Raw genomic sequence first — 144,179 nt, 5'->3', positions numbered from 1 at the left:
AAGTCAGCACAAAGACAACAGGAGCACTGCTTCCGCTATTCCAGCACCATTTAAATTTAAACTTAAAAATATAAACATGTTGACTCATCCTATTTGTGGACTAGTTGAGTGCCAATGCCATCCTCCTCTCTTTCCTGTTGGCAAAACGGTGCCAATGCCATCCTCCTCTCTTTCCTGTTGGCAAAACGGTGCCAATGCCATCCTCCTCTCTTTCATGTTGGCAAAACGGTCTATGGCTCTGTCATACAGTAGACTTTTAGTTTTTGTTGTCATAGGCTACCTAGCTAAAATGCTTGCTACTAGCCTAAGTTCCTCGCATGGGCAACAATGAACCAGCTAAGTTAGCTAGCTAGCTAGCTAGCTTGTTAACATGAGCCTACTAGGCTACATCTAGTCTACATATTGAACTTCAATTGTCTCAGGCCAGTGGCCAACATATTAATATATGGTTAGATATCACGTATACTACCCCTCTGGCCTCTAGGTCACCAGGCTGCTCTTTATTACGCACACCTGTGACCATCGCTACGCGCACCAGCGCCTCATCAGACTCACCTGGACTCCATCACCTTCCTGATTACCTCCCCTATATATGTCACTCCCTTTGGTTCCTTCCCTAGGCGTTATTGATTCTGTTACTCTGTTCCTGTCTGTACGCTACTCTTGTTTTGTTCCATGTTTTATTTATCATTAAATGCACTCCCTGCACTTGCTTCCCGACTCCCAACGTACATTGTTACAGAATAACGCCTCACCAAAGGGAAGCATCAGGGAGTGTTTTTCGTTTTTTTGTTGGTGTAGGTGACGTCGGGTCTGGGTGCCGCTACCGGGGATGCCTCAGCTGGCTCATCAGGCTTCCATGCCTCAGCCAGCTCGTCAGGTTTACAAGACCCGGTTGGCCCGTCAAGCGTCCATTGCCGAGTCTACAGAGGATGCCGCAGCCAGCGCCAGGCTTTCATGCTCAGCCGTAGGCTCATCTCAGCCGGTCGGCCCATGCTGAGCTCGGTTCCCATGCCTCAGCCGGTCTGCCGGGCTCCCATGCCTCAGCCGGCTCGTCGGGCTCCCATGCCTTAGCCGGCACGACAGGCTCCCGCGCCTCAGCTGGCTCAACAGGTTCCCCCGCCTCAGCAGAGGTGACCGGTCTGCTCCTGATCCCCGGGATCGTCCCTTTGGTCGGCGTCCTGAGGCTGGAGCCGTGCGTCAGGGAGGGGGTACTGTCACGTATACTCCCCCTCTGGCCTCTAGGTCACCAGGCTGCTCTTTATTACGCACACCTGTCACCATCGTTACGCGCACCAGCGCCTCATCAGACTCACCTGGACTTCATCACCTTCCTGATTACCTCCCCTATATATGTCACTCCCTTTGGTTCCTTCCCTAGGAGTTATTGATTATGTTACTCTGTTCCTGTCTGTATGCTACTCTTGTTTTGTTCCATGCATTCCCTGTACTTGCTTCGCGACTCCCAGCATACATTGTTACATTAGATCAGAATTGCCGGCAAAATCATTGGCCTGTACAGAGAATTAAGTCAAAACCCCAAGTCCAAATCCTCATCTCCATCTACAGTTGAAGTCGGAAGTTTACATACACTTAGGTTGGAGTCATTAAAACTTGTTTTTCAACTACTCCACAAATTTCTTGTTAACAAACTATAGTTTTGGCATGACACAAGTAATTTTTCCAACAATTGTTTACAGACAGATTATTTCACTTATAATTCACCGTATCACAATTCCAGTGGGTCAGAAGTTTACATACATTAAGTTGACTGTGCCTTTAAACAGCTTAAATGTTGTCATGCCTTTAGAAGCTTCTGATAGGCTAATTTACATAATTTGAGTCAATTGGAGGTGTACCTGTGGATGTATTTCAAGGCCTACCTTCAAACTCAGTGCCTCTTTGCTTGACATCATGCCGAGTGGCGCAGTGGTCTAAGGCACTGCATCGCAGTGCTAGCTGTGCCACTAGAGATCCTGGTTCGAATCCAGGCTCTGTTGTAGCCGGCCGCGACCGGGAGACCCATGGGGCGGCGCACAATTGGCCCAGGGTAGGGGAGGGAATGGCCGGCTGGGATGTAGCTCAGTTGGTAGAGCATGGCGTTTGCAACGCCAGGGTTGTGGGTTTGATTCCCAAGGGGGGGCCAGTATGAAAAATTGAAAAATGATGTATACACTCGCTAACTGTAAGTCGCTCTGGATAAGAGTGTCTACTAAATGACTAAAATGTAAAATCAAAAGAAATCAGCCAAGACCTCAGAAAAAAAATGGTAGACCTCCAAAAGTCTGGTTCATCCTTGGGAGCAATTTCCAAATGCCTGAAGGTACCACGTTCATCTGTACAAACAATAGTACGCAAGTATAAACATCCTGGGACCACGCAGCCGTCATATCGCTCAGGAAGGAGACGCGTTCTGTCTCCTAGAGATGAACGTACTTTGGTGTGCAAATCAATTCCAGAACAACAGCAAAGGACCTTGTGAAGATAATGGAGGAAACAGGCACAAAAGTATATATATCCACAGTAAAATGAGTCCTATATCGACATAACCTGAAAGGCCGCTCAGCAAGGAAGAAGCCACTGCTCCAAAACCGCCATAAAAAAGCCAGACTACGGTTTGCAACTGCACATGGGGACAAAGATCGTACTTTTTGGAGAAATGTGCTCTGGTCTGATGAAACAAAAATAGAACTGTTTGGCCATAATTACCATCGTTATGTTTAGAGGAAAAAGGGGGTAGCTTGCAAGCCGAAGAACACCATCCCAACCGTGAAGCACGGGGGTGGCAGCATCATGCTGTGGGGGTGCTTTGCTGCAGGAGGGACTGGTGCTCTTCACAAAATAGATGGCATCATGAGGAAGGAAAATTATGTGGAAATATTGAAGCAACATCTCAAGACATCAGTCAGGAAGTTAAAGCTTGGTCGCAAATGGCTCTTCCAAATGGACAATGACCCAAAGCATACTTCCAAAGTTGTTGCAAAATGGCTTAAGGACAACAAAGTCAAGGTATTGGAGTGGCCATCACAAAGCCCTGACCTCAATCCTATAGAAAATGTGTGGGCAGAACTGAAAAAGCGTGTGCCACAAGGAGGCCTACAAACCTGACTCAATTACACCAGCTCTGTCAGGAGGAATGGGCCAAAATTCACCCAACTTATTGTGGGAAGCTTGTGGAATGCTACCCGAAATGTTTGACCCAAGTTAAACAATTTAAAGGCAATGCTACCAAATACTAATTGAGTGTATGTACACTTCTGACCCACTGGGAATGTGACGAAAGAAATAAAAGCTGAAATTAATCATTCTCTCTACTGTTATTCTGACATTTCACATTCTTAAAATAAAGTGGTGATCCTTCCTGATCTAAGACAGGGAATTTTTACAAGGATTAAATGTCAGGAATTGTGAAAAACTGAGTTTAAATGCATTTGGCTAAGGTGTATGTAAACTTCCGACTTCAACTGTATGGCTTAGGAAAGGGCCGATTTAGCAAGCTAGCTACTGCAGGACATCAACATAAGCTGACCAAAAACAGATACATTTTTCTGAAAATGACATTTTGCTTAAGAAATGATTTGATTGGTCTGAAGCCAAATCCAAACTGCCCTCCCTTGGTTTTGCTGCACCAGGACAACCAACAGTTGAGCTCTGCTCAACGCTGATTGGCTAATTCTTTTATTTAAAATAATTATCAAGGGAGGCCAGATTCCTGCTGGCGTCAATCAATCAAATGCTACGGCAACAACATGTTATACTCTTTTGGTTTTAACAACATCAGATACATGAGCTACACATACTGAGACAGAGGGGCGCTGTTTCCCTCGCTCTGATGATTTCTCAGGTGAGATTCAGCCACTTGCGAATAGACGGCTTCCCTTGGCATCTATGAATACACACCACTGCATGCTGCTCTGTTCTGGACCAACTGCAATTCTCCTAGGTCCTTCTTTGCCGCACATTCTTTCTGACAGAGCTGGTGTACCTGAGTCAGGTTTGTAGGCCTCCTTGCTTGCACATGCTTTTTCAATTCTGCCCACAAATGTTCTATACGATTGAGGTCAGGGCTTTGTGATGGCCACTCCAATACCTTGACTTTGTTGTCCTTAAGCCATTTTGCCACAACTTTGGAAGTATGCTTTGGGTCATTGTCCATTTGGAAGACCAATTTGCGACCAAGCTTTAACTTGCGACCAAGCTTTAATGGCGGTTTTGGAGCAGTGGCTTCTTCCTTGCTGAGCGGCCTTTCAGGTTATGTCGATATAGGACTCGTTTTACTGTGGATATAGATACGTTTGTACCTGTTTCCTCCAGCATCTTCACAAGGTCCTTTGCTGTTGTTCTGGGATTGATTTGCACTTTTCATACCAAAGTACGTTCTCTAGGAGATAGAACGCGTCTCCTTCCTGAGCGATATGACGGCTGCGTGGTCCCATGGTGTTTATACTTGCGTACTATTGTTTGTACAGATGAACGTGGTACCTTCAGGCATTTGGAAATTGCTCCCAAGGATGAACCATACTTTTTGGAGGTCTACCATTTTTTTCTGAGGTCTTGGCTGATTTCTTTTGATTTTCCCATGATGTCAAGCAAAGAGGCACTGAGTTTGAAGGTAGGCCTTGAAATACATCCACAGGTACACCTCCAATTGATTCAAAGTATGTCAATTCGCCTATCAGAAGCTTCTAAAGCCATGACAACATTTTCTGGAATTTTCCAAGCTGTTTAAAGGCACAGTTAACTTATTGTATGTAAACTTCTGACCCACTGGAATTGTGATACGGTGAATTATAAGTGAAATAATCTGTCTGTAAACAATTGTTGGAAAAATTACTTGTGTCATGCACAAAGTAGATGTCCTAACAGACTTGCCAAAACTATAGTTTGTTAACAAGAAATGTGTGGAGTGTTTGAAAAACTAGTTTTAATGACTCCAACCTAAGTGTATGTAAACTTTTGACTTCAACTGTACATATATGGGTAATGCAAGATATGTAAACATTATTAAGATAGTATATAATACAGTATATACATATGAGATGGGTAATGCAAGATACAGTGCCTTGCAAAAGTATTCATCCCCCTTGGCGTTTTTCCTATTTTGTTGCATTACAACCTGCAATTTAAATTGATTTTTATTTGGATTTCATGTAATGGACATACACAAAATAGTCCAAATTGGTGAAGTGAAATGAAAAAAATTCAAAAAAATTCTGAAAAGTGGTGCGTGCATATGTATTCACCCCCTTTGCTATGAAGCCCCTAAATAAGATCTGGTGCAACCAATTACCTTCAGAAGTCACATAATTAGTTAAATAAAGTCCACCTGTGTGCAATCTAAGTGTCACATGACCTGTAACATGATCTCAGTATATATAAACATGTTCTGAAAGGCCCCAGAGTCTGCAACACCACTAAGCAAGGGGCACCACCAAGCAAGCTGCACCATGAAGACCATGGAGCTCTCCAAACAGGTCAGGGACAAAGTTGTGGAGAAGTACAGATCAGGGTTGGGTTATAAAAAAATATCCGAAACTTTGAACATCCCACGGAGCACAATTAAATCCATTATTAAAAAATTGAAAGAATATGGCACCACAACAAATCTGCAAGAGAGTGCCGCCCACTAAAACTCATGGACCAGGCAAGGAGGGCATTGATCAGAGAGGCAACAAAGAGACCAAAGATAGCCCTGAAGGAGCTGCAAAGCTCCACAGCGGAGATTGGAGTATCTGTCCATAGGACCACTTTAAGCCGTACACTCCACAGAGCTGGGCTTTACGGAAGAGTGGCCAGAAAAAGCCATTGCTTAAAGAAAAAAATAAGCAAACACGTTTGGTGTTTGCCAAAAGGAATGTGCCAGACTCCCCAAACATATGGAAGAAGGTACTCTGGTCAGAAGAGACAAAAATTGAGCTTTTTGGCCATCAAAGAAAACGCTATGTCTGGTGCAAACCCAACACCTCTCATCACCCCAAGAACACCATCCAGCATGGTGGTAGCAGCATTATGCTCTGGGGATGTTTTTCATCGGCAGGGACTTGGAAACTGGTCAGAATTGAAGGAATGATGGATGGTGCTAAATACAGGGATATTCTTGAGGGAAACCTGTTTCAGTCTTCCAAAGATTTGAGACTGGGACGGAGGTTCACCTTCCAGCAGGACAATGACCCTAAGCATACTGCTAAAGCAACACTCAAGTCGCTTAAGGGGAAACATTTAAATGTCTTGGAATGGCCTAGTCAAAGCCCAGACCTCAATCCAATTGAGAATCTGTGGTATGACTTAAAGATTGCTGTACACCAGTGGAACCCATCCAACTTGAAGGAGCTGGAGCAGTTTTGCCTTGAAGAATCGGCAAACATCCCAGTGGCTATAGAAGCTGATAGAGACATACCCCAAGAGACTTGCAGCTGTAATTGCTGCAAAAGTTGGCTCTACAAAGTATTGACTTTGGGGGGGTGAATAGTTATGCGCGCTCAAGTTTTCTGTTTTTTTGTCTTATTTCTTGTTTGTTTCACAATAAAAAATATTTTGCATCTTCAAAGTGGTAGGCAAGCCACTGTATGTAAACATTATTAAAGTGGCATTAATAAAGTGACTAGTGTTCCATTTATTAAAGTGGCCAGTGATTTTCAAGCCTGTATGTAGGCAGCATCCTCTCTGTGCTAGTGATGGCTGTTTAACAGCCTGATGGCCTTGAGATTTACATTTAAGTCATTTAGCAGACGCTCTTATCCAGAGCGACTTACAGTTAGCATACATTATTTTTTAAATTTTTCTCACTGGCCCCCCGTGGGAATCAAACCCACAACCCTGGCGTTGCAAACACCATGTTATACCAACTGAGCTACATCCCTGCCGGCCATTCCCTCCCCTACCAATTGTGCGCCGCCCCATGGGTCTCCCGGTCGCAGCCGGCTACGACAGAGCCTGGATTCAAACCAGGATCTCTAGTGGCGCAGCTAGCACTGCGATGCAGTGCCTTAGACCACTGCGCCACTCAGGAGACCTAAGATAGAGGCTGTTTTTCAGTCTCTCGGTCCCAGCTTTGATGCACCTGTACCTCGCCTTCTGGATGATAACTGGGTGAACAGGCAGTGGCTCGGGTGGTAGTTGTATTTGATGATCTTTTGGCCTTTCTGTGACATCGGGTGATGTAGGTGTCCTGGAGGGCAGGTAATTTGCCCCCGGTGATGCATTATGCAGATCGCACCACCCTCAGGAGAGCCCTGCGGTTGTGGGCGGTGCAGTTGCCATACCAGGCGGTGAAACAGCCCGACAGGATGCTCTCAATTGTGCATCTGTAAAAGTTTGTGAGGGTTTTAGGTGAGAGGCCAAATTTCTTCAGCCTCTTGAGGTTGAAGAGATGCTGTTGCGCCTTTTTCACCACACTGTCTGTGTGGGTGGACCATTTCAGTTTGTCAGTGATATGTACGCCGAGGAACTTAAAACTTTCCACATTCTCCACTGCTGTCCCGTCGATGTGGATAGGGGGGTACTCCCTCTGCTGTTTCCTGAAGTCCACAATCATCTCCTTTGTTTTGTTGACGTTGAGTAAGAGGTTATTTTCCTGACAGCGCTCACCTCCTCCCTGTAGGCTGTCTCATCGTTCTTGGTAATCAAGCCTACTACTGTTGTGTCGTCTACAAATGTGATGATTGAGTTGGAGGCGTGCATGGCTACGCAGTCATGGGTGAACAGGGAGTACAGGAGGGGGCGGAGCACACACCCTTGTGGGGCCCCAGTGTTGAGGATCAGCAAAGTGGAGATGTTGTTTCCTACCTTCACCACCTGGGGGCGGCCCGTCAGGAAGTCCAGGACCCAATTGCACAGGGCGGGGTTGAGACCCAGGGCCTCAAGCTTAATGATGAGCTTTGAGGGTACTATGGTGTTGAATGCTGAACTATAGTCAATGAACAGCATTATGTAGGTATTCCTCTTGTCCAGATGGGATAGGGCAGTGTGCAGTGTGATGGCGATTGCATCGTCTGTGGACCTATTGGGCCGGTAAGCAAATTTAAGTGGGTCTAGGGTGACAGGTAAGGTGGAGGTGATATGATCCTTGACTAGTCTCTCAAAGCACTTCATGATGACAGAAGTGAGTGCTACGGGGCGATAGTCATTTAGTTCAGTTACCTTTGCTTTCTTGGGTACAGGATCAATGGTGGCCATCTTGAAGCATGTGGGGACAGCAGACTGGGATAGGGAGAGATTTAATATGCCCGTAAATACACCAGCCAGCTGGTCTGCGCATGCTCTGTGGACGCGGCTAGGAATGCCGTCTGGGCCGGCAGCCTTGCGAGGGTTAACACGTTTTAAGATCATGTCGGCCACGGAGAAGGAGAGTCCACAGTCCTTGGTAGCTGGCCTCGTCGGTGGCACTGTGTTATCCTCAAAGCGGGCAAAGGACTTGTTTAGCTTGTCTGGCAGCAAGACGTCGGTGTCCGCAACGTGGCTGGTTTTCCAATTGTAGTCCATGATTGTCTGTAAACCCTGCCACATATGTCTCGTGTCTGAGCCGTTGAGTTGCGACTCCACTTTGCCATGGTTAAATGCGGTGGTTCGTGCTTTCAATTTTTCGCGAATGCTGCCAACTATCCACGGTTTCTGGTTAGGGTAGGTTTTAATAGTCACAGTGGGTACAACATCTCCTATACACTTCCTTATAAACCCACTCACTGAATCAGTGTATACGTCTATATTATTCTCAGAGGCTACCCGGAACATCACTCAAGTACAAGGGAGGAGTGAAAACCCGCAGACACTCTGCCCTCCTTGGAATGTGTTTGACACCTTTGTCCTATGGGGACAGCCAAATAACCTTTTTGGAACCCTTTTTTCTAAGAGTGTAGTGTTATTGTGTTTGTATCAGGAGTGTGACGTTTAAGACTTAAGACGGGCAGAATCAACAACCTCTGCATCATTCAATACTTGCTTTGTGAGAAGGTGTCCACAGTCAGCCGTTGTTATGTAAATGCAAGCTGAAAAGTCAGAGCAGGTCAACTAGAGCCATGCCCCAGTGAGACTTTGGTGCCGGCCCACGTAGATAGAAACAGAAAAGTCTGAGACTTTTGAGTAAAACAGTGGGGTAAATCTTCAGTGGAAATGTGGCAAAAGTACCATTCAGGGGAGATAAGAGCATTAGAAAAGACTGGAAGAACCCCCCCCAAAAAAAATAAAAAATAAAATAAAAAAAATGACTTATCAGCACTTTAGACCCTTATCTTCTTGGGTTCATTTGCTTAAAAAAACTTAACTTTATAACAGTACTAGAGCCTAGGGGTCGGTCGCAGGTGGGCTGGGGGGTAGAGGAGGGAGGAGAGGAAGAAGGAACAATCACTGTGTTTGCTCTGTAACCGATGCACCATTCTGTGTGTGATTATAGAGGTCAGCATCACTGGCAGTGATGTAGCAATAAGGGGCTGAGCATTGGGTTACAACAACAAAAAACTTATTGGTGTTGATTATTGATACAGTGGAAGCAAAATTGGAAATGCCATCAATTGATATCATCCTCACTACAATATTCTTTAGTCATGTCCACAAAACCATCTTTAACCCTGATAAGGGTTCATTCTAGGATATACTGAACATTGTGAAAAACGGCCAGAATCCATTGTTGAATGAGGTTATGAGTGTGGACAGGGGTTCTTCTGGTCTTATTATAGACAACTTTTCAGAATTATATTTTTGGTAATTTATCTTTCCCAAAGAAAATTAGTCAAAATATGTTTAGAATATTTGAAATTGTTTCTTTAATAATTGTTGTTGTTTTTTTACATCACATTGCGACTGTAAAAGTACTGGCATGATTTCAACATTTCAATGAGATTGAACATAATCTAATCATCTGATAGTCCGATATGAATCATTTGATCACCCGATGTGGAACAGTGGTGCTTTATTGAGGGAAAATGTAATTACTATGACTGTGATATGTGGTTGTCTCAACTAGCTACCTTAAGATGAATGCACTGACTGTAAGTCGCTCTGGATAAGAGCTTCTGCTAAATGACTAAAATGTACATGTTATAATGGTAGACCAGGCCCCAGGTTTAATTTGGTTTGTTTGTAGGAAAAACAAAGCTATTCAAATAAAGGTAAAAAAACAAAATGTCACAGCTCAAAACAATACTGAAGCAACAAGATGGTCTTAAGGTTTTCCCTGTGTTTTCCTCTGCGTACACAACAGCCGACTCAGGGAACTTTGGATTTGCATGGATTTACACATTTCCAAGATGTCAGACTCCAAGATTTGCAAAGATCTCCAAGGAGCTTTATAGTTTTTCAAACTTTCCATTGTGAGGATTACCTTTTTGTGCCTTCCTTGAACGTTGGTGGAACATTGAGCGAACGTTGAGGGAACGACTGACGCTAAGCGTGGCGTAAATCTTTCAGTGATAAGGTCCAGAATGCATTGCTGAGCAAGGATTAAGTCAGTGTTTTTGTAAGAGTGGTGGTGTGTGTTTGTGTATCATCAACCCCATGCGATTGTGGGTCGGGTTGAGGAAAAGGAAGTGACCCTCTTACCCTACATCAGTCTGCTCTAGGCATTGGTAAAGCAAATGAATATTAAAATACTGATCAGATAAGGCAAACTCCCATTCCACAAACAAGAGCCTACTACTCTGTCAGAAATGCCCCAGTTGCATCAGCAATGCTGTCCATCGCCATAACGTCGTCAAAACAACATTTGTCCTTAGTTACAGTTCTCAGAATAAAAGGTATTTTGGGGATGTGAAAAAGCTTGTAGAATCGGAATGAGTCATAAAATGAGCCTCTTCATATCATTTCTTTTTCTGATCTCCTGTCCTCTTCCTGTCTCTGCTCTCATTTCAGACGTCCATGACACAGGATGTTGTGCATCATTGGCTGGTCCATGTGACATTCTGCAGGGTCCTGTGGCTAGAGGAGACACTATCTCTTCTCCAACGTAGAACCACACCTCACTCCTCATACACATGAAACTCCCCAAGCAAGCATATTAGTACAAATGTATTTTTCCTGATGTAATTATTGGATACCAAAGCAGAGGAGGCTTTGCAAACAATGAAACACTAAAATATCAAAATGTCGTCCATGTAATTAAAACGATGCATCTGTTACACCATTGACGACAACGTTTTCTCTCTCCAAAAATGATGATGTTTTAAGTCACCAGCTGCCGCTGTACCAAAAACGAATTCAAGTATTCACCGTAAACACTTCTTTACAGTAGCTGCCATGACGACAGTCTAAGAAACCATTGAGATACTGGTTTCTTCCTTCAGGGATAAAGATATCTCACTCAACACTAACAGACCCTCCAACACCTGACTGGTATAGCACCTGGCATAGCACCTGGCATAGCACATGGCATAGCACCTGGCATAGCACATGGCATAGCACCTGGCATAGCACCTGGCATAGCACCTGGCATAGCACCTGGCATAGCATTGTGCTCTTATTGTGTCATGGCATACAGTAGGGCTAATGTTTGCCCAAGTCACATACCCAGGAGGCATTGGTTTCAGACACACATTGGGTGCGTTTGAGTGGTAAGCCGAAAGTGGCTGACTGTAGACGGAAGTCGACAAGTAATGTCGGGGGAGGTACATTAGGCCAACTACAAGAAACGTCTGACCTCTGTGATTGCCAACAAGGGTTTTGCCACCAAGTACTAAGTCATGTTTTGCAGAGGGGTCAAATACTTATTTCCCGCATTAAAATGCAAATCAATTTATAACATTTTTGACATGCGTTTTTCTGGATTTTTTGTTTGTTATTCTGTCTCTCACTGTTCAAATAAACCTACCATTAAAATTATAGACTGATCATTTCTTTGTCAGTGGGCAAACGTACAAAATCAGCAGGGGATCAAATACTTTTTTTCCCTCACTGTAAGACATATTTCATGCCCTTGTACCTTCCTCATTAGTATGTGTGATAGTGCAACATGGAACTGTGTTCTTATAGGACAAGTTCAGGTAGTATCGCTCCGTTTCACTTCCCTGTTTTCTCCTGACTGTCTGCAACCCCACTGTCTACATGTGATGGTGGCTACAGTGGGGAAAAAAAGTATTTAGTCAGCCACCAATTGTGCAAGTTCTCCCACTTAAAAAGATGAGAGAGGCCTGTAATTTTCATCATAGGTACACGTCAACTATGACAGACAAATTGAGGAAAAAATCCAGAAAATCCCATTGTAGGATTTTAATGAATTTATTTGCAAATTATGGTGGAAAATAAGTATTTGGTCACCTACAAACAAGCAAGATTTCTGGCTCTCACAGACCTGTAACTTCTTCTTTCAGAGGCTCCTCTGTCCTCCACTCGTTACCTGTATTAATGGAACCTGTTTGAACTTGTTATCAGTATAAAATACACCTGTCCACAACCTCAAACAGTCACACTCCAAACTTCATAATGGCCAAGACCAAAGAGCTGTCAAAGGACACCAAAAACAAAATTGTAGACCTGCACCAGGCTGGGAAGACTGAATCTGCAATAGGTAAGCAGCTTGGTTTGAAGAAATCAACTGTGGGAGCAATTATTAGGAAATGGAAGACATACAAGACCACTGATAATCTCCCTCGATCTGGGGCTCCACGCAAGATCTCACCCCGTGGGGTCAAAATGATCACAAGAACGGTGAGCAAAAAATCCCAGAACCACACGGGGGACCTAGTGAATGACCTGCAGAGAGCTGGGACCAAAGTAACAAAGCCAACCATCAGTAACACACTACGCCGCCAGGGACTCAAATCCTGCAGTGCGAGACGTGTCCCCCTGCTTAAGCCAGTACATGTCCAGGCCCGTCTGAAGTGCATTTGGATGATCCAGAAGAGGATTGGGAGAATGTCATATGGTCAGATGAAACCAAAATAGAACTTTTTGGTAAAAACTCAACTCGTCATGTTTGGAGGACAAAGAATGCTGAGTTGCATCCAAAGAACACCATACCTACTGTGAAGCATGGGGTTGGAAACATCATGCTTTGGGGCTGTTTTTTCTGCAAAGGGACCAGGACGACTGATCCGTGTAAAGGAAAGAATGAATGGGGCCATGTATCGTGAGATTTTGAGTGAAACCCTCCTTCCATCAGCAAGGGCATTGAAGATGAAACGTGGCTGGGTCTTTCAGCATGACAATGATCCCAAACACACCGCCCGGGCAACGAAGGAGTGGCTTCGTAAGAAGCATTTCAAGGTCCTGGAGTGGCCTAGCCAGTCTCCAGATCTCAACCCCATAGAAAATCTTTGGAGGGAGTTGAAAGTCTGTGTTGCCCAGCGACAGCCCCAAAACATCACTGCTCTAGAGGAGATCTGCATGGAGGAATGGGCCAAAATTCCAGCAACAGTGTGTGAAAACCTTGTGAAGACTTACAGAAAACGTTTGACCTGTGTCATTGCCAACAAAGGGTATATAACAAAGTATTGAGAAACTTTTGTTATTGATCAAATACTTATTTTCCACCATCATATGCCAATAAATTCATAAAAAATCCTACAATGTGATTTTCTGGAATTTGTTTCCTCATTTTGTCTGTCATAGTTGACGTGTACCTATGATGAAAATTACAGGCCTCTCTCATCTTTTTAAGTGGGAGAACTTGCACAATTGGTGGCTGACTAAATACTTTTTTCCCCACTGTATGTCCATTACTCATAAATTAGATATATGCAACTGGTGGTTTAGGTGAGGTGAGTGAGTGAGTGGGTTCTCTCCAGGCAGCTAGAATTATACACACACACACACACACACACACACACACACACACACACACTGGATGTGAGGTCTGACTGAGAAGCCTTTCGGCTGGATAAAATCTCATTAGCAGTCCAGCAGCTCCACTCTCCCACTCCTCCATTAGCATTCCAGCAGCTCCACTCTCCCACTCCTCCATTAGCATTCCAGCAGCTCCACTCTCCCACTCCTCCATTAGCATTCCAGCAGCTCCACTCTCCCACTCCTCCATTAGCATTCCAGCAGCTCCACTCTCCCACTCCTCCATTAGCATTCCAGCAGCTCCACTCTCCCACTCCTCCATTAGCATTCCAGCAGCTCCACTCTCCCAATCCTCCATTCCACCCTCCCTCCATGCCCTGGCAGCACGGCACTGACATTTGTATAATGAACTTGGTGCATTTTCGAATGTGTGCCCAATTAAGTGGCAGATGCCATTGCCGGTGGCAGATGTTATGATGTGTGTTGGACTTGAATATAAAAGTCAATTGCCTCTGGAGAGTGTGTGTGTGTGTGTGTGTGTGTGTGTGTGTGTGTGTGTGTGTGTGTGTGTGTGTGTGTGTGTGTGTGTGTGTGTGTGTGTGTGTGTGTGTGTGTGCGTGCGTGCGTGCGTGTGTAGAAGCAGAAACATCAAACTTTTTGTGAGTTAGTATTTGTGTGAACAGTCGACTCATCTTTGACTTTTTTCCCTATCTAGAAAGTTTGCGTTTTCCTCTTGCTAGCATTACTCCATTGTGAATGTGGAGTGAGTAAGATGTGATGTGGGTCCAGGGGCCTCACTCAGGTGACGTAGTCTGGACTAGACAGTGATTCAGATCTCACACTCTGTCCAACGTGCTGAGCTACTGCCACAAACACTTCCCTCCTCCATTCCTCATACCCTGATGAACTGGCAGACAGATATATTGTAGCTAGCAGGGCAGACAGACATACTGTAGCTAGCAGGACAGACAGACATACTGTAGCTAGTAGGACAGACATACATACTGTAGCTAGCAGGGCAGTCAGACATACTGTAGCTAGCAGGGCAGACATACATACTGTAGCTAGTAGGACAGACAGACATACTGTAGCTAGCAGGGCAGTCAGACATACTGTAGCTAGCAGGGCAGACATACATAATGTAGCTAGCAGGACAGACAGACATAATGTAGCTAGCAGGACAGACAGACATACTGTAGCTAGCAGGACAGACAGACATACTGTAGCTAGCAGGACAGACAGACATACTGTAGCTAGCAGGGCAGACAGACATACTGTAGCTAGCAGGGCAGACAGACATACTGTAGCTAGCAGGACAGACAGACATACTGTAGCTAGCAGGGCAGTCAGACATACTGTAGCTAGCAGGGCAGACATACATAATGTAGCTAGCAGGGCAGACAGACATATAATGTAGCTAGCAGGACAGACAGACATAATGTAGCTAGCAGGGCAGACAGACATACTGTAGCTAGCAGGGCAGTCAGACATACTGTAGCTAGCAGGGCAGTCAGACATACTGTAGCTAGCAGGACAGACAGACATACTGTAGCTAGCAGGGCAGTCAGACATACTGTAGCTAGCAGGGCAGTCAGACATACTGTAGCTAGCAGGGCAGTCAGACATACTGTAGCTAGCAGGACAGACAGACATACTGTAGCTAGCAGGGCAGTCAGACATACTGTAGCTAGCAGGGCAGTCAGACATACTGTAGCTAGCAGGGCAGTCAGACATACTGTAGCTAGCAGGGCAGTCAGACATACTGTAGCTAGCAGGACAGACAGACATACTGTAGCTAGCAGGGCAGTCAGACATAATGTAGCTAGCAGGGCAGACATACATAATGTAGCTAGCAGGACAGAGCTTGCCTGGCTACCCAAACTCCTTACTCAGGCCAAACGCTACGCCACGCCCATGGACATTCGTTTCTTATCCTCAATGTGTCTGGATCTGAGGACCTACCCAACGATTTCTAAAATGCAAACACATTAAAACCGTTCTGATTGGTCTAAGAAACGGAAGGGTTGGGCCAGAGCCAGGACACACGTGGGTAAAAAATTTGTCATTGGCTTTGATACTCTGATTGGTTAGAGATGATCCTGTCGCTTATGACTTTGTTTTGTACAACACCACTCATTTTGACATCACCACAAACGACTTCAATGATGTCAGTCTCAGACGGAAGTATGTTGCGAACATAGAGCAGGGGAAGAATTCAGTTTGAGTCGTCAGCTAAGGACAGAGCAGGAACGAGCACTGAGCTCCACCACCAAAACACAACCAAAACACAACCAAAACACAACCTCCAACTCTCATAGAACCTCAAACTCAGGGTGATGTAAGTGTACCAGACCTGGGTTCAAGTATTATTTGTTGTCTTTCAAATACTTTGAGTGTTTAATCAAATCTGTCTGTAGTGGGGCTTGCCACTTTGGGTACTACTCTATTGGTTCCATTTAGCCGATTTGAACTTTTGGAACTGCTCGATTGGTTCCATTGCACGGCCAGCCAGGCAAGCTTAATCGAAGCAGCTAAAGTATTTGATCGACAACGAACACTACTTAAACCCAGGTTTGGTGGTGTGTGTCGGCTAGTACTGTCTGTTCTGAAATCAATGTGCCGACCCAAGGGCTTTTCTTCTGTAGGCTACTTTTTTAACACAGAGGGCAATAACTCCCCCGCCAGCATAAAAAGCCAGCTAATCCGCAAGATAAACAGAGGCCGGAGCGTGTATTATATTTCTGACGCTGTCCTTGCACTGTGGAGGAAGCCTGCAGATAAGATGCTATCTGTCCTCTGATGAATGATGGACTGCATTGTGTTTCCTATATGCTAGAGCCTCCTTTCTGAGGCACAGTGACCAATGATGCGAAAGGGCTGATGTTTTGTGTGTGTTTGGGAGTGGGATGGTGGTATCAGGGGAATGTAGTGACACATTTTAACACATTTTTATTAGAGAGGGACACCCATGTTGATTCACCTATTTCTCTCTCACTCTGTCTGTCTGTCTGTCTGTCTGTCTGTCTGTCTGTCTGTCTGTGTTTGTTCTGTCTGTCTGCTCTCCTTCTCTCTCTGTCTGTCTGTCTGTCTGTCTGTCTGTCTGTCTGTCTGTCTGTCTGTCTGTCTGTCTGTCTGTCTGTCTGTCTGTCTGTCTCTCGCTCTCTCTCTCTCTGTCTGTCTGTCTGTCTCTCTCTCTCTCTCTCTCTCTCACTCTCTCTCTCTCGTCTGTCTGTCTGTCTGTCTGTCTGTCTGTCTGTCTGTCTGTCTCTCTCCTCTCATCTGTCGGCTGTCTGTCTGTCTGTCTCTCGCTCTCTCTCTCTCTCTCTGTCTGGTCTCTCTCTCTCTCTCTCTCTCTCTCTCTCTCTCTCTCTCTGTCTGTCTGTCTGTCTGTCTGTCTGTCTCTCGCTCTCTCTCGCTCTCTCTGTCTGTCTGTCTCTCTCTCTCTCTCTCTCTCTCTCTCTCTCTCGCTCTCTTTCCTCGGGCAAAGTGAATTTTACCTTGGGTCTGTCTGATATTAAATGTCATATAGCTTACTCTACATTTATTTGATTTATTCAACTGAGACTGCAGCAAGTGAGATCTCAAATCAATTTACGAGTAACCTTGTTGAAATGTAAGTTCTCATACAGATGTGTAATTGGTGTGGTTTTATATTCTCTGTGAGAGCCAAGAGCATCTAAATAATAAACTGTACTGAATATGGTCTGTCAACTGCTGAGCTTGAGGCAGAGGGGTAGAGGAAGCGATGGTTGCATCCCAATATCCTCTCCATTCTCCCAAAGTATGCACTTGTTCACTTGACTGGTATATGAAAACGCTATCTTTCTAGCCTGTGCCTACACCGATCCAATGCTTTTAACCTTGTGGGGAGTACTGAACGAGTACACACTTCAGGAGGAAGAAGAGATTATTGGGATGCAACCAAAGTGTTTTCCAACTGACCAACCAGACATGAGAAAAAAACAAGTCTCATAAGAGTGAATCATCCCAACACACTAGAATAATGCTGAGTTGATCGTGCTGTGATGAACAATATCATCCTGGGTTGTGTTCATTGCGGCGTCCCCAAAAAAGAAGAAAACAAGCATTTCTCATTGGACAAGCCTAGCTAGCACCTCCGTGTTTCAGTCCGTTTTCTTCCGTTTGGTGTCTGATGAACACTACCCAGGTTACTCTGAAACAGAGGGGGCATTTACAACATACAACATCTCTGCCTGGAAAAAAACCTTTGGACTCCAGCCCATCCATAGTGATAAGCCTTCCAGGAGTTAGTTAGTTAGGTGTCTGTGCCTTGCTCCACGGCTTGGCTTGGCTGACGTCAAGTACCCAATCACTGAAGCAGCAGCAGGCTGGTTTCCAGGGAGAACAAACCACTCGACCGCTCTAAAAATATCCTCCTCCAGCCCAGCCCCATTCATATGGGTTGTCGTGGAACCTGTGTACCTCTCAGTCTTTATTAGCGCATCCACAGCAGGGCATCCATTCAATATCAAATCAAATCAAACCAAATGTTATTTGTCACATGCGCCGAATACAACTGGTCTAGACTTTACTGTGAAATGCTTGCTTACGAGTCCTTCCCTACAATGCAGAGTTTAAAAATAATAATAAAAATGAAATAGTAACACAAGGAATAAAATAAAATACACAAGAATGGAGCGTTATACAAGGGGTACCAGTACCAGATGAATGTGCAGAGGTACGAGGTATTTGAGGTAGATATGTACATAAAGGCAGGGTAAAGTCACTAGGTATCTGGATAGATAATGATAAGAGTAAAATAAAGAACAGAGTAGCAGCAAAAAATGTGGCAGTCTCAATGTAGTGTGAGTGAGTGAGTGTGTATTTGGTGTGTATATAGTCTAGTGAGTGTGCGTAGGGTCAGTGCAATATAGTTTGGGTACCATTAATTGACTATTTAGCAGTCTGGCTATTAAGCAGTCTGGCTATTAAGCAGTCTCGTGGCTTGGGGGTAGAAGCTGTCTTGGAGCCTGTTGGTCCGAGAGCCGATGCTCCGGTACCGTTTGCCAGACGGTAGAAGAGTGAACAGTCTATGGCTTGGGTGGCTGGATTCTTTGTCAATTGTTCCAACCCTTCCTCTCACACCGCCTGATATAGAGGTCCTGGATGGCACGGAGCTCGGTCCCAGTGATGTACTGGGCTGTCCACACCACCCTCTGTAGCGCTTTGCGGTCAAGGGTTGTGCATTTGCCCTACCAAGCAGTGATGCAGCCAGTCCAGATGCTCTCGATGGTGCAGCTGGATAACTTTTTGAGGATCCGGTAGCACATGCCAAATCTTTTTACCCTCCTGAGGGAGAAGAGGTGCTGCCGTGTCCTCTTCATGACTGAGGCGGTGTGTTTGGACCATGTTAAGTCCTTAGTGATGTGGAAGCCAAGGAACTTAAAGCTCTCGACCTGCTCCACAACAGCCCTGTCGATGTAAACAGGGGTGCTAGTCACTGTATCTATCAATGTCCATACTCACCACACATTCAATATATCTGTGGTCTATTAGAAGTAGGATCATCTGTTTAGTCATTGGTTTGAATTCTGAGAGGGACGCGACGGTAAGGCGGGAGGAGAGCAAAAGGCAGGGAGAAAAGGAACAAGAGAGAAGGAAGATGATAGATGGGGAGAGAGAGAATGAGAGCGAGAGGAAGAGAGAGAGAGAGAGGGGGGGGAGAGGAAGAGAGACAGACAGACAGATAGATAGATAGATAGATAGATAGATAGATAGATAGATAGATAGATAGATAGATAGATAGATAGATAGATAGATAGATAGATAGATAGATAGATAGATAGATAGATAGATAGATAGATAGATAGATAGATAGATAGATAGATAGATAGATAGATAGATAGATAGATAGATAGATAGATGTATAGCGAGCCGGAGAGAGGTAGGCTACCCTTGAGGAGGGATTATAAATCAATCCGCGGCCGGCCGGTCAGAAATCAAACTGGATGGTCTTCAGAAATAGATGGGAAGGGTTGAGGGTTGCTGAAGGATGGGACTAAAAACAAACAAAAGATAACTATTGTAAAATATGTGTCTTTAAAATGTGTATAGTATGTATAAGCTGGAAGTAGAAGCCTAAGTGTTGTTGTCCATTAGTTTTCTCCAATTAGGGGATGGATGGTAGGGTTAGAGGAAAATAATAAAGGAAAATATATTGTGATGTCACGAGAGGCTGTGTCCTGGAGGGACGTTACATCCCCCTGAGGTGGCTGCAAACCCAGACAGCTATGGCTCCATCTGCTGGTATGGTCGGGAACTCCACCCCTCTATGGCCAATCTTCCCACGCAGCTGAAACAAATGAGGAGCTGATGAGCTGAAGGTTTGGGAAGGGAAGAGACACACTGAGGGGAGTGGGTGGGGGGTGAAGAGACACAGTCTCCAACCTGGGCTCTCTGGAGGACAAGAGTGCTGCACGTCCACTTCCATGAGGAATATAAGGATTTGGAGATACTTACCTTTGGGAAATACTCACCTTTGGATATATGCACCTGTGGAAATACGTGAGAGACATTTGGAAGGACTTTTTGCTGGGTTGGCCACTAGCTGCAACGTGGACTACAGTAAGGCTGGGGAAAAGTTATCTGAGCGAGTGAGAATTATGATTTTGGATGTGGAAGAGACATCCCTGAACTGTTAACCCTTAAAGAGCCACAAGAGAACAGAATTTTGTTATATTTTCGTTAATTTCCCAAGACCTATAATAAAATCCTTGTTTTGTTTGAACCTTGTCTCCTTGCACTACTTGAGCAATCCCGCTGAAAGCTGTGTAGCCTCTCGTGACGTCACAGATGGTGGAGAATACGGGCACGCCAAGCGTTAATAGTGCATGTCAGAGGAGGATACCGAAGGTTTGATCACCCAGTTTTCCAAGTTGGCCGTAGGCTCCCGCCGACTGAAATGGAGGACATATTGAAAGCCCTTGTTGCTGGCCAGCACGCCCAGATGCAAGCAAACGTGGCTCTCTTGGAGGAGCAAAAGAAAGCCAACCTTCTGAAGGCAGAGGAATTGCAGTTGCAGAGACAGAGGGTTGTCCAAAATACCCGCCCAATAAAGGCAAGTGACTTTATATCTAAGATGGGAGCTACCGATGACATTGAGGCATACCTGCATGCATTTGAGGCCACGGCCACTAGGGAAGCCTGGCCCAAGCAACAGTGGGTTGGTCTGTTAGCCCCCTTTCTAACCGGGAATCGCTGAATGCTGTCCAGGACCTGGGCCCTGACCAGGTTACTGACTATGATGCCCTGAAGTCTGAGATCCTCAGCAGATATGGACTCACAAAGTTTGGTATGGCCCAGCGCTTTCACAGCTGGACCTTCCAACCAGACCAACCTCCTCGGGCGCAGATGCATGAACTTGTCCGAATCGCAAGGAAATGGCTGGATCCGCAGAGGAATACAGCAGCGGCGGTGGTGGAGGCCGTTGTGGTGGATCGTTACCTACGCGCCCTGCCTTATGAGGCAAAACGGGTCATCAGTCAACAGGCCTTGACCACGCCTGATCTGACCGTGGAAGCTGTGGAAAAGTACCAGGCCACAGCGGAGATGCTGAATGCTTCCCGAAAAAGACCCCAGGAGTGCGGCCCCACCACAAATGGGAAGAACCCGTCCAAAGGACCCCAAGGTCTCGAACCCAGCCACGTCAGGACTTATCCCGGCTCCAGGGGGAGCCAGAAACCAGGCGGGTCCAAGAAGAGTACACCAGGAGGGGGGAAACTCGACAGTGTTACCGGTGTGGGGAGATGGGACATATCTCCTGGCAGTGTGGGAAACCAGCCGATGAACCTATGCCCACTGCGGAGTCCTCCAGCTCAGCACCCACACACCGTTTTGCCTCGCTCTTGGGAGTCGTAGATGGCGGCCCAGATCGACCCCCACCTGCCCGGTAACTGTGAATCACCATGATGTGGAGGCCTTACTGGATTCTGGTAGCCGGGCCACCCTGGTGCGTAAGGATTTGGTGGGCCCAACGTGTCTGACCCCGGGGAAAGTCCTCCCAGTTTCCTGTGTCCATGGGGACACCAGAGAATACCCCATTACTGAACTTACAATGACCAGCACACGGGGAACCATACACACGACGGCGGGGGGTGGTTGATTCCCTCCCCGTCCCTGTCCTAATTGGACGAGACTGCCCAGCCTTTTACCCACTCTGGAGAGAGTCTCAGGAGAGGATAACCCGAGTACCTCGGAAACGGAGAGGCAAGACTCATCCTGGGAAGGCTCCGGTGCAATCCTCCGAATTACTCACTCCAGCCCGGGCTCTGATAGGGATGGCAGGTGCCCAGACCGACACAGAGACGGAGCTACAGAATCTGGACAAAGAACTGTCTGGTCTGAAGGGGACCGCTGAGAGGTATCGTTTGTTAAAGCAACAGTTAGACATGAAGACAGAAGAGTTAGATATCCTCCAGGCTAAACTCCAACAGAGCTCCTTCCATAAGCAACAGGAGGAGCTGGAGAGGCTGCGCAGGACCATCGAGGAGTGTGAGGAGACCCTGCGCAGTAGTAAGGAGGTCCAGAAGAAGGCAGAGGAGAAGTACAAGGTGTTGGAGAACAAGATGAAGAATGCGGGGGCTATGAGGGAGAGAATGAAGGCCATCTATCCCATGATGCGGGAACACCTGGAGGCCAGTCAGCGGCAACAGCAAGCCTCCTACAACAGATCTGCTCAACCCAGGGAGTTTAAGCCGGGGGACAGAGTGCTGGTCCTGGTGCCAACCGTTGAGTGTAAATTCCTGGCAACCTGGCAAGGACCATATGAGGTCATTGAACGCATGGGAGAAGTAAACTACAAGGTGAGGCAACCAGATAAAAGGAAAACTGAGCAGATTTATCATGTTAACCTTTTAAAGAAGTGGCACGCCAGAGAGGCGCTGTTCAGCTGTCTACCCCCCACAGAGACCAAGGAACCGGGCGCGAGAAGAGGTTCAGCTGGGTCCAAATCTGTCCCCACATCAACGACAGATGGCCCTGGAACTCGTGGAGCAGAACCAGGATGTCTTCTCCTCCCTTCCCGGTCACACAGAGGTGGTCCAACATGAGATCCGCACCATGCCTGGCCGAACGGTAAACCAGCGCCCGTACCGCGTGCCAGAGGCTCGTAAAGTGGTTATACAGAAGGAGGTAAGGAAGATGCGGGAGTTGGGAGTAATCGAAGAGTCCCACAGTGCCTGGGCAAGTCCCATCGTACTAGTTCCCAAGCCAGACGGTTCAGTACGATTTTGTAATGACTATCGAAAGTTGAATGAAGTGTCTGAATTTGATGCATACCCAATGCCTCGTGTCGATGATTTAATAGACTCCTTGGGGCATGCTCGTTTCCTAACCACTCTTGATCTCACAAAGGCTACTGGCAGGTGCCCCTGACCCCGGCGTCTAAGGAGAAGACAGCCTTTGCCACCCCGGAGGGGCTCTACCAGTATACCCGACTTCCGTTTGGTCTCCACGGGGCACCTGCCACGTTCCAACGCCTGATGGATCGAGTCCTTGCGCCCCACAAGAGGTACGCAGCGGCTTATTTGGATGATGTTGTTATACAAAGTCCGGATTGGGCCAGCCACATACCCCCGGGTACAAGCGGTGCTGGATTCGCTCAGGGAAGCAGGGCTCACGGCAAACCCGAAGAAGTGCAAGCTGGCCTTCAGTGAGACAAACTACCTGGGGTACACCATTGGGCGGGGGTTGGTCAAACCACAGGAAGCCAAACTGCGGGCCATACAGGACTGGCCGCAGCCCATCACCAAGAAGCAAGTAAGGTCATTTTTGGGCCTCGCTGGCTACTATAGACGCTTTATTGCAGATTTTGCTACCATAGCTGCACCGTTGACGGAGCTGACGACCAAACGCCACTCACGAATGGTGAAGTGGAACCCTGCGGCGGAGGCGGCTTTCCTCAACCTGAAGCGAGCACTCTGCTCCAGTCCGATCCTGGTAGCACCAGACTTCAAGAAGGAATTCATTGTCCAAGCGGATGCTTCGGAGGTGGGTCTGGGTGCTGTCCTCACCCAGGCACATGACGGTGAAGAACATCCCATTCTCTACCTAAGCAGAAAGTTACTTCCAAGAGAGAAGAACTATTCAACGGTGGAGAAAGAATGTCTGGCTGTAGTCTGGGCCCTGGAGTCCCTACGGTTCTATCTCCTGGGCCGACGTTTCATGGTGGTATCTGATCACGCCCCTCTGCAGTGGATGGCCAAGAACAAGGAATCAAACAGTAGAGTAACCAGATGGTTTTTTAGCTTGCAACCGTTTAACTTTTCTGTTGTCCACAGGGCTGGCAAGCACCACGGCAATGCGGACGCCCTCTCCCAGCGTGATGCCTTCTTCGCTGCCTTTACCCCGACGAGGACGTCGGTCCCGAGGAGGGGGATGTGTGATGTCACGAGAGGCTGTGTCCTGGAGGGACGTTACATCCCCTGAGGTGGCTGCAAACCCAGACAGCTATGGCTCCATCTGCTGGTATGGTCGGGAACTCCACCCCTCTATGGCCAATCTTCCCACGCAGCTGAAACAAATGAGGAGCTGATGAGCTGAAGGTTTGGGAAGGGAAGAGACACACTGAGGGAGTGGGTGGGGGTGAAGAGACACAGTCTCCAACCTGGGCTCTCTGGAGGACAAGAGTGCTGCACGTCCACTTCCATGAGGAATATAAGGATTTGGAGATACTTACCTTTGGGAAATACTCACCTTTGGATATATGCACCTGTGGAAATACGTGAGAGACATTTGGAAGGACTTTTTGCTGGGTTGGCCACTAGCTGCAACGTGGACTACAGTAAGGCTGGGGAAAAGTTATCTGAGCGAGTGAGAATTATGATTTTGGATGTGGAAGAGACATCCCTGAACTGTTAACCCTTAAAGAGCCACAAGAGAACAGAATTTTGTTATATTTTCGTTAATTTCCCAAGACCTATAATAAAATCCTTGTTTTGTTTGAACCTTGTCTCCTTGCACTACTTGAGCAATCCCGCTGAAAGCTGTGTAGCCTCTCGTGACGTCACAATATTTAAAAATATATATCTATATTATATATACAGTACCAGTCAAAAGCTTGGACACAACTACTTATTCGAAGGGCTTTTCTGTATTTTTTCTATTTTCTACATTGTAGAATTATAGTGAAGACATCAAACTATGAAATAACACATATGGAATCATGTAGTGTTAAACAAATCCAAATTTATTTTATAGTTTAGATTCTTCAAAGTAGCCACCCTTTGCCTTGATGACAGCTTTGCACACTCTTGGTATTCTCTCAACCAGCTTCATGAAGTGGTCACCTGTAATGCACTTCAATTAACAGGTGTGCCTTGTTAAAAGTTAATTTGTGAGAAGAAAAAAAAATCTTAATGCATTTGAGCCAATGTGTTGTGACAAGGTAGGGGTTGAATACAGAAGACAGCCCTATTTGGTAAAAGACCAAGTCCACATTATGGCAAGAACAGCTCAAATAAGCAAAGACAAACGACTGTCCATCATTACTTTAAAACATGAAGGTCAGTCAATCCGGAAAATTTAAAGAACTTTTCAAGTTTATTCAAGTGCAGTCGCAAAAACCATCAAGCACTATGATGAAACTGGCTCTGAAGAGGACCACCACAGGAATGGAAGACCCAGAGTTACCTCTGCTGCAGAGGATATGTTCATTAGAGTTACTAGCCTCAGAAATTGCAGCCCAAATAAATGCTTCACAGTTCAACAGACACATCTCAATATCAACTGTTCAGAGGAAACTGTGTGAATCAGGCCTTCATGGTCAAATTGCTGCAAAGAAACCACTACTAAAGGACACCAATAAGAAGAAGAGACTTGCTTGGGCCAAGAAACATGAGCAATGGACATTAGACCAGTGGAAATCTGTCCTTTGATCTGAGTCCAAATTTGAGATAGGTCATCCGGAGTAGGTGACATAAATTGGAAGTTAACACCGGTCATCCTGAGTAGGTGAACGGGTTAAACAGTCACTAAGGCTTCAAAATATAGAGAACGTGTTAGATAGAGTAGGTCTGATCATCTCATGTGGATGAGTGGTTTGCTTGTACAGTGGGGGAAAAAGTATTTAGTCAGCCACCAATTGTGCAAGTTCTCCCACTTAAAAAGATGAGAGAGGCCTGTAATTTTCATCATAGGTACACGTCAACTATGACAGACAAAATGAGATTTTTTTTCTCCAGAAAATCACATTGTAGGATTTTTAATGAATTTATTTGCAAATTATGGTGGAAAATAAGTATTTGGTCAATAGCAAAAGTTTCTCAATACTTTGTTATATACCCTTTGTTGGCAATGACACAGGTCAAACGTTTTCTGTAAGTCTTCACAAGGTTTTCACACACTGTTGCTGGTATTTTGGCCCATTCCTCCATGCAGATCTCCTCTAGAGCAGTGATGTTTTGGGGCTGTCGCTGGGCAACACGGACTTTCAACTCCCTCCAAAGATTTTCTATGGGGTTGAGATCTGGAGACTGGCTAGGCCACTCCAGGACCTTGAAATGCTTCTTACGAAGCCACTCCTTCGTTGCCCGGGCGATGTGGTTGGGATCATTGTCATGCTGAAAGACCCAGCCACGTTTCATCTTCTATGCCCTTGCTGATGGACGGAGGTTTTCACTCAAAATCTCACGATACATGGCCCCATTCATTCTTTCCTTTACACGGATCAGTCGTCCTGGTCCCTTTGCAGAAAAACAGCCCCAAAGCATGATGTTTCCACCCCCATGCTTCACAGTAGGTATGGTGTTCTTTGGATGCAACTCAGCATTCTTTGTCCTCCAAACACGACGAGTTGAGTTTTTACCAAAAAGTTCTATTTTGGTTTCATCTGACCATATGACATTCTCCCAATCCTCTTCTGGATCATCCAAATGCACTCTAGCAAACTTCAGACGGGCCTGGACATGTACTGGCTTAAGCAGGGGGACACGTCTGGCACTGCAAGATTTGAGTCCCTGGCGGCGTAGTGTGTTACTGATGGTAGGCTTTGTTACTTTGGTCCCAGCTCTCTGCAGGTCATTCACTAGGTCCCCCCGTGTGGTTCTGGGATTTTTGCTCACCGTCCTTGTGATCATTTTGACCCCACGGGGTGAGATCTTGCGTGGAGCCCCAGATCGAGGGAGATTATCAGTGGTCTTGTATGTCTTCCATTTCCTAATAATTGCTCCCACAGTTGATTTCTTCAAACCAAGCTGCTTACCTATTGCAGATTCAGTCTTCCCAGCCTGGTGCAGGTTCACAATTTTGTTTCTGGTGTCCTTTGACAGCTCTTTGGTCTTGGCCATAGTGGAGTTTGGAGTGTGACTGTTTGAGCTTGTGGACAGGTGTCTTTTATACTGATAACAAGTTCAAACAGGTGCCATTAATACAGGTAACGAGTGGAGGACAGAGGAGCCTCTTAAAGAAGAAGTTACAGGTCTGTGAGAGCCAGAAATCTTGCTTGTTTGTAGGTGACCAAATAGTTATTTTCCACCATAATTTGCAAATAAATTCATTAAAAATCCTACAATGTGATTTTCTGGATTTTCTTTTCTCAATTTGTCTGTCATAGTTGACGTGTACCTATGATGAAAATTACAGGCCTCTCTCATCTTTTTAAGTGGGAGAACTTGCAAATTGGTGGCTGACTAAATACTTATTTTCCCCACTGTATATTAGGGGGAAAATATAATTAATTTGGTTAGGTCGTTAGATCTGTTTCCAAATCAATGAATGTGGGGTTGACTCGTTGACTGCTAAGTTGTTTACGTTGAGCGTGTGAGATCTGTGTCCTTCAAAGCTATTTTCTGATAAAGTGTGGTATGTGCCAGATACTAAAACTACTGACCATTATAATTGGAATAAAGGAGGATTAACTTGTCATTTCAATAAAGCATAGATTCTGCATCGCTGATCAGAGTCTAGGTTTTCTAAGTATAGTTTAACTATGGTTGTGGGTTGTTTAGATTGACGGAACAGTCAGGATAAGACTGGACGATTTAGCAGCCTGCGTCTTTTCAGACTGAAGGACTCACTTATTCAACGGGAAAGAAGGAGGAGTGACTATAGTCTAATCAGAAAGGACAGTTACATACATTTGAATAGTGGACTGGCAATTGCGATAGAGTTATGGCCATAATTTGAATTGTTTAGGTAGACTGGAATGAAAGTAAGGTCTTTTAATAATATAAATATAAATATACTATTAGTTATTGTTGGGTTGTGAATAGACTTTACTAATGCCATGATCTAGTTCTCGGGTAAAAGAGAGTCGTACTTGCTTGACTGTATCGAGCTGAAAGAGATATTTGAAGCAAGTTTGAATAGTTGGATGGAAAACATTTATTTGACAAATTCTAATTGTTATTACTTTATTCTATAGTTTGCGTGACACCAGTGATGTATGCGAATAGTTGGTGAATTCTAGAACGATAATTTATTTTCGTTACGTGAACCAGGGGATGCAAGGAGCTTTGGCTATTATGCTGAGGGAATAGCACCAATTTATAGTGGGCTCTAGATTTGTTGAATAAACAAACTTATATTTTAAACTAAAGTAATGCAATAGGCTACAATTATAACATTATCAGAAAAAGGCACTATACGCTCATCTGTGGTCCTCTGTAGCTCAGCTGGTAGAGCACGGCGCTTGTAACGCCAGGGTAGTGGGTTCGATCCCCGGGACCACCCATACACAAACATTTATGCACGCATGACTGTAAGTCGCTTTGGATAAAAGCGTCTGCTAAATGGCATATTATTATTATCTGGAAAAAGCAAATCTAAGACACAGAAGGACAATAAAAAAAACAGAAAAATAATGGATACTAGGGGTGCCCAGAGAATCCTAAAGGGGAGGGTCAGCTAATGGCAGTAACTATGCAGGCTGATGAAGAACCTATGCTAAAGGTTCAGGTGAAGAATAGAGGCACCCCAATGATGATAGATACTGGAGCAACTTACTCATGTGTAAGTCCAAATTATGCCTCTCACCAACCCCATGTCAGGCAAAGATGCACAGCCAGTAGAATTTTCATGACAAACGCAGTTAATACATATGACAGTTCCAGTAGAATAAAAAGCAGGAAAAAGTTATGTGTACATATATTAGTGTCAGAACAAATTCCAGTTAATTTAGTAGAAAGAGATACACTGTGTAGAATGGGGGTCCAGATTAAATGCAGATCAGAGGGACTAATAATAGTTAAGGAAGGGGTATGTCCACAGAAGGTAATGGGGAAACCATCATCACATTAGTAAACTATTTTGGTAGAAGGGGGGCCACAGGCATGTGGGAAAGTACAACAAACGAGGCATGGGATAGCATATTTGAGTTTTGGAGGTCACGAAGCATGTTGGGGGTGATTGAGTGGTAGCAGTGCAGCTAAGGAAAAGCCTAGGGGTTTAAATCTTATGGGATTTTATTTCGTTTTATGCGCGCTGAATTGTGGAATTCACCCGAGAAGGGAGCAGTCACAAGTGATGTTCTTGAGGGTTGTCTGAAAGGAGGGATCAATTTAGATTGTGTGGACTGATTAAGAGGTATCAAAATGGAAACTAACTAAATGTGTACTTTTTCTTTCAGGAAAAAGGGGGGAGTGATTCTCTTTTCTTTTAAATATTTTCTGAGACTATAAATAAGGCCTGGCCATTTTTTGTTTGTTTATTGTTTTACTATATGGTGTTCGAATAACTACAAACAAATCACTTAGTATGAAATGTTAGCTGTATAGGATTTTTATTTCTATTTTGGGTTTTTTGATGGGATGGAAGTGAAATATCTTAAAGGGGCATACACATATAATTTGGGTTAATATTTACTGAGGGATAAGTAAATATGTGTGATTTATTTTGAAAAGAGCTGTACTAAGGACTTACTGTACACTCGGGATACAACATTTATGAAATGTCTTGATGGTTGTTAATGAGTAGTATACTATTGGATGAAACAATTCATTGAATGATTTCAATAACCTCTGAAATCTGTCCTGGCTTTATAGTGTGACCTGATCACCCGCACTGTAAATTCTAGAGGCATGCTGAATTAGGGGGTTAGATATAATAAGGGTAATTGTGAAGAAGTTTATAATTTTGAAAAAATCCTATGTATTAGTCCAAACAGGACAAGGATGAAGTGAGAGAGTTAGTCCTGAAGGAGAGGTATTCCTTGAATAGTGTTATGGGATACAATTAAGTAAAGATATGCTCAAGGTTTGTCATTTTAAGTTTAGTTATTATTTTTGGTTTGATAGGCAATATTGTTGTTGTTTAGTTTTTTGAACACATGAATCACGATGTGATGCATGTGTTCAAGGGGGGAAGTTGGGCTTACAGAGGTTTTAATGTTTTATAATGGTTTATGGAAATATGCAAGGTATTAAGGATATGAGCAGTAGTAATACTGTGTTATGGGTTAGGTTAAATCTTTTTTGTTTTTGTAATAGGAGGCATGGTGTAGAGGAGGTCTGTCTATGAAATATGTGGATGACAACAAGCTGGAAGCAGGTGTGCTTCATAATCTCAAGTCTTCTCTTGACGGATGAGAGGACATAAGTAGCATACTGTGTCTCACCTAACCTAACAATGTTCTTAAGATTTTCTTTTCATGGGTGAAAATAACTCTGCCCAACTGAGTAGGAGAATCTGAGTATTTTCTGCGCCATGTGATGGCAAAAGACTACAGAAGAAAGAGCTGGAAAGACCCTATGTGGAGGGGCCCGTACCAGGTGTTGTTGGCTACCTCAATGATGGTAAAAGTGGGTGAGACCGATACTTAGATCCATGTTTCCCACTATAGGAGTGTTCCATCCCCAGGAGAGGAAGACGGCCCACCATTGGGTAGCATGGTTGTCTGTTGTGTTTGTCTGTGCTTGTGTCTTTGCAGCAGTAACTCCGAGGTTCCGTATGGGTAGGCTGATAGAAGGACACTCTTCACAGACTGATGTCGATAGATTGAGAGGGACTCTGGCTGATCCGGAGACCCTAGTGACGGAAGAAGGTTAACAGCTAAAGTGACCATACATCGTCGTCCAGGTTACACCAACAGCGGTACGGATAGAGGGGAGCGCGATCGGGTATCATCTAAACCATTGTACCAGAGTGAGGGAACTGATGACTAAGAGACCACCGAGAGATTCCAGACCACCGAGAGATTCCAGACCTCCAAGACGCACCAGATATCCTCATCATTGATTTCTCTGTACTTGACTAGTTCCCTAAGAATAAGAGGAATGGGGTACTGATCAAATCAAATCAAATCAAATCAAATGTTATTGGTCACATGCGCCGAATACAACAGGTGCAGACATTACAGTGAAATGCTTACTTACAGCCCTTAACCAACAGTGCATTTATTTTAAACAAAAAAAGTAAGAATAAAACAACAACAAAAAAAGTGTTGAGAAAAAAGAGCAGAAGTAAAATAAAGTGACAGTAGGGGAGGCTATATATACAGTAAAATAAAGTGACAGTAGGGAGGCTATATATACAGGGGGGTACCGTTGCAGAGTCAATGTGCGGGGGCACCGGCTAGTTGAGGTAGTTGAGGTAATATGTACATGTGGGTAGAGTTAAAGTGACTATGCATAAATACTTAACAGAGTAGCAGCAGCGTAAAAAGGATGGGGTGGGGGGGCAGTGCAAATAGTCCGGGTAGCCATGATTAGCTGTTCAGGAGTCTTATGGCTTGGGGGTAGAAGCTGTTGAGAAGTCTTTTGGACCTAGACTTGGCACTCCGGTACCGCTTGCCGTGCGGTAGCAGAGAGAACAGTCTATGATAATAGCAGAGAGCAGAAGAACAAGACATAGAAGGGATATAGACAGGATTAGAATGTATATTCATGCACAGGCAGGAACCATAACTAAAATGCAGGAAGGGATCACTATTAAAATACAAGGGTTAAAATATTATTGGTGTGTGAGGAACCAGCACAAAGAGTATGGGGAAGTCACATGGGGTAGTGTGACCTTAAGATAATGAAAGAAAGAGACAGGTGAATCATAGACATAAGGAGAACAGTCCAAGATTTAGATAAACAATTTGATGTAGTATTTAGTGTTAGATTTCCAGGGGGAAGTGTTATTGGAGTAGTTATTCCTTGGGAAAGTGCATTAAACCCTGTACATGTTAGAGCCATACCAAATACAGAAGAAAGGGAATTGAAGGAGCCGTTAAACAATGATAGGTATAGATGAGTACAATATATTACATTAAAATTAAATAAAAGAAAATAGTCTAATATGCACCACATCTCCGTTTTAAATAGTTAACAGTAGTTCAACATCTTCACAGTTACTAGGACTGTGTGCTAGGATTCAATCACAACTTTTGTAATATTTAGGAAATTCTAACTATAAACAATGTTATGATCAACCAGGATGAGGAGAGAAGTGTAAGCAATTGTTAGAATAGGAACAAGGAAAAGGGAAACACCAGAGTAATGTCAAATAGATTATGAGCAAAAATGTAGGAATGTTACAGTAAAACAATTGGGTTATATAATTTGGGAGAATTCAAGGGAGTACGTGAAATTAGGGGGTGTTTAAACAGATAGCCTTTGGAATACAGGGACCCCTCAAAGAAAAATCTATCAGGCATTAGATAGAAATGGGTATTAAGAATGAGTGATGAAACATAATGATTTGTCATGTAGTGTCACGTTCGTTGATGAACGGGTCAGACCAAGGCGCAGCGTGATATGCAAACATGTTTATTTGAACCGAATAAACACACGACAAAACAATAAACGAAACGACACATGAAGTCCTAAGGTAACACAACAAACCTTATACAGAACAAGATCCCACAACCCACTAGTGCCAATAGGCTGCCTAAGTATGGTCCCCAATCAGAGACAACGAGCGACAGCTGCCTCTGATTGGGAACCACACCGGCCAACATAGATCTAGACCTACTAGATCGAAAACATAGAACTTCACAACATAGAAAATCACACCCTGACTCAACAAATAAGAGTCCCCAGAGTCAGGGCATGACAGTACCCCCCCAAAGGTGCGGACTCTGACCGCACAACCTTTACTTAACAGGGTAGGGGCCGGGTGGGCGGATCCGGCTCAGGGCGTGACGACCTCTCACTCTTCGCCTCCCTGTTGCGCCCCTGGTCTGGTCTAGACCTCGGCGCGTTGCTTCCCCTCTCCTTCCTCCCACTATACTCCAAGCCCTGTCTGGACCCTGGTGTGGGAGACCCCGGAGCTGGACCAGGCTCCGGTGGAGCGGACTGCTCAGGCTCCGGACTGGAGCCGCTGACCGGAGCTGGACTGGGCACCGGTGGAGCGGACTGCTCTGGCTCCGGAGTGGAGCCGCTGACCGGATCTGGACTTGACCCCGGTGGAGCGGACTGCTCTGGCTCCGGAGTGGAGCAGCTGACCGGAGCTGGATCAGGCACCGGTGGAGCGGACTGCTCTGGCTCTGGAGTGGAGCCGCTGACCGGAGCTGGACTGGACCCCGGTGAAGCGGATTGCTCTGGCTCCGGAGTGGAGCAGCTGACCGGAGCTGAACTGGGCGCCGGTGGAGCGGACTGCTCTGACTCCGGAGTGGAGCAGGCACCGGTGGAACAGGCAAGGGCCGTGCCGGACTGGACACACGCACCACTGGCTTGGTGCGAGGAGCAGGAACAGGCCGGACCGGGCTGGCGACGCGCACCACTGGCTTGGTGCGGGGAGCAGGAACGGGCCGTACCGGACTGGCGACGCGCACCACTGGCCTGGTGCGGGGAGCAGGAACAGGCCGGGCCGGCGACGCCCACCACTGGCTTGGTGCGAGAGTCAGGAACAATCCGGGCCGGGCTGGCGACGCGCACCACTGGCTTGGTGCGAGGGACAGGAACAGGCCGGGCTGGGGTGGCAACGCGCACCACTGGCTTGGTGCGAGGGGCAGGAACAGGCCGTGCCGGGCTGGCGACGCGCACCACTGGCTTGGTGCGAGGGGCAGGAACAGGCCGGGCCGGGCTGGCGACGCGCACCTCTGGCTTGGTGCGTGGGGCAGGAACAGGCCGGACCGGGCTGGCAACGCGCACCACTGGCTTGGTGCGAGGGACAGGAACAGGCCGGGCCAGGCTGGCGACGCGCACCACTGGCTTGGTGCGAGGGTCAGGAACAATCCGGGCCAGGCTGGCGACGCGCACCACTGGCTTGGTGCGAGGGGCAGGAACAGGCCGGGCCGGGCTGGTGACGCGCACCACTGGCTTGGTGCGAGGAGCAGGAACAGGCCGGGCCGGGCTGGCAACGCGCACCACTGGCTTGGTGCGGGGAGCAGGAACGGGCCGTACCGGACTGGCGACGCGCACCACTGGCCTGGTGCGGGGAGCAGGAACAGGCCGGGCCGGGCTGGCGATGCGCACCACTGGCTTGGTGCGAGGAGCAGGAACAGGCCGGGCCGGGCTGGTGACGCGCACCACTGGCTTGGTGCGGGGAGCAGGAACAGGCCGTACCAGACTGGCGACGTGCACCACTGGCCTGGTGCGGGGAGCAGGAACAGGCCGGGCCGGGCTGGCGACGCGCACCACTGGCTTGGTGCGAGGAGCAGGAACAGGCCGGGCCGGGCTGGCGACACGCACCACTGGCTTGGTGCGAGGGACAGGAACAGGCCGGACCGGGCTGGCGACGCGCACCACTGGCTTGGTGCGAGGGGCAGGAACAAGCCGGGCCGGGCTGGCGACGCGCACCACTGGCTTGGTGCGAGGGGCAGGAACAGGCCGGGCCGGGCTGGCGACGCGCACCACTGGCTTGGTGCGAGGGACAGGAACAGGCCGGGCTGGGGTGGCAACGCGCACCACTGGCTTGGTGCGAGGGGCAGGAACAGGCCGTGCCGGGCTGGCGACGCGCACCACTGGCTTGGTGCGAGGTGCAGGAACAGGCCGGGCCGGGCTGGCGACGCGCACCTCTGGCTTGGTGCGTGGGGCAGGAACAGGCCGGACCGGGCTGGCAACGCGCACCACTGGCTTGGTGCGAGGGGCAGGAACAGGCCGGGCCAGGCTGGCGACGCGCACCACTGGCTTGGTGCGGGGAGCAGGAACGGGCCGTACCGGACTGGCGACGCGCACCACTGGCCTGGTGCGGGGAGCAGGAACAGGCCGGGCCGGGCTGGTGATGCGCACCACTGGCTTGGTGCGAGGACCAGGAACAGGCCGGGCCGGGCTGGTGACGCACACCACTGGCTTGGTGCGGGGAGCAGGAACGGGCCGTACCAGACTGGCGACGCGCACCACTGGCCTGGTGCGGGGAGCAGGAACAGGCCGGGCCGGGCTGGCGACGCGCACCACTGGCTTGGTGCGAGGAGCAGGAACAGGCCGGGCCGGGCTGGCGACGCGCACCACTGGCTTGGTGCGAGGGACAGGAACAGGCCAGACCGGGCTGGCGACGCGCACCACTGTCTTGGTGCGAGGGGCAGGAACAAGCCGGGCCGGGCTGGCGACGCGCACCACTGGCTTGGTGCGTGGGGCAGGAACAGGCTGGACCGGGCTGGCAACGCGCCCCACTGGCTTGGTGCGAGGGGCAGGAACAGGCCGGGCCGGGCTGGCGACGCGCACCACTGGCTTGGTGCGAGGGACAGGAACAGGCCGGGCCGGGCTGGCGACGCGCACCACTGGCTTGGTGCGAGGGACAGGAACAGGCCCGGCCAGGCTGGCGACGGGCACCACTGGCTTGGTGCGAGGGACAGGAACAGGCCGGACCGGGCTGGCGACGCGCACCACTTGCTTGGTGTGAGGAGCGGGTCTGGGTTCCTTTATTAACCCCCACTCCTTCTGCTGCTTAACCAGCTCCTCTCGCCGTGCCTCTACACTTTCCTTCTCCCTTATAGCCTCCTGTAGCGCCTCCCTCTGACCGAATAACAACTGCTCCCTCTGAACCAATAGCCCCCGTAACATGGTGGCCTCCTCTCCTAACCTGCAGATTCGCCCTTCCACGGCCTCCTGCTGCCTCGTCATCCACCCCATTTGCCCCCCCAAACTTTTTTCTTGGGGTTGCCTCTCGGGTCTCCGTCGTCAGCACGGTTGGCGCCGTTTCTCCTCTCCTGCCTGAGCATCTACCTTCACCCATGGCCCTTTCCTCGCAAATTTCTCCTCCCATGACCACCATTTGCCCACCTGTGACATGGCTATTCTTTTGACTGGTACTGCATATTTACAAAAAACACATATGGGGCATTGGAAATAATGCAGACAATTACATTGATGTTAGCCACAGTCTATCTGCAATATTAAAGCTGATCTACCCCCTATTTTTCTATAGTTTTTTTAACACACTAAATGTGATCTATTAAAACTGTTTCTATTTAGACGCGACCATGTGATGTGGGCTATCAGTCCCAGGGTAGCTATGGAGACCCAGATAAGAAGCTATACCAGGCTGTTATAAGACTCCACGCCCCTCCACAGCCTCACACACAAACACATTTTAAAAGGGATGCTAGTGAGTTTCTGATCCATTTGTGTCCTCATAGGTCTCTGAGGGAATGCTCCAGCCATCTTTAAACCTTTTTATACAGCATTAAATAGTAAGGACACTCAGAACAACACAGAACTGCAGCCCGGTTCCTCAGTGTGTGTCCCAATAATACAGGGTTCCCCAACTGGCGGCCCGCTGGTGCTTTTATTTGGCCCCCCAAGTTTAAAAATGTAATAATTAATTGTTGGACATAAAAAAACTGTAAAAACACCAGGGAATCAGCTCCAAGTGATTTTAATTTGGGAAATCTGTTCCCAAGTACTTCCACGCATAATAGAGAGACACGTGATAATTTACAAATGTATGCAAGGTTTGAAATTATTATGTTTTAGTGAAATATTATATCTGTTTGGGCTTCTTGCAGTCAATTTGCAGTCTACAAGTTATTTGTAATGATGTTCCGGCCCCCCGACCTTTCACTACTGACCGAATCTAGTTGATTGATCTCATTATAACAAGGTGTGAGTCCCAATAATATCTCCTTTCTCCCAGAGTGTGCACTTGTTTTCTACCTCCCACAAATCTAAACGCATTGGAAACGCACACCTGTTTAGGCGAGGTGCTGGCTAGGGGAATTTCCACCATATTTATTATACCAGTCATTTTCTTTCAAATTAGTGAAGGGATGTGAACAAGTGCACACTTCGGGAGAAAGGAACTATAATTGGGACTCACTCACACTTCATTAGGCAGCCTTTGCTGTAATGAGGTGGTCTGAAACAAAGCATCCAATATGTGCGTCCTCTTTCCTATCCCCCAAGAGCTCTGTGTGATTTTAATACCAGCTCAGTTTGTTGGCATGCTGAGTCATGGGCTATATCCCAAACGGCACCCTTTTCCCTATGTAGTGCACTATTTTTTTACCATGGCCAATAGGGATCTGGTCAAAAGTAGTGCACTATATAGGGAATATGGTGCCATTTGGAAGAGAACCATGGTTATTCCGCTTCAGGGGCTCTGGGTACACTCTTTCGCTCCAATCTCGACTAGCACTCATTTGAGGCAGAGTATTTCTGTAAAACTCTATGGGTTCATCTTCTACTGTTTGACGTTGAACCAATGCCAGGGGCTCTGTAGACTACTGCTGGTGAGCTCATTAATCAAATCGAATCAAATTTAATTTGTCACATGCACCGTATATAACCTTACCGTGAAATGCTTACTTACAAGCCCTTAACCAACAATGCAGTTTTAAGAAAATAGAGTTAAGAAAATATTTACTAAATAAACTGAAGTAAAAAAAGTAATAAAGTGATACAAGTTGGGCTACTGTATATTTCTGACTAGTGTCTTTTCATTACAAACAGGGAAGCAGTAATGAAATAGGCTGCACATGTAGCATAACTGTAGTAGAATCAAGGCAGAGATAATGCAATTAAGATCAACCAGGATAGGCAAAGATAATTCAAATGATCACCATGTCATTATCATCCAAAAACCCAAACTATCATCTGAGAACCTAATGTGCATGACACAAACTATTCCAAATGAATGTGAGCCAATCTCTGTTGTACTGTACTCTCTGACCTCAGGTGACCCCAGGCACCTTTAATAATCATTTGGTCCTAAGATCCTGGAATTGCATTTCACCATGTCTGTGCACACTATCAAGTAAATTAGCCTACATTAGAATCTATGGTGTGGCCGGAGGGATAACCAAGGGAACCAACAGCAGGGGTATATTCATTAGTGCACACCGTAGAAAACTGTTTTGCAACTGAAACAAGGGTTTCTTATTGGACAAATTCAGTTAGTTCCTCCCGTTTTCAGCCCTGTTTGCTTCCCTTCTGTTTGTCTCCTAGAGTAAATACACCCCTGTTGTTCTTTCACTAAACACATACTGTATAAAGCAGGTTTGGGGTCAATTCAGAATTTCAGAATGTAATTACATTTTTAACAATTAATTTAATGCATTCTTGGAAATGTATTTTTTTGTATATTTAAAACATTGTTAATAATGTTTTTTAAGAAAATGGGTTTTAAAAATGAAATGTTTCAACCTCATACTACATGGTAGTGGTAACCATACAGGATATCCAAATAAACATTATTATGATGATGTGTAGCCATTTGAGTTTCATTGGATTAAATTCTACTTTCTTTAATTCAAATTCAATTCAAATTCTGCTTCCTGTGGGGTGTGGCCAATTAAAATTAAAATTCAAGAATTGAATTGGAATTAAAGAGCAATTTCTGAACTCAATTTAGAATTGACCCCAACACTGGTATAAAGCTCCAAAGGCTCATGTGACTGTTTATGCAAATAGATGCTAAGAGAAACAAACACTACAAACAAATCAACACAGCAAGCCAAAGTCACTGATCTCTCCCTCACACCATCTTATCAAGCAGGTTATTCCTGGCTGACACAAAGATTTGGCACAATAGAGATAAATAGTAATGGCGTCTTTTTTTAGGCACTAACTCTGCCATTGGTTAGTTGGACAAAGCCTATAGGCAAATGAATGGTGTTTTTGGATTGTTTTTGGGTAAAAAGCTCAGGAGATCTTATACGTTTTGTTCTATGAGATAATCTTAATCAGCTAACGTCACTTTTTGTGAATTTTGAAGCATTTATGTAATAAAAAAAAGCACATTAAGTACATAAAGGCTTCATAAATCATAAAGTTCATGTTAACTGACTGAGATTATCTCATAGAACAAAACGTATAAGATCTCCTAAACCTGTGTTAACCTCTGACCTTGTTTTCTGCGTTTATCGCAAAAACCCTATTCCTCGCCCATTAGTTTTCCCCATAGGGATGGCTGAACGAACTACATTTTAGTCATTTAGCAGACGCTCTTATCCAGAGCGACTTACAGTTAGTGAATACATATTTTATGTATTTTTCACACTGGCCCCCCCGTGGGAATCGAACCCACAACCCTGGCGTTGCAAACGCCATGCTCTATCAACTGAGCTACATCCCTGCCAGCCATTCCCTCCCCTACCCTGGACGACGATGGGCCAATTGTGCGCCGCCCATGAGTCTCCCGGTCACGGCCGGCTGCGACAGAGCCTGGAACTAGAGGTAACTAATTTCCGGGTTTTAGGACTACAAGCTGGCGAGCTCTATTAGCCTAGTTCAGTGGTGGTTGGAGGGAGACATGTTGATAACATGATAGATTAATTATTAATGACTAGTTATTACACCCTGAAACTGTGTATAATGTGTTAGAAATGTGTGAGTGTAGGACCAGTAAAGACTACTATTTAGCAATGTGAGTAAGAGTTAGGCCAGACAACAAAGGACAAGGAGAAAGGCTACAGGCAACTGAGAAACCAAGATAACTGAGGAATTTAGGGAGGAGAGCAACTGTTATGAAAACATGGTGCAGAATATTGTGAGAACGGCAATAACTGAGGAATGCAGGGAGTAGGCTATGATAAGAAAGTGTGTATGTATGTGTGTGTGTCTGCATGTGTGTGTGTGTGTATGTATGTGTGTATGCATGTGAGTATATGTGTGTGTGTGTGAACTGATGGTCAGGAGAGCAGTTTTAGAGTGGAAAACGACAGCCCGCCTACAGAGGGGAGGGATTTTTTGAGTATAAAAGATGGACTCTGAAATTGTGATGGCAGAATTCTCAATGAATAAAGATCTCTGACTATGCAGATCGGGACTCTGTCCGTTACTTAAATCCCAAAAGACTTACAACCTTTTGGGAGCCACACAGAGACACAGAATAGTTTGATAAATAATTCACGTAACATAACCAGATTGCGAATCGCATCTCTGCATGTCTGGCAGACATATCAGTGTGGATGTCGGATCACCACCTCAAGCTGAACCTCGGCAAGATGGAGCTGCTCTTCCTCCCGGGGAAGTACTGCCCGCTCCATGATCTCGTCATCACGGTTGACAACTCCATTGTGTCCTCCTCCCAGAGTGCAAAGAACCTTGGCGTGACCCTGGACAACACCCTGTCGTTCTCCGCTAACATCATAGTGGTGACCCGATCCTGCAGGTTCATGCTCTACAACATTCGCAGAGTACGACCCTACCTTACACAGAAAGCGGCACAGGTCCTAATCCAGGCACTTGTCATCTCCCGTCTGGATTACTGCAACTCGCTGTTGGCTGGGCTCCCTGCCTGTGCCATTAAACCCCTACAACTTATCCAGAACGCTGCAGCCCGTCTGGTGTTCAACCTTCCCAAGTTCTCTCATGTCACCCCGCTCCTCCGCACACTCCACTGGCTTCCAGTTGAGGCTTGCATCTACTACAAGACCATGGCGCTTGCCTACGGAACTAATAATAATAATATGCCATTTAGCAGACGCTTTTATCCAAAACAACTTACAGTCATGTGCACATACATTTTTACGTATGGGTGGTCCCGGGGATCGAACCCACTACCCTGGCGTAACGAGCGCCATGCTCTACCAATTGAGCTACAGAGGACCACAAGCTGTGAGGGGAACGGCACCTCCTTACCTTCAGGATCAGACCCTACACCCAAAAGAGGGCACTACGTTCATCCACCTCTGGCCTGCTAGCTCCCCTACCTCTACGGAAGCACAGTTCCCGCTCAGCCCAGTCAAAGCTATTCGCTGCTCTGGCACCCCAATGGTGGAACAAGCTCCCCCACGACGCCAAGACAGCGGAGTCACTGACCACCTTCCAGAGACACTTGAAACCCTACCTCTTTAAGGAATACCTGGAATAGTATAAAGTAATCCTTCTTCCCCCACCCCGCATTAAAAAAAAAATGGAAAAAAAAGGTGGTTGTCCCACTGGCTATCATAAATTGAATGCACCAATTTGGAAGTCGCTCTGGATAAGAGCGTCTGCTGAATGATGTAAATGTAAATGTAATGTTGGATGGGTGGGAGTGGGGGAAGGGAGTCGGAGGTTGGGGGTGAAGACTGAACAGCGGCAGAGGAGCCTCACTTATTTTTCTTCTTCCTTTTTCTCTCTCTTTACATACTAAATGTGTTGTTACTTTTTTGCTCTGTGATCCGAGCTAACTATTAAAGTATATGAATTTGTGTATTGTGCATGTAGCCCCCACTTTTGTTTTAGGTCACACAAAAAAAGCACGCAATTGTTGTGGACAAAGAGGAGAAACTCTCTCGTTCGTTGTTTCATGAAATGCGTTTATCCTCAGTTTTAACTAATTTATAATATAATTAGAAAAGTAGCTAGCTTTGAATTGGTTTCAAAACAACCTTTCTCAGTAGGGCGCTGCCAACTTGCTTCTTCACATGTTTGTGAGTTCTTTGTTTTGCACAACCCCATTGGTCCAATAATTCAGACAGAAGCTCCTCATTGGCTGTTGATGGAGAGGTCAGAGAATGGGAAGAGTGTTTGTTGGGAATAGTGGCGTATATGTATGGTTAGATGATGGTGCAATTTATTTTTCACCATTCCCCGTTTCCCTTTTTTTGTGACAGAAATGTGCAATTCACACTCCGACCTGTGAAAGGCAGCAATACACAACAAAGCATCTAGTCTGCCGGAAAACCACACGAAGAAGGAGAGGTCAGAGGTAACTGAGAGCACAGAGTAGGAAGCGAATGTTTTGTAAGTTATGTGTCAGGGGCACGTCATGTAACTTATTGATTTTAGTTATCAAGTTAAAGATCTTTAGGGATTTTCTTCCGTGCATATTGTCGGGTAACACTCTCGTAGCTTCATGGTAATTCATTGAACCTATAAGGTATTTCTATGTGCGTGTATGTTGAAAGAATAGCTACATGTCACCTCAACGCTGACATTCATAGTTCTTGTACTAGTGACATGTAGCCCTTACATTAGACAGCGCATGCAGGCATTTATACTTTTCTACACAGTTGACTTGATAGACATATCAGGAGGTGGATAATAACACTCGAAATGGGCTCTGTCAAAGTCACGGCGTGCTGCAGGCAGCTATTTTTGCCCTATGCAAGAGCACTCGCTTTGACTACAAAGATGGCTAGTGGGAACATCATATGCTGCCTCAGAAGAAATCTCAGCTCCTCTTCGAGATTGCGGTCCAGCATGCCAGCTTGGGTGATTGACGAGTATGGCAACAATGGGGTACTGAGGTTCACTGAAGAAGCCACAGCTCCCAGTGTCAACTCTGCAAGTGAGGTTTTAATCCAGGTCCATGCTGCAAGCCTCAACCCCCTCGACATATCCATGAGGGGTAAGCATCTATAAACCTGCAATGTCAATATGCTCTAACCTCATGGTCATATTTCCTTATAAACCAAGATTATGTGACTTCAGTCAATTGTAATGCATTAGCTGTCATGGGAATAATTTTGCATCTACACTACCAGTCAGAAGTTTGGACACACCTACTCAATCAAGGGTTTTTCTTTATATTTACTATTTTTTACATTGTAGAATAATAGTGAAGACATCAAAACTATGAAATAACACATGGAATCATGTAGTAACCAAAAACGTGTTAAACAAATCAAAATATATTTTCTATTTGACATTCTTCAAATAGCCACCCTTTGCCTTTATGAAAAAAACAAAAACATGTATGCACTCACTAACTGTAAGTCGCTCTGGATAAGAGCGTCTGCTAAATGGCTAAAATGTAAATGTAAATGACAGCTTTGAACACTCTTGGCATTCTCTCAACCAGCTTCACTTGGAATGCTTTTCCAACAGTCTTGAAGGAGTTCCCACATGTGTTATTTCTTAGTTTTGATATCTTCACTATTATTCTACAATGTAGAAAATAGTTAAAATAAAGAAAAACCCTTGAATGAGTAGGTGTGTCCAAACGTTTGACTGGTACTGTATATCACAATTTTTACTAATCCGTTATCCATTACTCTGTCTGTCTCTCGCTCTGTCTGTTTCTATTTCTCAGGTGGGTATGGGTCAAATCTTCTGAAGCTGAGACGGGACCCGGTGTCTTTGGGTCAGAACGGCAGCGAGTTTCCCATCATACTTGGTCGGGATGTCTCTGGCGTGGTGGTGGATTGTGGGTCGGGAGTGACCCATTTCAAACCAGGAGATGAGGTACGTAGTTGAGCAGCTCTGATGTGGTGTAGTAACAGTCATTAGGGCCCATCGTAGCAAAACGTTTTGCAACGGTAAACGAAAATTGAAAAGTCCAAGTTGTCTCCACGTTTTACTCGTGTTCCTCCATTTGGTGCTTACTGAACACAACCATGCTGAGTTGGTATGGCATGCACAGTGCCTTCCTGTGACATTCAAGATCACAGCCGTTTTGCTGATCGAATGAAAACAGACCTGGTCATACTTTCTACCTACTGGTAAATTATTTGCATTGTTGGCAATAATCAAACGGGTGTTTTTTTTTCATGCTCATCACACTCATTATCTGATACCTTGTTTATCAACTAGGATTACTCAGCGATATCCTTAGAATGTATTTTTCCAACCTTAGTGGTTGTGGTTTGGCCGGCCCCCTCGGCGGTGCCTCCACGGGCCTGCAGGTGTGCAGAAACTCGTCTAGTCCAAACTTTCCAGCTGTCTGGTGGTTGCCTGTCTGCTTATTGCAGTTTAATTCGGCATTGTTTTGTGTTTTTTATATGCGTTACGTTGTTATTGTGAATAATAGTGATGTGTGGAAAATATTAAATAAAATGTTTGAAATAGATCATGTATTTTTTATAATTTTTTTCTTCACAGGTGTGGGCTGCCATCCCTCCATGGAAGCAGGGCAGCCTAGCAGAGATGGTGAATCTGACGGAGTATGAGGTCATTCTACTATTACTGTGTATGCTACATGTACATTTTATTAATGCAATGACACAGGGTGGTTCTCAGCTTGTAGAGCATGGCACTTCCAACGGCAGGATAGCGGGTTCGATTCCCGGGACCAACCGTACGTAAAATGTATGCACGCGTCACTTTAAGTCGCTTTGGATAAAAGCGTCTGCTAAATGGCATTTATTGTTATTGTTGTTGTTAATCATTATATCCCAAACAGGTTTTCATTCATTGTGTTATCCCATTATACATGTACACTAACTTAATTGTTTCATTGAAATATATCTTAGTCTGTAAATGCAGACCGAGCTCATGGATGTTTCATTGAAATATATCTTAGTCTGTAAATGCAGACTGCACTCATTGTTGTTTCATTGAAATACAGTGAGGGGAAAAAAGTATTTGATCCCCTGCTGATTTTGTACGTTTGCCCACTGACAAAGACATGATCAGTCTATAATTTTAATGGTAGGTTTATTTGAACAGTGAGAATCAGAATAACAACAAAAAATTCCAGAAAAACGCATGTCAAAAATGTTATAAATTGATTTGCATTTTAATGAGGGAAATAAGTATTTGACCCCTCTGCAAAACATGACTTAGTACTTGGTGGCAAAACCCTTGTTGGCAATCACAGAGGTCACACGTTTCTTGTAGTTGGCCACCAGGTTTGCATACATCTCAGGAGGGATTTTGTCCCACTCCTCTTTGCAGATCTTCTCCAAGTCATTAAGGTTTCCAGCCTGACGTTTGGCAACTCGAACCTTCAGCTCCCTCCACAGATTTTCTATGGGATTAAGGTCTGGAGACTGGCTAGGCCACTCCAGGACCTTAATGTGCTTCTTCTTGAGCCACTCCTTTGTTGCCTTGGCCGTGTTTTGGGTCATTGTCATGCTGGAATACCCATCCATGACCCATTTTCAATGCCCTGGCTGAGGGAAGGAGGTTCTCACCCAAGATTTGACAGTACATGGCGCCGTCCATCGTCCCTTTGATGCGGTGAAGTTGTCCTGTCCCCTTAGCAGAAAAACACCCCCAAAGCATAATGTTTCCACCTCCATGTTTGACGGTGGGGATGGTGTTCTTGGGGTCATAGGCAGCATTCCTCCTCCTCCAAATACGGCGAGTTGAGTTGATGCCAAAGAGCTCGATTTTGGTCTCATCTGACCACAATACTTTCACCCAGTTCTCCTCTGAATCATTCAGAGTTCATTGGCAAACTTCAGACGGGCCTGTATATGTGCTTTCTTGAGCAGGGGGACCTTGCGGGCGCTGCAGTCCTTCACGGCATAGTGTGTTACCAATTGTTTTCTTGGTGACTATGGTCCCAGCTGCCTTGAGATCATTGACAAGATCCTCCCGTGTAGTTCTGGGCTGATTCCTTACCGTTCTCATGATCATTGCAACTCCACGAGGTGAGATCTTGCATGGAGCCCCAGGCCGAGGGAGATCAACAGTTCTTTTGTGTTTCTTCCATTTGCGAATAATCGCACCAACTGTTGTCACCTTCTCACCAAGCTGCTTGGCGATGGTCTTGCAGCCCATTACAGCCTTGTGTAGGTCTACAATCTTGTCCCTGACATCCTTGGAGAGCTCTTTGGTCTTGGCCATGGTGGAGAGTTTGGAATCTGATTGATTGATTGTGTCTGTGGACAGGTGTCTTTTATACAGGTAACAAGCTGAGATTAATCTCAGCTCGTTACCTGTATAAAAGACACCTGGGAGCCAGAAATCTTTCTGATTGAGAGGGGGTCAAATACTTATTTCCCTCATTAAAATGCAAATCAATTTGTAACATTTTTGACATGCGTTTTTCTGGATTTATTTGTTGTTATTCTGTCTCTCACTGTTCAAATAAACCTACCATTAAAATTATAGACTGATCATTTAATTGTCAGTGGCCAAACGTACAAAATCGGCAGGGAATCAAATACTTGTTTCCCTCACTGTATATCTTAGTCTGTAAATGCAGACTGCACTCATTGTTGTTTCATTGAAATATATCTTAGTCTTTGTAAGACAGTCTTGGTGTTCAGTCATCCGTTGAATAGAAAATAACATTGGCTTCTTTCAGATTTTAATGGCTCTGTTATAGAGGAGAACATTATCTTATTTTAATGGCTCTGTTATAGAGGAGAACATTAGCTTATTTTAATGGCTCTGTTTCCAAACAAATGGAAGTACCAGGGGGCATCGCTTTCTACGAACCCTTGCTTGAACTGAAAAAAAAACATGTAAAACGACGTTGGATGAGGTGCAAGTCTATTATTATGTAATCATATTGCAACAAAGTGCATCTGGTCAGAGCATCTGGTCAGAGGGGTGGTGGTACAGGAATCCTCATCTCTCCCAAGTGGACATTCTCAATTTTTCCCCTAACCCATCTGTCTATCTCCTCATTTGAATTCCATGCTGTCACAGTCACTAGCCCATTTAAGCTTAATATCCTTGTCATCTATCGCCCTCCAGGTTCCCTTGGAGAGTTCATCAATGAGCTTGACGCCTTGATAAGTTCCTTTCCTGAGGATGGCTCACCCCTCACAGTTTTGGGGGATTTCAACCTCCCTATGTCCACATTTGACTCATTTCTCTCTGCCTCCTTCTTTCCACTCCTCTCCTCTTTTGACCTCACCCTCTCACCGTCCCCCCTACTCACAAGGCAGGCAATACGCTTGACCTCATCTTCACTAGATGCTGCTCCTCTACTAATCTCACTGCAACTCCCCTCCATGTCTCCGACCACTACTTTGTTTCCTTTTCTCTCTCGCTCTCCTCCCACACTACTCACTCTGCCCCTACACAGATGGTAATGCGCCGCCGCAACCTTCGCTCTCTCTCTCCCACTACTCTCTCCTCTTCCATCCTATCATCTCTTCCCTCTGCTCAATCCTTCTCCCTCCAATCTCCTGATTCTGCCTCCTCAACCCTCCTCTCCTCCCTTTCTGCATCCTTTGACTCTCTGTGTCCCCTATCCTCCCGGCCGGCTCGGTCCTCCCCTCCAGCTCCGTGGCTTGATGACTCACTGCGAGCTCACAGAACAGAGCTCCGGGCAGCGGAGCGGAAATGGAAGAAAACTAAACTCCCTGCCGACCTGGCATCTTTTCACTCCCTCCTCTCTACATTTTCTTCATCTGTTTCTGCTGCTAAGGCCACCTTCTACCACTCTAAATTCCAAGCATCTGCCTCTAACCCTAGGAAGCTCTTTGCCACATTTTCCTCCCTCCTGAATCCCCCCTCCTCTCTCTCTGTGGATGACTTCGTCAACCACTTTGAAAAAGAAGGTTGACGACATCCGATCCTCGTTTGTTAAGTCTAATGACACTGCTGGTCCTGCTCACACTGCCCTACCCTATGCTTTGACTTCTTTCTCCCCTCTCTCTCCAGATAAAATCCTGCGACTTGTGACTGCAGGCCGCCCAACAACCTGCCCGCTTGACCCCATCCCCTCCTCCCTTCTCCAGACCATCTCCGGTGACCTTCTCCCCTACCTCACCTCGCTGATCAACTCATCCTTGACCGCTGGCCATGTCCCTTCCGTCTTCAAGAGAGCGAGAGTTGCTCCCCTTCTCAAAAAACCAACACTCGACCCCACTGATGTCAACAACTACAGACCAGTATCCCTTCTTTCTTTTCTTTCCAAAACTATTGAGCGTGCCGTCTTTAGCCAACTCTCTTGCTATCTCTCTCAGAATGACCTTCTTGATCCAAACCAATCAGGTTTCAGGACTGGTCATTCAACTGAGACTGCTCTTCTCTGTGTCACGGAGACTCTCCGCACTGCTAAAGCTAACTCTCTCTCCTCTGCTCTTGTCCTTCTAGACCTGTCTGCTGCCTTTGATACTGTGAACCATCAGATCCTCCTCTCCACCCTCTCCGAGCTGGGCATCTCCGGCGCGGCTCACTCCTGGATTGCGTCCTACCTGACCGGTCGCTCCTACCAAGTGGCGTGGCGAGAAGCTGTCTCCGCACCACGTGCTCTCACCACTGGTGTCCCCCAAGGCTCAGTTCTAGGCCCTCTCCTTTTTTCTCGCCATCACGGTTGACAACTCCGCTGTGTCCTCCTCCCAGAGTGCGAAGAGCCTAGGCGTGACCCTGGACAACACCCTGTCGTTCTCCGCCAACATCAAGGCGGTGACCCGCTCCTGCAGGTTCATGCTCTACAACATTCGGAGAGTACGACCCTGCCTTACACAGGAAGCGGCACAGGTCCTAATCCAGGCACTTGTCATCTCCCGTCTGGACTACTGCAACTCGCTGTTGGCTGGCCTCCCTGCCTGTGCCATTAAACCCCTACAACTCATCCAGAATGCCGCAGCCCGTCTGGTGTTCAACCTTCCCAAGTTCTCTCACGTCACCCCCCCCTCCTCCGCACACTCCACTGGCTTCCAGTTGAAGCTCGCATCCGCTACAAGACCATGGTGCTTGCCTATGGAGCAGTGAGGGGAACGGCACCTCTGTACCTTCAGGCTCTGATCAGTCCCTACACCCAAACGAGGGCATTGCGCTCATCCACCTCTGGCCTGCTGGCTCCCTTCCTCTGCGGAAGCATAGTTCCCGCTCAGCCCAGTCAAAACTGTTCGCTGCTCTGGCACCCCAATGGTGGAACAAGCTCCCTCACGACGCCAGGACAGCGGAGTCACTCACCACCTTCCGGAGACATTTGAAACCCCACCTCTTTAAGGAATACCTGGGATAGGATAAAGGAATCCTTCTACCCCCCAATTGTAAAGTGGTTATCCCACTGGCTATAGGGTGAACGCACCAATTTGTGAGTCGCTCTGGCTAAGAGCGTCTGCTAAATGACGTTAATGTGCCCTTGAGCAAGGCACTTAACCCTAATTGCTCCTGTAAGTCGCTCTGGATAAGAGCGTCTGCTAAATGACTAAAATGTAATGTAAAAAAGTGTGCATAATTAATTAAGACTCACAGTACAACTGGTTCCATGAGCCAGTGAAAGCAGCAATTAGGCTAGCCAGACAAATGGGTCTCTGTGTACTTGCTGTGGCTGTGAGTTGTGGGCTGCATCATTTGTTTGGCACATCTCAGCATGTTGTCCTGTCCTCGCAGCAACTCCAGTCATTCCACTTTTCCATCGTTGCCTGAAACTAAAGGGAGGGAGAGTAACGGTTAAGGACGGACAGATGTGTGTGAGAGTTTGTGTGTGTGTGCATGTATGTCCTTGTATGAATAAAAAAAGTTGTATTTATACCTCAGGTCTCCCACAAACCAAGGTCGCTGAGTCACATGGAGGCGGTGTCCATCCCCTACGTGGCTGCCACGGCCCTGTCTGCCCTGGTCAACGCGGGCGGCCTGTGCAGAAACAACTGTGCTAACAAACGGCAAGTACACACACATTCATACATGACCAAATACTCCCTCTCCCAGACATCGCTCCTGCCCTGCGCTGTGACAGTAGGGCCCCACCCTGTTCCACTTTGGCCACAAACCCGAGACCTTCTGCACAACAACACTTTGCACTTCCGAAGCAGCATTCTAAACAATCACTATACCAAAAACCATGGTCTTGGTTTGAGCAAGAGTGACGTTACTTTAAGTGTCACGCAGGATGAGTACTCCTGAGTGGCGCAGTGGTCTAAGGCACTGCATCGCAGTGCTAACTGTGCCACTAGAGATCCTGGTTCGAATCCAGGCTCTGTCGCAGCCGGCCGCGACCGGGAGACTCATGGGTGGCGCACAATTGGCCCAGCGTCGTCCAGGGTAGGGGAGGGAATGGCCGGCAGGGATGTAGCTCAGTTGATAGAGTATGGCGTTTGCAATGCCAGGGTTGTGGGTTCGATTCCCACGGGGGGCCAGTATAAAAAAATATGTATTCACTAACTGTAAGTCGCTCTGGATAAGAGCGTTTGCTAAATGACGACAAAAAATGTAAAAATGTAAATGACGTCACTGCTGCATGATGCTCGCTCTGGCGCTCGGCTAACCAGCCAGCGATACTACGTCTGTTATATGTGCTACACTGAAAATGAATGGATCATCTTCTCTCTATGAATCCTGACCTCATGTCTGGTCACACTCTCTCACTCTCTCTCTCTCTCTCTCTCTCTATCTCGCCCTCTCGCTCTCCCCCGCCCTCTCTCTCTCTCTCCCCTCAGAGTTCTTATCACCGGAGCCTCAGGTGGTGTTGGAACATTCTCCATCCAGGTAAGGACCTTTCAGATATGACCAGCAGCTCATAGCACCAACACTAAACACTCACCTCACACCAGCACCAGTGGTCAATTGACCTTGTGCAATCATAAAGAGTAGACACACACCAACACACACACCCACCCTCCCACCCACACAGAGAGGTGTCTCTCTCACTAAGTGTCTGTTGCCTCCGTAGCTGTTGAAGGCCTGGGGCGCCCACGTGACAGTGACCTGCTCCCACAATGCCGAGGGGCTGGTGAGGGGTCTGGGGGCGGATGAAGTGGTGGACTACACGGCAGGAGATGTGGCCGCCCAGCTGGGACTGCTGGAAAAGTGGGTTTTATTAGTTGGAATAATGTAAAAGTGTGTGTGTATTAGGGAATGTTTAAAACACTTTTTGCAACAGAAAGCTACAAATGTGTGTTTCTTACTGGACAAGAACAGGTAGTCCCTCTCTGATTCTGCCTAATGAACAACACCCAGATCCTCAGATTATGGAAACAACCACATGATGTGTCGACTGAGACAGGGCCACAACACTTGAAAAGAATGAGTGCCTCAAAGAGATCATGTTTTTAAATAAACCCTATTTTATCCATTGAGATTCTCCTCTAGATCTGATTTGTTAACATATTTCTGAGACGTCATGAGAGTAGCTAGCTACCAAGGTCCAATCTAATGATATACAGTCACGTTCGCACTCGAATACCATTTCCCCCACCGACTCCCTCCCTGGCCAACGTTATAAACAACTTTACCCACCCACCCAGCTGGGCAGGGTTGATTTGGCACACCTGCTCGCTGATTCACTTCCTGGTTTCCATGGCAATGTGGCTCAAGGACTAGAGTGTGGGAGGCTAAATGCCCTCCATTGGGGGAGCTGATCAGGATAAACCTTGTTAACCTTGTCTCAGTGGTCCTGAGTAAGACATACAGAGATCACTAGGAAACACACTTCAATCCCTTAGGCTTGGCTAGATGTCTCAGTTGATCTCTTTCTCTCTGTCTGTCTCGCTCTCTCTTTCTGTCTGTCTCGCTCTCTCTCCTCTGCCCTCTCTCTTAACCTGTTTACACTAGTGAATCGAGCAGAACTCTACTGCGCTGACATGGTTACACATCCTCCATCTTAGCTGGAACTGTGCTGGAATGAACAAATTGAAAAGGAAGTACCCAAGCCATCACACTGTGTCAAGTTGGCATGATAGTGTGTAGTAGACTTTTTCATTTATAACCAGTGTTCTGTCTCCCTGTGTTCCCCCCTCAGGTTCGACGTGATCCTGGACAATGTGGGTGGGGACTCGGAGCAGTGGGCCCTGGGCATGCTGAAGTCCTGGTCAGGGGCCAAATACGTGACCCTGGTCACCCCCTTCCTGCTTAACATCGACTCCATGGGCCTGCTGGAGGGAGCCGTCCACTCAGGACTCAACCTGCACCAGAAGGCCATCACGGTAAGCTAGCAAAACAAGTTGATGCTGGCAGTGTGAACAATGCATACATGTCACGGGTGAGGTCTGAACTCCGGTCTTACGCTCAGGAAACAACGTCTTAACCATTAGACCAAGACAAAGTCGCTGGCAGGGCTACCTCATCACGAGGGCGTGAGTCCGACTCACCTCCGCTACGCTACACATGGAAAAACGTGTATATTACTCCTCAAATATTACTCTCATGTCAAAGTTGAAAAAGCCTTTATTGTAACTTGGCTAAACCAACCGACCACGCCCCTCTGTCTGGGTGGGTTTACAGGGGCATTAAACCTTAATACCCCTTTTCAGACCACTGAGCTGCGCTGGCCTGGTTACACATCAAACATAGTTGCTAGAACCATGCTGGAAAAGACCATGTAGAAAAGATCTGTACCAATGCATTAGAATGGTGTGAGAAATAGATGAGTGAAACCCCCTAGTTTGGCAAGGGTGGGGCAGTTAGCACCATGTGACTGCTTCAACCAACCAGGGCCTGTATTCATATTGTCTCAGAGTAGGATTAGTGGCAGGTTCTGTCCTGACTTGGCTTTATGGAGATAGATAGCATCACATGACTTCAATTAGGGCTGGGTGATATATAGAATGAAGTAGATTAATTCACATGTATGTTTTTGCGCGATATGCCTGTATTGCAGAAACTAGGTTTATTTGTATTTTTCGTTTTTATGAGCGTTTATGTCCGCTTGTTCTCATGTTGTCTTTTTGGTCTCATCTCGTTCGCTCCTTCTGTAATGTGTTTTTGAATCGCCCATAAGTTTGAAAAGGTTTTAGGCCATATCTCCCAGCCCTAACTTCAACATGGCTTGTGCTTAATCAGTGGAAATAACCCTGCAGGGTGTCACTATTCTAAACGGGTTTGTGAGGAAGAGATTAGATTCGGTGAGAGGAGGAATCTGCCTGTTTGTGTGTGTTTGTTTCGCTCTCTGTGAGTCTTACATGCAGCTGGGCTGTTTGTGGAGTTAATGTCTAATAGCCTGGGTGTGGTGGAGTTTAACTAAATGGATGGATGGTTTGGAACAGGGTGGAGTTTAACTAAATGGATGGATGGTTTGGAACAGGGTGGAGTTGAACTAAATGGATGGATGGTTTGGAACAGGGTGGAGCTGATGCTTAGGTATTCTTGGTTAACCCAGAACTAAAGTTTTGCATAATTGGTCAGCTGCTCGATTAAGTTCAGGGTCCATAAGAGAAGAGATGAAGAGATGTTAGAATGAGGAGCTCCACCCTCTTTCTTTGCAAGTTACGGGCAGGTCTATGGGCCGAATGTCCCCTTCCGAAATTCTAACGATACGAACACCTGTGAAATCGTGATTGGTCCAAATAAACTCAAGCACTGGAACTATTGCTGTTTATTGGCTATCAGTGCCATAGTATAAAGACTGATCTATGATACCATTTATGTCTAAGTAGTCTGCCCACGACAGATTACTGCTTAGGGGACTTTGCTATGTGGTCCTCCTGAACAGCACAAGCCTGGTAGGCAAGGACAATGACTCTGGCAGTGAGTTACACTAGACTGTCTGTCTGTCTGTCTGTCTGTGTGTGAGACATGCACACGGGAGGTCTGCTGAAACTGCAGTTTTTAGGCAGTCAAATCGCTAAATGCGTGTGTGTATGTTTCCCACCAAGCCTGTGGCTCAGGGCCTTATTGTCTGGGTGAGCAGCCGGCTGGCCATACTGCGAGGCTGAAGCATGAGTCACACTGGACAGACAGACAGACAGACAGACTAGGGCTGGAGCTGGACACGTTACCTGAGAGAGCACAGCCCGACGGGGACCTCTAGTGGCCCAATGCAGCCTTACTAGTCTAGAACACAAGTGGCACTTTCATAGCCTGTTCCCAGATTTGTTTGTGCTATCATCATGTCATATCCTTGTCATGACAATGTCAAGGAGTTGACACGATAGCACAGACCTGGGACCAGGCTAGCACATTCACTTATTCCTGGGGACACATAGTATAATGCCATCATGTGTTAACTTAGCATTATTATGTGGCTATGCAGTGTTGTATAGGATGTGTCCCGTGCAGTACATGGTGCTGCCAAACAGTCATTATCAATGTCATTCCACCAGCGTTTGTGCTTGCTGTTCATATTTGGTCCTGTGTCCGTTTTCTATCTGTTTATGGCCTTTGGGGACAGTAAAGATGTATTGAATTGAATTGATCTCAGACAGTATCTTGACCTTCCAATCTCTCCCTCTCAGAACATGTGTAAGGGAGTGTTCTATCGCTGGGGGTTCTATGCTCCAGACGGCCCTGCGCTGGATGAGGTCAGCCAGCTGGTGGATGCCGGAAAGGTACTGCTACTGCATTCTCTAGTCTATAACATCCTACATTTCTTCAGATGGAAATTAGCCAGGTAGATGGGTCTATACAAGCCACAGATTCCAAGCGTAGTGGTATATTCAGAGTCTCCCTCTGTCTGTGTCTCTGTGTGTGGGCATTCCCCTGTGTCGGTGCGTGGTTGGCTATGAGTCAGATTTGAACAGTGAATGGATTTCCAACAGTGCTGAGCAGCCATTCGCTAAAGCGCACGACCCCCCCCCTGTCACGGGTGTAATCCATACCCCTTTGTCCCAGGGATTATAGGGACAGCATGGCATTTTGGGGAACGGGCGTGCCGTGCTGGTGGCAGGAATCCATTCCAACACATGCACACAGACATACCCCACACACACCGCCCTGTCAGTATGGAGATCGATTTCTATCAAAATGTTTAAAATATATTAGTAGTGAGTCACAAAAAAAAGATGTTGTGCAAATATAGAATGCAACTTTTAAATAACAATCAGACTGTAAATATGCCTATATAGTTTCACAAACGTGTCATGATCCAAAAGCAAATGAAATTAACAAAAATACAGGTTTTTTTCTGGTTAAAACAGCACATTTTACAAATATATTTCTTACTTTGCGAACACAACAGTGGTCAAATATGCTTTTGGGAATGTAACAACATTTGTGACACCACAGATTACATTTGTGACCTCCTTTTTAAAATGTGTGACTCACTACTTAGTTCTCTATCAAAATATTAAAAATATATATCTCCATATTTATCAGACTCAGCCAGATGGCTGGTCTCTCACTGTGAGGCCAGTAGCCGGTCCATTCATTGTTAATTACAAGAGACGCTGACAAGAATAACATGTTGGGTGGTGGGAGGGGCCACAGGATTGTCTAGCCTCATCACATTTTTAACACCAGCTCCTCCCTCGTTTTTTTGTTGACTCTTGTGCATTCATTTGGAGATTATTTGGGCATGGGTGGTTGGGGGAATGGTAGATAATGAATGAGAGCGTTTGTTGGATTCCCAGATGTAGTCATAGATTAACCTGTTAACGGTTCTCCTGCAGTATGGATTAGTTTGGTTGGTTGAGGTCCATACACACAGCTCGCTGCAAAAACAAGCAAGTCATTTCATTGGTTCTAGTGACACACTTAGTCCTAGGGTATTTCTTTGAGGTGGTTATTCATTGGTGGATTGTGTTTTTACTGTCCATGTGTATACAGACACTCACTCGGTGTTGTCATTTCCTAGATCCTTCCAGTGGTGGAGGCCACGTTCCCGTTCTCCCAGGTGCCCCAGGCCTTCCAGAAACTAGAGGGGGGTCATGCCAGGGGAAAGACTGTGGTCACCGTGGCCCAAGAGGAGGAGGGGACCAGAGTGACTGAAGAGGAGGGGGAGGTGGAGACTAGTGACACACCAGAGCAAGTCAGGGAGGAAGTCAAGGAAGCAGTGCCAAAGCGCTAAACTGCTGTGATGTCAACTTTAAGCATTGGGTCATTAAGGCACGCAACTGAAATTTTTTTAAAACGCTTTGCAACGGACAACTTAAATCATTGTTTTCTTTTGGTCCAGTCCAGTTAGTCCCACCCTGTTTCAGTCAGTTTTCTTACATTTGCCTAATGAACACGACCCTGGATATAGGTTGTCCATGTCCATCCTGTAGAACTCTGAACGCTTTCTTGACCGCTACTGCAAAACGGTGTTTGGTATGCATTGTTTGCGTTTTTGCAGATAAACTGCTTGTTTGAGAAAGGCAACATTTATTTATCTTATGGTATATTTCTGTAGTTGTGTGTTGAGAATTCATTACTGAAAAGTAAAATATATACATTTTGATCTGCGCAATTGAGTCATACTTTTATGACATGTTTTGTTAGGCACTTTATTCCAAATATTCTAGATGTTATTCCAAATATTCTAGATAACAAAATATAATCACATCACATTTATTTACATAAGGATATTAATGGCAGACTTGAATAAAACGTCTGAAAAATACATATATTCATCCAAAATGTTACAATGTCAAACTCGTATGTTATCAGATACAACATTAATGGGTAGGTAAAGTATTTCAAGTTTAGTCTTGCGAATCCACTTTCCCTTAATGAAGTAATTTACATTTTACATTTTTAGTCATATAGCAGACGCTCTTATCCAGAGCAACTTACTAATGAATGCTATTGTTTTGTCCCTGTTTGTTCGTGAAGAAGTAATGCGATATTATAGATTATCCAGGAAGCTTCATATATTTTCCATGTCGACCTCAGAGGAAAGAGTATACTGTATATGAGCTTCTCTTCCAGCAGCAAATGTTCTGTTCCTGAGGCATCTTGTCCTTGACGCCTGTATGAGGCCCACGCTGCAGCTGCGCCACAGAGCTGTGAGGCCCTTCATCATACTGCACCTCAGAGACTACACCCAGTTCTTCCCTCTCAAAACAAGACCTCAGAGAATCTCCACTGTCCATCTTTGGTTAGGTTTGTTTGGATCAAACGTGTTGAGAATCACCTGGTTTCTGTCATAGTGTTGACCACCTGCAAGGACAGACAAAATTATTTGAGTTGGGCCCTGTTTAAATACAATGTGTCCTAGCTTCCTTGGGGCAATCACTGATCTGTCAGTGAAAGCAAAAGTGGAAACGTTGCCTTAACTTATCCAATGACTTAGTGATTACCTCAAAGGAGGGGCAAATTTTTGTAAGGCCCTTCCTTGGGTCACTTGTAAGGCCCTTCCTTGGGTCACTTGTGCATATGGCGGAGGCTTGAGGGAATGCGCAAATGGAGGGGAGAGGGGAAGGGAGTGTTTTGGGATTTAGCCTGTCTGTCTCAACTTGACACAAGCCTATTTGATACTGAATCCAGCTGCAGCCTGTTGTCACGTCTTAGTCCATCCACAAGGTGTCGCTAATTCACAATGTTTCTAGTGAAGTTACCTAATCGCCTATGTAAAACCCCAGAACTGAATGAAGTGAAACCAGTGAACAATAAATTACACTGACACAGACTAGTTCCTGTAGCTCTAAGAGGTAGAAGCATTATTGCAATAGGTTTCTCTTGCCTTCTGATTGGCTGGGTGGGAATGTCATCATATTGCTTCTACCTATCAAATCCTCTCAGATCTACAGGAGTGGCTGGGGAGTTGGGACCGTATTCATTAGTGTAGCCTAGTGAATATGACCCTGGTAACCTATGGCTGTTGTTGTTTCTGCCTCACCTTTGACCTCCAGGACCAGGTCTGGGCTGGCGGTGTAGCGGATAAGGCCATCAGGCGTGATGCTCCAGCAGGAGGGTTGTTTGCCGGGCTCAGGTGAGAGGCCCATACGACTGCCTGCCATGGCCACGCTGCTGCACGGAGCCACACAGCAATCCTCCAGCACCTGGAAAGACAGAGTAGAAAACCTTAGATTTAAAAACTTTATTATCCTATAAAGAGGAAGTCATTTGTACCGACATTCAATCACACACTTAAAATAAAGAATGGGCCTGCATCAAGCATAAAAACTAGTTGAGCGTTGTAATAAACCATATAAGTGAAGGATAGCGCATGATGCTGTGGGACCGTGGCAGGGAGTACCGAGCTGGAGTCCAAAGGCTGTTATAAACTAACTACTTGAAGTCATGGGTCTGAATTTAAAGTTCATGAAATAATAATCAACATGCTTACTCAAAATTTCTACTCCCAAAAGTAGTTGGGTGCTGGATCCTTGTCGATAATCCATTAACAATGAAATGGATGGCATTCAATTTATGTAAAGTTACAAGGCCACGTTCCGAGTGCTTCTCTGGAAGAATAAACTCTAAGAGCTGTAGGTGCAGCCCACGACCAAAACATAGACTACTAGATAGATAGAATACTTAACAAATCCCCAAGGAATGTATTACCCAAGAACCAGCAGTACACCAGGATCAGATTTAAATACCCCTGCTCTAGTGCTTGATAAGTCACAGTTTTCCTGGCCTGTCCACCTCCTCTTCTAAACTGGAGCTCTGCTACCCGACCCGAGCCTGACGGGCCCCGACATTATACATCTGGTTAGGGCCGGGTAGGGCCTGTTTTCTCATCAATAACATAATAAGGGCTTGGGTATCACTAAATTGATCACTAACATTTTGAAGCCATTTGCTCGTGCTCTGTTGCACAGTACAGTCATATCTGACTAAGATCATAAGGAGTCAGAAGTGCTTCAACCTCGTCAAATATAAAACAGGAGAGATTATTTCAAAAAATTTAGAATGTTCCTTGAGTTTTGTCAGAGTTTAGAGTGACCAAAAGTAGCTAACAGCTAACTGCTCTCTCATGTCTCTGTTCGTTGAGCAGAGCCAGAGATACTTTTAAGGAGATGGGAAACTCCATTGGAATAGTATTAATGCCCATTGTGTACGTTGCCCATGCTACGTCAATGGGCCATACAGTGAATTCTGGGACAAGGATAGCTCTCTTTCAAGGCGTGAATGGGAGTCAGTTGGGCGCTAGGTCAAAAACCCAGCATTATCATGAATTTCGTCAATAAGAAGTACAACATTACAAATCTTTTCAGAGATGTGAGATAATTATCTTGCTATCTGTATAGCTTTGGAATCGTGACATTACGTACTTTTGAGGAAAATAGGCATGTTTCTCGACTCACACCTTGATTTTGTGATGATTAGCTTAGCAACCACGTGACGCAACATGACAACGTCAACGCGATTGGTCGACAGTCTGCTGGGTGGGGCGCTATTCGTTCCTCCATTCATTGCCCAATAGGATTCCTATCTCCTCCTTTCTCTAATATTTCTGGCAGAGCCGTTGCTATGGATACACAGACTCAGAGCCACCATGAGCAGTGTGCATGCAGAGCAAGCTGCCTGCACGCAGGGAGCGATTGAGTGACAGACAGAGAGGAGCAGCTAATGGATTTACTAATGTAGGAAGTTATTTCTGGTTTCGGGCCTTAAATTTGGCAGAACCCATCGGGCCTGGGTAGGGTAGGGCCTGAACGTCACGGGCATGGGCAGGACTTTACTCTAAACACCCTGTTGCCATGACGATGCTACCTTGCAGTGGAGATGTCCGTCCCGATAGAACCAGATCTGTTGGACTCCGCCCATCTCCTCTGTTGCCTGGATACGCATCAGCTTGATATCATCCATCTCCCCGGTGACAGACATTAGAAGGCCCTCCTCCTGGCTCCTCAACCGGAAGTGCACCTGTCGCTGCTCATGTAACACAGACACACACACACACACACACACTTGATTAGTGTTTACACACACACAGGTAGTTCTCAGTTCAACATGCTCTCAATGCATTCCTGTCTGCCATGCAGCGCTTGTGCTCACATAGAATATTATGTAAAGCCCCCTTGATCGGCCCGTTACACAGTATTGCACTATAGAAGCCAACAGTACACCTTTAAAAGGCATTTTCACTGACTTTTGCAGAGATCACAATAACGGTAAACGCTGCCGATGTTGGCTCAAGTGTAAATTACCTTCAAAAATATGTTATAGTGTGTAGTTCTATAACACAACTTTTATTGAATCCCGGCCTTAATCTCTGTGCGCCCATATAATCATGTAATCACATTTGAGATGGCTTCTTACCTGGATCAGTGGGCGCAGGGATCCGATTCGCTGCCAGCTACTGAATCTGCGCCAGTCGGGCACCTCGCCGGGCTTCAGCAGAATCTGAGCTCCGCGGTAGTTGATCCCCTCATACAGCACCCACCTGTCAATCAAAGAAGTAACCAAGTGTCAATCAAAAAGTATCAATACACACTTGCAAAGCTTAGTGTCTCACATACATATCAGACATAAATTATTCCTTGAACTTTTCACTCAGTGTCAATCAAAGACAAGTGTCAATCAAAGACAAGGTCAAAACACAGTTACCAAACTAAGTGTCTCACTCACATATCAATTAGTAAGGAGTGATTGCTTTGCCTTTTCACCCACTCAACCCCCATAGAAACTAGAACACATCCACACAGTAACATGCTGTCTATGCTGTTGGGTCTGTGCTGATGTCATCGCTTTATCTGCTCCATTCCTTAGGCCTCATCCCATTTCTCTCCGTGCAAGAAGGTCCCACTCATGAGTTATAGGTCTGACCCTGCTGGGTCCCGTTGTGTTTCTGTGTGTTCCAGAGGTGAGTCCACATCTCCAGTCTGAATGTCACACACCATTGGGAACTTTCCACCTGGCTCCTCACTACCTAATAATATCCCACGATTCCAAGTCCCTTCCCTTCCCTCTTCAAATCAAATCAAATCAAGCTTTATTTATACAGCACATTTCAGACATGGAATGCAACATAATGTGCTTAAAAAAATAAGTATGAAAATAAATATTTACTACACAACAAACATAAGATGATAAAAAAACAAAAGAATAACAATACAAACTGAACGATTAAAAAGCACCCTAAGGAAAAGCAAAGCTAAAAAGGTGTGTTTTAAGATCTCTTTTAATATGTCCACAGTTTCGGATAATAACTATAATAACTAACGGCTACAGCTCCATGCCTCTTGGTCCTAGGCTTAGTTCAAAGGCCAGAGGACCTGAGGGACCTAATAATTTAAAAGCATGTCTAACATGTATTGGGGTGCAAAATCGTGGGTTGATTTAAATACCAATAGAATAATCTTAAAATTAATTATAAAACTCACAGGCAGCCAGTGCAGAGACCTTAAAACCGGTGTAATGTGTGCTCTCCGTCTGGTCTTGGTCAGTACCCGTGTGGCATCATTCTGTATGTTTTGCAGTTGACCAATTACTTTCTTGGGTAGACCAGACAGGAGAGCATTACAGTAGTCAAGCCTGCATGTAATAAAAACTTGGATGAGTCTCTCTGCATCAGCCTGAGAGAGAAACGGCCGCACCTTGGCAATGTTCCTCAGGTGGTAAAAAACGATTTTGGTCACATTCCTAATGTGTGATTCGAAATTAAGTTCAGAATCAAAAATAACACCTAGGTTTTTTACCTGCTGTTTTATCTTTATTGCCTGTGAATTAAAATGTGCGGCCAGATTCTCTCTCTGTGCTTTGGCTCCAAAAATAAGTACCTCGGTCTTGTCTTGATTTATCTGGAGGTAGTTGTTAGCCATCCAAGTATTTAAATCACTAATAGAGTCTAATAATTTATCCGTGGAGCTATAATCCTCTGGTGACACAGAAATTTAAAGTTGTGTATTGTCTGCGTAGCAGTGAAAATCAATGCTGTGCTTTCTGATAATGCTGCCAAGGGGTAACGTATATAAACTAAACAGTACCGGACCCAAAATCAAACCATGTGGAATGCCACATTTTCTCTGAGTTATGTTCACCAAGGGTGACAAAAAACTCTTGACCGGTTAAATAGCTCCTAAACCAATTTAGAACTGGACCGGAGAGGTCAACCCACCTCTCCAGTTTGTCCAGAAGGTCATCATGGTCAACAGTGTCGAATGCAGCACATAAATCCAAGAGTACAAGGACAGAAAGCTGTTTGGCATCTGTGTTGGCTCTAAGATCATTTACCACTTTAACTAAGGCTGTCTCTGTGCTGTGGTGGGCACGGAATAAAGATTGGAATTTTTCTAAAATACAGTTGGCACATAAAAATTAATTTAGCTGTTTGAAAACCAATTTCTCCAGAATTTTGCTTAAGAATGGAAGGTTAGAGATTGGCCGAAAATTGCTAAGAACTGAAGAATCTAGATTACTTTTCTTCAGAAGGGGTTTCACCATAGCAGTTTTTAGTGCAGTGGGGAAAGTGCCTGTGAACAGGGAGTGATTAACAATAGCTTGCACTTCTTCAGATATGCAATTAAAAACACTTTTGAAGAAGGTGGTGGGGATAGGATCGAGAAGGCAGGTAGAAGGCTTAAGTTGTGATATCACTTTCCTGAGCATGTCTGTGTCAACCAGGGAAAATACATCCATAGTGCCTTTGCGTGGTAGGCTAGGGCACATATCATCAAACTTCTCATCAGGTCTTGCTTGACTGATACCCTGCCTAATGTTGGTTATCTTATCTCTGAAACATGCTGCAAACTCATCACATTTAGATGTGGAGGAAAGTTCACATAGGTTTGCGGGGGTAGGATTTATCAGGCCATTCGAGCACTCTCGAATTATTCAGATTATTAGTGATCAAGTTCGAAAAATTTGCCGTCTGGCATTTCTAATCGCCTTGTTATACAGTGCATTCGGAAAGTATTCAGACCCCTTGACTTTTTCCACATTTTGTTACATTTCAGCCTTATTCTGAAATGTATTAAACTATATTTTTTCCTCATCAATCTACACACAGTACCCCATAATGACAGAGCAAAAACTGGTTTGTAGAAATGTTTGCAAATGTATTAAAAATAATAATGTAAATATCACATTTACATACAGCACCAGTCAAAAGTTTGGACACACCTACTCATTCCAGGGTTTTTCTTAATTTTTACTATGCTCTACATTGTAGAATAATAGTGAAGACATCAAAACAATGAAATAACACATATGGAATCATGTAGTAACCAGAAAATCAAATAGCCACCCGTTGCCTTGATGACAGCTTTGCAAACTCTATTTCTATTTAATTGATTTGTTTCCTCACTCATCCAAGGGGCTTTCTCCGTTTGGATGTGGCCTTTTCAGCTTTACTGGAGCTATGGCATCAACGGTTGCCCTTAATTTGCTATTAAAGTTATCAACTAAATCATCACAAGAGGAAGGCAGAATAGGTGACAGAGTATTGTTCATACACTCAATAAAATCTGTAGTAACTTCAGAGGTAAGATAGCGTTTCTTAATAATGCGTTCAGTATTACCTTGTGCTATGGGCAAAAAGGTCGTAAAAAAATACACAGTCCCCCATTGCCTGACTGCGCATTCTACACTAGACTAAACTCCTACTTCCTGCTGACCGTGTGTTCTACACTAGACTAAACTCCTACTTCCTGCTGACTGTGTGTTCTAGACTAGACTAAAGTCCTACTTCCTGCTGACCGTATGTTCTACACTAGACTAAACTCCTACTTCCTGCTGACCGTGTGTTCTACACTAGACTAAACTCCTACTTCCTGCTGACTGTGCATTCTACACTAGACTAAACTCCTACTTCCTGCTGACTGTGCATTCTACACCAGACTAAACTCCTACTTCCTGTTGACCGTATATTCTATACTAGACTCAACTTTTACTTCCTGCTGACCGTGTGTTCTACACTAGACTAAACTCCTACTTCCTGCTGACTGTGCATTCTACACCAGACTAAACTCCTACTTCCTGTTGACCGTATATTCTACACTAGACTCAACTTTTACTTCCTGCTGACCGTGTGTTCTACACTAGACTAAACTCCTACTTCCTGCTGACCGTGCGTTCTACACTAGACTAAACTCCTATTTCCTGCTGACCGTGTGTTCTACACTAGACTCAACTTTTACTTCCTGCTGATCGTGTGTTCTACACTAGACTAAACTTCTACTTCCTGCTGACCGTGTGTTCTACACTAGACTAAACTTCTACTTCCTGCTGACCGTGCGTTCTACACTAGACTAAACTCCTACTTCCTGCTGACCGTGTGTTCTACACTAGACTAAACTTCTACTTCCTGCTGACCGTGTGTTCTACACTAGACTAAACTCCTACTTCCTGCTGACCGTGCGTTCTACACTAGACTAACTCCTACTCCCTGCTGACTGTGCACCATTTCCATAACTGTGAACTGTGTAATAATAGCTCCAACTGTAATCTACTACTACCCACCCAGAAGACTTGTGTGAAGTGTGCTGTGCTCTGTGTTTACAAAAGGTTGATGAACTGGTCTGGGGATTTTCATGGAAAGCGGCAGTGAAGTAGTACGATGACTCACGAGAATCCTTTTGGCATTGTTAAATACAGTGATTAATTTGCTCACAGTGTGTGAACTACTTGTATTAAGCGTCGACACGTGGTCTCTTGGCGTTGAGCTAAAGAAAGACTACACATGTCTGTCAGTGGATAAAGGAGTACACATGGCTGTGTCACACGTCAGTGCCATTTCTAACAGCTCCAAAGAAAACTGATCTTTCCAGCTTGGTGTGTTCCTTTATATAGTATGTACTGTAAGGAAATAAACGTAAGAGCTAGCTTCCTGGGGAACCCTGAGTATGATTCTCTTAGACAAATGCACTCACCACCGACACACCCACACAAAGAACACGGAGCTCTGTCTGTGGTTAGGAAGGGCCCCATAACCTTGGCCACAGGCCATTGTGCACAACTTGGGGAGGTGTGTCTGGTGCGCGAGACTAGGAGGCTCATGCATACAAATATATGACCTCAGACAGACAGACAGGTAGGCAGACGACAGACAGAGACATAAGGACAGACAGGCTGTGCTGTATGTACTCACATGCCTCCCTCCACCAGGACAGACTGGACCAGGCTGCAGCCTTTGGCAAGCTGGAGGTTGACCGAGCCGGCGGTCAGAACCACCCTCTTCCCCCGTAGACCTGTCCTCTCAAACAGGGTGACAGAGGGCAGCGAGAACTCCTATGAGGAGGAAGAGAGAGAAAGAGAGAGAGAGAGAGAGAGAGAGAGAGAGAGAATGGGAGGGGGATGGAGAGGGAGAGAGAGAGAGAGGGAGGGAGGGGGATGGAGAGAGAGAGATGGAGAGAGTTGGAGGTTATTTATACCCCTGACAATGGTATGAGAACACCCACTCAAACGTTTTATTGTTTGAATGACTAAACATTTTCATACATTTAAATTTTGTTTTTGACCTTTAACCTTCAAGCTACTTAAACATGTCCTGAGCCAAGCAGCAGATACACCACATATACAAAAGTATGTGGACACCCCTTCAAATTAGTGGATAAAAGTATGTGGACACCCCTTCAAATGAGTCGATAAAAGTATGCGGACACCCCTTCAAATTAGTGGATAAAAGTATGTGGACACCCCTTCAAATGAGTGGATTCAGCTATTTCAGCCACACCCGTTGCTGACATGTATATAAAATCGAGCACACGGCCATGCAATCTCCATAGACAAACATTGGCAGTAGAATTACCTTACTGAAGAGCTCAGTGACTTTCAACGTGGCACTGTCATAGGATGCCACCTTTCCAAAAAGTCAGTTCGTCAAATTTCTGCCCTGCTAGAAGCTGCCCAGGTCGACTGTAAGTGCTGTTATTGTGAAGCGGAAACGTCTAGGAGCAACAACGGCTCAGCCGCGAAGTGGTAGGCCACACAAGCTCGCAGAACGAGACCGCCGAGTGCTGAAGCGCGTAGCGCGTACAAATCGTCTGTCCTCGGTTGCAACACTCACTACCGAGTTCCAAACTGCCTCTGGAAGCAACGTCAGCACAAGAACTGTGCGTTGGAAACTTCATGAAATGGGTTTCCATGGCCGAGCAGCCACACACAAGCCTAGGATCACCATGCGCAATGCCAAGAGTCGGCTGGAGTGGTGTAAAGCTCGCCGCCATTGGACTCTGGAGCAGTGGAAACGCGTTCTCTGGAGTGATGAATCATGCTTCACCATCTGGCAGTCCGACGGACGAATCTGGGTTTGGCGGATGCCAGGAGAACGCTACTTGCCCCAATGCATAGTGCCAACTGTAAAGTCTGGTGGAGGAGGAATAATGGTCTGGGGCTGTTTTTCATGGTTTGGGCTAGGCCCCTTAGTTCCAGTGAAGGGAAATCTTAACGCTACAGCATACAATGACATTCTAGACGATTCTGTGCTTCCAACTTTGTGGCAACAGTTTGGGGAAGGTCCTTCCCTGTTTCATTGCCCCCATGCACAAAGTGAGGTCCATACAGAAATGTGTCGAGATCGGTGTGGAAGAACTTGACTGGCCTGCATAGAGCCCTGACCTCAACCCCATCGAACACCTTTGGGATTAATTGGAATGCCGACTGCGAGCCAGGCCTAATCGCCCAACATCAGTGCCCGACCTCACTAATGCTCTTGTGGCTGAATGGAAGCAAGTCCCCGCAGCAATGTTCCAACATCTAGTGGAAAGCCTTCCCAGAAGAGTGGAGGCTGTTATAGCAGCAAAGAGGTGACCAACTCCATATTAATGCCCATGATTTTGGAATGATATGTTCGGCGAGCAGGTGTCCACATACTTTTGGTCATGTAGTGTATCATTTTACATTTTAGTCATTTAGCAGACGCTCTTATCCAGAGCGACTTACAGTTAGTGAATACATCTTTTTTTTATACTGGCCCCCCGTGGGAATCAAACCCACAACCCTGGCATTGCAAACGCCATGCTCTATCAACTGAGCTACATCCCTGCCGGCCATTCCCTCCCCTACCCTGGACGACGCTGGGCCAATTGTGCGCCGCCCATGAGTCTCCCGGTCGCGGCCGGCTGCGACAGAGCCTGGATTCGAACCAGGATCTCTAGTGGCACAGTTAACACTGCGATGCAGTGCCTTAGACCACTGCGCCACTCAGGAGACAAGTGTATATAGATTGCCACTATTCCTATTGTAACCCTTCACACCAAACAATTATTTTATTGGATGAAGTCACGTGATTATGTGGATCCAATGTATTGGATGAAAAACTGGAAAAATATATTTTTCTTTGTGCCATTGAAGGTTGACATAGACCAGGGATGGGCATCTCTTAGTGGCCCCCCTCTTGACAGCAGAGAGAAATTGTTTTAAAGTTAATTTCTTGCAATTCTACACATTTTGCCATGGGGTGTAGAGCAAATGTTGCTGTTTTAAAGCTAGTTTGCTGCAATTCTACACATTTTGCCATAGGGTGGACAGAAATGTTTGCAGTTTTTAATATGATATCTGAGTGAGACAGACTAACAAAATCAATGGGGCCCCCGCGGACAGTAATTCGACCACGATAACAAGTTTAGATAGCTGGCCTCTAAACTAATTTAGCATTCAATGTTAGCGGACATGGGCTAATTGACTGACTATCAGTGACTGACATAACAAGCGTAAAACTGCTGGTGCACAACCACATTTCAAAATTGCACTTTGTGTAGTCTACTATTCTAACTCGCAACATCAGAAAACGTTAACTTTTCATCTTCCAATGCATTCACCTCCAGCAGAGAGATGTGAGTTGCAGGAACAGTGTGGGAATGTTTGGGACCCCGACTGAGTCAGGGATGGGCCGCCAGTTGACATATTTGGCATCTCAAATAGTACCCTATTCCCTGTATAGTGCACTACTATATACCCTATGGCCCTGGTCAAAAGGAGTGCACTATGTAGGGAATAGGGTGCCATTTACAACACAGACAGAGTACTCACAAAGCCAGTGGTCTGCAGGGACAGGACAGAGGAGTTGGGCTCCACACACCCCATCGCCCTCAGATCAGGGTAGTCCTCCTCCTCCAACACATACATCCTCTCAGTGAAGCCCTGGCCCTCGAACGCCAGCCAGCTGGAACACACACAGACACACACACACAGACACACACACACAGACACACACACACACACACACACACACACACACACACACACACACAACACACAGACACACAGACACACAGACACACACACACACACACAGACATAGAGAAAAATGAGAATTTTTCTCCATCATCATAATGTTCCAACTGCAAATGTATGAAAATACAAGCATCATCTATAACTGTAGATATGACTGTGGCCACCAGTAACTTCATGTGGCAAAGTATGTAGCTAATGGTACGAGAAAGATACTGTACATGTTACAATCTGCATCTACAGATCAGCGAAGAACGTTGGAGGAATAACATAAGTGCTGCACTCACCTGCCAGCCAGCACCCTGCAGGAACCCAGGGAGAAGCCGTGTGGCAGGGCAGAAACACTGTCCTCTAGAACGTGGACAGAACCCTGGAACTCCGGCTCCGAGAACAACTGCATCTGAGACACACAACCGATACACTGTCAGATTCTGTCAAATATGTGGCTTTCATGGAGTGGTTTCCAAAAGCTATGACAAAGACATGTAGGTTGGACCTGTTGCTTTTGGTTGACATACCTTAAACTTGGAGGATTTTCCCAGATTATCCTAGAAGAGACCACAAACGAGGGCATTACTGAGAGAACTGAGGAAATGATTTCACAATTCTTGGATCAGTCTATTGGTCATAGATTACTTTGTAATTATCATTGGATGCGTCCCAATTGACACCCTATTCCCTACATAGTGCACTATCACCTTGCCCCCCTTTCAAACGGATGTAACTGATTACAGAATATTTCAATCATATTTCAATTATTTAATATTTTATAATGTTAATAATTTATCCTTGCAATATTAATACATTGTATTATATGAATACTTTATCTTTATAATATTAGTAATTTAATATTTTGTTGATCTTACCAGAATGACGGGCATGACGGATGTGATCTTGGAGCTGAGGGCCCCCCAGTCCTCTGGGCTTCCGTAGAGGCCTTTCTCCAACACATACGCCTTTCCAGAGAACCCTGCCTCCTCGAATGCCACCCACCTAGGAGGGACACACAAAGGCCGTATTCATTAGTGTTTCTTATTGCTCAAGTTCAGGTAGTGCCTCGATGTTTCAGTACGAGGGCCAGCATTTTGCGTGAACAGTTGGCAGTGAGCAAATAACATTTCAAACAGAAGTGCCAAAGACTGTAACTCGTGGTTGCATCACATGCATCCACAAATCACACAATTGACTAAACTCAGGTTAAGGTTTAAAAAATTCTGGTAACTTTCCAGAATTCCCAGGTTTTCCAGAAATCCCGGCTGGAGGTTTCTCAGAATCAGGATGGAATAAGCAGGAAATGTGTAATCCTCCGGGGGAATTTAGGGAAAGTTACTGTAATTTGGCAACCCTAAACGCATATCATTAGAGAAAGGCAAATTAAACTGAGCTGCACATTATAATGAATTTTACGGTATTTTTTGTGCTCTTCTGATGGATGACACCGAAGACAAAATCTATAACAACTGTGTCACGGATTCAGCCGAGGCTGCTCCTCCTCCTTGCTCGGGCAGGCTTCGGCGTCCATTCCATCCCCCAGCACCTCTGACCCTACTCCTATGGAGCTCGGAGGTGCTGCACTTAGGGAGACCGGAAGGAGGGCCATCTCCTGCACCAACTGTGGCCGCGGAGGACACACTGCTGGTCGGTGCTGGGGAGGGTCTTTACGGAGTCGAGGCGGTAGGCAGAGCACTGGTGGACCGTCTCAGGTGAGTAGGCACCCGACTCACCCAGAGCTCCCTGTTGCGGATATGTGTATTGATATTGTATTTCCAGAGTTTTCCCCTCATTCCCAGCATAAGGCGCTCGTAGATTCAGGCGCAGCTGGGAACTTTATTGATCGTCAGTTTTCCTGTAGTTTAGGGATTCCTTTTGTTCCTGTTGATGTGCCCTTCCCTGTACATACCTTAGATAGTCGCCCTTTAGGGTCAGGCCTGATTAGGGAGGTCACACCTCCACTCTGGATGAAAACGCAGGGGGGTCATGAGGAGAAAATTTGTCTCTATCTGATTGATTCTCCTGCGTTTCCAGTGGTGTTGGAGCTTCCCTGGTTAACTTCTCATGACCCCACTATTTCATGGCAACAGAGGGCTCTCAAGGGATGGTCAAGTCAGTGCTCGGGGAGGTGTGTAGGTGTTTCCATAGGGGCAACTACGGTGGAAAGTCCAAACCAGGTCTTCACCATGCACATTCCCCCCGAATATGCCGATCTGTCTCTCGACTCAATTACCACCCCATCTACAGGGGGATTGTGCGATAAATCTCCAGGTAGGCGCTGCACTTCCTCGGAGTCACGTGTATCCCCTGTCACAGGAAGAGACGGCGGCTATGGAGACATATGTCTCCGAATCTCTGTGGCAGGGATACATTCGGCTATCCACTTCACCTGTCTCCTCAAGTTTCTTTTTTGTGAAGAATAAGGATGGAGGTTTACGCCCGTGCATTGACTACCGTGGTCTAAATCAGATCACTATCAAGTATAGTTATCCATTAACGCTCATTGCTAGTATGACGGAGTCATTGCACGGGGCGCGCTTCTTCACAAAATTGGATCTCAGGAGCGTGTATAACCTGGTGCGTATCCGGGAGGGGGATGAGTGGAAGACAGCATTCAGTACCACCTCTGGGCACTATGAGTACCTCGTCATGCCATACGGGTTGATGAATGCTCCATCAGTCTTCCAATCCTTTGTTGATGAGATTTTCAGGGACCTGCACGGACAGGGTGTAGTGGTGTATATTGATCACATTCTCATATACTCCGCTACACGGGCCGAGCATGTGTCCCTGGTTCGTCAAGTGCTTGGTCGACTGTTGGAGCATGACCTGTATGTGAAGGTGGAGAAATGTCTGTTCTTCCAAGAGTCCATCTCCTTCCTAGGGCACCGCCTGTCCGCGTCAGGGGTGGAGATGGAGATTGACCGCATTTCGGCCGTGCGTAATTGGCCGACTCCATCCACGGTGAAGGAGGTGCAGCGATTTTGGGGTTTTGCCAATTACTACCAGAGGTTTATCCGGGGCTTTGGTCAGGTAGCGGCTCCCATTACCTCCTTGCTGAAGGGGGGACCGTTGCGACTGCAGTGGTCAGCTGAGGCGGACAGGGCTTTTGGTCATCTGGAGGACCTGTTTACCTAGGCTCCAGTGCTGGCTCATCCGGATCCCTCCTTAGCATTCCAGGTTGAGGTGGATGCGTCCGAGGCTGGGATAGGAGCTGTACTGTCTCAGCACTCGGGTACGCCACCAAAGCTCCGCCCCTGTGCTTTCTTTTCTAAGAAGCTCAGTCCGGCGGAGCGCTACTATGATGTGGGGGACCGGGAGCTGTTAGTGGTGTGGTTAAGGCCCTGAAAGTGTGGAGGCATTGGCTTGAGGGGGCTAAACACCCTTTTCTCATTTTGACTGACCATCGCAATCTGGAGTACATCCGGGCGGCGAAGAGATTGAACCCTCGCCAGGCACGGTGGGCCATGCTCTTTACTAGTTTTGTGTTTACTCTTACTTACAGACCAGGTTCCCAGAACGCTAAGGCATCCCGACTGTATGAGGAGAGGTCCATTGAGCCCACTCCCATACTTCCGGCGTCGTGTCTGGTAGCACCGGTGGTGTGGGAGGTTGACGCGGACATCGAGCGGGCGTTACGTACCGAGCCCACTCCCCCCCAGTGTCCAGAGGGTTGTGTGTACGTGCCGCTCGAGGTTCGCGATCGATTGATCTATTGGGCTCACACGTCACCCTCCTCTGGTCATCCTGGCATCGGTCGGACAGTGCACTGTCTTAGTGGGAAGTACTGGTGGCCCACTTTAGCTAAGGACGTGAGGGTTTATGTTTCCTCCTGCTCGGTGTGCGCTCAGTGTAAGGCACCTAGACACCTGCCCAGGGGGAAGTTACAATCCCTCCCCGTTCCACAACGGCCGTGGTCCCATCTTTCGGTGGATTTTGTTATGGACCTTCCCCCCACACAAGGGAACACCACGATTCTGATCGTTGTGGATCGGTTTTCTAAGTCCTGCCGTCTCATTCCAATTCCACGTCTCCCTACGGCCCTACAAACTGCTGAGGCCCTATTTACACACGTCTTCCGGCACTACGGGGTGCCTGAGGATATTGTATCGGATCTGGGTCCCCAGTTCACCTCAAGGGTCTGGAGGGCGTTCATGGAACGTCTGGGGGTCTCGATCAGCCTGACCTTAGGTTTTCACCCCGAGAGTAATGGGCAGGTGGAGAGAGTTAACCAGGATGTGGGTAGGTTTCTGCAGTCCTATTGCCAGGACCGGCCGGGGGAGTGGTCGGGTTTTATCCCCTGGGCAGAGATGGCCCAAAACTGTCACCGGAGTACTAGCTGCTACCGATCTATGTTTCTGTGTTCTACTTGTCTTGTCTTTATTGTTCACACCTGGTTCCCAGTTCGATTACTTCCCTATTTAACCCTCTGGCTCCCACTGTATGTTGTGCGTGTTTGTTCATGTTTGGTTGTCGTCTGGTGAGCGGGTTTGTTCCTCCCTGCGTGGAGGTTATGTTATTTACGTTACCTACGAGTAAAGTACGTTTTCGATTAGCTCTGTGTCCTGTGCCTGACTTCGTCCTACCGCATCACACTGACATCCTGACAAACTGAATAGACATAATCAAAGTAATTAAAACCAAGGTTAATATTAAATGTTAACATTGACATTTCAGATCAAACATGTAGATAATAATAGATAGTGGTTAATTAGCTCTTACGCTCCTACTCACACTATGAATTAATATTGTCTTTGATTAGAGTGTATCTGATGGCTGTGCCTGTGCCTGTGCCTGTGTGTGTGTATTATATAGCATAGAAAAGACCACATCAGAAGCTGACGAGAGAGAGAGAGAGGGGAGAGAGAGAGACAGAGAGAGCGAGATAGAGAGGTAGGGGAGAGAGAGAGTGAGAGAGAGAGAGCGATAGGGGGAGAGAGGTAGGGGAGAGAGAGAGAGGTAGGGGGGAGAGAGAGAGTGATAGGAGAGAGAGAGAGAGATAGGGAGAAAGAGAGGGAAAGGGAGAGAGCAAGATAAGGGAGAGATTGAGAGAGTGCTGGGTTGAGTTAACAGGTTGAATAACAGAGTTTAGTCAGAGCTTTGCATGAGTGAGCAGCACGACAGGGGAGAGGCACGACAAGGGAGAGGCACGACAAGGGAGAAGCACAACAGGGGAGAGGCACGACAGGGGAGAGGCACGACAAGGGAGAAGCACAACAGGGGAGATGCACGACAGGAGAGAGGCAAGACAGGGGAGAAGCACAACAGGGGAGAGGCACGACAGGGGAGAGGCACGACAAGGGAGAAGCACAACAGGGGAGAGGCACGACAAGGGAGCAGCACGACGGGAGAGGCACGACAGGGGAGAGGCACGACAAGGGAGAAGCACAACAGGGGAGAGGCACGACAAGGGAGAAGCACAACAGGGGAGAGGCACTACAAGGGAGAAGCACAACAGGGGAGAGGCACGACAGGGGAGAGGCACGACAAGGGAGAAGCACGACGGGAGAGGCACGACAGGGGAGAAGGACAACAGGGGAGAGGCACGACAGGGGAGAGGCACGACAAGGGAGAGGCACAACAGGGGAGAAGCACGACGGGAGAGGCACGACAGGGGAGAGGCACGACAAGGGAGAAGCACAATAGGGGAGAGGCACGACAGGGGAGAGGCACGACAAGGGAGAAGCACAACAGGGGAGAGGCACGACAGGGGAGAGGCACGACAGGGGAGAGGCACGACAAGGGAGAAGCACAACAGGGGAGAGGCACGACAAGGGAGAAGCACAACAGGGGAGAGGCACGACAAGGGAGCAGCACGACAAGGGAGAAGCACAACAGGGGAGAGGCACGACAAGGGAGAAGCACAACAGGGGAGAGGCACGATAGGGGAGAGGCACGACAGGGGAGAGGCACGACAAGGGAGAAGCACGACGGGAGAGGCACGACAGGGGAGAGGCACGACAGGGGAGAAGCACAACAGGGGAGAGGCACGACAGGGGAGAGGCACGACAAGGGAGAAGCACAACAGGGGAGAGGCACGACAAGGGAGAAGCACGACGGGAGAGGCACGACAGGGGAGAGGCACGACAAGGGAGAAGCACAACAGGGGAGAGGCACGACAGGGGAGAGGCACGACAAGGGAGAAGCACGACAGGGGAGAGGCACGACAAGGGAGAAGCACAACAGGGGAGAGGCACGACAGGGGAGAGGCACGACAAGGGAGAAGCACGACGGGAGAGGCACGACAGGGGAGAGACACGACAGGGGAGAAGCACAACAGGGGAGAGGCACGACAGGGGAGAGGCACGACAAGGGAGAAGCACAACAGGGGAGAGGCACGATAGGGGAGAGGCACGACAGGGGAGAGGCACGACAAGGGAGAAGCACGACGGGAGAGGCACGACATGGGAGAGGCACGACAGGGGAGAAGCACAACAGGGGAGAGGCACGACAGGGGAGAGGCACGACAAGGGAGAAGCACAACAGGGGAGAGGCACGACAAGGGAGCAGCACGACGGGAGAGGCACGACAGGGGAGAGGCACGACAGGGGAGAGGCACGACAGGGGAGAGGCACGACAAGGGAGAAGCACGACAGGGCAGAGGCACGACAAGGGAGAAGAACAACAGGGGAGAGGCACGACAGGGGAGAGGCACGACAAGGGAGAAGCACGACGGGAGAGGCACGACAGGGGAGAGGCACGACAGGGGAGAGGCACGACAGGGGAGAAGCACGACAGGGGAGAGGCACGACAGGGGAGAGGCACGACAGGGGAGAGGCACGACAGGGGAGAGGCACGACAGGGGAGAGGCACGACGGGAGAGGCACGACAGGGGAGAGGCACGACAAGGGAGAAGCACAACAGGGGAGAGGCACGACAGGGGAGAGGCACGACAAGGGAGAAGCACAACAGGGGAGAGGCACGACAGGGGAGAGGCACGACAGGGGAGAGGCACGACAAGGGAGAAGCACGACAGGGGAGAGGCACGACAAGGGAGAAGCACGACAAGGGAGAAGCACAACAGGGGAGAGGCACGACAAGGGAGCAGCACAACAGGGGAGAGGCACGATAGGGTAGAGGCACGACAGGGGAGAGGCACGACAAGGGAGAGGCACGACAGGGGAGAGGCACGACAAGGGAGAAGCACAACAGGGGAGAGGCACGACAAGGGAGCAGCACGACAGGGGAGAAGCACAACTGGGGAGAAGCACAACAGGGGAGAAGCACGACAGGGGAGAAGCACGACAGGGGAGAAGCACGACAGGGGAGAAACACGACAAGGGAGAGGCACGATAGGGGAGAGGCACGACAGGGGAGCGGCACGACAGGGGAGAAGCACGACAGGGGAGAGGCACGACAGGGGAGAGGCACGACAGGGGAGAGGCACGACAGGGGAGAGGCACGACAGGGGAGAGGCAGCGTAGTACACTATAATAAGGGTTCACAACACAGTAACAGAACCAGAGATGTGCCTCCAAAAGCAAGTGAAAGTGTTCTGCTGCACATAGTGTACTCCACCCTGTTCCCAACTGACAGAGAGACACAGGAAATGAGGCGTGGACTGAACTGAACGTCTCAGAGGAATTTTAGTCCCGTCTGAACGTGCCAACCGGGGAGAGGCAGCCAGCCTACAGTCAGCCCTACAACTACACACCTGGGTCATGTTCATTAGGTTCCAAAAAAACGAAGTGAAACATGTAGGAACAACTTGATCTTGAAATGCTTGTTTTTGTATTCCGTTTTTAAATGTTTTGGTATGGTGTGCCCTAATGAACACGACCCTTATCTGGAGAGAAGGAACTTAAGATAACATACTGTACATGAATGAACACGCCTTAGACCTAGCTCTGCAGGTAACAGGCAGATATTTCAGCCACAAAGTGAGAAACAATTAGCTAACACACACATTAGTAACAGCGATTAAGTCTAGAGGGCTGCACATGCTGTAGGATAGTATGTGTCAAGGTCAAGGCTCACTTATAACTTAAATATCTGAGACTCCGTGATATGACGTTGCCACGGGCAGCACAATAGATCTTGCAGATGAGTGCGATGCCAGAAGACGCACTCACAGAGGAGCGCAGGGTATCTGCGCATGTGCACACTTCAATAGCTACAACATGCGGGACTTTAAACAGCAGAGCATTTTAAATGCGCGCTTCAACGCTCTTAGTTGTTGCGGCAATCGGCCCAATATTGCTGTTTACTTCGTGCTCCTCTAAAGGTAGACTCAGCGAGACGACGTTGAATGCACGTCTACACATAGTGGGTTCATTTCTGCAACAACTTCTCCGCTGTTTTGGCCCTGTAGCTACCACGTTGTAGCAGCGTGAAGCACACGCGTGCACATGTGCATATCAGTGGAGGCTGGTGGGAGAAGCTATTGGAGGACAGGCTCATTGTAATGGCTGGACTGAAATTAATGGAACGGAGTCAAACGTGGTTTCCATGTTTGATGTTTTTTATACCGTTACATTAATTCCATTCCAGCCATTACAATGAGCCTGTCCTCCTATAGCTCCTCCCACCAGCCTCCGCTGGTGCAGATCCTCTGTGTGACTGTGTGAGAGCAAAGTCTTGCATCACGCTCATCTCAATATCCGTGGTGCTGTTCTTTGCAACGTCATCTCGCTGAGTCTACCTTTAACTATACAGGTTCAAATATGCTTTTAGAAGTTGCATTGTAACTTTGCTTCTGTTTATTAGAACACTACATTTCCAGCTTTGTAGTTTTAATTTTGAATTATGTAGTCAGCCAGGCCACAGGACACTGTGATAGTAATGAAACTTAGAAGACACTTGACCTCAGCTACTACAGATCACTGGAAATCAGGACAGTAAATGAGTAGGTAACAGTATGTAAATGTCTCATTACATTCACACAGAATAGCAGAGCACAGCCCTGACTTTCTATAATCAACTAACTGGTCATTTTCTTATAAGACACACAAGACTGGGCAAGAGAGATTTAAAGCCACAATATGTAACATTTCCTGTTGTTCAATGTTCATTTCAATTAATTATCCATGGTTCCATAGGTCTGTATGAATTTGAAAGTGGTTACATTCCCCCAGCCCCATCCCTAAGCCTACCAAACAAAGTGGCAGGGTCAGGCTGTTGAAATGGCAGATTGTAGCTTTAACAGTGCACATCAGAGGTGGAAACAGAGAAAGAGAGATCTCAGACTTACAATCCGCCCATAACGTCGACCGACTGCGTTTTCAGCCCGTAGCCGGTGTCCTCTATATTGATGATAGGTTCTAAGATGTCGATGTTCGTGCCCAGCTCGCCAAATTCTCTCTCACTGAACATCTTGAGGTGTGGTGACATGAAATCCTGTCATGGGGAAAGGAAACAAAGAATATCCTTGGTCGTGCCCATAGAAGTAGAACTACTAGAATGTACAAAACCCCTCAGCCCACAGCAATTTGAGTGGTACAATCATGAGTACACTCAATATGACCGCTGGTCCATCAATCATAGAACATTGACTTGAATGGGAATGTCTGTTTTAGTACTGTATAACTAATTGTATGGTCATGGCATACCATAAGAAACAATATACTTAACCCTAATTGCTCCTGTAAGTCGCTCTGGATAAGAGCGTCTGCTAAATGTAATAAATAAATAAATAAAAATAAATATCCTATCATGACTTACCTTTACACCATCGGTTACCATACCAAACAACATCAAACATCAGAGGTGCCCAACCCTCCTCATTGGCGAGAGCTACCCTGCATGCTTTTGTTCCAACCCTAATCTAGCACACCTGATTCTATTGATTACCTGAATCAGGTGTGTTTGTATAGGGCTACAATACACTCTTAGAAGAAAAAGGTGCCATCTAGAACCTAAAATTGTCTTTGGCTGTGCCCATAGGAGAACCCTTTGAAGAACCCTTTTTGGTTCCAGGTATAACCCTTTTGGTTCCTGGTAGAACCCTTTTGGGTTCCATGAAGAACCCTTTCCACAGAGGGTTCTACATGGAACCCAAAAGGGTTCTACCTAGAACCAAAATGGGTTCTCCTACGGGGACAGCCGAAGAACCCTTTTGGAAAGAGTGTAGAGCACAGACCTCTCCAAGAGGAGGGTTGATTCTCATTTATAGCAGGGGTTCATCCATACTGTAATTCATCATTTCATACCAAATCGTACACCATTCAGTTCTAGGTCATAGCATGATACCTACAGCCAGTACAGGTCGTATAGACAGTAGCTGATCAGTCATTCCTCCCCAGTCCCTCCAGTCCAGGTACTCTCCTTCCTCCAGGACATGCTGGTGACCTTCGAACCCTAGTTGGTCATACCCCACCCAGCTGGGACAGCAAATAAAAGGGAATTAGACATTGGCTACATTGTACACACTGTACAGTCTATTACTTAATATGTATGTTGCATGTTACTATAACACAGTGATCCTAAACTCATGCTTCTGGAGAGCTGCAGTACTGCAGGTTTTTGTTCCAGCCCAGCAGTGAGACAACTGATTCACATTATCAAGGTGTTGAAGATCAGATGATAAGTTGAATCAGGTGTGATGGTTCAAACCTGGGACAATAGTCTCCAGTACTGTGGCTCTCCAGGAGCAGGATTGCGGATCACTGACAGTAACATTTTGTAACGCTGTCTATCACAACACGACACCTTGATTGTGTATTGTGTTTCTTAATAACCAGTGATAAAGTATTCTCTCCCACATAAATACATATGAACGTGTTGAGAGCTATATGAACTTACAGTCCTCTGAGGATCTTCACAGAGCCCACTGACTTCAGTCTGTTTGAATCCAGGTTTGATGCCTCTCCATCTCCTTCTGCTCCAGCTCCAAAACAGAACACGTCCCCATCCATCTCCAGACAGGACCCCTCAAAGCCAGGCCGCTCATACACCACAGCCTGAGGAGACCAAGGTCAAAGGTAGGAGGGAGCAGTTCAGAGGGTGTTTGACCCCTGATTGACCCCAAGACCCGACAGTAATGATTTGTGATTGGTTGTTGTTTTTCAGTGTGTTTCCATAGTCAGACTTACGATACGTTAGCCGACAACATGCTAAAATAGTACGTGAATTTATAAACCAGACAGGTTTATATAGCATTTGTTTTCTTTTAAATGCTTTAAACATTTGATTAAGCCTGTCTGGGGTGCCAGAAGGGTTTGCCCTTTTGGGACTATTCTATTGGCTCCATTGTGCCAGGCAAACTCAATCAAGCGCAGCTAAAGTATTTGAAAGAAACAAATACTATTTGAACCCAGGACAACTTGAGGGCGACAGTGAAGCAGAAAGTAATGGCAAAGTAATGGCGTACCTTGACTTCATTAGGATTCTCCACCTTGAAGGCACCCTGCAACAAACAGAGAGAGAATCAATCACAACAGCACTATCTTCCACTAATTAAAAAAGCACACAGTGTCGAGGTGGGAGTCAGCAGTATGCAAATTCGGCCAGTTACGCACATAGCATAATGAACTGCGACGCTGCTGGAGACAGATACATTTACATTTTAGTCATTTAGCAGATGCTCTTATCTAGAGCGACTTAGAGTTAGTGAGTGCATACATTATTTTTGTATATATATTTTTTTTCATACTGGCCCCCCGTGGGAATCGAACCCACAACAACTGGCGTTGCAAACGCCATGCTCTATCAACTGAGCTACATCCCTGCCGGCCATTCCCTCCCCTACCCTGGGCCAATTGTGCGCCGCCCCATGGGTCTCCCGGTCGTGGCCGGCTACGACAGAGCCTAGATTTGAACCAGGATCTCTAGTGGCACAGCTAGCACTGCGATGCAGTGCCTTAGACCACTGCGCCACTCAGGAGACTGATATAGAGAGATAGAGAGAGAAGAAGAGATGGTCAGAGACTGGACATGCCTCATTCAGATTGAATGAGTGCATTCTGTCTCTACGTCTGAGTAATTTGAGTAATTTGGTACGACAGTGAACTTAATAACCTTCATGTAGAGTGGTATAGGACATAGAAAGACAAGGCAAAATATCATTAGAACAATTGACAATTGCTCACTAGTCACTACCAAATGTAGCATGCTTGTGTTGGCAAACAGCTTCACTCACTAGTCAGTCACGACTATTTGCACATTAATCTTATCACATGTCCATAAAATACATGGATTAAACTACATGTCCATAAAATACACATTCATAGAGATATATACTGTAGCACTATACACATTTCCACAATTCAATAAAAGCACAAATGTGGTTAAACGAGAAGATGATTCCAAAAATAAAGATACACTTTTATAGTTTGGTTCATCCTTTGCATGTACTGTTCTTCTCTCTTGGGACAGATTTGCTAAACATTGGCACCTGTATTTTCAAAAGGTAATTAAACATTGAAAACAGAACAAAAAGGTAAAACATAAAGATAAGCCTTGTTTGTTGTTCATTGTCCTTCCTGCTTCCATGTATTTTATGGACATGTAGTTTCATCCATGTGTTTTATGGACTTGTAGTTTAATCCATGTATTTCATGTGCAGTACAAGTGTCGGATCTTAATTTGAGCCAGTTTGCTACAGCAGGAAAATAATCCTGCAGTAAAAGGTAATGTGAATTATGTGGATTATAATTCATGGACATATTCTGTAGGGGTTAATACATTTTTCGTTAGGGCAAATCAAATTACAAACTTTAGAAGCCTTTTGAAACCTTGAATGCACTACAAGTTTGCATTTCCTGCTGTGTAGGAACATTCTCGGCAACAAAAGAGTGATCAAATTAAGATCCTACATCTGTATACAGTTATTGTGAGATGCTGCAGCACCCACCATTTTGAGGGGTCTGAGGGATCCGATGAAGGGTGTGTGGAACCCCCAGGCCTCGGGACAGGGGTACTCCCCCTTCTCCAACACCGCCAGGAGGCCCTGGAACCCTGGGTCACTGAACACCAACCACCTGTGTTGGGGAGGAACAGGAATCCCTAAACATTATGTACACACCAATGGATCCGTCATCTGTTCTTCTAACCAGGGTACCTCCCATTCCAATTCAGTAAATTCAGCAGCGGGCTAATCCAGACTTGAGATCAGCGCGCTTACATCAATAAATGATTTACATGAATGTCCAAGTTGTCTTAACTTTGAATCGGTCCACAGGTGAACTGAGATTAGATTCAAATAATGGCCAATTTTGAAATCATGGATTCAATTTCCATTCATTGATTAAACTGAAATGTTACGTTATTGATGCCAATCCTGGTTCATATTATGCCTGTGTATCACACATAAACCATCAGTGATAGATTTACAGTCAAACTCTATTCTCTATCCAATGCTGTGACAGCTTATTTTACCCCAGTACTGTACAATGCTAGTTTACCCTGAGTGAGGCTAAGGAAAGAAAGACTGTACAGTACTCAGACATTCCATGTATGAGTCAGAAAAAGAACCGCAGGGAGAGTTGCTAAGGAAACACAGTCCAAAGTATTCAGGGTATAACATTGGTGTTGAGTTGATTTTCTAGCCTGGTTCAACTACACTGAACACTGCACTCATCATTCAGTCTGGTGCCATGATGTACTGTATCATTGGTCTGGTGTAACCAGGCTAGATGATCACTTCTTTGACAGCCACAAGTAATCAACTCTAATTTTAACTGCCTCCAGTAAGAATTTCCGGGATTGTCGGGCACAGAAAAGGGGACTTTTTGATCCCACGTGTCAAAGTAAACCAAGTCTTTAGTAGCAGTTTGACGACGAAGAGGGAAATGGTCTATTGTGGTGTACTTCCGCTAAGAGCCAGGGCACACAATGTTCTGAAACGTGCCTCTCACGTGCGAAAACAAACCTTTAAAATCTTTGATTCTCACTTTCTTTCCTTTTTTCTCTCTCTATCTCTGTCTTTCTCTCTCCACTTTTACGAGTTTCTTCCCTCACCTCTCCCTCCTCTTTCTCTAGCTCTGTATGTCCCCCACCTTTACTAGTCTCCCACCCCACCCCACCTCTCTCTCTCTCTCGCTCTACCTCCGACAGTAATCATTATCTGTCAGTGCTCTCTCTGTCTCACTCTCTCTATGTCTCTCTCTCCTCAGCCTGCAATTGAATTCCATTAAAACATTATTTATCCCTGAGGGGCAATCACTTTGAGCATGTGAATCTGCAACAACAACACCATGACAGCATACCACATGCAAACCACATTAAGAACAACGCCTCATCCAAAAACAACAACATCAACATGCCCATCATTATTTAATCCAGTGTTGCCCAATCATGGTCCTGGGGACAGAAAGGGGTGCACATTTTGGTTTTTGCCTAAGCACAAACACACATGATTCAACTAATCAACTTACCATTATGCCTTTGATTAGAATCATGTGTGTTAGTGCTGGGGAAAAAACAGAAATGTTTTATCTTGACTTTAGGTCCCCAGGACCAGGTTTGGGAAACACGGATTTAATCATTTCCTGACTCTCCTTCAATGCAAATTCTTTGAAATACACACAAAAAAAAGCTTATCTGATCTGGCAGGCTTAGACAAATTATATTTGAACTCAAAGTCGGGTTCATTAGGGCACACTGTGGAACGGAAAACAAAAATCAGCATTTCTATTTGGACACGTCCAGGTAGTCCCTCCTTGGTTCAATCTGTTTTCTTCCCTTCGTTGCTTAATGAACAAGACCCAGGTTTGGTTCAGTAGCAGCCAGAAGCCATGTAATAATCAACATAGAGAATTGGGATTGCCTGGTCGCTCAACACTCTGAAAGGTCATTATCCCCACCTCTGAAACAGTAATTTCATTCTCTACAATAGCAAGAGTTGTATTGCACTGCAGAATGTAATGCAGATCTCGCACTGCCTACCCAGATAGCAATCTCATTAGAAGTACCATGAGGAGAATGCCTTGTTGCTGAGGAGGTTTACAACAAGAGCCAAGCAGCACACTAAACAAACTAAAGAGGTACCATAGACATCTAGAGGTACCGTTCAGGAGGACCACAGACACTGACAACCCACAGTGGATCAAAAAGGCACCATAGACATTTAGATGTAGCATTTTAGGAAGAACATAGATGCACCTACACCCAAGAACAGGGGTTCCAAAAGTTGGTCCTGCCCCCCCCCCCACCACCAAACCTTGATGATGAGTTGGTTATTTGTGTAGTGCTAGGGCAAAAAACAAAACGTGCACCCGGGGGGCAGGAACGAGTTTGGAATACCCTGCCCAAGAGTGGACTGAAGAGGCACCATGTAAATAGAACAACCGTAGATACACTTACACCCCAGAGTGGACTTTGATGGAAGCTGTGTTCTCTGGGATACCGAAGGAGCCGATCTCTACTGTGTCGTCATGGTACGGTGCTAGCCTGCCGTGACCCTCTGGTTCAGTGAACAGGTCAATATGGGGCATGCTGTAGTCCTACAGAGGGAAAAACAGACCCAGGACCAGTCACTATACTGTGGAGGGAGAATTATGATTGATTGCATTGTGGTAACACTTTATTTAAAGCTGACAGATATAATGCTTTATAACTTGTTGTAAGCATTTATACCACGGCATTGTTGAATACTCGTTTCTGATTACCTTTAAAGGGCATTCTAGAGCGTACATTATTTATCTTTATACAATGGGTCAGTCTATTCCTGGATGCTGATTGGTTAAAACCACATTCCAGCCGGTGCCTATTTACTCTTCCATCTCACTGCGCAATCCACTGTCTCATCAGCCCAGCCAGGCAATTTATAAACTTGATCCCCACTATAAAAAGCATATAGACATTATCTCCCATTCCTTTTAGACTGGCATTTGGTTTTCAACAGCGGAGATTTGTATAAACCTTGCTGTCTGTCTCTCTGACATTTGCAACATTGTTTCAATATTGAAATTTGATCTCCAGCTGTCCCATAGTAATGAAGGGAAAAGTTTGGTTTTCCATCAAAATAATAATTGTTGCCAGTTTAAGAATATGTCGCAAGAGAAAAGATAAATCTCCCTTATCAAACTCTCCAGATCATTTTCCTTCAATGGATGTCGATTAAACTTGTTTTGACTGCTATGATTAACTGCTATGGGTTTATAATTGCAAATCAACTTTGCCATGGTTTGCTGAGCTAGATGTAGGTAGCCTATATATAGCCCCTGATAGGTCAACATCTAATTTCAGGGAAAAGTCCACAATGAAACTGACATTAAATCTGGAGAATGATACATTTGCGATAGAGCTGTGACCATGATCACAATTGATGACTTCCAATGTAATTAACTAAACATGGCCATTAATCATTGCATAATAACACAAGGCTACAACAACAAACTGAGTTATAGGCTATTTATTAAATCCGTTTGCCAGCTCCAGGTAGGCTACACAAGTGGCACAAATTGATTTGCAATGACTCCAGTGATATCGTAATTTCAACATATTTATTGTATCAAATGGTAGGCTACAGTAGCCTACAATGGCATAGACATTAATAGCCTACTTGATGGCCAACAGACGCAAATATACCCTATCATTCTCCACATGTAACGTCATTTTCACTGTGGACTTTTTCCCATAACAGAAGCATGCCAGGGAGTTCCATACCTTCCATTTAAAATGTCCACTCGCGCAACGCTCCAGACCCTAGAACTGAGCATGAACAAACCCTTTGCTTATCCATAAGCAAAGTCGACATTAGAATGAAATTTACTTTAAAACACCTCTGAGTGAATTTATCTAAAGAGCTCTAGTGCGCCTAAAGTTGTTTTCCAATGCTTTGTCGCAGTTATGTCAGTTCTAGCGCGTTAATATGTTTTATGGAAAAAGGGTGTCTCCATAATGACCAATCTAAATAGCCTACCTACAACTGGTAAAAAGTTGTCTCCGTGACTCAGCTGCCTCTGATGCAGCATTCTCTCAACCAGTGCTCTCAATGCACACACACCCTTCCGGCCCTTAGTAACATCCTGCTCAATGCAGTGAAATATACTGTATATTTTTTTGAGATAAATACCATGGCGGCCGCGGTGCAATTAGAAGTCGCCCAAAAACCCGCCACCCGAGACCAATACATTTTCACCCGAGACCAATACATTTTCACCCGCGACATCGTTTTCATAGTAGCCCAATTTTCGGGAAACCAGCGAACATGGCAGCCCTTCCCCTCGTTGATGATCCCTTACGTATTATTAGCCTTTACTGTGGCTTACTATTAGGCTCGTGATATGTTACAGTATGTCTCTCTATGTAGCAACATTTATAACAGAGTGGACACTCACCCATACAGCATGTCGGATGGAGCCGATGACCATTGGTGGGTCGACATTGGGGTGTGAACCTGGTGGCCCTGCATCTGCCCAGACATTGGTCAGCTCAATAGGCCCCTCCTCTAGGGCAATGGAACGCCCCTCGAATCCAGGCCTCTCATAAAGCACCCAGCTGCAAAGACAAATTGGAGCCGGTAAAAAAACACATAAAATATTTTTCATAGAAATAGACTAATTGGAACAATATGATTAATAAATGATCTCTGTCTCTTAATTGATTTGTTATTTTCCATGTATTTGATTGCTGTTGTATTGAAACATATTTGTGTGAGCGGGGGAGATGCTGACGGAGGCATTCCGCTGGAGAGGGGAAACCGGAGTTAACCAGGTATTCGATGTCTAACATCCATGTTTGGTAATGAAGTGATCAACTGTTAGTCTATAATTGCGTCTGTTATTAAATGTAATTGCTGATGATCGTTGTACCTCTTAAGATGACCTTTGACCTGTTTAAGTGCTGATGTGATACTTACTTGTAATCCGTACGGCTAGTAGCCATTGTTGACAGAACAGTTGTTCCTGATAGTGGCTATGTAGACCTCTTTTATTCTACCCACAGAAATGCATACAAGGCCCTCCCTCGTCCGATAACATTGAGGAGTTTACCACAACAGCCACAGGCTTCATCAATAAGTGCATAGACAATGTCGTCCCTACAGTGACTATAAGAATGTATCCTAACCAGTGCTTGATTAGTAAATTTGGAGGTGCCGGAACAAAAAGTGAGCCCGAGAGGGAGGTGACCCGGGTTGCTCTGAGGTACCTGAACGCATGAAAAAAAATATCCTTTATAGTAAAGCATGGCATGCATTATCATGCTTTTGCATACTGGCATAGATGAGTAGAGTAGAGGCGCTTGCAGAAGTTGCACACAAGGAAACAAATATGTAGCCTCTTGGTTCGGAAAAAATGTGACCCTTATCAATGCATTTCATGCAATTCTACATCATTTTAGATGACTGGAGACTTTAGCATAATATTTTTTAATACCTCACAAATGATCGAAATGACAGGCTACTTTGACACTGACAAACTGAGAATCTGAGATCAATAAAAACGATCTTGACTTCAATCCATCAATAGCTTAGGTCTAGGTGTTTGTAAATGGATGGAGGGAAGGAAGGAGGAAATTATAGTCCTAAAAAAGCTTTCCAGTTTCACTGACTCACCCAATGATCCTCAGCTCACTCCCCCGCGATGGCCGATACGCTCGTACCAAAAGCTTATCTCTCTCTTATTTTACTTGGTAAAACAATGCTGTTCGCTCAATAGGCCTATTTGGAAGCTGATAACTTGGTAGCCTACAGACAGATTAGTCTTCTATTTTCAGCAGGATCCATTTGCTTTCCAACCTGTATTTTCCCACGATTGTATTTGAACTATTGTGAAAGGCCTGTTTTGGCTGCATGCTGTTCACTGACAGATTTGCCACGTGTTCCTGACTGTAGGCATGCCTCGTGATTGGGCTACACACAATCCACAGCTAGGCAATTTTTTAAAATAAACTATTGATAATCTGTGGCTAAATTATAGGCCTACTAGCAGTAATTCTATAACTTTGGCAAATGTATTTACATTTATCAGGGGTGCTGCGGCACCTCCAGAATCCTTCGTGCAGCTATGATTCTATATGGAAATAAATGATGAAGTGCAACACTGGAGAGATAAGAGATGGAGGATCATGTCTATCAGAGCAGAGAGAGGGAGAAAGATCATATAAAGTGAATCTCATTCTAGTTCTGTGCGAGATACAGGCGCATTTCTTTTACTCACCACAGCAATGGCCACGCGTTTGTCTATATAGGCTACAATGAATCAATTATCAGGCACGTTTTCACATTACGTTTTTTAGGGGGCAGCCAGGAGAATTACAGAGGATTCAACTTGAATTAGCCAAACTCTGATTGCTTTTATTATAATTTTTACATTGCAAACAGTGCAATTATTAGCTGGATCCTGGCAAATGGGTTCCGGAGTGAAACAGTCCAATACTGAGAGGTGTCGGATCCAGTTCCGGCAGGATCCGGCTCAAATTAAGCACTAATCCTAACCAAAAACAATGGATTACAGGCAATATCCGTGCTGGGCTAAATGCTAGAGCTACTGCTTACAATGAATGGAACATGGACATGGACGCATACAAGAAAGCCCGCTACAACCTCCGGCGAGACATTAAATGTGCAAAAGGACAATATAGGAGGACGGTGGAATCCTATTACACCGGCTATGACGCTTGTCGTATGTGGCAGGGCTTGCAGACGATAACGGATTACAAAGGGAAACCCAGCCATGAGCTGCCCAGTGACGCAGAAGTCCCAAACGTGCTAAATGCCTTTTACGCTCGCTTCGAGGAATATAATACTGTGCCTTGCGTGAAAGCCCCTACTTTTCCGGATGACTGTGTGATCTCACTCTGCGTGGCCATGTGAGCAAAATGTTTAAACAGGTTAATAATCACAAGGCCAGACGGAATACCAGGGCGTGTTCTCAAAGCATGACCAGCTGGCAGGTGTCTGACCATTGTCCCTGTTCCCAAGAGCTCCAAGGTAACCTGCCCACATGACTATCGCCCTGTTGCACTCACATCTGTAATTATGAAGTGGTTTGAAAGGCTGGTCATGATACACTTCAACACCATCATCCCAGACATCCTAGACCCACTCCAATTCGCATACCGCCCCAACAGATCCAGAGATGACGCAATCTATATTGCACTTTACACATTGCTCTCTCCCAACTGGACAAGAGGGGAAATAACTGTGAGAATGCTGTTCATAGACTACAGCTCAGCATTCAACACCATAGTTCCCTCCTGTACTCCCTGTTCACCCAAAGACTGCGTGGCCGCACATGTCTCCAACACCATCAGGTTTGCTGACGACACGACGGTGATAGGCCTGATCACCGACTGCGATGAGTCAGCCTACAGGGAGGAGGTCAAAGACGTAGAAGTGTGATGCCAACACAACAACTTCTCCCTCAACATCAGTAAGACCAAGGAGCAGATCGTGGACTATAGGAGAAAGAGGGGAGAGCACGCCCCCATCCACATCGACAGGGCTGTTGTGAAGCAGGTCGAGAGCTTTAAGTTCCTTGGCTTCCACATCACTAAGGACTTAACATGGTCCACATACACGCGCACAGTCGTGAAGAGGACACGGCAGCACCTCTTCCCCCTCAGGAGGCTGAAAATATTTGGCATGGGCCCTCAGATCCTCAAAAACTTATAGAGCTGCACCATCGAGAGCATCTTGACTGGCTGCATCACCGCTTGGTATGGCAACTGCACCGCCCTTGACCGCAAAGCGCTACAAAGGGTGGTGCGGACAGCCCAGTACATCACTGGGCCGAGCTCCCTGCCATCCAGGAACTCTACATCAGGCGGTGTCAGAGGAAGGCCCGAAAAATTGCCAAAGACTCAGCCACCCAAGCCATAGACTGTTCACTCTGCTAACGTCCAGCAAACGGTATCAGAACATAAATAGCCAGACTGATAAATAGTCAATTAATGGTACCCGAACTATCTGCACTGACAAGCGGTACCGGAGTGCCAAGTCTAGGTCCAAAAGGCTCCTTAACAGCTTCTACCCCCAAGCCATAAGACTGCTGAACAATTAATCAAATGGCCACCCGGGCTATTTACTTTGTTTTTACACTGCTGCTACTTCCTGTTTTTTATCTATGCATAGTCACTTTACCCCTACCTACATGCACAAATTACCTTGACTAACCTGTACCCCCGTACATTGATTCGGTACCGGTACCCCCTGTATATAGCCTCGTTATTGTTATTTTATTGTGACATTTTTTTTTTTTTTTTACTTTAGTTTATTTAGTAAATATTTTCTTAACTCTATTTCTTGAACTGTATTGTTGGTTAAGGGCTTGTAAGTAAGCATGTGACAAATAACATTTTATTTTATTTGATCTTGCACTGACCCTACACACACTCACTCTTGCTGGATGTCTTCCTGTTGCAACTTGAATTAAACCAGATTTATTTTATTGACTATCAATGACCATGAACCTGTTTTTCTGTAGCCTGAAACCCCGAAGCTGTTTTTCTGTAGCCTGAAACCCTGAACCTGTTTGGCTAACATTCCACTCTTTGTACTCTGTGTTTTGCATAAAAAGGAGTGGAAAGACTGGTGCCCAGGCTATTTGACTTTAGATTTGTTTATTGTTTGTCCCACTAGCATGTAGTTCAATAACTGTGGGTGGTTGATTCATAAAAATGAAGTAATTTGACTGATAAACAGCCAATATAATTGTTATCATGTTCATGCATTGGTATTTCCTGACATGAGTCATAGGATGGGATGGTATTTGAACCCATCGAATGACTCAGCTAGGCATGCCAGATATTCTCTGCCAAGAAAGTACTACGCTACATGTTATCTAAATATGCTTTCTACAGACGATAGACAGAGCATACAAAGCTATGTGTTTCTTTGGTAAACTGTTTATTCCTATTCCAGACTTTGCTCGAACTTTGAAAACTAAACATTTTCTCTGTAGGAAATAAGGGCCAGTTTGGCTGCGTGACTCACCCTCCTCTCACCACCTTCACAGAAATCATAGGAGACAGTTGGAGCTGGGTGGCATCCACCACGTCTCTGAAGACTTCATAAGCCTGGCCACTAAACTGGTCACGCTCAAACAACACCATCTAAATCATAGGAACAGGGAAGCCATTTTGTCATTTCAAAACATCAAGAGAAGAAGAAGTAATGAGTAGCTCTGACGAAGGCAGAGACCGTAAGCTTAATATACTAAAGTGATACTGGCAAGGCGTACTGTGTGGGTTTATATTTTCTTGAAGAAAGCATCAAGAGAAAAGGAAATGCTCAAACAACACCATGGAAACACCACGTGTCATTTCAAAACATCAAGAGAAAAATAAATGATATTGCTGCCTCGTTTTGAAATGTGTTGGTTTGAACAATTATGTATATATTTTTGAAGAAGCAAACATCCATTATCCGACTACCAAAACGAACTGTAATTTAATCAACACATCAAGAAAAGGAAGTATATTAACTCTCCCTCTCGGAATCTGATGTCAATATTCCATCACATTGTATGACTCATCGGGTGACTCATCATGTGACTAAGTTGGTGGAGCTACCATGAGAGTTTATTTGGATGTTTCATTCCATTCACTTCTAATTTTCTTCTTCAAGTACAGTGCTATGAAAAATATTTGCCCCCTTTCTAATTTTCTCTACTTTTGCATATTTGTGATACTGAATGTTATCAGATCTTCAACCAAAACCTAATATTAGATAAAGGGAACATAAGTGAACAAATAACACAACAATTACATTTTTATTTCATTTATTTCATAAACAAAGTTATGCAACACCCAATTCCCCTGTGTGAAAAAGTAATTGCCCCCTTACACTCAATTAACTGGTTGTGCCACCTTTAGCTGCAATGACTCAACCAAATGCTTCCTGTAGTTCTTGATCAGTCTCTCACGTCGCTGTGGAGGAATTTTGGCCAACTCTTCCTTGCAGAACTGCTTTAACTCAGTGACGTGTGGGTTTTCAAGCATGAACTGCTAGTTTCAAGTCCTGCCACAACATCTCAATTGGGATTAGGTCAGGTCAGGCAGCAAAGCATCCCCAAACCATCACACCACCACCACCATGCTTGACCTTTGGTATGATGTTCTTACTGTGGAATGCAGTGTTTGGTTTTCGCCAGGCATAATGGGACCCATCTCGTCCAAAAAGTTGACTCAAGTTTGCCAAATAGCACCTGGATGATCATCAAGACTCTTGGAAGAACGTTCTATGGACAGATGATTCAAAAGTATAACTTTTTGGACGACATGGTTCCAGTAATGCCTGGCGAAAACCAAACTCTACATTCCACAGTAAGAACATCATACCAAAGGTCAAGCATGGTGGTGGTGGTGTGATGGTTTGGGGATGCTTTGCTGCCTCAGGACCTGGACGACTTGCCTTAATAGAAGGTACCATGAATTCTGCTCTGTATCAGATAATTCTACAGAAGAATGTCAAACCATCCGTCTGTGAGCTGAAGCTGAAGCGCAGCTGGGTCATGCAGCAAGACAATGATCCAAAACACACAATCAAGTCTACATGAAAATTGCTAAAAAGCAACAAATTGGAAGTTTTGGAATGGCCTAGTCAAAGTCCAGACCTAATCCCAATTGAGATGTTGTGGCAGGACTTGAAACGAGCAGTTCATGCTTGAAAACCCACATGTCACTGAGTTAAAGCAGGTCTGCATGGACGTGAGAGACTGATCAACAACTACAGGAAGCATTTGGTTGGAGTCATTGCAGCTAAAGGTAAGGGGGCAATTCACACAGGGGAATTGGGTGTGAAATAAATGAAATAAAAATGTAATTGTTGTGTTATTTGTTCACTTATGTTCCCTTTATCTAATATTAGGTTTTGGTTGAAGATCTGATAACATTCAGTATCACAAATATGCAAAAGTAGAGAAAATTAGAAAGGGGGCAAATACTTTTTCATAGCACTGTATTATAAGACCTCACTAAATCCCAAATGACACCCTATTCCCTTTATACTGCACCATAGGGCTCTGGTCAAAAGCAGTGCACTATATACAGTGGGGGAAAAAGTATTTAGTCAGCCACCAATTGTGCAAGTTCTCCCACTTAAAAAGATGAGAGAGGCCTGTAATTTTCATCATAGGTACACGTCAACTATGACAGACAAATTGAGAGAGAAAAAATCCAGAAAATCACATTGTAGGATTTTTTATGAATTTATTTGCAAATTATGGTGGAAAATAAGTATTTGGTCACCTACAAACAAGCAAGATTTCTGGCTCTCACACACCTGTAACTTCTTCTTTAAGAGGCTCCTCTGTCCTCCACTGCGTTACCTGTATTAATGGCACCTGTTTGAACTTGTTATCAGTATAAAAGACACCTGTCCACAACCTCAAACAGTCACACTCCAAACTCCACTATGGCCAAGACCAAAGAGCTGTCAAAGGACACCAGAAACAAAATTGTAGACCTGCACCAGGCTGGGAAGACTGAATCTGCAATAGGTAAGCAGCTTGGTTTGAAGAAATCAACTGTGGGAGCAATTATTAGGAAATGGAAGACATACAAGACCACTGATATTCTCCCTCGATCTGGGGCTCCACGCAAGATCTCACCCCGTAGGGTCAAAATGATCACAAGAACGGTGAGCAAAGATCCCAGAACCACACGGGGGGACCTAGTGAATGACCTGCAGAGAGCTGGGACCAAAGTAACAAAGCCTACCATCAGTAACACACTACGCCGCCAGGGACTCAAATTCTGCAGTGCCAGACGTGTCCCCTGCTTAAGCCAGTACATGTCCAGGCCCGTCGGAAGTTTGCTAGAGTGCATTTGGATGATCCAGAAGAGGATTGGGAGAATGTCAGATGAAACCAAAATATAAACTTTTTGGTAAACACTCAACTCGGGTCGTGTTTGGAGGACAAAGAATGCTGAGTTGCATCCAAAGAACACCATACCTACTGTGAAGCATGGGGGGTGGAAACATCATGCTTTGGGGCTGTTTTTTCTGCAAAGGGACCAGGACGACTGATCCGTGTAAAGGAAAGAATGAATGGGGCCATGTATCGTGAGATTTTGAGTGAAAACCTCCTTCCATCAGCAAGGGCATTGAAGATGAAACGTGGCTGGGTCTTTCAGCATGACAATGATCCCAAACACACCGCCGGGAACGAAGGAGTGGCGTTGAAGAAGCATTTCAAGGTCCTGGAGTGGCCTAGCCAGTCTCCAGATCTCAACCCCATAGAAAATCTTTGGAGGGAGTTGAAAGTCCATGTTGCCCAGCGACAGCCCCAAAACATCACTGCTCTAGAGGACATCTGCATGGAGGAATGGGCCAAAATAGCAGCAACAGTGTGTGAAAACCTTGTGAAGACTTACAGAAAACGTTTGACCTGTGTCATTGCCAACAAAGGGTATATAACAAAGTATTGAGAAACTTTTGTTATTGACCAAATACTTATTTTCCACCATAATTTGCAAATAAATTCATTAAAAATCCTACAATGTGATTTTCAGGATTTTTTTTTCTCATTTTGTCTGTCATAGTTGACGTGTACCTATGATGAAAATTACAGGCCTCTCTCATCTTTTTAAGTGGGAGAACTTGCACAATTGGTGGCTGACTAAATACTTTTTTTCCCCACTGTAGGGAATAGGGTGCCATTTGGGATGCTACCTTATTACTCTTGCATGCAGATATGCAGTTACTGAAACATCCAGCATAAAGAAAATAAGGTACATGGTTAACTGCCTGCCTTCCAACCCCACCCCCTGAGATTCCACAATACAATGCTTTACCACAGAGTTGAAATGGCTCTTGGCAGTACAGAATAGCTTGTTCTTAAACACATCCAGCTGTAAATCTGTATAGCTCCTTTCTCTCACAACCCCATTTTCCCTTGATGCAAAACCATATGAAACAGATGTCTTCAATAACACAATGGCAGGGTCCCAAATGGCAACCTATTCTGTATAGTCCTATGGGCCCTGGTCAAAAGTAGTGCACTACATGGGGAATAGGGTGCCATTTGGGGCACATGCAATAGTGTCTCTTTCCATCCAGTTTCAATGCCAATTCTTTCAATTCTATCTTTGTTTTTTGGAAATATCTGTTTGAAGCTGTGCCTACCTTTCCTGGGCGCCTATGGAATCCGTTCACAGCCTCTCTCTGCAACACCAAAACCACATGAACACTGCAATTATCATGACATTCTAGAGGGTTATCTTCAGTGTCATAAAATCCATATTCCAGAGCTGCTTATCAGTGTCTTAGTTAGTGCTGTGTACTGTGTACTGTGTACTGTCCACACTTAGAAAAAAGGGTTCCAAAAGGGTTCTTCAGCTGTCCCCATAGTAGAACCCTTTTTGGTTCCAGGTAGAACCGTTTTTGGTTCCAGGTAGAACCTTTTGGGTTCCATGTAGAACCCACTGTACAAAGGGTTCTACATGGAACCCAAAAGGGTTCTACCTGGAACCCAAAAGGGTTCTACCTGGAACCAAAAAGGATTATTCAAAGGGTTCTCCTATGGGGACAGCCGAATAACCTTTTAAGGTTCAAGATTGCAAATGTTTTCCTAAGACTGTACTGTGTACTTGTTTGTGGGTCAGGCCTTTCTGACGCATGGTTTGACTTTGGTTTGTTTTATTGACTATTATGATACATGTTTAAGTCAATTAAACTGTTTTATAAATATAACATACATACACACATACACAAACACAGACCCCCCCATCCCCTTCTCCCACACACACTTACATGGTCAGTACGAGGCCCTAGCGGGCCAGCCAGAGGGGCCTTGATCTCGAGTAGTGAGGATGGAGGAACCAGAGGAAGACTCGGAGGTCTTCCATCCACCACTAGGATTCCAGGCCTGATATTCAAGTCTCCTCCTCCACTTCCTCCATGTGGCTTCGTCCCTCCAATAACCTGTTATAACCAAACAACAACCATTAAATAAATACCCATCAGATAAGGATCAATGTGCGAGGCAGTTAGACAGGCTTCCCTCCCCTTACAAACCTACGGAAATACAAAAACTATTACTGAAATAGGATAACATGTTTAAACAAGGAACAGAGCATCTGCATTCTATGAATTGTTCTTCTCATCAATGGGAAATGCATACATTATAATTATTTTATCCAATAACTTTTCTTCCTGTTAGTGTGAGATTAACTTGTACTGTTGTACTGTACATCAACTACAGTACTCTGCTTGCATTTCACACCATTCAATCAAGATTGATCACTCACTCTATAGCTTTCGAACATCTCAATGGCAGTGTTTCCCAAAACATCTCCTCGGGTACCCCCAGCCATTCCACTTATTTGGTCTATGCCAGTACCCGCACATCTGAAAGGTCAACTAATTGTTAAACATTGGATTAGAGTATCAGGTGTGTTGGTACTGGAATAGACCAAATATGTGACATGGCTTGGGATTCTCAAAGAGAGGTTTGGGAAACACAGCGCATTGAGATGTTCAAAAGCGCTAGATTCAACATACGGTGTGGGATGCACGCACTACTCAATAGAATTGAGAGTTGTAGAAAACTGACCTCTGAGTTGAGCGGTTCCTGCCCTGTGCTCAGCTCTAGTTTCACAGCAGGCTCTCGCAGAGGAAGGTACTTCTCTAAATACTCCGGCAGCTTGATGTCGTTAAAGGAGGGGAGAGGAGGAAAGGAGGGGAACGGAGAAGCTGAGTCACTGACCACAGCAGCCTGGGCAGTGGGCCTGTTCCCCAGGTTAGGACTCTGGATGGTAGCATCCCCAGAGGAAGTGGGGGAAGGCTGGGGAACTGGTGGTGGAGGGCTGGGCTGTTGGGCCAATGCCTGGCTGAGCTCCCCAGAGAAAGTGGGGGTAGGCTGGGGTGGCTTAGTGACTGGTGAAGGGCTGGGCTGGAGGTGAGGGGCCTCGGTGGGCGACACCTCCCCACCCAGAGTGGAGTACGTCTGGGGTTGAACTCCGGGCCTCTTTCCCCGGGTGGAGGAGCTGATCAGGCTACTGAAGATACAGCTCCCCTCCAAGCGCGACATACGAGGTTTCACCACCTTCGCCTCCTCCTCTTTCTTCTCCCCCCCCTCGCCCTCTTCCTTCTTCTTCTCCACGCCCTCCTCCATGGTGGTCTTCTCCCTCTCCAAGAGGAGGCTGGAACGGCTGTCGAGGCTCTTGAGTAGGATGCTGCCCCTGTCCCAGTCTGTGATGCTGGCCCTGGCCGGCTTCAGCTCCCTTTTGACCTCGTTACTCTGGAGCTTAGCCAGAAGACTTGGGGTTGTCTCCATAGAAAACTCCCTCTTCCTCCTCAGGCCGAACTGGAACTCCTCAGGGTCAAATGTCTTCTCGAAGCGGTCCTCCCTGATGGCGGGCATTGCGAACGGTGGCTTGGGATGATGGTGGTGGTGGTGGTTCTTCCGCGGTGGCAACGAGAAAGGCACGCCAAGGCGTTTTATGTTCTCGATGAAGTCGTCGTCGTCCAGTTCTCCGGATGTGTCCAAGAGGTTGCTATCGCTGACCGACAAGCTGAGCTTGGGTTCAAGGGGGTGGAGGAGCTTCGGCTTGGGGAAGCGATGGTCCACGTCTAGCCAGCTGGAGGGGGTGTCGCGTTGGAGGGGTATGCCACTGCCACCGCCCCCCAGTAAGGGGAGATTATTCAGGGATGGATGTTGGGGAGAGACTGGGCTCTGTTTGGTGGTTTCAGTAGAAGAGGGTATCTTCAGAGCTTTGCCTGGACTGGGGAGAAAGGTTGATTTCTCATTGGTCATCTCAGGTTGTGTTACCGGGCGGATCTCGTCATTCACAACCGTTGGAGGATTTGTTACCACAATTCCTTGAATGTCATCAGCTGTCCTTTCTAACACAGTAGTAGTACTACTACTAGTAGATGACTTTTGTTCAAGTGCATCCCCTTTTCCCTCTGCTAGCTTTTGATTGGGCAACATCACTGTCTTTTCTCTGTTCTCACTCTGTGATTGGCTTGTCAGAGCGTTCCCCTGCTTCACATCCTCTGACTTTTTCACCTCTGGGGCTATAGTCTTTACAGTGGAGTTCTCCTTTCCAACATCCAGCCCTGGTTCCATCACTGGGGCCAGAGTTTCTTTCTCTCCCTGACCCTTTTTCTGTCCTGGGGCTTTGGTCTCCGAAGGATTTTGAGTAGTATCTACTACTGTAGGTTTTGAGGCCTTGCTTTCTGTTTTTACTGTGGTGTCCTTCTCTGCTACTTTCCCAACATCTAGCCCTGGCCCCTCACTGCTCTTCGGCTTTGACCCAGGGAGATGCCCCTTCACTGGGGCCAGAGGTTCTTTCTCCACCTGACACTTTGTCTGTCCTGGGGCTTTGGTCTCCAAAGGATTCTGAGTAGTATCTACCGCTGTAGGTTTTGAGGCCTTGCTTTCTGTGTCCTTCTCTGCTACTGGCACTGTAGTGCTAGGCATTGAGGGTGTGGGTTCTGGGGTAGGGCTCACTCCGTGTGTCGGTGTGTCGTGGCTAGGTTTATCTGTCTTTGCCTCAGATGACATTACAGACTGTGTCTGCTTTGAGGCCTTGGTTTGCTGCTTTTCTAATATAGGTTCCTGATGGTAAGATTTTGTTTTCTGCTCAGGCACATGTGTAGACGACCCTTCCTTAGGAGGGTCGGTTTCACATTTATCACTGTCTTTTCCCTTCGCTGTCTCATCAATCTGAGTGACAACACCACCGGCAGTTTTATCTGACTGAGAAGACTGTGTAGGAGTCAGTGAGGCTGGAGGTTTAATAGGAGCTACATAGGGTGGGACAGTTGGATCTGTTTGTTTCAACACTGATTTGGATGTGTCTGGCTCTGTAATGAGCTTGGGGTTCTCTTTGCTCTTAGCCTTGCTAGCGGCTGTCTCCGGGGTGTCTTGTCTACTGCCTGAAGGCACATTCTTCTCTGGCTTTTTATCTGTATTTTTATTAGGCTGCTTTACCATTTCCACCACTTTCTTTTCAGGCTGCTTTGGTCTGTTGTCTACTTTATTGTGTGGGACAGGTGAGCCGTGCTCCACAGGAGAGGGGTCTTGAACAAGAGTCTGTTTTTTCTCAGGCAAATGTGAAGGCAGGGATGTTTTGCTGTTGTCCTTGGAAACATTTTGATTTGTCTTAACCGTAGAGGTCTCCCCAGAGATTGCCTCCTCTGCCTTCTCTCCCTTAGAACTCTGTGAGGGTAGAATGTCTACAGTTTTATCATTGGGCTCCTTTCTTACACTGATAAGATCAGAGGTAGCCATTTTATTGTCTTTGTTGACGTTTGGAGGTGTGGGTGATTGCGTCTTTTCCTTTAACGGTTTGTTAGAATTTTGCTTTTCATCTGACAATGACTCTATCTGCTTGTCTGAGGGTGCTGGCTTTTTACTGACTGCTTGCTGGCTGGTTTCTCTAACTGACTCTTTTTTAACATCTGATGTTACGTCTACAGATTGTGGCGATGTAACTGTCTTAACGTCCTGCTCAGCGGCCATTTTCTTTGTGGTACCTGCCTCTTCCTGTTTGCTGATGACCACTACCTGCTCAGTGTTTGTCACTTCCTGTTTGATGTCACAGCTCAGGTTCAGGTGATTGGCTGACTCCGCTCCTTTGCTTTTCCGTCTCTTGGACTTGGAGTTTTGTCTGCTGTTGGCTTTGGGTTGTGGGCTGACCTCATTGGTTGAGTCCACATGAGGGGTCAGTTGGCTTGAGTCTGAGCCACTCCCCCCTTTAGCTGAAGTATTTAGGTCAATATTGGTAGGTCTCTTTGGTAGCTCCACTGTTTCAGTAGCCTCTTTGTCCTTTGTTTTGGAGTCTGTCTGATCTTCTTTAGGAACTGGTATGACGGCTACTGTGGTGGTATCTGGCTCCGCTGGTTTCAATGTTATCTCTGCCTTCAGGGTGGTCCGAGTAGGAGTCTTCTCCCCGCTGGCCAGTTTTCCCTGAATGTCCTGTTTTGTTGTCTTTGACACAGCAGAAGCGGGGGAAGCTGTAGAATTTTGGGGCATTCCTGCAATACTAGAGGACTTTTGGGGAACCATTGCTTTATCATCTATCTTCTGAGCCTCTGCAAAGTTCCACGCCCGCTCCCGTACCGTTTTTAATTTCTCCTGAACAGGGGGGGCCGAGTTGGACCTGGCATTGCCACGTTCCACCGATTTCGCCCGCTGATCTGGTAACCCGAGCTCTCTGTTTACATCTCTTTTTAGCTGCTCTGTGACTTTCCTGGTGGGAGAAACATCTGCGCTCCTGGGGTAAGTCTTACTGGGACTGGCAACCCCCATCGCTCTCCCCTCGAAAAGGCTAATCCTATCTGTGATCCGCCCAATAGGCTGAGGAGTCTTGGATTCCTCGTCCACTTTCTTTAGATCAGGTGGTCTGTGACCAATGAAAACAAAGAAGCATGTTTTCTGTCTCAGTTTGAAAAAAAAACATGATATTCAATTTATCTAGCTGTAAATACATTATATTTGTTGTGTTTTGAAAATACTTTATCAGCTAAGTGGAGATAGGGGTTGAAATGTCAACAAATGTAGGAAATATTTTTATGCACTACAGGTACAATAACATTATTTCACCTTTTCACTATAAACAGATATATTTTTAAGTATTTAAATAACATATCTGAATCCTAAACTGCATAGTCAGGAAGTAGGTTATCCAACAATACAGCAATCTAGTAGTCAGGTAAACACCACTCACCTCTTTGTCACCTTTGGTTCCACCTTGCCCTTTCCCTTAGCTGTATCATTACCCTCCGTGACCTTTCCTGTAGCCATTCCTCCTTTCTTAACGCTCATGGCTACGAGTCCTCCATCTCCCTCCGGACTCAGTGGCTGCTCTGAGTTCACCATCACTTTCTTCGCAAAGAACTTCACCTCGCTGTGTGACACCTTCATGCTCCGGCGTTTGGACTCGGCGCTCTCCGTGCGCCTCTCCACCCGGCATGGGCTAGTGTCGTCAAGCACGTCTACATCCATGTCCCCTTCCCCGTCCACCACGGCCACCAGGGTGGCATGTACTGGTGCATCTAGGTCCTCCTGGGCTTCCTCTCTCTCCTTCCCTCTGCGTGTTTTTGTTGGAATGCCACTAAAGGTGGTTGACTCCTGTTTACCTGCCTCAGGTAAAATCACTGAGGCATGTTTGTCTTTAGAAGAGGAGTGGGTGGAGTTTCCAGGTTTAGGTGTGTTATATTCTGATGATGTAGGTGAGTTCTCGGCTCCAGGCTTGGGTTTGGTGGGCGTATTCTCCTGAGAACTGGCTCCTCCTCCGTCTCCGGAGGAGCTCTTCCTGGACCGCCTCCTGCCTGAGTTCTTACGGCCCATTGTGTCTGTGTCTCTGTCTGACTCCTCCTCACCAGAGAGCTCAGGGATGGTTTGTGAGCTTGTCTGTGTCTCTGTGTGCGACTTCAGTGACACTCCCACCAGGGCACTGTAACTGCTATGACCTTTGACCCCTATAGCTTTGAGACAAGTCCTTTTGCGCTCCTCGGTCCTCTCCTTTGTATTGGTGTTCTCTGATGACAAATCAACACTCTTGGATGATTTTGCTCTAGAAACCACCTGGATGCTTTTCTTCACCCTGGTGGTGGTGATGGCGTGGAGCACTTCCTGCTTTGTGTGGGTGTCCGTTCCGTTCTGGCTCAGGCTGAGACTCGTCTCCTCCAGGTACACATGCAGCCTCTTGCCTGCCTGGACTTCGGCTCGGGGCAGGGCATGTGTGTGTGTGTGAGCCTGGGTGTGTTCCTGTCGGTCAGAGTCCTCCCAGGCCACCCCCTCTTCAAGGGCAGATGAAAGCACACGTGTCAGATGGCTGGCATTCCTCTCCGGGGCAGGATTCCCCCTCGCTCCACTGCGCCTTCCCCCCTCCTCCTCCCTCTCCTCTCCCTGCGAGGCAATCCACCACTTTTCCTCCTCCCTAGGACCTCCTCCTTCTCCTCCTCCTCCCCACTCGCTGTGGCTGCTGGCTGCAGAGAGGGGGCTGTCTCTGTGGGTAGACGCTCTGGCGTCCGCCGCGTTCGCCTCCTCAAAATCCCTGGAGAGATGCCGCTGGGCAGGCTGGGAATTCTGTCCCTCTTTCTGCTGCCCTTCTTCTCCCCTCACAGGCTCCTCCTGGGCCCCCTCTCCTTCTGGCCTGGGGCTCTGGTCGTCCGTCGGGGACTGAGAGGCATCGTCAATGGGACTCCTGGGGCTCCCTCTTTCTTTCCAGGGGGAGAACCAGCTCCCGATCCGGCCCAAGACACCAGTACTGGGCTCCTCTGGGTTCTGAGACTGTAGTAGTAGAGGCAGACAGAGAACATTAGACAGGTCTTTTCAGTACCAGTACATACTCCCCGACTGCCAGTGCCAATACACATGCATACGCTGCACATGCATAAGCATAAGTGGTAACACTTTACTTAAAATCTGCAGGTATAATGCATTATAACTTGTTGTAAGCATGTATGAGCCTTTACAATGCCTTGTTATGAGGCTATGTTTTGTCCCTCTCTACTGTATGTAGGAGATTTTCAGCTGACTCAAATAGGCTGTTATTTAGTCAGGATGATTATAATAGGATAAAAAGACAGGAAGAGGCTAATTTGTGCCTATAGTCTTAAAATGGATTAGAACATCATCATAATGCATTATACCTACAGGCTTTAAGTAAGTGTTTCTGCTTACAGTGTAGGTACCTACGGGCTTTAAGTAAGTGTTACAGCATACAGTGTAAGTTACGTACGTATGGCACAGTCAATATTGCAGATAGGCGAAAGGAAGGAAGGGTCAGAGAGAGTCCAAGGGTTATTTGCTTTGTCAATGTCAGGTTTTGTGCAGCTCTCAACATAATGAAAGCATGCAATAGTAGTACTAATACTACCTTTGTTATAGGAGCTCAACTCACCCAAGAGCCAAGTACCATATCATTCAGAGTCTTTATGCCGCTTGTGAACATGTTTTAGGCTTTAAAACATTTAAACCTATAGACCATAAAACAGAAATGTAATATATAATCATCCTAATAATACATCATATTTAGTTCTGTTGCAAATGAACATGCACCTATGCAAATCATTCATATTTAAGAGCATTTCCAAAAAGTAAAATAAATAGTAATAGTGTAACGTGGGGTCATTCTCACAGAAACCACTTTATGTCACCAATATTTTTCCCAACACTTTCCATTGCTGCCACTACTCTTTTCAACTACAATTTTTATTTGTTTCATCAAAAAAATTTAAGTCACTAACAAAACGATTCTGAGGTAAGTTGATCTAATATTTCGTCATTTAGAAAAAGTTATATATACAGTACCAGTCAAAAGTTTGGACACACCTACTCATTCCTGGGTTTTTCTTGATTTTTACTATTTTCTACATTGTAGAATAATAGTGAAGACATCAAAACTATGAAATAACACATATGGAATCATGTAGTAACCAGAAAAGTGTTAAACAAATCAAAATATATGTTATATTTGAGATTCTTCAAAGTAGCCACCCTTTGCCTTGATGACAGCTTTATACACTCTTGGCAGAATATGGCCCTATTTGGTAAAAGACCAAGTCCATATTATGCAGCTCAAATAAGCAAAGAGAAACGACAGTCCATCATTACTTTAAGACATGAAGGTCAGGTCAAAATAAAGAAAAACCCTTGAATGAGTAGGTGTGTCCAAACTTTTGACTGGTACTGTATATAGTCTAATCGTATTACATCTATAAACGTTTTATGTACATACCATTAAGCTTACTGCAAGCTCTACGCCGACGCAAGATTCGGAGTGTTGCAATTAAATTGGTATTCACAAAAGGGGCAGCTCCTTGTAATACACTCTGGCATTCAACATACTTTTTTACTGACTGAACATTTTGACACTCTGTATCATTCCTTCTGCAGCCCTGGGGGCAGTGTCACTTGGTTCCTTGATCTGATCTATGGGCCATATATAGGCTATTCATCAAAGTAGCCTATTTTGCATTGATAAGTAAATATAATCTCAGCCACTGTTCAAACAGTAAACCAAACAACAAGAATCCACCCAAAAAGGTGTTTTGTTTAAAAGTAATAACTAGTGATTACAGGCTATTGTGAAATGGTAGAACCTGCTGTAGCCAACTAGCTAGCCATGTTCTTTTTTACTCTGTGACCAAAACATGATGACGTTTTTGCTGATATGGGAATGAATACACAAGCAGCATTTCAAACTGGGATAATTACATTGGCAAGTATAAGAATATTCGCTAAATTATAAATCTAATTATTTATCGTGGAAATGTGGGAAGCTAAAAAGGCTAGCTAACTAGCAAAGTTTTTAGCCAGGCTAAAGATAGCTGCTACTAGCAAGGGAAGACGACTCTTCCTTGTTTTCACAAAATGAAAAGACAAAAATAAAAAACTTTGCTATCGCCCCCCTGTGAATGGCCGTGGGACTGGCGAGGATATCATGTTACCAAAAGGTGTCCGCTAATCCAAAAATCCCACTCCACCTACGTGTATGCACGGAAGTAGATCAACGGAGTAACGCTTGTAGTAACCAGTAGGGAAGCCTTAATATAAATAATCCACTTTTTTAGAAAGACAAATTGCAATCAGTTTTGAATAAAGCAGTAAAATTGAAGGTGAGTGTGTTGGGGGCAACTGGTCCCCCCTCCAATGAGGCAACTGGCCCCCCGGCAATCAAATCAAATCAAATTGTATTTGTCACATGCGCCGAATGCAACCTTGCCGTGAAATGCTTACTTACAAGCCCTTAACCAACAATGTAGTTCAAGAAAGAGTTTTACTAAATAAACGAAAATAAAATAACAATAACGAGGCTATATACAAGGGGTACCAGTACTGAGTGAATTTGCAGGGGTACAGGTTAGTCGAGGTAATTTGTACATGTGGGTAGGGGTAAAGTGACTATGCATAGATAATAAACAGCGAGTAGCAGCAGTGTAAAAACAAAGGGAGAGGGGAGTGTCAACGTAAATAGTCCGGGTGGCCATTTGATTAATTGTGCAGCAGTCTTATGACTTGGGGGTAGAAGCTGTTCAAGAGCCTTTTGGTCCTATGCTTGGCGCTCCGGTACCGCTTGCCGTGCGGTAGCAGAGAGAACAGTCTATGACTTAGGTGACTGGAATCTTTGACAATTTTTTGGGCCTTCCTCTGACACCGCCTAGAATAGTGATGTACTGGGCCATACACACTACCCTCTGTTGCGCCTTACGGTCAGATGCCGAGCAGTTGCCATACCAGGCGGTGATGCAACCTGTCAGGATGCTCTCGATGGTGCAGCTGTATAAATTTTTGAGGATCTGGGGACCCATGACAAATCTTGGGGAAAAGGTGTTGTCGTGCCCTCTTCACGACTGTATTGATGTGTTTGGACCATGATAGTTTGTTGGTGAAGTGGACACCAAGGAACTTGAAACTCTCGACCCGCTCCACTACAGCCCAGTCGATGTTAATGGGGGCCTGTTCGGCCCACCTTTTCCTGTAGTCCACAATCAGCTCCTTTGTCATACTCACATTGAGGGAGAGGTTGTTGTCCTGGCACCACACTGCCAGGTCTCTGACCTCCTCCCTATAGGCTGTCTCACTGCTGTCGGTGATCAGGCCTACCACTGTTGTATCATCAGGAAACTTAATTATGGTGTTGGAGTCGTGTTTGGCCACGCAGTCGTGGGTGAACAGGGAGTACAGGAGGGGACTAAGCACGCACCCCTGAGGGGCCCCCGTGTTGAGGATCAGCGTAGCAGATGTGTTGTTGCCTACCCTTACCACCTGCGGGCAGCCCGTCAGGAAGTCCAGGATCCAGTTGCAGAGGGAGGTGTTTAGTCCCAGGGTCCTTAGCTTAGTGATGAGCTTTGTGGGGACTATGGTGTTGAACGCTGAGCTGTAGTCAATGAACAGCATTCTCACATAGGTGTTCCTTTTGTCCAGGTGGGAAAGGGCAGTGTGGAGTGCGATTGAGATTGCATCATCTGTGGATCTGTTGGGGTGGTATGTGAATTGGAGTGGGTCTAGGGTTTCTGGGATGATGGTGTTGATGTGAGCCATGACCAGCCTTTCTTAGCACTTCATTGCTACTGACGTGAGTGCTATGGTGCGGTAATCATTTAGGCAGGCTACCTTTGCTTCCTTGGGCACAGGGACTATGGTGGTCTGCTTGAAACATGTAGGTATTACAGACTCGGTCAGGGAGATGTTGAAAATGTCAGTGAAGACACCTGCCAGTTGGTCCGCGGCTTTGTGAATGTTGACCTGTTTAAAGTTCTTGCTCACATCGGCTACCGAAAGCGTGATCACACAGTCGTCCGGAACAGCTGGTGCTCTCATGCATGCTTCAGTGTTGCTTGCCTCGAAATGAGCATAAAAAGCATTTAGCTCGTCTGGTAGGCTTGCGTCACTGGGCAGCTCGCGGCTGGGTTTCCCTTTGTAGTCTGTAATAGTTTTCAAGCCCTGCCACATCCGACGAGCATCAGAGCCGGTGTAGTAGGATTAAATCTTAATCCTGTATTGACACATTGCCTGTTTGATGGTTCGTCTGAGGGCATAGTGGGATTTCTCATAAGCGTCCGGATTAGTGTCCCGCTCCTTGAAAGCGGCAGCTCTAGCCTTTAGCTCAATGCGGATGTTGCCTGTAATCCATGATTTCTGGTTGGGATATGTACGTACGGTCACTGACGACGTCGTCGATGCACTTATTGATGAAGCCAGTGACTGAGGTGGTATACTCCTCAATGCCATTGGATGAATCCTGGAACATTTTCCAGTCTGTGCTAACAAAACAGTCCTGTAGCGTAGCATCCGCGTCATCTGACCATTTTTGTATTGAGCGAGTCACTGGTACTTCCTGCTTTAGTTTTTGCTTGTAAGCAGGAATCAGGAGGATAGAATTATGGTCAGATTTGCCAAATGGAGGGTGAGGGAGAGCTTTGTATGCGTCTCTGTGTGTGTAGTAAAGGTGGTCTAGAGTTTTTTTTTCCTCTGGTTGCACATGTGACATGCTGGTAGAAATTAGGTAAAACGGATATAAGTTTGCCTGCATTAAAGTCCCCGGCCACTAGGAGCGCAGCTTCTGGATGAGCATTTTCTTGTTTGCTTGTGGCCTTATACAGCTTGTTGAGTGTGCCCCCCCCACGTAGCTTCTCTGTCCTGCCGATGCACTGAAAACCCAGCCAGCTCTATGTTATCCACGTCGTCGTTCAGCCACGACTCTGTATGTATTACAGTTTTTAATGTCCCATTAGTTGGATAGTCTTAATCGTAGATCATCAATTTTATTTTCCAATGATTGCACATTGGCCAATAGATCGGATGGTAGTGGAGGTTTACTCACTCGCCTCCGAATTCTCAGAAGGCACTCCGACCTCCGCCCCCCTTTTCTCTGTCTTTTCTACAGGCAAATGACAGGTATTTGGGCATGGTCTTGAGAAAGCAGTATATCCTTCGCGTCGTACTCATTAAAGAAATCATCTTCATCCAGTTCGAGGTGAGTAATCGCTGTTCTGATGTCCAGAAGCTCTTTTCGTTCATAAGTGACGGTAGCAGCAAGATTATGTACAAAATAAGTTACGAAATAAGTTACAAACAATGCGAAAAAACTAACAAAATAGCACAGTTGGTTAGGAGCCCGTAAAACGGCAGCCATCCCCTCTGGCGCCATTCTCAATCCAATGCAAGTCTATGGTACCTAAATTAGCATTTGACAAATCATGTCCAAATCATGTCCAAATCTATAAGTAACTTCATTGAGTTACACAGTCATTTTTTAAATACTTTAGAATGATTTGGAGCTAAAAAGAAGAGAGAGGCCTTACGTCAATACCTCATCATAGTGAATATATTAATAGTGAGATGTGCAATGCCATTTTGTATCAATATTTTATTAATTGTATTAAAATAAGATACCTAGACTTAAGGTTTTAATTATTCCAAAATATCAAAATAAATGTATAAAATAGATTTTAACACACTACCCTTGTACTTGGGAAAACTGCCCTTTTCTAAAAACAAAATGTCATTAAATAACCAAAAAAGTGTAAACTGTAGCCACTTATTCCTCTTCATAGTTCACGTTACCCTATATATGAAAATGTATATATTTTTTAATCTAAATATAAGTACATTATAGAAATAAGACCTCCAACTTGTTCAACTGCTTCCATACCCCAGTGACAGAGAAGTCTAAAGAACCTCTTACCTTAAATTAGAGGAAAACTTTTCGCCCACTCCAATATTTGAAACCCCAAATGAACAGCTGTCAAGTACAGAATAAGACAGTCTCACAATATAGTCAGTATGCTAATAGTCTTTCTCTCGTTTTCTTTGTAAAAGTATTTTCCATGTCTGACAACAGAACAAGCAGAAGACGGTTTGAAAGTGGAATAGCATATATGTGCGCAGGCTGAGTTTCCGTTTGATAATTATTTATGTGGGGAACAGCGCGCATACGCAGCCTAGTGGTAAAATATCAGGCAAAAGTTTCCCTCTGGAACTTGTAGGCTTGCCTGCTTCTTTCTTGAATAGTCTGGTTTCAAAAAGTGTGCCACTGTTGGCGGGCTGCTCAAGTCAGTCTTTCCAGAAGCAGTTGAGGACTGTAGTTAACCCTTCAAATAACTGTCTGCGTTTGTTTGTCTATTTCTTAATAGAATGACCATAGCCACCAGGCAAATTAACAAATATTTACATATAGCCTATTTATTTCCACTTAATGAAATTACTTATGCACTTACATTTGAGATATTAGGCCTAAAGTACGATAGGATTGTTGTGGATGTCATTGTCATTATCCTAGTTGGCAATATGAGTGTTTTTATCATTGAAATAGACTAATCTTAGGCTGGGTATTGCCTACCTGTATTAAGAATAGAATAATATGATAGAATAAAATAGAATAGAATTCAGGCATAGGCCTAACTAAACGTTTATAGAACAGACCATTTATATATCACCCAGAAATATAACCCAAGTCACACAGACACATTCCCTAGGCTGTTTATCAAGTATTCACATAAAATACAGTGAGTGCCCTTTGTAAAAGCCTTGGCGCGCAACAGATAAACTGATCTTGAAACAGCCGATTAAAATGTCAGTGTGGCATTCCTTTCTTTTTCACCTCATTTAACACGCCCAGTTCATCTGTTAGACAAATCCCTAAATTCAGCCAAGCCGCCTGCCATACATTAATTATAGTCAAAGAAGCTTGTTAGAGAGAGACAGAGTACTTACCATGATAATGCCTCTGTTATTATATCCGTTCCAAATCTCCCAGGAATCGGTCAAATGGAACTTGTCGGGGCGACTTTGAGCAAGGAGCCCGTTAAAATAACACTCTCACTCCGCCACGGTGAGGGGCACCTATTTCTGCAGCACCAGGAATTTTTCCTACAAACTAATACCGAAAACAAATAATTATATGAGTCCAAATGTCCTTGTCAAGAGTTGAGAGGCAACATTTGAATTAAACCAAAACCACTGCATTATCCATGTCGTTTGAGTGGCTTTCTGAGAGGAGGACTGAGGCTACATGTGGAATCTGCCCAGCCCAGGTAACACACCCAAGGGAGAAAGACTAGTGACAGCAGGTATGGCAGTATGTTGTGCAACACTTTTAGTCCAACACAAAAGTAAAGCACTCTCAGAGACACAAACACGAGACACACACACTCACGCACCCACACACACACACACACACAAACACACTCCCACGCACGCACGCGCGCGCACACACACAAACACATGAGGCACACACACACTCACAAACACGCACGCACATGCACACACGCACGCACGTACGCACACACACACACTGTTGATACCTCCCTCCCCCCTAAACTGATAAATTATTCATCTATTGCAGTTGAAACCTGCCTCTCCAACCCCATTAAACATTTAAACTCTGTTTTGAATCAACTTTCTTATACCAACGCTTGTGGGAACCGAACATAGACCCATTACATAAGCAATTCATGTATGAAAAATGTATGCACTCACTAACTGTAAGTCGCTCTGGATAAGAGCGTCTGCTAAATGACTTAAATGTAAATGTAAATGCAATAGTTCATTATAAAATACCTGTAGACACTCACCAGAAAAACTGCCCACTGAGCACACACTGGTTGAATCAACGTTGTTTCCAACCAACATGGAATAGACGTTGAATTGACGTCTGTGCCCAGTGAGTGGTTATTTACAGGATTAAGGTAAATATTTATACTAGAGATGGATAGATGCTGTAGGATACTATTTGTGATATTTACTGACTACACTGTGTGAACTAGAATGTGAGGATTAGACGAAATAACAAGAGAGTTTGCATCCAAAATGGCCCCTTATTCCATATATAGTGCACTACTTTTGACCAGGGCATGTACAACTCTGGTCAAAAGTAGTGCACTATGAAGGGAATATGGTGTAATTTGGGACACAAAGAACTGACAATGCAAATATATATATATATATATATATATATATATATATATATATATATATATATATATATATATATATTAGAAGGTGTCCTTAACATTTTGTACATTCAGTGTACAGGGTCAGTTCCAATACCATATTTACATTGTGCAGGGATACTGGAGTGATAGAGGTAGATATGTATTTTATTTTTATTTTTATTTCACCTTTATTTAACCAGGTAAACCAGTTGAGAACAAGTTCTCATTTACAACTGCGACCTGGCCAAGATAAAGCATAGCAGTGCGATAAAAACAACAACACAGAGTTACATATGGGGTAAAACAAAACAAAAATCAAAAAAATACAACAGAAATACAATTAATATACAGTGTGCAAATTTAGCAAGTTATGGAGGTAAGGCAATAAAATAGGCTATAGTGCAAAATAATTACAATTTAGTATTAACACTGGAATGATGTGCAAGAGATGATGTGCAAATAGAGATACTGGGGTGCAGATGAGCAAAATAAATAACAATATAGGGATGAGGTAGTTGGCGGGCTAATTTCAGATGGGCTGTGTACAGGTGCAGTGATCGGTAAGGTGCTCTGACAACTGATGCCTAAAGTTAGTGAGGGAGATAAGCGTCTCCAGCTTCAGAGATTTTTGCAGTTTGTTCCAGTCATTGGCAGCAGAGAACTGGAAGGAATTGCGGCCAAAGGAGGTGTTGGCTTTGGGGATGACCAGTGAGATATATCCCGCTGGAGCTGCAGACTACGGGTGGGTGTTGCTATGGTGACCAATGAGCTAAGATAAGGCGGGGATTTGCCTAGCAGTGATTTATAGATGGCCTGGAGCCAGTGGGTTTGGCGACGAATATGTAGTGAGGACCAGCCAACAAGAGCGTACAGGTCACAGTGGTGGGTATTATATGGGGCTTTGGAGACAAAACGGATGGCACTGTGATAGACAACATCCAATTTGCTGAGTAGAGTGTTGGAGGCTATTTTGTAAATGACATCGCCGAAGTCAAGGATCGGTAGGATAGTCAGTTTTACAAGGGCATGTTTGGCAGCATGAGTGAAGGAGGCTTTGTTGCGAAATAGGAAACCGATTCTAGATTTAACTTTGGATTGGAGATTCTTAATGTGAGTCTGGAAGGAGAGTTTACAGTCTAACCAGACACCTAGATATTTGTAGTTGTCCACGTACTCTAGGTCAGACCCGTCTAGAGTAGTGATTCTAGTCGGGTGGGCGGGTGCAAGCAGCGTTCGGTTGAAGAGCATGCATTTTGTTTTACTAGTGTTTAAGAGCAGTTGGAGGCTACTGAAGGAGTGTTGTATGGAATTGAAGCTCGTTTGGAGGTTTGTTAACACAGTGTCCAATGAAGGGCCAGATGTATACAAAATGGTGTCGTCTGCGTAGAGGTGGATCTGAGAGTCACCAGCAGCAAGAGCGACGTCATTGATATACACAGAGAAAAGAGTTGGCCCAAGAATTGAACCCTGTGGCACCCCCATAGAGACTGCCATAGGTCCAGACAACAGGCCCTCCGATTTGACACATTGAACTCTATCTGAGAAGTAGTTGGTGAACCAGGCGAGGCAGTCATTAGAGAAACCAAGGCTATTTAGTCTGCCAATAAGAATGCGGTGGTTGACAGAGTCGAAAGCCTTGGCCAGGTCAATGAAAACGGCTGCACAGTACTGTCTATTATCGATCGCGGTTATAATATCATTTAGGACCTTGAGCGTGGCTGAAGTGCACCCATGACCAGCTCGGAAACCGGATTGCATAGCAGAGAAGGTACGGTGGGATTCGAAATGGTTGGTGATCTGTTTGTTGACTTGGCTTTCAAAAACTTTTGAAAGGCAGGGCAGGATGGATATGGGTCTGTAACAGTTTGGATCTAGAGTGTCACCCCCTTTGAAGAGGGGGGATGACCGCGGCAGCTTTCAATCTCTGGGGATCTCAGACGTTACGAAAGAGAGGTTGAACAGGCTAGTAATAGGGGGTTGCGACAATTTCGGCGGCTAGTTTTAGAAAGAAAGGGTCCAGATTGTCTAGTCCAGATGATTTGTAGGGTCCAGATTTTGCAGCTCTTTTAGAACATCAGCTGTCTGGATTTGTGTGAAGGAGAAGCGGGGGGGCATGGGCAAGTTGCAGCGGAGGGTGCAGAGCTGGTGGCCGGGGTAGTGGTAGCCAGGTGGAAAGCATGGCCAGCCGTAGCAAAATGCTTGTTGAAATTCTCGATTATTGTAGATTTATCGGTGGTGATAGTGTTTCCTAGCCTCAGTGCAGTGGGCAGCTGGGAGGAAGTGCTCTTATTTTCCATGGACTTTACAGTGTCCCAAAACTTTTTGGAGTTAGTGCAGGACGGCTCATAATAATGGCTGGAATGGAGTCAATGGAATGGTATCAAACATGTGTTTTCCATGTGGTTGATACCATTCTATTGACTCCATTCCAGCTATTACTATGAGCCGTCCTCCCCTCAGCAGCCTCCACTGGTATAGAGGTAAGGTGATATATGATAAACAGTGTAGTAGCAGTGTATATGATGATTGTGTGTGTGTGTAGAGTCAGTATAAATGTGTGTGCATGTTATGTGTGTATGTGTGTATGTGTGTGTGTGTGTGTATGTGTGTGTGTGTGTGTGTGTGTGTGTAGAGTTCTGTGAGTGTGCATAGAGACAGTCAAAAAATAAAATACAAGAGTCAACTCAGATTCACGTAGCCATTTTGTTTGCTATTTAGTAGTGTTATGGCTTGGGGATAGAAGGTGTTCAGGAGCCTGTTGGTGTCAGACTTCATGCACCGGTACCACTAGCCGTGCGGAAGCAGAGAGAACAGTCTATGGTTTGGGTGGCTGGAGTCTTTAACGATTTTCCGGGCCTTCCTTTCACACCGCCTTATATAGAGGTCCTGGATGGCAGGGAGCTCGGCCCCAGTGATGTGCTGGGCTGTCCGTGCCACCTTCTGTAGCGCCATGCGATCGCGGGCGGTGCAGTTGCCATACCAAGCAGTGATGCTGCCAGTCAAGATGCTCTCAATAGTGCAGCTGTATAACTTTTTGAGGATTTGAGGGCCCATGCCAAACCTTTTCAACCTCTTGAGGGAGAAGAGGCGCTGTCGCGACTTCTTTACGACTGTGCGCGCCTGTGTGGACCATTTTAAGTCCTTAGTGATTTGGACACTGAGGAACTTGAAGCTCTCGACCCGCTCCACTGCAGTCCCGTCGATGTGGATGGGGCTGTGCCTGGGATGATGGAGTTGATGTGTACAATAACCAGTCTTTCAAAGCACTTCATGATTACAGAAACAGGAATGATGGTGGTCAGCTTAATAAGACATGTGGGGATTACAGACTGGGACAAGAAGAGGTTGAAAATGACCGTGAACATGCTTGTCAGCTGTTCTGCGCATGCTCTGAGAATATGCCCTGGAAACCATGCGGCCCCGCGGCCTTGCGAGTGTTGACCTGATTAAAGACCTTACTCACGTCGGCCTTGGAGAGCGAGATCACCCAGTCCTCTGGGTTGATCGGGGCCCTCGTGCACAGCACAGTGTTGTTGTTGTCAAAAAGTGCATAAAACGCATTGAGTTCATCTGGTAGAGAGGCATCATTGGGCAGATCATGGCTGGGTCTTCCTTTGTAATCCGTACTGGACTGTAACTCCTGCCACATGTGGCGTGCGTCGGAGGCTGTGTAATATGATTCCACCTTATTCCTATATTGTCCTTTTGCTCGTTTGATGACTCTGCAGAGGTCATAGTGGGACTTCCTGTTCCTGTCCTCAGCTGTAGCCTCAGGGTTGTCTGCGATAGAATGTGTGCGGTAGCCCTGTCCTTTAGTTTAGCGCCAACCTCATAGTTAATCCAGGGCTTTTGATTGGGGAAGCAGCGACCCTTCACTGTGGGGACAACGTCACCGATGCATTTCCTAATGAAGCCGGTGACCAAGGTGGTTAGCTCATCGATATTAACGGCGAAGTCTCTGAACATATTCCAATCAGCGCTAGCAAATCAGTCCTGTAGCATAATCTCTGCTTCTGATGACCATTTCTCAACGGAGCAAGTCACGGGTACTTCCTGTTTGAGGTTCTGCTTGAAAACAGGAAGCAGGAGTACGGAGTAATGATCAGATTTGCTGAATGGGGGACGAGGGAGGGCCTTGTATGCTTGCTTGTGGGTAGAGTAACAGTGGTCTTTATCACTCCTACTGGCAAAGGAGACGTGTTGATGGAAGTTGGGCATCACGTGTCTTAATGACGCGGAATTAAAAGCACCGGCAACAAGGAAAGCAGCCTCCGGGTGCAAGTTTTCCTGCTCGTTTATAGCCTCGTACAGTTTGTTAAGTGCCAGCTTGTTATTTTTCTTGTCCTGAGGTGGAATGTATACAACAGTCACGATAACAGCTGAAAACTCCCTTGGGAGGTAGAAGGGTCAGCATTTAAGCATCAGGTATCCCAAGACGGGTGAACAATGGTTCAAGACTTCCACTGCACCCGAGTCAGCACACCATTTGTTGTTAATGAAAAGGCACACCCTTCACCCTCTCACTTTCCCTGACTCCACTGTCCTGTCGCCTCGGTGAATGCAGAATCCATCGAGTTGGATAGCAATGGGGTATCTTGTCCGAAAGCCATGTTTCAGAAAAGCAGAGAATATTGCAGTCACAAGAGTCCCGTTGGTAGCAAATCCCGATCGGAGGTTATCCATCTTATTATCAAGTGATTGGCCAATAGAATGTAGGGAAGAAGTGGCCGTTTTTTCCTTCGCCTTAATCTCGCCAGGACTCCCCATAAGAGCTCTTGCCTCGAGGAAAATGCAGATTACTGTACATCTTAGGCTGTTGAGTGGACAAACTACTAGGTTTATAAGTTATTTGTATGGCAGATACACCTGAACAGATGTACACAAGTATTCTTTATAAGAAGCGCATTTCCTATCTAAAGCTTTGAACAGGAACTAGATCCACACACGTTGAACCAGACACAGGCCTTATATACAGTTGAAGTCGGAAGTTTACATACACCTTAGCCAAATACATTTAAACTCAGTTTTTCACATATCCTGACATTTAATCCTAGTAAAAATTCCCTGTCTTAGGTCAGTAAGGATCACCACTTTATTTTAAGAATGTGAAATGTCAGAATAATAGTAGAGAGAATTATTTCTTACAGATTTTATTTCTTTCATCACATTCCCAGTGGGACAGAAGTTTACATAAACTCAATTAGAATTTGGTAGCATTGCCTTTAAATTGTTTAACTTGGGTCAAATGTTTCGGGTAGAATTCCACAATCTTCCCACAATAAGTTGGGTGAATTTTGGCCCATTCCTCCTGACAGAGCTGGTGTAACTGAGTCAGGTTTGTAGGCCTCCTTGCTCGCACACGCTTTTTCAGTTCTGCCCAAACATTTTCTATAGGATTGAGGTCAGGGCTTTGTGATGGCCACTCCAATACCTTGACTTTCTTGTCCTTAAGCCATGCTGCCACAACTTTGGAAGTATGCTTGGGGTCATTGTCCATTTGGAAGACCCATTTGCGACCAAGCTTTAACTTATTGACTGATGTCTTGAGATGATGCTTCAAAACATCCACATAATTTTCCTTCCTCATGATGCCATCTATTTTGTGAAGTGCACCAGTCCCTCCTGCAGCAAAGCACCCCCACAGCATGATGCTGCCACCCCCATGCATCACGCTTGGGATGGTGTTCTTCGGCTTGCAAGCACCCCCTTTTTCCTCCAAACATAACGATGGTCATTATGGCCAAACAGTTCTATTTTAGTTTCATCAGACCAGAGGACATATCTCCAAAAAGTACGATCTTTGTCCCCATGTGCAGTTGCAAACCGTAGTCTGGCTTTTTATGGCGGTTTTGGAGCAGTGGCTTCTTCCTTGCTGAGCGGCCTTTCAGGTTATGTCGAAATAGGACTTGTTTTACTGTGGATATAGATACTTTTGTACCTGTTTCCTCCAGCATCTTCACAAGGTCCTTTGCTGTTGTTCTGGGATTGATTTGCACTTTTCACACCAAAATATGTTAATCTCTAGGAGACCGAACACGTCTCCTTCCTGAGCGGTATGACGGCTGCGTGGTCCCATGGTGTTTATACTTGCGTACTATTGTTTGTACAGATGAACGTGGTACCTTCAGGCGTTTGGAAATTGCTCCCAAGGATGAACCAGACTTGTGGAGGTCTACAATTTTTTTTCTGAGGTCTTGGATGATTTATTTTGATTTTCCCATGATGTCAAGCAAAGAGGCACTTTGTTTGAAGGTAGGCCTTGAAATACATCCACAGGTACACCTCCAATTGACTCAAATGATGTCAATTAGCCTATCAGAAGCTTCTAAAGCCATGACATAATTTTCTGGAATTTTCCAAGCTGTTTAAAGGCACAGTCAACTTAGTGTATGTAAACTTCTGACCCACTGGAATTGTGATACGGTGAATTATAAGTGAAATAATCTGTCTGTAAACAATTGTTGGAAAAATTAGTTGTGTCATGCACAAAGTAGATGTCCTAACCGACTTGCCAAAACTATAGTTTGTTAACAAGAAATTTGTGGAGTGGTTGAAAAACGAGTTTTAATGACTCAAACCTAAGTGTGTGTAAACTTCCGACTTCAACTGTACACTTCAAGGGAGCATTGGCTGGACAATTCAAGTCACTGTGCGGGTGTGACACATACCAGATGTCCCTGTTCAAGGAACGTCACCTTTTGTGAGGATAGCAACAGACACAAAACACAGATGGGCAATGACATTGCATGCCCAAAATGTTGACAAATTATAAAGCTATGTCAACAATGTCAGCTATGTGGTTAAATAGGCCGTCTTCCTCAATGTTTTTCAGACACATCTTAGTTCATCTTTAATTAATGTTACAGGTGTCTCTCATTTCCTTATAACATACCTAGCATTGGCGTATGCTGTTGAACACGTTTTCTATACACTAGAAGTCACACTGTTCCTGTAGTTTGATTGACAATACAATGACCAAACCACCACTGGCATTCCTTGTGATCTCATAGCCATAATCTTGTCACTTTGGGTGCGTTCGTAAATTGCCTCCAGTGTGTCAGAGTGTGCTCTGGGTTATTCGTAAATTCAGAGCACTGTCAGATTTCCTGTTCTTAAATTCAGAGCGTTTCGTTCTCTGCGTATCCAGAGCGTACACTGGACACTCTGACCTGGACACTCTGACCGAGGAGTAGGGTTGATCTGAGCTTTCTGACCTCACAACAGCAGTCAAGCACCCAAGCTAAACTGGCTAAAGTTGGCTAGCTTGCTAGCTACATCCAGACACAAATGAGAGAACACCTCATTCTGACCATTTTACTCGCCCTAGCAGAGCTGGTTAGGCTGTTTTCATGTTATCTAGAGCGTAAGTGACTGTAACTGTGCTGCTTATGTTTTTTTTTGCTGATGTTTACTGACACCGGTCATATTCAATGGGTGTTGTGCATTCGTAAATTCATCAGTAATTCTGACGAGAGTGCTCTGAAATCGGAGTAGATAGCCAGAGTGAATTTACAAACGCACCCAAAGTAGACAGCCCTCGGCCCTAAACCCTCAGCCCATGTTTTATATCGTCACACCCTTTGTCTCATTCTCTCTCACTGAGCCGCTGCTGTAGACATACCAAGGTGCTAACTCAATCAACATATTGGCAAACAAAAACTCTGTGTAGAAGTATGCACAGATCTAGGATCAGGCTACCATCCCTGAATTCGAGTTAGGGTGGAGGACACAAAATGGGCCTCAGGGGCCGTATCCACAAATCAAATCAAATCAAATCCAATTTTATTGGCCACATGCGCCGAATACAACAGGTGCAGACATTACAGTGAAATGCTTACTTACAGCCCTTAACCAACAGTGCATTTATTTTTAATAAAAAAGTAAAATAAAACAACAACAAAAAAGTGTTGAGAAAAAAAGAGCAGAAGTAAAATAAAATAACAGTAGGGAGGCAATATATACACAGGGGGGTACCGGTGCAGAGTCAATGTGCGGGGGCACCGGCTAGTTGAGGTAGTTGAAGTAATATGTACATGTGGGTAGAGTTAAAGTGACTATGCATAAATAATTAACAGAGTAGCAGCAGCGTAAAAAGATGGGGTGGGGGGGCAGTGCAAATAGTCTGGGTAGCCATGATTAGCTATTCAGGAGTCTTATGGCTTGGGGGTAGAAGCTGTTGAGAAGTCTTTTGGACCTAGACTTGGCACTCCGGTACCGCTTGCCGTGCGGTAGCAGAGAGAACAGTCTATGACTAGGGTGGCTGGAGTCTTTGACAATTTTGAGGGCCTTCCTCTGACACCGCCTGGTATAGAGGTCCTGGATGGCAGGAAGCTTGGCCCCAGTGATGTACTGGGCCGTACGCACTACCCTCTGTAGTGCCTTGCGATCGGAGGCCAAGCAGTTGCCATACCAGTCGGTGATGCAACCAGTCAGGATGCTCTCGATGGTGCAGCTGTAGAATTTGTTGAGGATCTGAGGACCCATGCCAAATATTTTCAGTCTCCTGAGGGGGAATAGGCTTTGTCGTGCCCTCTTCACGACTGTCTTGGTGTGTTTGGACCATGATAGTTCGTTGGTGATGTGGACACCAAGGAACTTGAAGCTCTCAACCTGTTCCACTACAGCCCCGTCGATGAGAATGGGGGCGTGCTCAGTCCTCTTTTTTTCCCTGTAGTCCACAATCATCTCCTTTGTCTTGGTCACGTTGAGGGAGAGGTTGTTATCCTGGCACCACACGGCCAGGTCTCTGACCTCCTCCCTATAGGCTGTCTCATCGTTGTCAGTGATCAGGCCTACCACTGTTGTGTCGTCGGCAAACTTAATGATGGTGTTGGAGTCGTGCCTGGCCATGCAGTCATGGGTGAACAGGGAGTACAGGAGGGGACTGAGCACGCACCCCTGAGAGGCCCCCGTGTTGAGTATCAGTGTGGCAGATGTGTTGTTACCTACCCTTACCACCTGGGGGCGGCCCGTCAGGAAGTCCAGGATCCAGTTGCAGAGGGAGGTGTTTAGTCCCAGGATCTTTAGCTTAGTGATGAGCTTTGAGGGCACTATGGTGTTGAATGCTGAGCTGTAGTCAATGAATAGCATTCTCACGTAGGTGTTCCTCTTGTCCAGGTGGGAAAGGGCAGTGTGGAGTGCAATAGAGATTGCATCATCTGTGGATCTGTTGGGGCGGTATGCAAATTGGAGTGGGTCTAGGGTTTCTGGGATAATGGTGTTGATGTGAGCCATGACCAGCCTTTCAAAGCACTTCATGGCTACAGACGTCAGTGCTACCGGTCGGTAGTCATTTAGGCAGGTTATCTTAGTGTCCTTGGGCACGGGGACTATGGTGGTCTGCTTGAAACATGTTGGTATTACAGACTCAGTCAGGGACATGTTGAAAATGTCAGTGAAGACACTTGCCAGTTGGTCAGCACATGCCCGGAGTACACGTCCTGGTAATCCATCTGGCCCTGCAGCCTTGTGAATGTTGACCTGCTTAAAAGTCTTACTCACATCGGCTACGGAGAGCGTGATCACATAGTCAACAGCTGGTGCTCTCATGCATGCTTCAGTGTTGCTTGCCTCGAAGCAAGCATAGAAGTGGTTTAGCTCATCTGGTAGGCTTGTGTCACTGGGAAGCTCGCGGCTGTGCTTCCCTTTGTAGTCTGTAATAGTTTTCAAGCCCTGCCACATCCGACGAGCGTCAGAGCCGGTGTAGTACGATTCAATCTTAGTCCTGTATTGACTCTTTGCCTGTTTGATGGTTCGTCGGAGGGCATAGCGGGATTTCTTATAAGCGTCCAGGTTAGAGTCCCGCTCCTTGAAAGCGGCAGCTCTACCCTTTAGCTCAGTGCGGATGTTTCCTGTAATCCATGGCTTCTGGTTGGGGTATGTACGTACGGTCACTGTGGGGACGACATCATCGATGCACTTATTGATGAAGCCAGTGACTGATGTGCTGTACTCCTCAATGCTATCTGAAGAATCCCGGAACATGTTCCAGTCTGTGCTAGCAAAACAGTCCTGTAGCTTAGCATCTGCGTCATCTGACCACTTTTTTATTAACCGAGTCACTGGTGCTTCCTGCTTTAGTTTTTGCTTATAAGCAGGAATCAGGAGGATAGAGTTATGGTCAGATTTTCCAAATGGAGGGTGAGGGAGAGCTTTGTATGCGTCTCTGTGTGTGGAGTAAAGGTGGTCTAGAGTTTTTTTTCCTCTGGTTGCACATTTAACATGCTGGTAGAAATTAGGTAGAACGGATTTAAGTTTCCCTGCATTAAAGTCCCCTGCCACTAGGAGCGCTGCCTTTGGATGAGCGTTTTCCTGTTGACTTATGGCCTTATACAGCTCATTCAGTGCAATCTTAATGCCAGCATTGGTTTGTGGTGGTAAATAGACAGCTATGAAAAATATAGATGAAAACTCTCTTGGTAAATAGTGTGGTCTACATCTTATCATAAGATACTCTACCTCAGGCGAGCAAAACCTCGAGACTTCCTTAGTATTTGATTTTGTGCACCAGCTGTTGTTTACAAATATACACAGACCGCCACCCCTTTTCTTACCGGAGTCAGCCGTTCTATCCTGCCGATGTAGCGTATAGCCCGCTAGCTGTATGTTATCTATGTCGTCGTTCAGCCATGACTCGGTGAAACATAAGATATTACAGTTTTTAATGTCCCGTTGGTAGGATAACCGTAATCTTAGGTCATCCAATTTATTTTCCAATGATTGAAGATTGGCTAATAGGATTGATGGGAGCGGCAGTTTACTCGCTCGCCGTCGGATCCTTACAAGGCACCCCAACCTACGTCCACGATATCTCCGTCTCTTCCTCATGCGAATGACGGGGATTTGGGCCTTGTCGGGTGTCTGTAGGATATCCTTCGCGGCCGCCTCGTTGAAGAAAAATTATTAGTCCAATACGAGGTGAGTAATCGCTGTCCTGATATCCAGAAGCTCTTTTTGGTTATAAGAGACGATGGCAGAAACATTATGTACAAAATAAATTACAAATAACGCGAAAAAACACACATAATAGTACAATTGGTTAGAGGGCTGTAAAACGGCAGCCATCTTCTCCGGCGCCATTCAAAGCCTCTCAGAGTAGAAAATTGGTTGTAAGTGCTGAGAATACAGACATTTTACTCCTACTCTGATGGGTAACAATAAACTCTATGCATAAAGCCTCTTTAGTCATGAGTCCCACCTAGTCGACAGATATTTAGGAGATCTCATGAGCTGTCCTAACCAGTTAGGAGTTACCAGCAGCTGTCTTGATGATAGAAGTGGGTAGTCAGTCAGTGGTTCCTGCACCATAGACAGGCAAATGCTTTCGAGTTGTTGAAATAATGGTTTGATATTTCTATATGATCAACCCATAAATAACAGTGTCTCTTGCACTTTTGACAATGATTTCACATAAGGCCTAGGCCTCATAGGGTGACTTGGGGTAACCCCCCCCCCCTCCTGTAATTCTCACAGAAACCACTATGTCAACAACAACAAAATTCCAACCCTTTCCCTGGCTTCCATTACTCTTGCTCAACTAAACAATTAATCTGTCTCATCTCAACTTTTTAAGTCAATCCAACAAAACTATTTGTGATGGCCAGTCCCAACTGTGGCTTATGTTGCAAAATCGGATTACAAAAGTTCAGATTCAGAGCTCCGAAATGGTATATCATACACTGTGATTGGAGGAAGCATGGGCAAGTTATGTTACTATAAACATTAATAAACATGTTATCCCACTTAGGACAGAAGTATGAAAAATGCCTTGAAAGATTTGATGTACAGTCACATTCACCGTGGTTGTCTGAAGCGAGCACAGCTGGCGATGCCTCATCGCGATTGGTTATTCCCAATGATGTATTCAAATAAAATAAAATGTTATTTGTCACATGCGCCGAATACAACAGGTGTAGACCTTACAGTGAAATGCTTACTTACAAGCCCTTAACCAACAATGCAGTTTTAAGAAAGAATACCAAAAAAAATCTAAATAAAATATACAATTATACAAAATAAAAGTAACAAATAATTAAAGAGCAGCAGTAAAAATAACAATAGCGAGGCTATATACAGGGGGTACCAGTACCGAGTCAATGTGCGGGGGCACCGGTTAGTTGAGGTAATTGAGGTAATATGTACATGTAGGTAGAGTTATTACAATGACTATGCATAGATAATAAACAGAGAGTAGCAGCAGCGTACAAGTGTGTGTGTGTGTGTGTGGGGGGGGGGCAATGCAAATAGTCTGAGTAGCCATTTGATTAGATGTTCAGTAGTCTAATGGCTTGGGGGTCGAAGCTGTTTAAAAGCCTCTTGGACCTAGACTTGGCGCTCCGGTACCGCTTGCCGTGTGGTAGCAGAGAGAACAGTCTATGACTAGCGTGGCTGGAGTCTTTGACAATTTTTAGGGCCTTCCTCTGACACCGCCTGGCAGGAAGCTTGGCCCCAGTGATGTACTGAACCATACGCACTACCCTCTGTAGTGCCTTGCGGTCAGAGTCCGAGCAGTTGCCATACCAGGCAGTGATGCAACCAGTCAGGATGCTCTCGATGGCGCAGCTGTAGAACCTTTTGAGGATCTGAGGACCCATGCCAAATCTTTTCAGTCTCCTTAGGGGGAATACGTTTTGTTGTGCCCTCTTCACGACTGTCTTGGTGTGATTGGACCATGTTAGTTTGTTGGTGACGTGGACACCAAGGAACTTGAAGCTCTCAACCTGCTCCACTACAGCCCCATTAATGAGAATGGGGGCGTGCTCGGTCCTCTTCTATTTCCTGTAGTCCACAATCATCTCCTTTGTCTTGATCACGTTGAGGGAGAGGTTGTTGTCCTGGCACCACACGGCCAGGTCTCTGACCTCCTCCCTATAGGCTGTCTCATTGTTGTCAGTGATCAGGCCTACCACTGTTGTGTCATCAGGAAACTGAATGATGGTGTTGGAGTCGTGCCTGGCCATGCAGTCATGAGTGAACAGGAGGGGACTAAGCACGCACCCCTGAGGGGCCCCCGTGTTGAGGATCAGCATGACGGATGTGTTGTTACCTACCCTTACCACCTGGGGGCGGCCCGTCAGGAAGTCCAGGATCCAGTTGCAGAGGGAGGTGTTTAGTCCCAGGGTGCTTAGCTTAGTGATGAGCTTTGAGGGCACTATGGTGTTGAATGCTGAGCTGTAGTCAATGAATAGCATTCTCACATAGGTGTTCCTTTTGTCCAGGTGTGAAAGGGCAGTGTGCAATAGAGATTGCATCATTTGTGGATCTGTAGGGGCGGTATGCAAATTGGAGTGGGTCTAGGGTTTCTGGGATAATAGATTTGATGTGATCCATGACCTGCCTTTCAAAGCACTTCATGGCTATAGACGTCAGTGCTACGGGTCAGTAATCATTTAGGCAGGTTACCTTAGTGTTCTTGGGCACAGGGACTATGGTGGTCTGCTTGAAACATGTTGGTATTACAGACTCAGACAGGGAGAGGTTGAAAATATCAGTGAAGACACTTGCCAGTTGGTCAGCGCATGCTCGGAGTACACGTCCTGGTAATCTGTCGGTGAATCCTTGTGAATGTTGACATGTTTAAAGGTTTTACTCACATCGGCTACGGAGAGCGTGATCACACAGTCGTCCAGAACAGCTGATGCTCTCATGCATGTTTCAGTGTTACTTGCCTCGAAGTGAGCATAGAAGTAATTATGCTCATCTGGTAGGCTTGTGTCACTGGGAAGCTCGCGGCTGTGCTTCCCTTTGTAGTCTGTAATAGTTTGCAAGCCCTGCCACATCCGACAAGCGTCAGAGCCGGTGTAGTATGATTCGATCTTAGTCCTGTATTGACATTTTGCATGTTTGATGGTTCGTCACAGGGCATAGCGGGATTTCTTATAAGCGTCCGGGTTAGAGTCCCGCTCCTTGAAAGCAGCAGCTCTACCCTTCAGCTCAGTGCGGATGTTGCCTGTAATCCATGGTTCTTGGTTGGGGTATGTACGTACAGTCACTGTGGGGACAACATCTTCGATGCACTTATTGATGAAGCCAGTGACTGATGTGCTGTACTCCTCAATGCCATCGGAAGAATTCCGGAACATATTCCAGTCTGTGTTAGCAAAACAGTCCTGTAGCTTAGCATCTGCTTCATCTGACCACTTCTTTATTGACATGGTCACTGGTGCTTCCTGCTTTAGTTTTTGCTTGTAAGCAGGAATCAGGAGGATAGAATTATGGTCAGATTTGCCAAATGGAGGGCGAGGGAGAGCTTTGTACGCATCTCTGTGTGTGGAGTAAAGTTTTTTTCCCCTCTGGTTGCACATTTAACATGCTGGTAGAAATGAGGTAAAACAGATTTAAGTTTCCCTGCATTAAAGTCCCCGGCCACTAGGAGCGCCGCCTCTGGATGAGCGTTTTCCTGTTTGCTTATGGCCTTATACAGTTCATTGAGTGCGGTCTTAGTGCCAGCATCGGTTTGTGGTGGTAAATAGACAGCTACGAAGAATATAGATGAAAACTCTCTTGGTAGATAGTGTGGTTTACAGCTTATCATGAGATACTCTAACTCAGGCGAGCAAAACCTTGAGACTTCCTTAGATATCGTGCACCAGCTGTTGTTTACAAATATACATAGACCGCCACCCCTTGTCTTACCAGAGGCTGCTGTTCTATCCTGCCGATACAGTGTATAACCCGCCAGCTGTATGTTATTCATGTCTTCGTTCAGCCACGAGTCTGTGAAACATAAGATATTACAGTTTTGAATGTCCCGTTGGTAGGATATTCGTGCTTGTAGTTCGTCCACTTTATTATCAAGCGATTGTAAATTGGCCAATAGTATCGATGGCAAAGGCAGATTAGCCACTCGTCGCCTGCTACTTACTTACTTTGTGAACCATCATCAGTGCCACACCACTGCCCCACCCACTGGTCAACAACAGTCATTACACCTTCAATGACCATACAGGAGTTTATATATACAGTGGGGAAAAAAAGTATTTAGTCAGCCACCAATTGTGCAAGTTCTCCCACTTAAAAAGAGGAGAGAGGCCTGTAATTTTCATCATAGGTACACGTTAACTATGTCAGACAAATTGAGGAAAAAAAATCCAGAAAATCACATTGTAGGATTTTTTATGAATTTATTTACAAATTATGGTGGAAAATAAGTATTTGGTCACCTACAAACAAGCAAAATTTCTGGCTCTCACAGACCTGTAACTTCTTCTTTAAGAGGCTCCTCTGTCCTCCACTCGTTACCTGTATTAATGGCACCTGTTTGAACTTGTTATCAGTATAAAAGACACCTGTCCACAACCTCAAACAGTCACACTCCAAACTCCACTATGGCCAAGACCAAAGAGCTGTCAAAGGACACCAGAAACAAAATTGTAGACCTGCACCAGGCTGGGAAGACTGAATCTGCAATAGGTAAGCAGCTTGGTTTGAATAAATCAACTATGGGAGCAATTATTAGGAAATGGAAGACATACAAGACCACTGATAATCTCCCTCGGTCTGGGGCTCCACGCAAGATCTCACCCAGTGGGGTCAAAATGATCACAAGAACGGTGAGCAAAAATCCCAGAACCACACGGGGGGACCTAGTGAATGACCTGCAGAGAGCTGGGACCAAAGTAACAAAGCCTACCATCAGTAACACACTACGCCGCCAGGGACTCAAATCCTGCAGTGCCAGACGTGTCCCCCTGCTTAAGCCAGTACATGTCCAGGCCCGTCTGAAGTTTGCTAGAGTGCATTTGGATGATCCAGAAGAGGATTGGGAGAATGTCATATGGTCAGATGAAACCAAAATATAACTTTTTGGTAAAAACTCAACTCGTCGTGTTTGGAGGACAAAGAATGCTGAGTTGCATCCAAAGAACACCATACCTACTGTGAAGCATGGGGGTGGAAACATCATGCTTTGGGGCTGTTTTTCTGCAAAGGGACCAGGACGACTGATCCGTGTAAAGGAAAGAATGAATGGGGCCATGTATTGTGAGATTTTGAGTGAAAACCTCCTTCCATCAGCAAGGGCATTGAAGATGAAACGTGGCTGGGTCTTTCAGCATGACAATGATCCCAAACACACCGCCCGGGCAACGAAGGAGTGGCTTCGTAAGAAGCATTTCAAGGTCCTGGAGTGGCCTAGCCAGTCTCCAGATCTCAACCCCATAGAAAATCTTTGGAGGGAGTTTAAAGTCCGTGTTGCCGAGCGACAGCCCCAAAACATCACTGCTCTAGAGGAGATCTGCATGAAGGAATGGGCCAAAATACCAGCAACAGTGTGTGAAAACCTTGTGAAGACTTACAGAAAACATTTGACCTGTGTCATTGCCAACAAAGGGTATATAACAAAGTATTGAGAAACTTTTGTTATTGACCAAATACTTATTTTCCACCATAATTTGCAAATAAATTCATAAAAAATCCTACAATGTGATTTTCTGGATTTTTTTCCCTCATTTTGTCTGTCATAGTTGACGTGTACCTATGATGAAAATTACAGGCCTCTCTCATCTTTTTAAGTGGGAGAACTTGCACAATTGGCGGCTGACTAAATACTTTTTTCCCCCACTGTATTTATATATTTGCGAGAAAAAAAACATATGGGGGATTGGAAGTGATGCAGACAATTACATTGATGGAAGTGACAATCTATCTGATATATTAAAGCTGATCTACCCACAAAAAAAAGGACCACACTTCTCAATCGAAGCAGGAGTTCGTAGGGTGAAGTTACCTCTAGACACTGATCTTGAGTCAGTTTATCATGTTCACCACTCTTGGTTAAGGTTAGGATTGGGGGATGGAGAAGCTGATCCTAGAGCTGAGCTCAGGGAATCTCATGGTCAACATGTGGGGTGGAAAATAAATGGTCATAATAACAAAAAGCAGGCATTCACATTTCTAATGTGGAACTCATTGTCAGAGTACTGAAATTATTTTTAAGGCCGATTATGAATACTGTATTTTAGCCACAAGGACAATGATTCACTCAAAGGACAAAGATACACTCAAAGTCTTAAAATGTGTGTGTGTGTGTGTGTGTGTGTGTGTGTGTGTGTGTGTGTGTGTGTGTGTGTGTGTGTGTGTGTGTGTGTGCACAAAATGTGATGTAGTAGACCAGTCAGTAGACCAGTCAGTAGACCAGTCACCGGTAACCACCCACCCTCTTCCATCCATTCATTGATTGTCTTTCCAGACTGGATTCTGCTTTGCTGACCTAAACAGAACTCATTACTTTGGGAGAGGATGACGTCTGAGTCCCAAATGGCACCCTATTCCCTTTATAGTGCACTACTTTTGACAAGACCCATTGTGACTATGGAAGAATAGGGTGCCACGAAGGCTGATGGAAAACTTCGTTCAGAGGAGATGTAAGAACGCCTGACTCCACCCCTCCCACTCAGTCCCGGGTTGCCATAGAAACATTACTTCTCGAACAATAAACACAGTGATTAGTTCTGAACTTCTGCATTTATTCAACAGAGAGTATACTCTGTATTCAGTTTCCACAAATCATTCAACACCAACTGTGTCCCTGCTATGAAACTTTTCAAATCAAGTTGCATATGTAAACCGTCTCTTAGCTTGTTTACGTTATCGCATTTGAATTTAAAAAGCTCAAAGAGTGGGTAACAAAATTGTAGAATCCAGAGCCTGTATTCATAAAGCATCTCAGACTAGGAGAGCTTATAGGATCAGTTTTGCCTTTTAGATCACAATGAATAAGATTATATGAACAGGTGTGAACTGATCCTAGATCTGAGAAGCTTTCTGAATACGGACCCTGGTAGACCCTGGCGCTTGAAACACCAGGATTGTGGGTTCGATTCCCAAGGCCACCCATACGTAAAATGTATGCACACATGACTGTAAGTTGCTTTGGATAAAAGCGTCTGCTAAATTGCATGTATTTTATTTTATTACTATACATGTACAGTGCCTTCGGAAAGTATTCAGACCCCTTGACTTTTTCCATATTTTGTTACGTTACAGCCTTATTCTAAAATGTATTCATTGCTTTTTTTCCTCATCAATCTACACACAATACCCTATGATGACAAAGCAAAAACAGTTTTTTAGAAATTCTTGCTAATTTATCCCCCCCCCCAAAAATGGAAATATAACATTTACATAAGTATTCAGACCCTTTACCCAGTACTTTGTTGAAGCACCTTTGGCAGCGATTACAGCATTGAGTCTTCTTGGGTATGATGCTACAAGCTTGGCACACCTGTATTTGAGGAGTTTCTCCCATTATTCTCTGCAGATCCTCTCAAGCTCTGTCAGGTTGGATGGGGAACGTTGCTGCACAGCTATTTTCAGGTCTCTCCAGAGATGTTCGATCGGGTTCAAGTCCGGGCTCTGGCTGGACCACTCAAGGACATTCAGAGACTTGTCCCGAAGCCTCTCCTGCGTTGTCTTGGCTGTGTGCTTAGGGTCGTTGTCCTGTTGGAAGGTGAACCTTCACCCCAGTCTGAGGTCCTGAGCACTCTGGAGCAGGTTTTCATCAAGGTTCTCTCTGTACTTTGCTCCATTCATCTTTGCCTTGATCCTGACTAGTCTCCCAGTCCCTGCCGCTGAAAAACATTCCCACAGCATGATGCTGCCACCACCATGCTTCACCGTAGTGATGGTGACAGGTTTCCTCCAGACGTGACTCTTGGCATTCAGGCCAAAGAGTTCAATCTTGGTTTCATCAGGCCAGAGAATCTTGTTTCTCATGGTCTGAGAGTCTATAGGTGCCTTTTGGCAAACTCCAAGCGGGCTGTCATGTGCCTTTTTACTAAGGAGTGGCTTCCATCTGGCCACTCTACCATAAAGGCCTGATTGGTGGAGTGCTGCAGAGATGGTTGTCCTTCTGGAAGGTTCTCCCATCTCCACAGAGGAACTCTAGAGCTCTGTCAGAGTGACCATCAGGTTCTTGGTCACCTCCCTGACCAAGGCTCTTCTCCCCCGATTGTTCAGTTTGGCCGGGCGGCCAGCTCTAGGAAGAGTCTTGGTGGTTCCAAACTTCTTCCATTTAAGAATAATGGAGGCCACTGTGTTCTTGGGGACCTTCAATGCTGCAGAAATGTATTGGTACCCTTCCCCAGATCTGTGCCTCGATACAATCCTGTCTTGGAGCTCTACGGACAATTCCTTGGACCTCATGGCTTGGTTTTTCTGTGGGACCTTACAGTGGGGAAAAAAAGTATTTAGTCAGCCACCAATTGTGCAAGTTCTCCCACTTAAAAAGATGAGAGAGGCCTGTAATTTTCATCATAGGTACACGTCAACTATGACAGACAAAATGAGGAAAACAAATCCAGAAAATCACATTGTAGGATTTTTAATGAATTTATTTGCAAATGATGGTGGAAAATAAGTATTTGGTCAATAACAAAAGTTTCTCAATACTTTGTTATATACTCTTTGTTGGCAATGACACAGGTCAAACGTTTTCTGTAAGTCTTCACAAGGTTTTCACACACTGTTGCTGGTATTTTGGCCCATTCCTCCATGCAGATCTCCTCTAGAGCAGTGATGTTTTGGGGCTGTCGCTGGGCAACACGGACTTTCAACTCCCTCCAAAGATTTTCTATGGGGTTGAGATCTGGAGACTGGCTAGGCCACTCCAGGACCTTGAAATGCTTCTTACGAAGCCACTCCTTCGTTGCCCGCGGTGTGTTTGGGATCATTGTCATGCTGAAAGACCCAGCCACGTTTCATCTTCAATGCCCTTGCTGATGGAAGGAGGTTTTCACTCAAAATCTCACGATACATGGCCCCATTCATTCTTTCCTTTACACGGATCAGTCGTCCTGGTCCCTTTGCAGAAAAACAGCCCCAAAGCATGATGTTTCCACCCCCATGCTTCACAGTAGGTATGGTGTTCTTTGGATGCAACTCAGCATTCTTTGTCCTCCAAACACGACAAGTTGAGTTTTTACCAAAAAGTTCTATTTTGGTTTCATCTGACCATATGACATTCTCCCAATCCTCTTCTGGATCATCCAAATGCACTCTAGCAAACTTCAGACGGGCCTGGACATGTACTGGCTTAAGCAGGGGGACACGTCTGGCACTGCAGGATTTGAGTCCCTGGCGGCGTAGTGTGTTACTGATGGTAGGCTCTTTGGTCCCAGCTCTCTGCAGGTCACTAGGTCCCCCCGTGTGGTTCTGGGATTTTTGCTCACCGTTCTTGTGATCATTTTGACCCCACGGGGTGAGATTACAGGCCTCTCTCATCTTTTTAAGTGGGAGAACTTGCACAATTGGTGGCTGACTAAATACTTTTTTCCCCCACTGTATATAGACAGGTGTGTGCCTTTCCAAATCATGTCCAATCAATTGAATTTACCACAGGTGGACTCCAATCAAGTTGTAGAAACATCTCAAGGATGGTCAATGGAAACAGGATGCACCTGGGCTCAATTTCGAGTCTCATAGCAAAGGGTCTGAATACATTTCTGTTATTTATTTTTAATAAAAGTGCAACAATTTCTAATAAAAGTGCAACAACCTGTTTTCACTTTGTCATTATGGGGTATTCTGTGTAGATTGCTGAGGATTTGTATTTATTTAATCCATTTTAGAACGAGGCTGTAACGTAACAAAATGTGGAAAAAGTCAAGGGGTCTCAATACTTTCCGAAGGCACTGAAAGCAATATAAAAGCATAATTTACAATTAATTGTTCAGTACCTAATATGTCATGGGGCTACAGTGGCATATGCAATTTGCTAAGTGTCTCAACAATGTTAGTTACTCTACAACACCTAACCGTATGCTAACAGGACTTAGAGAAAGAGAGAGAGAGAGAGTTATTGAGAGTGTTATTGAGAGTGCCAGAGACAGTGTGAGACTGTTAGAGAGATGTATCCTTTTTTTGAGAACATTAAATTCGTCAAGGGACAACGCTCCACTCTTAGAAAAAAAAGTTCCAAAATGGTTATTCTGCTGTCCCCAAAAGAGAACCCTTTTTGCTTCCAGATAAAACCGTTTTTTTTTGTTTCCATGACACTATATATACAAAAGTATGTGGACACCCTTCAAATTAGTGGATTCGGCTATTTCAGCCACACCTGTTGCTGACAGGTGTATAAAATCGAGCACACAGCCATGCAATCCCGTAGACAAACATTGGCAGTTGTTACAAACCGGCTCAAAGTTCGTAACAAAAGGGAGACAACGTGGAGACAAGGAATATCAACATATATGTTTATTTAACTAAAGTAAAGTAAGTACAATTAACAATGGTGTGTGTAATCAGTAATCAGTAGTGTAAGTGAGTGTTTTGCAAGCATAAAATGTTATAATGCAAAGTGTTGAAAGGTGCCAAAGCAAACAACCATCAAGCCACAAAAATACCACAACAACAATCAATAAGGCGTCTGCATGGAGAGAGTCTCCTCAATGAATGTGGAAGAGGTCCATTTATCCTGGGACACAACCGGGCCCAGGTGTTTCCCATGTAGCTGACGACCCTCCCAACTCCGCCCACCGGCATCCTAATAAGGAAACAAGAGCAAAGAGAGAGAATACGGCAGACAGAGTGGGAGGGTCGTCGTCGTCACCCCCCCATAAAACCGGGGACCAACAAGGACCCCGGAACAACGTACTAGCCTCTGCATCCCAAACTGACAAATTGTACATGTTCACACCTCCACATGCCCAGCCATCATCCTCCTCCCCAGACCTCAGCAACCTTTACACAGGAATCAACGTTTAAGAGGAAAAAAGAAGAGAAGTCTAGGAGGGAACAGACAGGAAAGATAGAACATGACAAACCCAAACAATGGTCAGTCACATCAATATTCAGGAACAGGGCGCCCGAGAGAGCGCATCAGCAATCACGTTTTCCGTCCCCCGGATGTGCCGCACATCTAGATGGAAGGATTGTAAAAATAAACACCATCTCATTATCCTCTGATTAGGACACATCATGGACCTCAAAAAGGTGAGAGGTTTATGGTCGGTGTAGACCACAATAGGTACTACTCCCGACCCGACATACACTTCAATGTGTTGCAGCGCCCATATAAGTGCTAACGCTTCTTTTTCAATGACCGAATAGTTCAACTGACAATGGTTAAACTTTTTGGAAAATAAACTAACAGGCCTCTCAACCCCAGTCACATCTGCTTGCAGCAAAACTGCACCTGCCCCCACATGACTAGCATCCACCTGCAAGGTAAATAACAAATCCACACGAGGAGCAGCCAGTACCGGAGTTGAGGTAAGCAACCTCTTTGCATCTTCGAAAGCCTGTTGACAATGAGAAGACCATACGTAAACAGCCTTAGCTTTCAGCAAATCTGTCAAGGGAGCGACCACAGTAGAGAAGTTCCTACAAAAACCACGATAATACCCAATCATTCCCAAGAAACGCATCAGTTCCTTTTTAGTAGTTGGTAGTGGAAAAGCATCAATATCTACCACTTTAGCCCGAACAGGACGCACTTCACCCTGCCCAACCACCTTTCCAAGGTATGTCACAGTCGCCTGAGCAAACTCACATTTAGCCAAATTTATCGTGAGGCGACCCGCAGCCAGACGTTCGAACAAGGCTTGAATACGGGACAGATGTTCCTCCCAAGTATCGGCATATATCACTACATCATCCAGACAAACAGCGCACCCGGCCAGACCAGAGACAACCCTGTTCATAAGTCGCTGAAAAGTGGCAGGTGCATTACGCAGGCTGAAACTCATAACCGAATACGAGTACAGACCAAAAGGTGTAATAAAGGCAGAGATTTCACGTGCCCTACTCGTCAGTGGCACCTGCCAATAGCCCTTTAACAGGTCAAATATGCTCACAAACTTAGCTGCGCCGACTTGATCAACGCAGTCCTCCATCCGAGGAAGAGGAAATGAATCCGGCTTAGTGACATTGTTTACCTTACGGTAGTCCGTACAAAATCTGTTTGTTCCATCCGATTTACTGACCAAGATACAGGGAGAAGCCCAACTGGAGAAAGAAGACAACACAGTTTCTCTGAAGAAACTATAGAACCGTTGACGAATGGGGTCAGCATCTCCAATATCAATATCATGTTCTATTAAGTTTGTACGTGTAGGTGTATCAGAAAACAAACCTGGAAATCTCTGAATCAAACCAATCATCTCTTTCCGCCCATCAACAGGTAGATGAGTAAGAAGGCTATCTAAAATCTCCAGTGTCTCTGAATTTTTCAATCTACCCTGCAGTATGCAATTGTCGGGACCAGAAACATCTTCCTGCTCCTGCACAGACCTAGCATGACCAGAACCCAGGGAATAAACAGTATCAGCCAAAAGAACAGCCTTACCGTCCTCTGTAGACTCCCCCTGTTCAGTCTCAGAGGAACATGGCACAGTTGGTGTGCTTTCCTCCGTTCTGGAGTGGCAACTAGATAATTTTGCTCAGTGTACTGGCGCACCACTGTATATGGACCTTGAAACTTGGCTTGAAAAGGAGAACCAACAATTGGCAGCAGAGCCAGAACCTGATCACCTGGACTAAAGTGACAAGGCTCAGCTCGGCGATCATATATGCTCTTCATCCTGTCTTATGAAGATGATAGCTTCTCTTTAGCCATTTCACCAGCGGCATACAAGCGTCGCGGAAAATCACACACATATGATAACAGGGACTGAGGAGGCTCGGGAGACTTCCAGTCATCCTGGAGAACAGATAAAAGCCCACGCACCCTATGTCCAAACACAAGGTCATTTGGGCTAAAACCTGTGCTCTCCTGTGAAACCTCCCTAGCGGCTAACAGTAACCAAGGCAACCCCTCCTCCCAATCCTTATCCATCTCAGTACAATAAGCTCTCAACAAAGACTTACAGTGGGGGAAAAAAGTATTTAGTCAGCCACCAATTGTGCAAGTTCTCCATTTTAAAAAGATGAGAGAGGCCTGTAATTTTCATCATAGGTACACGTCAACTATGACAGACAAATTGAGCAAAAAAAATCCAGAAAATCACATTGTAGGATTTTTTATGAATTTATTTGCAAATTATGGTGGAAAATAAGTATTTGGTCACCTACAAACAAGCAAGATTTCTGGCTCTCACAGACCTGTAACTTCTTCTTTAAGAGGCTCCTCTGTCCTCCACTCATTACCTGTATTAATGGCACCTGTTTGAACTTGTTATCAGTATAAAAGACACCTGTCCACAACCTCAAACAGTCACACTCCAAACTCCACTATGGCCAAGACCAAAGAGCTGTCAAAGGACACCAGAAACAAAATGGTAGACCTGCACCAGGCTGGGAAGACTGAATCTGCAATAGGTAAGCAGCTTGGTTTGAAGAAATCAACTATGGGAGCAATTATTAGGAAATGGAAGACATACAAGACCACTGATAATCTCCCTCGATCTGGGGCTCCACGCAGATCTCACCCCGTGGTGTCAAAATGATCACAAGAACGGTGAGCAAAAATCCCAGAACCACACGGGGGGACCTAGTGACCTGCAGAGAGCTGGCACACTACGCCGCCAGGGACTCAAATCCTGCAGTGCGAGACGTGTCCCCCTGCTTAAGCCAGTACATGTCCAGGCCCGTCTGAAGTTTGCTAGAGTCCATTTGGATGATCCAGAAGAGGATTGGGAGAATGTCATATGGTCAGATGAAACCAAAATATAACTTTTTGGTAAAAACTAAACTCGTCGTGTTTGGAGGACAAAGAATGCTGAGTTGCATCCAAAGAACACCATACCTACTGTGAAGCATGGGGGTGGAAACATCATGCTTTGGGGCTGTTTTTCTGCAAAGGGACCAGGACGACTGATCCGTGTAAAGGAAAGAATGAATGGGGCCATGTATCGTGAGATTTTGAGTGAAAACCTCCTTCCATCAGCAAGGGCATTGAAGATGAAACGTGGCTGGGTGTTTCAGCATGACAATGATCCCAAACACACCGCCCGGGCAACGAAGGAGTGGCTTCGTAAGAAGCATTTCAAGGTCCTGGAGTGGCCTAGCCAGTCTCCAGATCTCAACCCCATAGAAAATCTTTGGAGGGAGTTTAAAGTCCGTGTTGCCCAGCGACAGCCCCAAAACGTCACTGCTCTAGAGGAGATCTGCATGGAGGAATGGGCCAAAATACCAGCAACAGTGTGTGAAAACCTTGTGAAGACTTACAGAAAACGTTTGACCTGTGTCATTGCCAACAAAGGGTATATAACAAAGTATTGAGAAACTTTTGTTATTGACCAAATACTTATTTTCCACCATAATTTGCAAATAAATTCATTAAAAATCCTACAATGTGATTTTCTGGATTTTTTTTCCTCATTGTGTCTGTCATAGTTGACGTGTACCTATGATGAAAATTACAGGCCTCTCTCATCTTTTTAAGTGGGAGAACTTGCACAATTGGTGGCTGACTAAATACTTTTTTCCCCCACTGTATGTGGAGGGGGCGGGGCCTCAGCTGATGACGTGATGGCCGTCCTGACCACATGATTGGCTGTCCTCTCCCATCATTGAGCTGTGCTCTGAGTTCACAAAGTTAGGAATATCGAAGTGGTGCGACAGGAAGTGGTGTTCCCTCTCTGACTTTCCCTCCTCCGGAAGTCCCTGGAGGTCGATACCGCCGTCTCCCTGCTCGCCGGCTTTCCCCGCCTCGCCCATCTCCTCCAATCCGAAGGAGCTGCGTCCTCCCAGCCTCCCGTGGACCCTCTGTAGCCCACCTCCACCCCCTCCGTCCGCTCCATGGCCCCCTCTCCCCTGCTCCTCCTTGCTGATGTAGAAGTGGAAGAAGGAGCGTGATTCGTCCAGAAGGGGACGCGAGAAGGCCTTGTCTTCGTCGGCCAGGGAGTCCCCCTGGGGGCAGCGGATGTCCACGACACAGTTCCTCAGCTGGTGGCGCTTCTTGCACGGCTCCGGGTTTCTGTTGGGGAGGGAGAGGTTAGAAGGAAAGGAGAGAGGTTGGGTGTGAAGGAGGGGCATTCAATAGAGACCTTCATTTTAAAGTGTATTTATTCTAAGTATTTATTCAAAGTATTTATAGAGCAAGTTGTGTTTGTGTATGTCCTTACTTCATTCAGTCATTTACCAAATGTTCCAGTTACAAAATCTTTCCCATAATTTTCAACCAATTGCAGTCATGTGTTCATTGTCAACTGTTTCTATTGGTCCAGTTAATGGAAGTGGGCAATTGACACAGGTGTTTCAGCTCAGTAATTGCGTCACCTGCCATCTTAAAGTAGGTGCCAGAATGTTTGTGTTTGTAGAATGTGCTTGAAGGAGGGAGAACAGGGGCCTCGCAATGATCAGTACTTCTTGAGAAGTCAATCAAGTCAGTCGAATGTTCAGTGACTCGAGCCAAACCAAAGTTTGCAGGATATCAGTACCCCTGCCTCTGAGCAGGCTAACTCAAGCACAGAAACATCAAGTGGGGAGTGTATTGAGCCCATCCAGCAAGAAAGAACAAGTATATACCCCTGGCCTAGAGCTTGAGAGAAGGAAAAGTTGGTGTCCATCAACACAGACTTAACAAGTGCTTTGGAAAGGCTTGGGGGAACAGTTGACAAAAAGCTGGACATCATCTGCAACTATGGAGCAGAAAGATTTGGAGTGCTTGAGAGAAGGGAAAAGGGCACCGATAACGCAGAGCGAGTCCAGGAGGCAGCTGGAAATAGAATGCCTGATCTGGGAGAGGAGGCAGCTTAAGAAGCAGTGGAGGAAGGCTTCACAAAGCGAGAATGAGGGAATCAATGTACTCCAGGAAAACATCAAATGACGTCTGAGCAGGAGTTCTGATCCCGAAAGAAAACGAGTCCTCAGATGGCCAATTCCGCCCTATCTGCCTCCTAAATGTAGAGGGTAAAACTTATTTAGCGTCATAGCTCAAAAGGATGTTAAGCTATATGGAAAGAAACAATAGATCAGATATGGGACAGATCAGCTATGAAATTAGCAGATAGAATTGAAGTCTATCAAATGACAACACCTGCATTATTTCTAACAAGCTGGTTGATACATCGGTGCAAAAAGCGGGAATTCCAGGCTTCTCTGAATGTCTGTAGCACACAAACATGATCTGGCACCAAATTCAGTCTGCCATGAGAGAGAAGAGAGATCAGTCTGCCATGAGAGAGAAGAGAGATCAGTCTGCCATGAGAGAGAAGAGAGATCAGTCTGCCATGAGAGAGAAGAGAGATCAGTCTGCCATGTGAGAGAAGAGAGATATTCACGCCATATCCCTTGACCTCGCCAATGCATTTGGCTCAGTTCCACACAATCTCCTCTGGGCAGCGTTTGATTTCGTCAAGGTTCCAGAGTCCATCACAACCCTTGTCAAGGCATACTTCCAAGACCTGAGACTCTTCAGCATTCACCACCACATGTCAGTGCCTGGAAATTGGCAGAGTGGCAGGTTGCACCCTCTCTCCACTGGCTTTCACCACAGCTATGGAGGTGATAATCAAAACATCGAAGTGGGTAGAGTGAGCGATTTGAAGTACGGAGTGCGTCTACCACACATCTGGGCATACATAGATGACATGACAACCACGACCACAACTGCAGCATGCACCAGGCGCCTGCTGGGAATGCTGGGAAAACTTCAAGATAACATCAAGTGGGCCAGAATGAAGATAGAACCATGCAAGTCAAGAAGCATGTCCATCACCAAAGGTAAACTGTCTGACAAAAGGTTTCTTCATCGATGATGAGCCAATACCAACAGAGCAGCCCATCAAAACCCTTGGAAGTATGGTATGATGCAAGCCGCAAGGACACAGACCAAGCCCAGGAGAAGATGGTATGATGCAAGCCTCAAGGACACAGACCAAGCCCAGGTGTAGATGGTATGATGCAAGCCGCAAGGACACAGACCAAGCCCAGGAGAAGATGGTATGATGCAAGCCTCAAGGACACAGACCAAGCCCAGGTATAGATGGTATGATGCAAGCCGCAAGGACACAGACCAAGCCCAGGTGAAGATGGTATGATGCAAGCCGCAAGGACACAGACCAAGCCCAGGTGAAGATGGTATGATGCAAGCCGCAAGGACACAGACCAAGCCCAGTTGAAGATGGTATGATGCAAACCTCAAAGACACAGACCAAGCCCAGGTGCTAAGGCAGGAGACCATCAGAGGCCTCAAGAGCATTGACAGGTCCATGCATCCTGCCAAGCTGAAGCATTTAAAAGCAAGTGAACAACCATCAATGCCTTGCCTCCCAGAACATCTGACCCTACGCAACAAAAAGCATTTGTCCACAGAGGAGAGCAAACACAGAGAAATCTCTTTCCAAGGACAGATGCTGGACAGCTGAATGCGGCCCTAGACTGGAAAATGCTGGCAGATGTGGGCCAATGCCTCACAGTTCCATCTGAGATACAACAGCTGCTATCAACCTAAGACCAGACCTGGTACTGTGGTCTACTGTGGTCCAACTCTCTGCGCACTCTCTACTTCGTGGAGTTAACAGTGCCTTGGGAGGATAAGGTGGACGAGACAACAGAAGAGGAAGAGGCTGAGCTTGCAGCGGATACAGAGCAGGGAGGCTGGAAAGCAAGAGTTTGCCCAGTGGAGGTTGGGTGTTGTGTATTTGTGGCAACATCTACTACCAGGTTGCTGAAGGACCTTGGGATCCACTGCCATGCCTTATGTCAAACCATCAATGCAACTTCAGAGGCTGCTGAAAGAGGTAGCCAGTGGCTCTGGCTGAGGAGAAAATAACCCAGCTGGGCCCCAAAGTGAGCGGGGAGGAGATTGAGCAGGTATAGAGGGGGCTGGTTCTGGGATACCAGAATTCACTGTTGAACCTTCTGGAAATGCCGTGGGCTCATCAACGAAACATTTAAGATGGAAGGTGCCCACTTGAAAACGCCAATGAAATATATGCCCTATCCCCTTCCCCGTCTCAACAACATCAAGCAAGTTTTAGGTTAGTGCTCACAATCAACTATTGGCTCAAAGGATTTATAACACCATTTCCTGTGTATTCAGAACTACTTTTAACTATGGTGAGCTATATCAGTTTTAGTTGCCAGTTTTGTATGTTTAACTTGCTCTGCTACTGCAGCTTTAAATAAATTAAGTAATTTTGAACTGTTTTTATTCTGTCAGATTTTAAGCCTTTCAAGTGTTAGAGTAATGGCCATCTCTCTCACAGATGGGGTTAGAGAGGAGAGGAGAGAGAGGATGAGAGAAGAGAAGATGGGGTTAGAAAGAGAGGAGAGGATTAGAGAGAAGAGGAGAGGTTAGTTGAAGAGTGGAAGGGTTAGTAGAAGAGGGGAAGGGTTAGTAGAAGAGGGGAAGGGTTAGTAGAAGAGGGGAAGGGTTAGTAGAAGAGGGGAAGGGTTAGTAGAAGAGGGGAGAGGTTAGTTGAAGAGTGGAAGGGTTAGTAGAAGAGGGGAAGGGTTAGTAGAAGAGGGGAGTGAAGAGTGGAAGGGTTAGTAGAAGAGGGGAAGGGTTAGTAGAAGAGGGGAAGGGTTAGTAGAAGAGGGGAAGGGTTAGTAGAAGAGGGTAAGGGTTAGTAGAAGAGGGTAAGGGTTAGTAGAAGAGGGGAAGGGTTAGTAGAAGAGGGGAAGGGTTAGTAGAAGAGGGGAAGGGTTAGTAGAAGAGGGGAAGGTTGGGAGTGGCGAGAAATTCAATTTAATAGGACTTTAGGAAAGATTATGAGGATGGATGGATGGATGGATGGATGGTTGGATGGATGGATGGATGGAAAGGAGAGGGCAGAGAGTAGTCTATGAAAGGGCAGAGAAGTTAAGTGGCGAGGATGTGAGCAAGATGAAGAGAACACACTGGGCACCGACGTCAGTTCAAAGTCTAGATTTACATTTGGTTGAGTTGTCAACTAACGTGAATACGTGAAATCAACAAAAACATGTCACCATGTCATTGAATTTCGGTTAAAAGTTTGGTGAAAAAAAAGACAAAATGCCCTTACATTGTTGACTTTTTGCAAATCCAATAATTTTTTACACGTTAATTCAACGTCATCACATAGATTTGTTGGGGTTTCAATGACGTGGAAACAACGTTGATTCAACAGTTGCCCAGTGGGAAGGGACAAAGCAGAAGGAGGAATACACGTCAATTAATTTATATTACTTTCAAGGACAGCAATATAGCTCTTGTGTCTTATAATCCAACATTTGATTGAATCATTTCTTACATTGTGTGATTCAGAAATAATCTTTAATAGGCTGATTATTTATCATATTATGGAGAGAACACATTATATTGACTGGGTGATTACTAGATGTTTTTATTTAAAAGGGATCCTTTCCTAACCTGGTCCCAGATCTGTTTGTGCTGGGAGTGAGCAAGACAGCACAAATTGTGCTTTTTCCATTAGACTTACCTCCACACCAGTGTTTTATGTTAATGTAAGCTCTAGTGTTAGTGTTTTTCCATTCCAGAGCCAAGCGATCTGCCTCTAAAGTGCCATGAAACAGCCTGGAGAGGTGAGACAATGGATTGATGCAGAGACAAATTCATATAAACATGAGATGAAAATAAAGCTCCTTATTTCTCCTTGACATATACCGCTCTTTCTTATCTATTATTTACTAACTGAAATCCTGCTGACGTATTAACCGTATTAAGCATATTAACCATAAAGCAAATTGTTAGCCACAGTTGTTCTGCAGTGCAGTAGGTAAGACGGTTGGATTTGATCAAGGAGGGATTGGTCTTTGGCTCTTTCTCAATTGTCTAAAAATCTGCTCTTTCCTCTGGTCTTCTTCATTTGCACTGATTAGAAAATACTTGGCAGGTGAAAACAATATGGTGGAAGCTCATCATTAGCCTGGCTTTCACCTGCTCAATTATTTTATATTAGTGCAGATTGTGGTGTATTGAGAAATGTATTATGTGTTAATGAGTTTAGATTTTAAATGGTCGCAAATTGCCAATGGGATTTGTATGCAGGGGTTGAGTTATTTGAATTAACAAAATGACAATGGGGTTTCCGTTCTTGCTCTGAAGTGATTGGATTACGTGATGCAAGGGCGGGAAAAGCTCAATGACATATTGTGGAGTTGGCCTGAAGACAATGTAGAGAGTGGTCCACTGGAATGTGTTAAGGAGAACATGAAATAAATCTGCTCTGGTTATTATGTACGCTTTGGAGTCTTCAGTAAAAGAACCCAGCATCTTAGGATGCAACACAGATGACGGAGAGGAGGGGACAGACTGAGACAATTGAGAAAAAGGCCTTGAAACCACAATGCTAGTTTCTGGGGCTGTCCATGGTGCTGGAAAGGCTCCCAGCAAAGGGGGGAGAGGTAAGGGGTAGAGGAGTTCCAGGGTTTCAGGGGAAAAGGGGGAACGTAAAGTTGAAGTTGGAAGTTTACATACACTTAGGTTGGAGTCATTAAAACTCGTTTTTCAACCACTCCACAAATTTCTTGTTAACAAACTATCGTGTTGGCAAGTCGGTTAGGACAACTACTTTGTGCATGACACAAGTAATTTTTCCAACAATTGTTTACAGACAGATTATTTCACTTATAATTCACTGTATCACAATTCCAGTGGGTCAGAGGTTTACATTCACTAAGTTGACGGTGCCTTTAAACAACTTGGAAAATTCCAGAAAATTATGTCATGGCTTTAGAAGCTTCTGATAGGATAATTTACATAATTTGAGTCAATTGGAGGTGTACCTGTGGATGTATTTCAAGGCCTACCTTCACACTCAGTGCCTCTTTGCTTGACATCATGGGAAAATTTAAAGAAATCAGCCAAGACCTCAGAAAAAAGATTGTAGACCTCCACAAGTCTGGTTCATCCTTGGGAGCAATTTCCAAACGCCGGAAGATACCACGTTCATCTGTACAAACAATAGTACGCAAGTATAAACACCATGGGACCACGCAGCCGTCATACCGCTCAGGAAGGAGACGCGTTCTGTCTCCTAGAGATGAACGTACTTTGGTGTGAAAAGTGCAAATCAATCCCAGAACAACAGCAAAGGACCTTGTGAAGATGCTGGAGGAAACAGGTACAAAAGTATCTATATCCACAGTAAAACGAGTCCTATATCGACATAACCTGAAAGGCCGCTCAGCAAGGAAGAAGCCACTGCTCCAAAACCGCCATAAAAAAGCCAGACTACGGTTTGCAACTGCACATGGGGACAAAGATCGTACTTTTTGGAGAAATGTCCTCTGGTCTGATGAAACAAAAATAGAACTGTTTGGCCATAATGACCATCGTTATGTTTGGAGGAAAAAGGGGAACGCTTGCAAGCCGAAGAACACCATCCCAACCGTGAAGCACGGGGGTGGCAGCATCATGCTGTGGGGCTGCTTTGCTGAAGGAGGGACTGGTGCACTTCACAAAATAGATGGCATCATGAGGAAGGAAAATTATGTGGATATATTGAAGCAAGACATCAAGACATCAGTCAGGAAGTTAAAGCTTGGTCGCAAATGGGTCTTCCAAATGGACAATGACCCCAAGCATACTTCCAAAGTTGGGGCGACAGGTAGCTTAGTGGGTAAGAGCGTTGTGCCAGTAACCGAAAGGTCGCTGGTTCTAATCCCCGAGCCTACTAGGTGAAAAATATGTCGATGTGCCCTTGAGCAAGGCACTTAACCCTACTTGCTCCTGTAAGTCGCTCTGGATAAGAGCGTCTGCTAAATGACTAAAATGTAAAATGTTGTGGCAAAATGGCTTAAGGACAACAAAGTAACGGTATTGGAGTGGCCATCACAAAGCCCTGACCTCAATCCTATAGAAAATGTATAGGCAGAACTGAAAAAGCGTGTGCGAGCAAGGAGGCCTACAAACCTGACTCAGTTACACCAGCTCTGTCAGGAGGAATGGGCCAAAATTCACCCAATTTATTGTGGGAAGCTTGTGGAAGGCTACCTGAAACGTTTGACCCAAGTTAAACAATTTAAAGGCAATGCTACCAAATATTAATTGAGTGTATGTAAACTTCTGACCCACTGGGAATGTGATGAAATAATTAAAAGCTGAAATAAATCATTCTCTCTACTATTTTTCTGACATTTCACATTCTTAAAATAAAGTGGTGATCCTAACTGACCTAAGACAGGGAATTCATACTAGGATTAAATGTCAGGAATTGTGTTTAAATGTATTTGGCTAAGGTGTATGTAAACTTCCGACTTCAACTGTAGATGGGGTAGACGGATTGTACGGTTTAGGGGGGGAAAGAGGGTATGTTTTCAACTCACTCTTGGTGCGGGGCTCCTGTCTTGGTCAGCAGGGTGAGGACGAAGAACATGAAGATGACAAACACGGCTAGTCCCGCCCAGAAGCCGATGACGATGGAGTCTGCAACATCAGATCAACAAGGGATTATGGTCCAGTTACGGTCAGTAAATAGTCATTAAGTCATAAAACAAGTACACTGCGTTGGAAGACGTTACATCATCTCTCTTTTTCCATCTCTCCCTCTCTCTTTCAGGTTTCTATTTTTTTCTCTCTCTCTCTCCCTCTCTTTAAATACAGTTAGATTTTTTATGTCCTATTCTTTAACTTAGATTTTTGGTTGAGATGGAGAAGTGAATCCAACATATTTATTATTAACTTGTAGATTCCATTTGAAATAAACCAAAGCTTGAAACCCTAGGACTATACGTATTGCCTTTTTTTTTAAAATCCTGGCCTGAATTTAAACAATAGCTGTTGATGACTTTCCAAATGCTTTAGGCCTAAATAACATAATTGATGATATATGATTGAAGTATGGTAACATTTAATTTGCTCCATTAAAATTCTCACGATAGCACATTGGTAATAGTCAGTGACAAATATCAAAGCTAAACTGGGCTTGGTTAAAACCCTGGATGGGAGACCAAAGCGTTAGCTGTAGACTGCTCAAATCTCCAGTAGGAGGTGTTGCCTAGCAGATATTACATTGAAGATCTGATGTTGTTTCAAAGGTACAAATTCAACATATTTTATACAAGGTTTGTTGAAAATTGGTTATCATAATGACATAATCCTGTGGTTGAATTTTCACCCTCAAAACAACAGTTGATGACTTTTTGCAAATCCAATGTATTTTCCACATAGATTCCACATCAAAATATGTTGACAAATGATGTTGAAAAAAGGTTGATTTAACCAGTTTGTGCCTAGTGGTGACCCACTGATTTGGAAAAAAGGAGCAATACAATTAGGGTAGCAGCTGCCTGATGCAATTATAGAAAGTAATTAACATAGAGAATAGATTAACCAAGGGGTGGGAGTGTAAACAAACATGCACGCGCACACGCGCAGACACACACACACACAAACGCACAGCAACAAATGCAGGCAGACAAAATGTAATGTACACACGCACGCACACACTCAATCAATTGACTGTTATCTAGCGTTTCGTTAAGACGCCAGGCTTTTAGTAAAATAAGATGTCACTCACATCGATGAGCCTTGAGACCCTCGAAAGACACCGGCTCGTCATCATCATAATATTCATACTGCCACACATAATCACTGCCACGTGCGCTGCTGGGTCGACTTTGATTATAATTATGGATTTCGGACATCTCAAATGGAATGTGTCATTGGGCTTACCAGACCTAAGAGAATACAAAAAATACCAGCAAAAGTATTGGCATGCTGAACAACAGACTTAGACCAGGGTTATCCGTATGAAAACCGAACCTTAAACATTTTGCAGAAATATAAGAACAGTGGAAAAGTTTACAAATGAAGTTAAATGTTCACTTTTTTGACAATAGCCTACCTGCATTCCCTTCCGAATTTAGAAATCGTTCAAATGCTCCAAAACATTTATCCAGTATCCACTCTTGGAAACCGTAATTCAGTCGCGAAGAAATTCCGAGACACAAAGCGTCAAACGTGAATTCAAGATAAGAGAAAAAGTTGAAAAACCATCACACATAGACACAAACTCAGCTGCGTTATTTTCATGCCCGTTCATCAGCTGGCCATCACACCTAGGCTATGCATCACACCGCTGCTGCAAAGCGCAGTATCAAGTAGCCTCCGCGCGAGGGTTCACTGCAGTTGGCTAGGCAGCAGCGCGGGCGGGATGCCGTGTGACGTAACCTAGGATAATATATTGTTATGGATCGGCTTTGGGTATCGAATTGGATTGGATGAGCGGGTGGAGACGTTCCTGTCAAAAATCTAGTGAATGGGGAAAGGCAGTGATGTAGGCCTATTTTTAAAAATATATATATGTTAGGCCTATTAAAGGGCAATCTGCGATTGCTACATACATATGTTGACTGAAATAAAAATGAATGATACATAGCCATTGATTCTTGAACAATATAACCTATACATAACTCATGATTTTAGTTCAACTGTCTAACCCCATCAGAACCCAAAATATAAGCTTTTTACTCCTTTGTTTGTGAACAATGTGGTTGTAAACAAACACTGTATAGCCTCAAAACATGGTTCAAACTATGATGTTGATATCCATAGCCCAGTCTATGAATTTGAGAGTGGTTACATTTCTCCAGACCCATCACTCAGCTGCAAGGTGATTATAGTTTTGTGATTTTCTATTAGTTTTTATTTCTATTCGTTTTAAATGTTTTATTTGAAATTCAGTTTACTTTCAGTTAGTCTTCAAACTTGATTTACTAGTTGTCCCCCACGATGAAATCGGGGAGAGGACTGTGGATCACAACATCAGTCCTTTCGTTCGTACTTTAGTCATCACTGGGACGATTTTTATGAAACTTGGGTGTATGATGCGTCTTGCAATAGAGATCCGGCATTTCCAAAATTACACTGAATGTATATATATATATATATATGTAGTACAGTTAAGTTTGGACACACATACTCA

General features: G+C 45.4%; 3 protein-coding genes across 4 annotated transcripts; 1 reads left to right on the top strand and 2 right to left on the bottom strand.

Annotated features, from left to right (window-relative positions):
• Nucleotides 1-41,651: 41,651 nt before the first annotated feature.
• On the top strand, nt 41,652-55,629 carry LOC121552597 (reticulon-4-interacting protein 1 homolog, mitochondrial). Its single transcript, XM_041865556.2, has 9 exons — nt 41,652-42,309; nt 42,994-43,145; nt 43,782-43,850; nt 49,077-49,201; nt 49,976-50,024; nt 50,209-50,345; nt 51,277-51,460; nt 53,708-53,800; nt 55,045-55,629. The coding sequence occupies exons 1-9, from the start codon at nt 42,015-42,017 to the stop codon at nt 55,255-55,257; spliced, it is 1,317 nt and encodes a 438-aa protein (XP_041721490.2). The 5' UTR covers nt 41,652-42,014; the 3' UTR covers nt 55,258-55,629.
• A 96-nt stretch (nt 55,630-55,725) lies between these two features.
• Nucleotides 55,726-107,444, bottom strand: LOC121552596 (beta/gamma crystallin domain-containing protein 1). 2 transcript variants are annotated; one of them, XM_041865554.2, is made up of 22 exons: nt 107,225-107,444; nt 98,727-100,294; nt 94,604-98,402; nt 93,802-93,972; nt 93,175-93,213; nt 89,041-89,159; nt 84,443-84,602; nt 82,464-82,603; nt 80,014-80,140; nt 78,532-78,567; nt 77,964-78,121; nt 77,416-77,542; nt 76,414-76,559; nt 68,099-68,225; nt 67,751-67,780; nt 67,520-67,632; nt 67,032-67,164; nt 64,150-64,289; nt 59,382-59,505; nt 58,833-58,991; nt 57,010-57,172; nt 55,726-56,330 (listed from the first exon to the last, which is right to left on the bottom strand). In XM_041865554.2, exons 1-22 carry the CDS (start codon nt 107,225-107,227, stop codon nt 56,242-56,244), a joined length of 7,671 nt encoding a protein of 2,556 aa, XP_041721488.1. In that variant the 5' UTR covers nt 107,228-107,444; the 3' UTR covers nt 55,726-56,241. The 2 variants fall into 2 exon arrangements, with proteins under 2 accessions (XP_041721488.1, XP_041721487.1); XM_041865553.2 differs by lacking the exon at nt 107,225-107,444 and adding an exon at nt 100,908-100,975.
• A 26,392-nt stretch (nt 107,445-133,836) lies between these two features.
• Nucleotides 133,837-143,297, bottom strand: LOC121552528 (melanocortin-2 receptor accessory protein 2A-like). Its single transcript, XM_041865483.1, has 4 exons — nt 143,100-143,297; nt 142,773-142,932; nt 141,580-141,679; nt 133,837-134,299 (listed from the first exon to the last, which is right to left on the bottom strand). The coding sequence occupies exons 2-4, from the start codon at nt 142,897-142,899 to the stop codon at nt 133,837-133,839; spliced, it is 690 nt and encodes a 229-aa protein (XP_041721417.1). The 5' UTR covers nt 142,900-142,932; nt 143,100-143,297.
• Between the last annotated feature and the right edge of the window lie 882 nt (nt 143,298-144,179).

Source organism: Coregonus clupeaformis, chromosome 36, assembly GCF_020615455.1.
Source record: "Coregonus clupeaformis isolate EN_2021a chromosome 36, ASM2061545v1, whole genome shotgun sequence".
Classification (NCBI taxonomy): domain Eukaryota; kingdom Metazoa; phylum Chordata; class Actinopteri; order Salmoniformes; family Salmonidae; genus Coregonus; species Coregonus clupeaformis.
This window is presented reverse-complemented; position numbering and strand designations above follow the sequence as displayed.

Bases quoted from the DNA above. Each gene is read 5' to 3' on its own strand.
- LOC121552597 (XM_041865556.2), top strand. From the start codon at position 42,015: ATGGGCTCTGTCAAAGTCACGGCGTGCTGCAGGCAGCTATTTTTGCCC. The intron at 42,310-42,993 runs GTAAGCATCTAT...TCTATTTCTCAG, and splicing joins CCTCGACATATCCATGAGGG to GTGGGTATGGGTCAAATCTT. The intron at 43,851-49,076 runs GTCATTCTACTA...TTTATACCTCAG, and splicing joins TGAATCTGACGGAGTATGAG to GTCTCCCACAAACCAAGGTC.
- LOC121552596 (XM_041865553.2), bottom strand. From the start codon at position 100,958: ATGTTCACAAGCGGCATAAAGACTCTGAATGATATGGTACTTGGCTCT. The intron at 57,173-58,832 runs GTAGCATCGTCA...CTGTCTTTCCAG, and splicing joins ACGGACATCTCCACTGCAAG to GTGCTGGAGGATTGCTGTGT. The intron at 56,331-57,009 runs GTGAGGCAGAAA...CTGTCCTTGCAG, and splicing joins CCTGGTCCTGGAGGTCAAAG to GTGGTCAACACTATGACAGA.
- LOC121552528 (XM_041865483.1), bottom strand. From the start codon at position 142,899: ATGTCCGAAATCCATAATTATAATCAAAGTCGACCCAGCAGCGCACGT. The intron at 141,680-142,772 runs GTGAGTGACATC...CTGATGTTGCAG, and splicing joins GGGTCTCAAGGCTCATCGAT to ACTCCATCGTCATCGGCTTC. The intron at 134,300-141,579 runs GTGAGTTGAAAA...CCTCCCCAACAG, and splicing joins ACAGGAGCCCCGCACCAAGA to AAACCCGGAGCCGTGCAAGA.